Source organism: Megascapheus bottae, chromosome 2 (genome assembly GCF_031878675.1).
Source record: "Megascapheus bottae isolate mThoBot1 chromosome 2, mThoBot2.hap1, whole genome shotgun sequence".
NCBI lineage: Eukaryota > Metazoa > Chordata > Mammalia > Rodentia > Geomyidae > Megascapheus > Megascapheus bottae.
In genome coordinates this window covers 87552764-87696942 of record NC_143510.1, presented here as the reverse complement: position 1 = coordinate 87696942, position 144179 = coordinate 87552764, and positions in this window count along the sequence as shown.

Sequence of the window (144179 nt, the reverse complement as noted above, 5' to 3'; positions counted from 1 at the left end):
TCATGTTAATACAAATATTTTGTCAGTTTGTTATTTGTGTTTTTATTTTGTTTATGTTGATTTGAACATACAGAAACTTTTAATTTGTAGGTAGTTAAATCTATCAATCATTTTCTTTTAGTCTCTTGGGGTCTGTGTGTGTGTGGTAGGAAGGTTCTGATTGTCTCTGTGTTAGTGGGATCTTTTGTTGTTGTTGCTAACTGGTAATTTCTATTTCTAGTCAATGTGACTGTATTGAATTTGTCATGAGAAAAAAGTTATTCTTTTTTATTTTAGCAAGGAAATCATTATAAGATCAAGCAAGACACAAAGTCAATGAACAATACACTTACATGTACAGGGAGAATGAAATTGTGTATGGAGATTTCTTTTTAAAACAGCAAGGAAATGTGTATTACTTCCTTTAAATTTTATTTCTGTGAAATATGTCAAACTAGAGAAAAAGTTAACCCCAGCTATATTGAAAATTAATTTCTATAGCATGGCTTCTTTTATCACCACCTAAATAAATAAGGTATGGCTGTGGAAAAGTATGTGAGAAATATTATCCTAAGAGCCATGTCACTGAAGGATCGCCAAGGAGGGAAAGAAACGGACCTGTAAGTATGACTCAAGTGAAGTATAGAATGGACGGTATGAGTCTTCATACCAAAATGCCCCTGAGTGGATGCTGAAGGAAGATCACTGGCCTTTTAGATTTTAGCACTCTGGAGACAGAAAGAAAATCCTTCATGTCCTTACACGAAGAATTGTCTCATTCAAAGGACTAGGTATCAGAAGAGCATTGGACAACAGAGAAAGATAAAAAGGTGACCTAATAAATCCCTCTGTAGCTGTGAAGGACAATATAGTTCTATATTGAGCCAAAATAGTTAATAAAATATAACCACACAATCAACCATTGGATGTGAAAGGGTCTGAGGATGTTCACCTCTTCTGTAGGCTTTCTCAGGCAGCGCTCAGAAAATAAGGAAGTGAGCCAAGAAAAAGAAGGTAGGAGAGCCAAGAAACAGTAAACCAATACAAGGGAAGAGAGCAGTGGATCTCAGGGTGGTGGTGATAGACTTTGAGACTGAATGAAGTATAAGGATTACAGTCCCAGGAAACATGTATCCCAGAAACTGAGGCAGATACAAACCATCGGAGTTGACTCAGGTGGTAGGAAAATGGAGGATTTGTGATAGAGCATTGGAATTCATATAATGGAATAATGCCGGCTGCCTGTGTCTCCTGTCTTATACCCTAGCTACTTAGGAGGCTGAGATCTGAGGATCACAGTTTAAGGCCAGCCATCTCCAAGAAACTACTCAGAAAAAACCTGGAAGTAGTGCTGTGTCTCAAGCACTAGCTTTGAGCACAATGAAGCTCGGGGATAGTGCCCAGGACTTGAGTTCAAGGCCCAGGACAGGCAAACACAAAACAACCAAACAAACAAGTAAACAAAAACAAAGTTAATGTCAAGGAGGGATTCTGGCATTAGACAAGAGAGGAAACAAAGGAGGCACCCATCTGAGATCCAGGACAGGTACCAAAAAAAAAATGTAAAAAAGCACAAACCAAAAACAAAAAGGAAACAAAATTAGAGTGGACTACATGTATGTTAATAGCTCTATTGTGTGTATCGCTAATGGGTCCTGGTAATTTAGACAGTTTCTCACTTGCAATGATGCTGGTTTGGATTTGATGAATTCTGAATGATGATTCTGAAATGATCTGCAGCTAGGAGGAGACATACTGTTTTTGAGTTGTGAATTTTGGAAGTTGGGCCCTAGCATTGAGTTGCACAATCACAGCTACATGGTCACAAAGGAAAACAACTGGTAGGCTTCAGTGTAATGACAAACCATGGTATCTTCCAGGTTAGCTAAACGCATTTTCAGTTCAATGTATTTTCAGCTTAAAATGGGTTTATCAGGACAGTATCCTAGGGCCAATTGAAAAGCATCTTCATGAACAAGAGTTAAATTCCTATCTGAATGTGGGAAGTCAGTACATGATTACTCAAACTAGAGGTTTAGAAGATGTTACAATAAAGTGTGTGTGTGTGTGTGTGTGTGTGTGTGTGTGTGTGTGTGTGTGTGTGTGTGTACTGGTCCTTGGACTGGAACTCAAGGCCTGAACACTGTCCCTGAGCTTTTTTGGCTAGCATTCTTCCACTTGAGCCATAGCTCCACTTCTGACTTTTTGGTAGCTGGTTAGAAATAAGAATCAGTAAGAGTGCCATGGACTTTTCTTCCCCCAACTGGCTTTGAACCACAATCTTCATATCTCAGCCTCCTGAGTAACTAGGATAACATGATAAGCTACTGGCACACCACTTTAGAATGTATTATTTTAAGAAATGATAGTGATTGCTAACACACACACAACAACAACAACACAAATCATAACTCTGGGGAAAGAGATGGATGAGGTTGTAGACAGGGACAAGGACAAGGGCAGGAATTCTTATTTTTCTTAAGTGTTGAAAAGCACTTTGGCTGCTCTTCTACTATCCATTTTTACCCTTTATTGAAATTTAAATGACACTAAAAAAACAACAGCATCTGGAGGTAGAGGGCAGGGGTCATGCAGATCATACTTGGTATATGATTTACATTGTTTTTCACTGGAAGTAGATGGAGAGGGAAATGGGGAAGGAATTGTCATAGAGTGTATCCATTATGGAAATAAAACAATCGAAATGTCATTCAGAGCTCAGGGGAGGTAGGCCAAGGACAAATATAGCTGACTGTAGAACTATGTATTCAAAACAGCAAGGTCAACAAACACATTGGTTAATTTGATTCTCATGTGGACCCATTATCATTACAGGGAGATGGAGGTAATAACTCATCTCCATTTTACAAAGGAGGCATCATAAGTTCATAGAGATTAAGTGGCAAGGCTACCAGCTAGTGAAAAGCATAGCTTGGACACCTGACATCAAGTTCAGAAGTCCTTCTAATTCTAAAAGTGGAGCCTGAGCTGAAGGTTGAATAATTGGTAGAGATCACGAGAAGCTCCAGAGACACATTTATTTAAACATTTGCTGACTAACCATCCACATTCAGTCACATGACCCCATAAGGCTCAGGCAGGTGGTCAGAACTCATTTCTTACCCAGCTCAGAGAACTTGGCCAAATCAGATGACTTAGGAACTTGTAGTAGGTCACTCAGAACTGTTTTTGTTCTATATTAGTGGTCCCCCAAGCTTAGAAACCTCCAGCCTTAGGCAGAGTGGTGGATCCCCTGGAGAGCTACTCCGTGGTCACCTTCATAAATTTGAGTTAGTTCAACCTACACACTTTGAGAGGATCCAGTGTCTTCCGACTTGTTCTCTGAGAACTTTTCACTGTGCCTTACTTGGCCTTGGCTATAGCTAAATTGAGAAATAGGGATATATTCAAGTGCCATGTGTGACTTTTTTCTCACTTTGGCTTTCCTGGGTGCCTAACTGAACAAAGATCTGGCTACAGGGTCTTAGGCAACTTATTTAAACAGCTTCATGTGACTCACTGGAATTAACCAATGCTTCTGAAGGAGGACATGCTGACTGCATATCAGAAATGGTGTTAAGACATGTATCTATGAGTGTGTATCTATGGAATGTGTGTATATGTAGGATATATATTATTCAGGATATATATATATATATACATCTAGGCATATATTTATTCAGAATAAAAATATGCTTTCAGAATTTATTTTTTAGGATCTATCTATCTATTTGTTATATACTTATTTATTTTGGGGTGAATGGATGGCTTTATTTAATCCTGCATGAAATGGTAAGGTAGCTATTCCTGTCTTGGTTTTATAGACTATGAAACTAATGTTCACAGGCTTTAAGCAGGTTGCTTGTAGCCACAAATAAATCAGAGTTCAAACTCCAGTTTGCCTAATCCTAAAGTATGACTCTTAGCTGCTACCCTAAACAAAGTAAGGCATGTGAGCCACACAGTGCAGTGCCAGGCTCTTGCCAGGTCCTTCCGATGGCTCTTCTCAATCTCACTGCCTACCGCCCATGCTGCAGACAGTGCAGAGTGCCCTGTCCTGTAGATGTAGATCTTGAAACCCGCTTTCTTTTTGCACTATTTTCTTTCCTTCGTTCCTTCGTTCCTTCGTTCCTTCATTGGTTCGTTCGTTCGTTCCTTCCTTCTTTCTTTCCTTTGTTTCCTTCCTTCTCTCATTCCTAGTGCACTGGAACCTGTTCCAGGAGAGAGGCAGAACCAGTGGAGTGGCCTTAATTGCTGCTGATGACTGTGCACCTTCCTTCAGTGCTTGTGTTTTCATATCGAGTTGGAAATAATCAGACCCGACCTCTCATCACCATTTGACAGGAATGTCACTGCCTGTACACACAAAAATAATAAACAGGATAGCCTCAGTAGGGTGGCAGCCAGAACATCTGCGTGTGACAGTCGTGAGTGCCCTGTGCAACCCCACTGGATGCATACCAATGGTTGCTCACTTTATTTTTCAGCCTAGAGCACTCAGCCCTTGCATCTTGGCCTGTCAAGAGCAGAGGGAAGGAGTGGCTGCTTCTCTGGCCTGGCATCTTAACCATGCCCCTTGAGTGGAGGATGTTGACACCAGCAAATCCCTGTCACTTATGTCCTCCTAATTCTTCTGGGATCTCCCATCCACGTGGCCATTTTCCTATTTGTTGTTCTACCCCCCCTCCTCTCCCCTCCCAGAATTCACCTGCATGCAGACATGACTTCTCAAGTTTATATTTCTCCTCTTCCCCAAATAAGATAAAATGAAATGAATACATATATTCATAAGGCTGATTTCACTGGGAGACTTTAGAACAATGGACAGATTTCATAGAGTCATCAGCTAAAAATCTCATGTTAAACCTTGCCCCCACATCACTAAAGGACTCTCTGTCCCATCCTTTTGCACTGCTCAACCTCACATTGCCTGGTGAAATTCTCTTCCTTTCTTTGCCTTTCAACTCCTCTTTCAAAGACCATCCTGAACTCAGTATTCTCCTTTTGCGACAATGAAGCAGATGCATATACCTTAGATACTGGACATTAAATGCCCTGCACGATCGCAACCGGGAGCCTCTGAAGTGGTGAATAGTAGTTCATCAAGTCTACAATTAAAAATAGCCTCTAACAAAACTACATTGCAAAAAAAATGGGAAAGAAACAGAACGGAAAGAGTAAAAAAGTTGAAGAGGCAGAGCCTGAAGAATTTGTTGTGGAAAAAGTACTGGACCGACGTGAGTGAATGGGAAGGTAGAATATTTCCTGAAGTGGAAGGGATTTACAGATGCTGATAAGACTTGGGAACATGGAGAAAATTTAGATCGTGCAGAATTAATTGAAGCATTTCTTAATTCTCAAAAAGCTGGTAAAGAAAAGGATGGTGCAAAAAGAAAATCTTTATCTGACAGTGAATTTGATGACAGCAAATCAAAGAAAAAAAAAAGAGATACTGCTGACAAACCAAGGGGCTTTGCTAGAGGTCTAGATCCTGAACGAATCATTGGTGCCACAGACAGCAGTGGAGAATTGATGTTTCTCATGAAATGGAAAGAGTCAGATGAAGCTGACTTGGTGCTGGAAAAAGAGGCAAATATGAAGTGTCCTCAGATTGTAATTGCTTTTTATGAAGAGAGACTAAATTGGCATTCTTGTCCAGAAGATGAAGCTCAATAATTGTTTGCATTGTTTTTATATATATTTATACATATATATAAAATCTGAGTCTTGGTTTTTGAATTAATGGTGTGAAGCAACTACATTCTAATGAAAATCAAGTTTGATATGTTGGTTTTGAAAGTAGTGCTGGGAGTTGTTGAGTTTTTTTTTTCCCCTCAGTGGCACTGGTTACTTTGAACAAATATAATTAAGGCTTTCTGTAGTTGCTTCCTTTATCAGAAAAGAATATTTGATACCATGGTATATTTCCTCTGTACTCAGGAACAGATTGTTTTTTTTTAATAAGGTATCTTTTTTTGGCCATTACTTAATCAGAACAACTTGTCTTTAACTGCTATGTTGAAGGACCATCCTGAATTTTTTGCGTGTTTGTGTGCGTGTAAACAAAATACTTACATAGGTAGTTTTTTGTTACGGAGATTTTGCTTGTTTAGAGGTGTTGGGCATCAGATCCCAGAGCCTTGCATATGAAGGCAAATGATGTACCACTGTGTTACATCCCTGACCCTTGTTTTATTTTGTTGTTGTTTAAGATAGGGTCACTAGGCAACTTAGGCTGGCCTTGAACTTACTAGGTAGACAGGCTAGCCTCAACTTTAGGTCCTCCTGCCTCTGCCATAGATAGCAAATGCAATACAATTGCAAAATCTCTTTAAAGGAAAAGTATCTATCAACAGCTTCCCTCAGCCAGATGAGACAAGTAAGATAAATTTTGATTTCCTTTCATTAAAAGTTTGTGTAATGAGCATTCCTTTACAGAGTATTAGAATCTGTATGCTAAAAGCTCATAGATTATGAGCTATCTAAGACTCTGCTCATGGAAATGTAAAATCAAATGGTTAGAGATTTTGACTATTTAGGACCTGCTGGCCTAAATGAGTGGACAAAATTTTATAATTGTCGACCTGCATGCTTGTTCTTTACACTAACTCATTCCTAACATGTAGGCTCAATTTTTTTTTTTCAGTATTGGATTACTGGTTCCACAAAAGCCAGAAAAACAACTTTGTAGTAATCAGAATGTTACCCAACTGTATATTGTTTACTTTATTGTAAATAATGGTGAACCAGTGGTCAATAAATAGTTTTATATTCCTTAAAAAAAGAAAATAGTCATGGTTAAACTAGAAGGAAAAGGGTATTCTGCTGTTTTATTATTAATATAAATGACTGTACCATCCTTTGGGACACGCCCTCTGTTTCTCCTTATGCCCTGGCCCAGGTTGAGATTGTTTAACAGCTTTTCCAACATATCACCATGGGAAGTTATGGCACCCTGCAGGGCACACTGCTACTTCCAATTATGTGCTTTCTTGTCAGCCATGGGGCTTGCATTCAGGGTTTGGCTACTGAAAATCTGGGTCAGATCTTAGTTCCTCCACTTACCAATAAAAAGCCCAAGAATGCTATTGGGGAAGAATAACTCACTTCCCTTGGGAGGAAAAATGTCAGGGTAGAATCATTTAATGAACTCCACGGAGTGCAAAGTGTCCAATAGCTCAGCTCCAAGAGCTCATTAATTGTGAACGAATGACTCTTGTAGTGGAATTGTGGCCATAAGAGCCAAGAACATCTCCAGGAAGTCTTCAGATCAGTGTACAGTCAGGTACTCATGGAAATGTTTGAGTACCTGGAATTCAAGTGGGACTTGATGATGCTTAAATGTGGAGAAGTAGGGGGAGGGGTCAAGGCTCCCTCTAGTTCTGATGTGTCTTCTCTCTACCTCTTAATTAGTCTATTGCAATCAGAAGTGACCTTTACCTGCATTGCTTTCATCAAAACACTTATGAGTACTCAACCTCCCTACACGTTGGAGGCGCTCACGGACAACAGTGAGATGGATTTGCTTTTGCAGAGCCCATTGCCAGATGGGAATTCAGATGTGCAAACTCTTTAGGTGTGAAAAGGTGTTTAGCTTGGCCTTCTCAAATTAGGAATTTCTTTAACTTCCTTTGCACATTTGGAAGATAGAGATGATTGTCTGGGCACTGCCCTTTGGAGCTTTGCCTAACATCTAGATGTCTGGTGAGAACAACTATGAATCAAACAGATGTTGAGAAATCTTTAGATCCTTCCCTGTCTTTGGCCATGTCACTGAACCATGTTTCTAAAAGGAAAGGGAAGACTAGTGCTTGACAATCACACTTAGTCAATTCACCAAGGTATGACTCTTTCCTCCTATTGTGTGTCTGAGGAAAATGGGAAAATGAAATCACATGCACTGAAGAGATGCTTGTGGGCAGCCCCTAACAAAATACAACTATACAGTCTTTTACAGAGTCTTTGGTAGTGTACCTTAATTTTTCCCTTTCTAATGGCTTTTGGCTTTTTTCTTGCAAGTATAACCTATTATGTGTTAAAGAAGGCACTGCACTCATTAAATTATCTGTATTCCCATCCTCTCCTGTGGCCCAAATTGGTATATTATATAGTGATAACCATGTAAAAAGCAAAACAATCTACATAGGATGGGTAAGTTTTGCCAATTTTTATTATTAGACTATTTCTACTTTGGTTTGTTTCATGCTTCTTGTAGTGTGATAGCAAATAACTCACATCTGTAAAAGAAAAATAATCAGTTGTTTATGCAAAGTCAGCTTTGGTAGGGAATGGGTGCTAGCCAATGAGATGTGGGCTACATTTTCCTAGAATTTCAGGAATACTTTGTATTTTTCTGGGGGCAAAAAGAAAGTTGTTGCCAACGCCGAAGCTTCTCTTTCCTCATCCTGTCTTAAACATGATGGGATATCTGACATTTTAATAGTGAAATTGTGGTCTGGAGATATCAAAGCCAAATGCTATAGAGTCAGGTAACAAGATAGGAAAACCCAAATGTTGATGATGATGTTGAACCATTGCTCATGGCATGGACTACCCACTTACAGTCTTGCTGTTATGAGTTAAAAATCAGACTCTAGGTTGGTTAGTTCTAGATGGAAGTATCTCACATGTGCCACTTTAAACCTGGTACAGGGCTAAGCTTGCAAATAGAGATGGGGGTGAGAGGGAAGATCTGCACCATACTAGAAAGGCTGATGCTCAGATTATAAAAATAATTGAGGCTTCATATTTTCCTCATCATATGCTTTCTTCTTTCCAGCTTGGGAAACACTCATTTTTCATATTTACCTCTACCACATTCATGTACATGCTGCCATAAATTGTGATTTGATGTTGCTTCCACACCCACAGTGAGTATAAGGGAGACTTTGTCATACCCGATTCAGGTGACAGTCCTGCCTTTCCTTTGTCAGATCCTTTATGGAAACAATCCAGATATATTCAGATATCTGCCTCTTGATAACCCCTGCCCATTACACAGCTAGTGCAACTGGTCCCACTGACTCTTACCCCCCGAATGCATGGCACTTATCTGGTGCATTGGTGACCTCTCAGTATGGTCTTCAGAAACTCACACATAAAACCAAACTGCAATACTAAGCAGTACCTATAAATGTGACACCATACAAACATAGGCAAGAGGGTAGACTTAGATCAGAAATTCTGGAATGTAAATCTGAGCCCGGAAGCATCAGTAACTCCATAGGACAATAAACTATTAGACAGAAAAATATTCAGTAAGGAGTGCAGAAAAAGTGCGAAATATGTGACTCATTGTTTAAAGACATCACCAAAGTGATCATGAAAAATGTAGATATTGATGCAAGTGACACCATGTAGGTGAAGCAATTACTGATATGAAATTCTGGTTGAAGACCTACTAAGAGGCTGGTCGGAAGGGCAAGCTATAGTCCTTGCCCTTGGCAATGTTTCTTGGGGGTAGAACAGATGCCAAAGTACACAGTTAATCTAATCTGATATGTGTAATAAAGGAGTTTGTAGGGAATTACAGACGCCTGGAGGAAGGAGCCCACTAATTACTCTGGGAATTTCAGGGGAGAATTCACAGATGTGGGCGCACCTGAGCATAGATCTACAGAAAGAACAGGAGTTTGCTTGACTGACAGGGAAATAGAAGAACATCACAGTCAGAAGGGAAATACATTCTGGATCCAGTAGGGCTTTTGATTGTCATGAGTGACTAATCCAATAAGCAATGGCCCAATACAATAAGAAGCAAATAGGAGCTGACATTTTATGTTGAAGTAGTTACTTGCTCTACAATGCCATCATTTCCTTCTGTATGAGCATTCTGTCCCAATATATATCACTACAAAGTCCTAATATGCCAGCAGCATTTTCTGATTCCTATGCTTACATTACAGGCAAAAAATTATGGGAAAGGGCCCTAAAGCTGAAAGGACATGCTGAGTCTATGCTCTTTACACTCTCTAAGACCGTTCCCTGAAATAGGTCACATGACCTGTCCAGGGCACTTGACCACAGTTTGTTGCAGAAAAATATGGAGAGGAAAAGATACCTGCCTAGGCCTATTGTTCTTTCTTGGAAAGTCCACAAGTAGAATGTTCGTTGGCTAGGTAACAGGTTATCTATTCAATGTCTGTAGAAGAATTGTAAAGAGGAAACAGAAAACTGATGCCATTAATTATAGCCAGTGCTTTAGCCAAGCCAGATTAAGGTTCTTATGTCTCAATTTTGCCTCCTGTGGAAAACAGGCATAGTCTGTGAACCCCACTGCTATCCCACAATTACTATTAACATCATTATCAGAAGTACATCACACAATGCCGGGGATGAACCGCAGAAAGCTTTGCTGGTATGCAAAGAAGTATTGCGTTGTTCTGTTAATAATCTGAGAAGGAGGCTTGGGATGTCGAACCACTTCCATCCAGAGAATGTTTTCTCTGAGGTATTAAGGGGACACAGTATGTGTTTATCTCAGCAGCAGACATTTTAAACATATGCATCTAATGCCTTAGACTCTATTCCAATTGTAGCAGATAGTTTGTTTCATATAAAAGCAATCACAGATAAAGGCATGTATTGTTGGAGCACACCGAAACCAGATTAATCTCAGGAATAGCTGTGCTGGCCATTGAGCTGGGAAGCTGTCACCCTGAGAGGCCCTGCAAGGCGCAGCAGAGGAAAGTGCGAAGAAGAAGATAACGCTCCTATCTGATGTGAAGGATGTCATGTGTTGGGATCACCTCTTCCAACAATCGCATTTTTTTTTTTCTTCGTTGTTTGAATGAGCCTGCCAGCGGCAGGGTAAATTCTTGCTGCCTGCTTACTGAGCAAAGCCAAGATGATTAATTTTCATTTGCAGAAGGCTGAATTATCTCTGCCCCTCACATGCTAGTGTGTATAGCTCAGTAATTTCTTATTTCCTTCAACTTAATTCCAACATGGGCCCAGATAGGCTTCTGGGCTGGCATGCCAGGATCACTAAATGGCTGTGTCTTTGGGGAATGAGTAGGTTTGCCCTAAGATGACATTCAGCAAATACTTATTATGGCTAGTGATAATAGCTAGCAAATGCTGAACACTTACTTTATTAGACCTCCATGGGCCTGCATTTACACATGATGAAGAGGCTACATGTCTTTTCTAATACCTTGTAACACTGGAGCTGGGATTCAAGTCTCTGATTGCCTTTATCCTTAACCAAAGTTCTACAGGGTGGCCAGACCAAACACCAGCTATATATCAGGTGCTATGGAGGCATGGGAACATAGATCCTGACCGTGAAAAGATGGATTACAAACAGTTGTTAGAACCACCATAGACTGGGGTGGGGGGAAGAAGGTAGCCTTTCTATCTGGGAAGAAAGGAAAGATAAGGAGGAACGTGAAGATTGACCTGCTGGTCACTGAAGAGCTGCTAATTTTGTCTATCATCCTTTCTTTATTCTGAGTAGCTTTGTAACATTAGACAAGGAATTTTTCCAATCTTGATTTCCATTTCCTCATCTCTAAGATGTGATGAATTGTCTTGGCTACCTAGGTAAATGCTGATAAGGTTTCAGAATATTGTGGATAACGTGGCTGGACAGCCTGGAACATCTATTGCCATCGGGTTTCTTTTATTCTACAGTGGGTTGGGGGTATGTGTGTGTGTGTGTGTGTGTGTGTGTGTGTGTGTGTGTGTGTGTGTGTGTGTGTGTTGGTTCTGGGCCTTGAACTCAGGCCCTGAGTGTTTTTGCTTAAAGCTAACATTCTTCCACTTTAGACATAGCTCCAATTTAGGCTTTCTTACTTCTTTTCTTTTCTCTTTTGGTAGTTAATTGGAGATAAGTCTCACAGACTTTTCCTGCCTGGGCTGGCTTCAAACTATGACTTTCAGATCTCAGGCTCCTCAGTGGCTAAGATCACGGGCATGCCTCCACTGGTGCCTGGCTTCTGGCTGTTCTCTTCAGACTTTGCTTGTTAGTGTATTTCATTCTGATGAGCAGCAACCTTTGCAAAGCACTTTCCTGTACCTCTCAACACCACAGCTATCAGAACAGAGAACTATGGACTCTCTCTGTGCTAATGTGAGTCACCCATGTAATAGCTTGGTTTAGATGCTGAACTAGCTGCTAGCCTGCCAGCTACCTGCACTCTATTCCTAACTCAGCTTCATTCTCTAAGCTTTGTAGCACATGTGAGGGCAAATCAGGAATCAAACAACATGTTTGTTGGATCCATTCAACAAACATATATGTACTGAGTTCTTTCTGTGTATTGGAAGCTGTTCCAAGTATTGAAGATAAACCAAAGCCAAGAGCTTGCATTTCTGGATGTACATTCAGGTACCAGAGATAATTAGAATAAATAAATCCTCTGGTCAATGGTTATCTAAAAAAGTCTTGCTTCTAAGACTTTCAAGCCTCCTATACACTTGTGTGGGAATCCACACCATCTTCCCTGTCATATGATGCGCTGAGCTCAGAAATACATTCTCACTGTCTACTGGCTTCCTGAGCCTACATAATTCATGCGTGTATTTAGCTTCTAAGCTTAAAAATGACTTCAAGAGAGAATCTCCTACCCTCTTCCTCCCTACTCTATAATTCTCCTATTATAGCATATTTTTAATGATAGAATAGATTTTTGTGGTTTTCCACTTTAAGGATAAATCCAAGTCATACAGGCATTAAATGATCGTAGAAAGGTTATGGGCTACATTTTATAATGTGGATGAAATGAAATTCCTTTTTGAAAATATGCAAATTAATAACATGACAGAAGAGGAAATAGAAAATACAGAAGTTTTATGTGTATTAAAGAAATTGAATTAGTAGCTGCGAACCATGTCCTCAAAGAAAACTCCAGGCTCAGATGACTCAATGATAAATTTGATAAAGCACTTAAGAAAGATTCTGTCCATTTTTAGAATCTATATAAAGAAAGACAATTTCAATTTTTATATCTCAAGTTAACTAAAATGAATCATAGACCGACATGTAAAAGCTTGAAGCTATAAAAATTTTAGAAAGAAAACACTGTAAAATATTTTTTGACCCTGATGCTTGCAAGGTATGCTGTGCTAGCAGTAAGAGCATTGAAAAATTAAATTCCTATTCATCTAACAGCAGCTATAAAGATGTGCACAGAGCTGGGCAATGGTGGCCCAGACCTGTAATCTTAGCTATGCAGGAGGCTAAGATGTGAGGATCCTGTTTCAATGCCAGCTGAGGCAGGAAAGTCCATGAAACTCTTATTTCCAATTAACCACCAGATAACCGGAAATGGCAGTCTGGCTCAAGTGATAGAGCACTAGCCTTGAGCTGAAGAGCTCAGGGATAGCACCCAGGTCCAGAGTTTAAGCCCCACAGCTGACAAAAAAAAAAGAACATAGAAACAACAGAAAAAGTTCACAATAAATACATGTGTTAAAACACATTGGTTGTATACCTTAAATATTTACAATAAAATTTAAAAAGAAATAAAAATGTAAGGCACAAACTGTACAATGAGATTCATTTTGCATATATCAGGCAGAAGATTGTGTCCAACTTACAATTCCTACAATTAAATAATAAGATGACAAAATCGCACTTTTAAAAGTGGATAAAAATCTTGAACAGATACTTCACAGAAAAAACACACAAATAGGTTATAGGGCATATATAAAAATGCAAATTAAACAACAGTGAGAAATAGCTAAATATTAATAAGAACAGCCAACACTCTAAACAAATAACAGGGAGAAAGGAATTAAAAAACAAAAAAGACAGTAAAAAAGGAAGGGATAGAAGGAAAAACAAGAGAGGAAAAAAGGAAGGAAGGAAAGGGAACAGAGGGAAGATGGAAGAAAAGAAAATGGAAAAGAAAAAGAAAGGAAAGGAAAAGAAAGGGAAGGGAAAGATTGGCAGCTCTGTGGAGTACACAGACCCTTCATCAGTTTTTTCGTGGGTATGTAAAACATACCCAATACCCCAAGAGTATCTGACAGTTTCTCACAAACTAATTATATATACCTACCTTAAGGCCTAGAAATCATCTAGAATATTTACCTAAGCAAAGCAAAAGTAAAATGTTTGTTCATAGAAACCATTGATGTAAAATTATCTATTATAGTTTTATCCATAAAAGGCCAGAAGTAGATGTAGTCTAGGTATCTTTCAGTGAAAGAACATATAAACATATCATGATGCATTGCTAAAACAAAATACTATTCAGCAATTAAAAAAAGACAAAATAATGATAAATACAAGAACATGGTGAGGCTCAAAGGTATTCTGTTACATGAGAAGCTACCACTACAAAAAGCACATATATAATTAATCTATGTATAAAAAGTTTTAGGATGGATAAAACTTACTCATGGTTGAAAAGGTGAGAGCACAAATTTCTTTGGCTATAGAGTAGAAAGTGTTGTCTAGGAAGAAGACTGGGGGAATTCAGGAGTGACAAAATGTTTCATGTTTTAGTTAGCACAGTATTTGCCAAATCTTCAAAGACGTATGCCAAACATTTCTGTATGTTTTCTAGATTAATATAACCTTAAAAGAAAATATGAAAACATATTGATCTTCGACTCAGTAATGAACTCTGAAGAAATTAGGGACGAGCTGACTGTTGTCTGCAATTTGAAATGCATCAAGGATTCCTCTCTCCAAATTGTTCTGAAATATATGGTACATTATTTTCAGTTGTATTCACCCTATAATGCCAGAGGACTAAAAACAAATTAAGAAAAACATGTTGTTGTTGTTGTTGTTTTTAACAAAGGGAGATTGATGGAAAAGCAGAGGAAAGAAAAATGGGTAGACCTGTAACAAATTAAGTAAAACAAAATGACAATCTAGGTGGCGAGAATGCAGGGACAACTGCAAAATGCTTTCAAGTTTCTCATATGTTTGGTACTTTTATGACATGTTTATAGCAGCTCCTCTGGGACAAATATATCAGATACAGAGGAATATTACTCCAATTATATGAAACTCTAGAATAGGCAAAACTAATCTATCAGATTGGTACTTAGCTAGGCTGGGAGTCATGGCAAATTTATTGAGCAAGGGCAAGAGGGGACTTTGGGATGCTGGAATATTCTATGCCTTGCTAAGAATGCTGGATATATGGACATATATGTATATATAAAATGGTTTTCACTTACTTAAAATAGATGCCTTCACATAGAGAATTCAGATTCTACCTTCCTTAAGAAAGTTGATTCTAATGCCTCTGAACTTCCACATAGCCAACTTTCCCAACATTTACATACAGTAGAGGTGTCCTTTCTCAGCCTGTGAAGCCACAAACTGTCCTCATAGTGCCAATGGCGATCTTTCTCAGCTGGTTCATCCCTCCACTAAGCACCAAGAGTCCCATCTAATGGCAGAGCATCACAGTCATAGTCTAGCTTGGGCTCTCCTCCTCACTCTGCTACAAAGAGAAAGGATCAGGCAGTGAACAGAAGCTAGCCTGAGTGAGCCCTGTCTGAGGAGCAGGTCAGGGAGGGGCTGGAGTCCACCATCTTGGATGGGAAGCTGGAAACTGTAGTACCCCAGTTGGATCACCCATCCTGGACATTGCTATTTTCTCAGAAACTGTGTCTTTCAGTCCACCCTTGCCACCTCATTCTAGGAAGACATGCATTCTGGATTGGCTCCAGTTAAGTTCAAGCACTATTTTTGGTTTATTCAAGGCTTAATAGTAGTTCTCCATTCCTCTTGGAACTCTTCTGATTCATGTAGGATTTATTTCAGAAACTGAATTTACAAAAGGTCAGATAACCTCTTGCTCATAACTACTTCTCCTATGAAATGAGACTATCTGTAATGATATCAGAAGGCGTCCTTTCCCCATTCTTTAATTCTCAGTTCTGACTCTCTATTCTTTGTGTGTGTTTTATTGTTGTGCCAGACCTGGAACTTGAACTCAGGGACTAGGTGATGTCCCTGAGCTTTTGTTCTCAAGGATAGTGTTCTACCATGTGAGCTACAACTCCACTTTTGGCTTTTTGGTGTTTACTTAGAAATAAGAATCTGGTAGACTTTCCTGTCCAAATCTCTAATCTGAAATTTCAGCATCCTGTAGCTAGGATTACAGGTATGTGACATTGACACCCATGTCTTAAGTTTCTATTCTTGACCCTAACTCATACACCTCCATGTTCTTTAGGCCATCCTTTGCTGAAATGGAGAACACAGATTTATTCTCTAATAGGATGAGGCTCCATTTCCCAGAACAGCAGCATTTGAAGGTAGAGTTTAGAGCTCTGCTCACCTCTGCTTAGCATAAGCCCTGGCAGTATTGACTAGATGAACATTTATTTTCTGAGCATTGCCCACACATATTAACCATCATTAAGACACAAAATAAAGGAATGTGCTCTCCTGTCATGAAGATAAAACATTCCCACATAAAACAATTAAGAAAAAAAAACACAAGTGAGTACAAACTTGGCTCCTAGCTTTCTTAAAGTCAGTTACCTATTCATGCTATGGGGAGGCAGAAACAAGAGAGCAATCCAAACAGGCTGTAGTTATTAGGATAGTGTCATGAGCAGGGATTGGGGGAGTGTGATTGAACCCAGCACGTGGTAGATTGGTGTACTTCAGGTGGAGACTGGACCCAGACCCTTATGGGCAGGGAACTGGGGTAAATAAGTCTTAGGATGTACATTGCCACAATCTGTGTGTGACCACCACTGCCATCTGTTTCACATTTATATTTTCTAAATGGGAGCACTGATGAGTCTATGATCTCTCTCCCTCTCTCCCTCCCCCCCCCCCCCCCCCTCTCTCTCTCTCTCTCTCTCTCTCTCTCTCTCTCTCTCTCTCTCTCTCTCTGCGTGTGTGTGTGTGTGTGTGTGTGTGTGTGTGTGTGTGTGTGTTTATTGTACTGATACTAGAGCTTGAACTCAGGGCCTAGGCTCTGTCCTTTAGATTGTTTTGTTCAAGACTGACTGACATTCTGCCACTTGAGCCACAGCTCTGCTTCTGGTTCCTTGTGGCCTTTCCTGCCTTGACTAGCTTCATACTGCAATCCTCAGATTTCAGCCTACTGATTAGTTAGGATTACAGGCATGAGTTACTAGCTCCTGGGTTTTTTGTGTGTGCAGGCAATTTTGAAGAGGCATTTGTAGATGACTGTCTCTCCTTTAAGCATGACTCCTAGAGTGGACCTCCTCAATATAGGACATATACATTTGACTATAAAGACACCATGAGGACTTTGATCTTGCAGAAACTACTCAGGGCTTGAATTTAGAGACCCCTCTACTGCCAGCCCTGCTGCTGATTTCTTTCTCTTCTCTCCTCTCCTTTGGATATCTTTCACATGCATACAGTTTGAGTGAATACTTACTTGGTGCAGGAAACTAACTTGGTTCCCTAAACAATCTGAGGGCTCATTTATTCTAATCATGGTTTGATTCTCTCTAATACATGTCCCATTTCATCTGCTTTCCATGTTCTCTATTGCCCAGGACTGTGAATCTACATGTCTTGCTCTTTCAAATTATATGATAGTCAAAGTTCAGTGCAATGGCATCATGATAAGAACTGTAAAACTGTGATTTCCTCTATCCCATTGCAGCCCTCTCTGACCCAAGAGTGGCAGACCAGATGGCCCAACCCTTTCAAATACTTTATGTCCCTGATGAAGTGACCGCAACCCTGATTTTAAATTTTTCCTGGTTTTATATGCGCTCCAATTACTCCTAGAACAAGTCTCCTATCTATCAGTTATTTCACTTTAGGGATTATTTCTTATAATTTCTAGAAGGTTCCCTTTATGCAAGTTCTTCCCTCTGTATGATACCTTCCCATTTCTTCTCCTCCTGTGGTACAAGCCTCATCATTCAAAGCTGAACCTGAATCCTACCTGCTCTGAGGAACCTTTTGTAAACCTTCCAGACAGGATTCCCCTTGCTTTCCAGGTGTCTGTGTACACACCTTGGTTATTACATTTAATATCTTGTAAATGCATCTTTAGTTCCTCATTAGTCTCCCTTGTAAAGGATGTGAGCTTAATGAGAAAGTGGTTCACATAGAGCCATGAGTTAGTGACATCCAGTTATTTGAAGGAGCAAGCTGAACTCAGTACCTTCTCCAGATTTGTAGTTTTCAGGGCAGCAGCTGTCATTTAGAAGATGCCTAGATAAATGACTCCGTTGTCCCTGAGAACAAAGGGACAGAAAGAAGAAAAATGCAGTAGAGTGATACAATCAAATTTCTCAAGGGACAAAAGGCCAGAAGTCTGAGCAGCACTGTAGGAGAAGGGTGGCAGGAGATGATACCCTGTATGTGATGGAAAAATAGCTTATCTCTATCCTAGGTCCAGATATACCCTAATTCCTCTAGGATGGAGTCCCAAGACCATATGTACTCTGTTCTCAGGGTACTGGAGGTAACCTTTGTCTATCATGGTAGTATCTGTCTACCCACTAGATTCTCACAGGCTAGCCTTACCTACAAGCTACTCTCCTATTCCAAATTCCCAACTGATGCCGTACTATCCATACTCTCCACATAAATAAAGTTGGTGATAACACAGTGCTGCTACTGATGTTGGTAGCTGACTCTTACTGAATGTTTACTACTTACTAGGCACAGAGTCTGTGATATCCTGGAGTTTGGGAGGCTGAGTTAGGGAGGATGCTGTATCTAGGCCAGCCTAAATTAGAAAGGAAACCATGTTCACGAGACTCCATCTTAAAAAAGAAGCTAGGCATGTGATGGCACACACTTGCCATCTTAGCTAAGATGAGAAACAAAATAGGTGAGTTGTGTCCAGATACAGGAAAAATATTGAGATTCCATCTCAAAATAACCAGTGAAAAAAAAGGCATTGAGCATGGCTCAGTGATGAGCTTAAAAAGCATGAGGCTCCAAGTTCAAATCCAAGGACTTTCAATAACAAAGAAAAACCTACCCTCTGGAGTAAGAACTACTTGTTTATCTTAATTTCACAAATGAGAAATTGAGGCACAGTATCTATGGTATCCTGGAGCTGATTCATCTTGGCTTGTAATAGCCAATATGAGCTAGCAATTCAGTCTTTAGGAATTTTGTGGGCTGGTAACCAAGCATAGACAGTCTTCCAAATTAAATTCTATAAATTTAAAATCAATTAAATTACATTGAAGATGAAGCTATATGTATTTAAAACCCATCCCTTCTTAAGTCTTCTTTTATTTATTCTTCGGGGGTGATCCATGTTTATCATGTCTGCATGAAGGAAAATCTATGAGAGGTACACCGTTGTACTACAGTCTTTTTTTAAGTGTGGTATATTTTATTCTACTTTAAATGTATTTTTATTATCTTTATGGAGTTTCCATTCAACAAAGCAGTTTATGAATGCAGTGCATCTTGATTAATGTCACCTCTTTCAACATTCCCATGACATTTTTCAGTGGAAGCCATGATAAAATCATTCACACAATGGAAAATGGCAGACACTGCCAACCCATAAGTGGCTTTAAACATTTACCAGCATGCCACTACACAGATTGATCAAGTCACTTACCCACAGCTACCACCCCTGAATATTAAGACAAACTTCAGCCATTAACTCCAGAGTGCATTCTGGGAGTCATAATTTGCCCAGGAATTTGTATCTGATATTAGAAGTTCAGTAAAAGTTTAGTTCATGCCTCACAAAGACTATCTTCCCACTTCCATGCCTCCTCTGATCCCTCATTTGATCCCCCTGAACATACAGAAATGCCATCTTCCTTTGTTAGTGTATACACACACACACACACACACACACACACACACACACACACACACACACACACACACACCCCTTCAGGTCGTTTAACAATTCTAAGCTCTCTCAGGCGCAAACTTTGAGTCTGTCTTTTGTTTTATGATATTCCAGCTATCTATAGCAGTTCTTGGCACTATATTAAGTAACATTTTACAAATGCAATGAAGACAATTAATTTGTTCCATGTCTTATTTTTCCCACTGGAATCTATGTTCCTTGAGGACCTGGACCTGTAATTCATATCTCTGACCAACATTCTAATTCCAGGCACAAAGTCACACATAAATACTCAATAACTATTTGTTTTGGTGGAACAAAAACTATCAGATTCAGTGATTAGTTTTTTTTCTCCTTTTCTCACAGCTATGCCTCTTGAGAGTAAGTTTTAATGAAGCAGAAAGAAGGAAAGAGAAATTCAGGGCCTTGGGTTTTTTGAAATACAGAATGTCACTGGTCATGATGTCAAAGTAACAGCCTTAAGTGTAGACAGAGGACTTTATGAGGCTGTGACTAGATTGAGAAGAAATGGGTCTCTGGGTTCTGTGACCTTCACCCTGCCTAACTTTGTTGAGACTCAGTTCTGTACATAGCAAATACCAATGATGTTTGGAATTTAGATATTTGTATATGTAGTGGATGTTTCTCTTCCTCTCTTCTTCCCTCACCCTTTTCATCCTTCCTTCCTTTTCTCTTTCTAGTCAAAGGACTATAATTTTTTTTGTATCTGAAAACTGAATATTGATGTCAAAGATATGAGCAACATTAAGAATGAAAGATGTTTACCTTTGGGAAATAACGATCTTTATGACATTTGTAATCAGTTAGACATTTTTTCTCATATAACAGAATTAAGCAATGGGCTTTAAAGGCATTTAGCAAGATCTGAATCCCTGTTTGCTTATACAGGGATTGGGTCTTTGTGAGGGTTGTGATATTAGAGTGTAAATGCTACTTTCTTGGTCTGTGCTTTTTGATATTTTCTTGGTGCTATGGTAAATGGGGGGGGGATGTGGAGAGAGAGACAGAGACATAGACAGAGACAGAGAGACAGAGACAGACAACACACGGAGAGAGAGGAGAAAAGGAAGAAGGACAAAGAGAGAGGAAGAAAAATGTAGAGAAATGGGAAGAGGTGGGGGGAGAGAAGACAGAGGAGGAAAAAGATCTGAGGAGGAAGAAGGAAGAGACAATAGAGAGAGACAGAGAGAAACACAGAGATGGAGAGAAATGGAGAAGAATGAAGAGGGAGAGGGGAGAAGGAGAAAGGAGACAGAGAAAAAGAATGAGGAAGAAAGGGAAAGTAGACAAGGGACAGAGTGAAAGAGGAAACTGGAGGAAGGGAGAGGAAGGGAGGGAGGGGGAGCGTGGAGGGAGGGAGAGGAGACTTACAATACTGAACAGATCAGGCCCTGACCCTTACAACCTCATTTGACCTCATTTACTCGTATTTACCTTCCTAGACAGTCAGCTCTAAATATAGCCACGTTCGGGGACAGAGCTCTTCCACGCAAGGATTTTGGAAGGACACAGGCATTCAGTCTATAATACCTCTCAGGATTCTTTAACCCATCTGGAACTCAAGAGCTCCTGATTAAAATTCGCATTCAATAAGTTCCTGTTCATCTAAGGCGATAGGACTCTATTGCTGCTAAGAGTCCTTCCAAGAAGCCGCTCACTTTCTTCTTTGTCCTAAAGTCCTCTGGAGTTGTCGTGAGCAAGGGTCCTCTGCAGAAACTAAAGTCCATGTGTCACAGTGACACATAGGTTCAAGGGAAGACATTTAAACCTGTAACTATGGCATGCAATTCTGTTTCTGTATATCCTCAATCCAGTCTTCGGCACCTCCAGGTAATAATCAAATTAAAACTGAAGGAGTGAATTATTGAGTCCAGTAAGTAAGGGTTCTTGATGTCTGAAAACTGTCCTCAAAAGGCTCCGGGAGACGAGGCAGAGCTGTTGGCATGGTGGGAATTGCAGGGTTGATGGTGAGAGAGTGAGGAGGTGCTCAGTTCCTCTAAAGGCTCACACATAATGATTTCACATCACAGCCCTTCCTCAAAACCTGATGATGAGATGAGAGAGCTGGGTCACCTCCAGCCTCCTTGCAGCTCACAGAGAGGGGTGTAGTCTTTTGTCTGATCAATTGTGGGGCTTGAACTCTGGATCTGGGCGCTGTCCCTGAATTTTTTTGGTCACTCTAGCACTCTATCACTTAGAGACACAGCCCATTTCTGGTTTTCTGGTACTTAATTAGAGATAAGAGTCTCCTGGACTTTCCTGTTTCAGCTGGCTTTGAAACTTGATCCTCAGATCTCAGCCTCCTGAGTAGATAGGATTATAGGCGTGAGCCACCAGTGTCTGGCTGGGGGTGTAATCTTTAACTGTTATGATGAATAACTTGGGCTCAGAGAAGCTAAGTGGTTTTCCCGTAATCACAGAATCGGAAAATAGGGCTTGCATCGGGTTTGGGCCCTTTCTGTACTGCCAAATTTCTCTCTAATATAGACGTTTGTCTTCTCTTCTCCATTGTCTTTATTAATGGGGCACTCAGTTCCTGGGAATTGCACATCTTTCCACCATTGCCCTTATCAACATGCAATGGCTCTCACCAGTCACTTGATAGTCTGGCCTTATTCTTCCCTTGTTCCTCTTTGTTAGAATGCGTTTACCCATTCCATAAATATTTTTAGAAAAATAGATTCCTTTGTTGAAAGGGATGACAACCATTAAGACACATTGAATTCATCAACCGCTTTGTTAAACAGCAGGTCCTTTGTATAACCACTTAAAGACTAGCATATTTATAAAAGAAATTAAATTCATTTAGGTCTATATACCAAATGTATAATCCTTCAAGGAGTAGAGGTTAAATGACACATACATTAAGAGGAAAATATCCTGTATTCATTTTGCCTATAAGAAACAGCCTACACACAAACACACACACACACACACACACACACACACACACACACACACACACACACACTGTGGTCCTCTCTCCTGCTGTAAGGGGATATTGGAATGACTTCTATACCCTGCTGATTGGAAGGGACAAAACTCCCAACAGCTCCTGCTGCTGTCATGGGATGGATCTGTTGGGAAAAAGCCTAGTGCATCCAACTGAATTAGCCTAGTTACACAGAAAAGACCCACCTCTCACCTATACCTATTTCCAGAAGCCTAAAACAGCCTTACAGGTCCTTTACAGCATTTTCCAGATCTTGGAGCCATGTGGTAGTCTCTTTAAAACAAATAAACCATGGCAAAGAACACAGAAAATAAAACTATCATTTCTACCTGTAGAACATGGTTCTCTCTTTTCTTTTGTTTCTACATCATAGCTCAGCATGTCCTTCAGCCACTCCATTCTCTCTCTGTTTCAGAAGTCATGTCTGGGCACTAAGCAGACTCAAGAAGAGATTTGTAATTGCCTACAGTTCCAAATTTGACAAGAAGAAGAAGGAAAAAGAGGAGGAGGAATTGGAGGAGGAGGAAGACAAGCCTGACAGACTAAAGACTGGAGGAGAAGCAAGCATCCTAACTGCCAACTCATACCAGTACTCATTCAACAATCCCTGAATTTTTCTGGCCAAAAGAAAACCAGAACTACCTAAGGCAAGAAATTAGGTGGGTTTTATTCTTTGCTTCTCTCCTATAGGAGAGAAATAACTGAAAGGTTTTTTTTATCATACTTTCCCAAATAATCAATCCTGTTCCAGCAGAAGGGAAAAAGAAATTGCTGCTGTGCCATGCCTTGTATTGAGCATATTTCTAGGATGCTCATAGCATGGGGCTGGGCTGGAATGAGTAGTGGAAAGGTCTGGAGCTTAGAGAAAATGGGTGCTTTTTTTCTACAAATTATTATTGTAAAGGTAATGTACAGAGAGGTTACAGTTATATAAGTCAGGTAATGAATACATATCTTTTAAAGTGGTACCTCTTCCCTCCTTTTCTCCCAGTTTGTCCCTCTCTAACCCCTGCCCCTGTAAGTTGTATAGTGCATTTTCAGCATATTGTCTCATAGGCATCACTACTGTACTTACTTACCCTTCATCCTGACATTTTTGTGCCCCTGCACAAAAAAAGATAGACTTTTCTGTACAGAAAACAAAGCAACAACAAAGGTGAAAAAAAAGAAGCAAAATAACATGAAAAGTCTCGTTTCCATGTCTTGGAGTTCATTTTGAGAAACATCATTTTATATGATCATGTGGACATAGTTCCTCTGCTAATAACCCCCTTTGGTGTAACTGTGTGATATCTAGACTCACATATGATTTATCATGTCCAAGTGTATCTTTTTGTCTTTTACTATCTAGTATATTTACTTGTAGATTTGTAGGTACATTCTGGGTATAACAAATGAGAGAAAACATGCAACCTTAATTTCTTTGGATCTGGCTGCTTAATATATTATTTTCAAATCTTTCCATTTCCATACAAATGGTACAGTACCATTCTGATGGATGAGTAGAATTCCATTGTGTGTATACACCACATTTTCTTGATCCATTTGTCCATTGAGTGACATCTGGGTTGATTCTACGTCTTAGCTATGCTAATGTAATACTGCAATGAACATGGTTGCACTCATAGCTTTAGTATGGTCTTGTTTGTATTCTGTTGGATAATTGGGCAGGAGTGGAATTGCTGGGTCATAGGGAAGCTCTAAGTTTAGTCTTTTGAGGGATTTCCACATTGCTTTACTGAGTGATTGAACAAGTTTACAGTTCCACTAACAGTATAGTAATGTTTCCTTTTGGCGGAATCCCTACCAGCATCTGTTATTGTTGGTTTTCTTGACAATGGCCATTCTAACTGGGGGAGGTGATATTTCTGGTGTTTTGAATTGCATTTCTTTTATAGCCAGAGATGCTAAACATTTCTTCATGAGTCTTGCCATTCTTACTTCTTCTTAGAATTCTCTCTTTGTCTTTAGCTCATTTATTAGTGGTTTGTTTTTTTCTTCGAGTTTTTTTTTCAACTTGTGTCTAGGATCCCTAGTATTTCCCCCACCCCTTCCTGTAATATTTTCATGGTATCTGGGATTATATTGAAGACTTGCATCTATTTTGAACTGATTCTAGTGCAGAGTGATACATAAGGTGCTAGCTTCAGTTTTCTGCCTATGGAAGACTAAGTCTTCCAGCACCATTTGTTGAAGAGTCTGCCTTTCTTCCAACCTATGATTTTGGCTCCCTTATCAAATATTAGGTGGAATTTGTAAATTTCTTTGGTATTGCCATGTTCACCATGTTAATCCTTCCAATCTATGAGCATGGAAGGTTTTTTTTTCATTTCTTTAAATCTACTTTAATTACTTTTTTAACATTTTGAAAGTTCTCATAATGGAGGTCCTTCACATATTTGGTTAAGCTAATTTCTAGTTTGTTTTTTTTTTGAGGGCTAGTACAAATGGTATTGCTTTCCTGATTTCAGTCTCAATCTTCTCATTGTTGGCATACAGAAAAGCTCCTGAGTTTTGTGGGTTAAATTTATACTTTGCGATTTTGCCAAAGTTTCACATCAGCTCAAGTAACTTCAGGGAGGGATCTATAGGGCTCTTTAAATACAGCATCATGTTATCTACAGAGAGGAGTAGTGTTTGGCCGGCTGTGAGCTGGGCTGGAATGTGGCTGGAATGTCTACTTCGTCATTGCTCATTGCTAGAGGACAGGGCTGCCTCCCACTGGGCAGGTCTTTTATTTAGTGGCAGAGATGGGTGGTACAAAGGTGTCAGATGCCTTTACCCTTTTCAAAAATGGCATCACTTCTCCAGCAAGTGTTCCTGGCCAAGTGTTGCGAAAGCTTTTTTGCCCCTTTCAAAAATGGTATGCTCCTTAGGTGGAGAAAGGGGTTCTCGGCCAGATGCTGTTCTCCTGTGAGGAGGTAGATGTCTTTGGTGGGGTACTCATGGTTCCTGGTGGTGGTTTGGACTTTCCAGCAATGTGGTGAATCATCTCTGCATCAAGATGTCCTATTACTTTTTCTAAAACTCAAAAGAAGAGATGTTTCATTGATACATATAATATACAGATATTTAAATTTTTCTCCTAGGCTTTATTTTTAAGGGCAAATTTACTATGACAGCAAAACTGAGTGTGAAATACAGTTTCCCTATATACCATCCTGCTCCACCATGAGTAGTCTTCTGTACTACCCTGACAGAGGGACACTTGGTGATCAACAAGCTGACACTGATACATCATTATCAACCCAAGTCTGTATTTCACATTATGGTCTGCTTTGTGTGCTGTGAGTTCTTTGGATTTTTGAAAAATTTAATAGCAGGAAGCCAACATTATACTGTCACATAGAATAGATTCATTACCCTAAAACTCTGTGCGTGGCCTATTCATCCATTCCCCAATCCCCAGGAACTACTTATTTTTTCTCCTCATTCCTCGTTCTTCCCTTTCCTAGAATGTCATTTTGTCAAAAATCGTAAAGGATGTAGCCTTTTCAAATGACTTTCCTTCATCTAGTTGTAAGCATTTCACTTTCCTCCATGTCTTTTCATGACTTGATAGCTCCTATTATTTGGGTGTTGAATAATAATCTGTTGGAAGAAGATTCCACAATTTATCCAGTCACTGAATGAAGGACAAGTTTAGACATGCACATGCAGTTGCTGTAAGCTTTCAAAAGTGTGAGGTTTTCATCGTTAGTTTTTCAATTCATTTGGGTAAAAACAAAGCCTAATGCTGGGTGATGTGTGAGGGTTTTAGGAGAAACTATTAGACTGCTAGTTAAAGTGGTGGAAGCATTTTTCCATTCTACCACAAGGAATGTGTATCCCTATTGCTCCATACCATCACCAGCATTTGATACTGTCAGTTTTTCCCATTGTAGTCAGTAGGTAGTGTAGCCCAGTGTTTAAATTATTTCTCCATGAGCATCCCTTAATGTACTTCCTTACCATCCATCTGCTCTCTGGTATCTTCTCTGTTCTGACCTGTTGCTCAGTATTCATTGTGATTTTCTTGTTTTTGTTTTAAATTATTTTTGTATAGTCTTCTGAGTAAGCCTTTTGTAAATATTTTCTCCCTGTCTGTGACTCATCTTCATGCTCTCTCTACAGAGCATTTAATGTCAAGTTGTTCTGTATAATTTCCCCCAAAGACTATTATTTCTTTATTTCGTTACTTTTGCCCCAGGTCAAAATTTAGCTGACTATATTTTTGTAGATCTAATTCTACCTTTTTATATTTTGTTCCACTATTGTATTTACTTGTTCGTTGACCCATATAATACTATTTTTTAAAAAAATTGGAACCTAACACCTTTTCATATTTATGGAATGATATGATATTTTGATATGTGTATACATTGATTATGCTCAATTCAGGATGAACTATTTATCTCTCTGTACAATCACCATTGGTTTTTAGTGAAATATTCAAAATAATATTTTTTCTACCTCTTTTGTGAAATACATATATTATGATCTAAAGTGACCCCTCTGTCCAATAGAAAATAATAACTTAGTATTTATGTTTTGTACCATAAAACCACTGACCTAATTTGCCTCATTCCCATCCTTTACCTCTTTATTTTTGATTTCTAAGTAACCAACTATTTAAAAAGTATTATCTTCAAGAGATGCCTAAGCAACGTGGCTCAATTTAACATGTGTATGGTGCATCTTGATCAAAGTCACGCCTTCCTTTATTCTCATTTCCCACCTCCTACCTGTCTTTTCTCTACACATCTTCTAGTTTCTTATTCCATTTAGTGCATACACATCGAGTACTAAGTTTGTCCTCGCCCACCATTCCTCTTTATTTTTACTTACCTGTCTCCTTTTAGTGGTTAATAAATATATCTTTTGTCAAGACATTGTTAAGCTTCCTTTTATGCATTTTGTTGAGCTTTTTGTTAATTGTTCAAGGGTATCACTCTTGGGCAGTTATCCCAAAGAACACAAGTCAGAGTATTATAAAAGCACTTACATGACCTTGCTTATTGTAGCACTATTCATAACAGTCAAGGTATGGAAATAGACCAGATGCCCTAACTGAGAAATTAAGCAAGAAAATTGTGCATAGAGAGATATATCTGTATCTCATTCTACAAATAGAGATTCATATGTATATATATGAACATTTTCATATATATGAATATGCATGGGTTCATCTATGTGGAAGAATAAGTATAAATCATTTGTAAGGAAATGGATGGATCTGAAAAAGTCATTGTATAAAGTAAAGCAGGTTCAAGAAGACAAAGTGTGCATGTTTTCTCTTCTATGTGATTGTTGGACCTAAATATAAACATATATGTAAACACATATAGAGCCATATGCACACGCACATATGATCAACTATTTTAGATTTTCCATATAAGTGTGATCAGAATAGCATTTGCTTTTCTGGGACTGGTTTATTTTCACTTAGCTTCCTGTTTTATATATATCATCACTAGTGATAGAATTTAATTTTTATGACTAAATGAAAATTCCATTAAATGTAAGGACCATATTTTCTTCATCATGCATCAGTTGGTGGACATTTTGGTTGTTCCCATTTCTTGGCTATTGCACATTACCTCTATCACTGTAGGATTTATTAAATTTTTGGGGGGAGGGTGATTAGTAAATCTTAATGTCATCAGCCTTCTCACTTTGTTCCTCTTCCTCAATATTCTTAGAAATTCTGGGTTTTCTGCATCTCCATCTAAGTTTTAGAGTCAGTTTGTCAATACACATAAATAATGTCCTGTACCTTATTGTGTTGAAGCTATAGGTCAGGCTGAGAAGAAGTGACATCTTGATGATATTGAGCCTTTCTTTCCATGAAGCCAGAACATCTGTCTGTTTCTTTAGCTCTCCTTTGATTTCTTTTATCAGAGTTTTATAATTTTCCTCATATAGATGGCTTGCATATTTTATAAGATTTATATATAAATATTTAATTGGGGATACTAATGTAAATGTACAGTGTTTTTTAACTTCAGATTTCAGTTCTTTATTTCTGGCATATAAGAAAGTGATGAAGTTTTGAATCTTAACCTTGAATCCTGTAATCTTGCAATAATCATTTATTAGTTCCAGAAAATTCTTTTTTTCAATTCTTTTTGATTTTTCTATGTAGACAATGAGATCATCTGCAAAGATATTATTTCATCTTTCTCATTCCATATAAGAAGACAGTGCACATTGTTCTCTGAAAAAATAAACACATGAGTTGGGAGCTGGTGGCTCACACCTGTAATCCTAGCTACTCAGGAGGCTGAGATCTAAGGATCAGGGTTTGAAGCTAGCCCATGGAGGAAAGTGTGTGAAACTCTTATCTCCAGTTAACTACCAGAAAACCAAAAGTGGTGCTGTAGCTCAAAGCAGTAGAGCATAAGTCTTGTGAAAAAGCTCTCAGGATTACACTCTGACCTGAGTTCAAGCCCCAGGACTGATTTTTAAAAATCTCATGCTGTAGGAGGCCAGGAAGTAATGTGTTTTTCCTTCATCTTCTTCCCCACACATACCAGTTATTGCTTGAAGTGTGTTTTTCCCTAGTAATTTTTTCCCATCCAAGTACTAACCAGGCTAGACCCTGTGTAGCTTCTGAGATCAGATGAGATTGGGCACATTCTGGGTGGTATGGACATAGATTAGTAATTTTCTGTGTATATAGAGGCATATAAATGACACATTTAAAAAAAAGTTTTTACACAGAATCTGATCTTATTGTTTATGCAGCTTCTTCTGTCCTCCCACATTTATCCATACGATGCCACAGAAGTCTACACGGTTATTCTTCCAGATACATAATTATCTTATGTAGCTATATGGTAATATATGTGACCATTATCCTATTGGTGAATAGTTAAGTATAACTTCTCAATTTTACAAGCAGTATTACAATGAGTATGTCTGCCCATATAATCTGTGTCCTTATGGAAACATATTTGTAATATAAAACTCTGAATTCCCAGGTTAAAGTAAGTCATAGTTCGAATTTGATTGAAGCTTCTGGCGTTAGAGTTTAGAATTTATCTCTTCAGTATAAAGTGGAAAAAATGGAGCATTGATGACTCTTCTCGGACCTACTTAAGAGCAAAACACCTGCCAAAAACATGGACAAATATGTAGATTCAGAGGACACAGCCTTGGGTGGTGTGAAAGTGAGAAATCCCCAGGAAGTAAAAATCTTCACTATTTTATTACCATTAGATCCAATGGTTCAATCAGAGTCTCACTATTTCTGACAGGGAGAAAGGAAGCCAACTATCATGAAAATACAACTAGAAGTTCTTCCACTTTTAGAAAAGCCTGTTTTCCAGGGAAATGACTGTAAAACCTCATGTTATTTGGATGGAGGAAGGAAATTCTTCTTATTGTACCTCTTGCTGATCTTACAGTTTCTTTTTTTGTCGGTCTAGGGACTTGAACTCTGGGTCTGGGTGCTGTCCCTGAGCTTTTCAGCTTAAGGCTACCACCCTACTCCTTGAGCCACAGCATCACTTCCAGTTTTTTAGTAGTTAATTGGAGAGGAGTCTCATGGTCTTTGTCTTTACTGCCCAGACTGGCTTTGTACCTCGATCCTTAGACCTCAGTCTCCTGAGTAGCTAGGATTATAGGTGTGAGCCACCGTGTCCTGCTTCCAGTTATTTTAGAAGGGGAAAAAAAGCACATCATAAAGGCATATTAGACTTCCAGTGACTATATGAAGAACATTATGAATTAGGGCAGAGTATGGGATAATGGAGAAAAAAATACACAAACGCAGAAATACTTGTGAAGGTCTCAGCCATACAATCAAGCCCACTAGAAGACTTAATGAAATGGGAACATTATAGGATACATTCTCCCCCACTCCCACCCCTTGCCATGTCACTACCACTACCATCAGGTAGTTACATAAAATAACAGATAACAGCTAAACAAGACAGAAAGCACAGAGTCTGTCTGCAAGGGAGTCTGTAGAGATGAAATCAAGGGCATCAGATGAATTTGAGGCCTCTGTTGCCTACACCAAGGGAGTTTTAAACCAACTCCACTCCCAATCAGATCATCTTTACCCTTACTATATAGATATCCATTTACCACTAGTCCTACTACCTGGTGTAGCATAGCTACAAAAAAATAATAATGTGAAAAAGAAAACCTGGTCTGAAAAGACAAACCCAACATGAGCACCAGACTCACATAAGGGAGATGGAGGAATTGTTAAAGGGAGAATTTTTTAATGCTACCCCAGAAGCTGAGACAGAATCTTGGTTCATACCCAGCCCAGGCAGGCAAAGCTATAAAATACTTAATTTAAATTCACCAACGAAATGTGGGATGTGTAGATGTGGCTCAAGTGGTAGAGCTCTAGCATGAGTGGATACAGCTGAGCAAGAGTGTGAGGCCTGAGTTCAAGCCAGTACTAGTACATGTACACTCACAGACTCATATATACATGCACACACATAATACATACTGAAACATATACTCATTGTGTCCAGAAATAGACCTACTCAAATAGAGTTGTCTGACTTTTGACAAAGGAACAAACCTCATTTCAAGGGAGTCTGGCAATAAATTGTGAACAATTTATGGAAGAAAACAGGGTAAGTTGGACTGTATTAAAATGAAAAATTCCGATCTATGAAAGACAGTGTAAGGCTGCAGAGAGAAGCCATGGGATAGAAGAAAATATTTGCACAAGAAATATCTGATAAATGATCTGTTCTAAAATCAAATAGAAATAACCCTTCACATTTAATATGAAAACAAAGAATACACTTAAAAAATTGACAGCATATCTGAATACATCATTATAAAAGATATATAGAGGCAAATGGAAGAAGATACATTCCACATCATTTATTATGAGGAACCTGCAAATTGAAACAACAGCGAAATACTACAAATTACCAGCTTTCTGATGAAGATTAAAATCCAGAATCTTTACAGCAGCAATGAGTGGTAAGGATGTGGACAATACAAAGCTGTGAGTTCTAGTCTGAACTGGAAACACTACTTAGTGGCAAAATGAAATGAGCAACCTCAGAAAGATGTAAACAGGTCTTGGGCATATTTTCTTTAGTGAGAGAAGCTATTCTGCAAATAGTGCATCCTGCATAGTATTTATATGACATTCTAAAACTTAAAATCACAAAGCAGATCAACAGAATGGGCTGGCTAGCATAAGTTTGTGGAAATCATTTCTACGATACTCTGGAGCTGTCAATATGGTCTCATGACACTGTAACGTTTGTCAAAGCCATGCAACCACACAGGACAAAATTGCAGAATGAGATCTGAGGCTGGGCTGCAGAAGGTGACAAAAGAATCCAAATGTTCAGAACAAGCACATGGGAAGATGTGGAGGCAGGAAATACTGACATTGGCAACTTTGGAAATGAGTGGGTCCATAAGACTAAATGCAACATGAATTTTGCATAGTCTTGATAACGTTGTTTCTTCAGGAGGTGTGGGTTAACAAACCTCAAATCACTGAACATGCAAATTCAACAGCAGCTGGACAATGAAGGAAACGAATGGCAGCTCATGAGAATGGGAAGTTGTAGATAGACAAAGGGAGACGTGGATGAAAGTTGGCAGGGGCAGGCATTTACATCAGGAATATGAATAGTGATGTGTATATGAAAGGGTAAATAGACATATGTACATTTCTTCTTCCTGTCGGCTGAGAGAATCTAGGAAAAGAAATAACACAATGACAATGAGCACCTCTTCCACTCTGATCTTGGCTTCTAATACCATTTTCTTTTCTTATTCAGTTATCTTTAAGGGTTTGTACAAAGGAGTTGCCTTTCAACAAAGCAGTTTATCAATACAATGCATTGTGATCAAGGTCATCCTTTTAATGACTCTCCACCATTTTCTCATAAAAAAGAAAGAAGAATGCTGAGAGAAATAATTCTTCTGAATTACAACAGTATCTATGCACACAACCCTAAAGTTTCCTATGGTATTCAAAAATAAGCACCCTAGGATTTTCTGCTTTTATTTTTCTTTGTGGCAGTCCTGGATGTTAAACTCAAGACTTCTTGCTCTTGCTTATTCCCCCTGCCCTCCCCGGCTCAAGACTGGTGCTGTAGCACTTGTGCCACACCTCCACTTTTGACTTTTAGCTGGCTATTTGAGATAAGAGTCTCACATACTTCTCTGCCCAGAATGGCTTTGAACCGTGATCCTAAGATCTCAGCGTCCTAAGTAGCTAGCCAACTAGTTTTCATACAGAAAACGGAGTAGAGGAGGAAGAGTTAGGGGAGCGTGGGAAGCTGTGTGGAAACAGCCCCTGTCTAAGTGTGTTCCATTAGCTGTAGGAGGGGGTCTCATGAGACCACTGAGCACAGTTAGCAAGTTATTGCTGCCTGGCTGGTGACCTGAACCTGAGGGGATCTGTCTTATTTCCTGGGGTGCATTCCCATTGGAAAGATGATGTCAGATATCCAGGCCCAAGTGGCCAAGCCTGGAATACTAGCCACTCTAGAAACTGAGATCTGAGAATCCTGGGTTGTAGTCACTTCAGGGCAGGCAAGTCTAGGAGGGTCATATCTCTTCAGTTAACCATCAAAAAGCTGGGAGTAGAGCTGTGACTCAAGTGGTGGAGTGCCAACCTGGAAGAAAGAAAGTGATGCACAGTTCTCAGGCCATGAATTCAGCATACAAGAGTGTGTCCCTCCCCTCACCACACAGAGATGTTATCAGATGAGTTCTGTCCTTGGATTTCAAGGTAAATGCAAAGGAGAGAGAGTGACATGGAGAGAGACAGAAACAGAGTCAAAACAAAGACACAGAAACAACATGCAGACTGATAAATCATGGTTTTATCCTGCTTTTAGATGATTCATGGGCTTATGTTTGTTAGCAGAAGCAGTATAAGTATCTGCTACAAAGGGACTCGGGGGCCAATTGAATAAACGCACAAAGGAAAACCTGGAAAGAGTTTGGCAACAAAATAAATAATGCTAGGTGGTAACCGCATCTAAATAAACTCTATGAGTTTATTTATTTAATTATTTATTATTTAATATGTACTCTGTGAGTACATATTAATGCCAGGAAATAAATGAAGAAGGCAAAAATCTCCTGTGCAGAAGAATACTAAATTATTTTATGTAATAAATACACAACAAGGAGTTAGAGTACTCCCTCCCCTTCTTTGTTCTGGGCTATCCACAATGGCTTTCCTTTCTGAGTCCAATATGCAAAAGACCATGAAGGAGAACCAGATAAGCATTACCTTGACCAGATCAACATCAGTGATGAGAAGTCACATGGATAGGATTCACCCTTGATGTTGATACGTGGAAGATGGCATGTCACCTCTTTGATCCTTTTCCCAACAACACAGAACCTTTTTTAAGGTAGAGAAAAAGCAACAAAAACAATCCCAGTTGCAGAATATTCTATAAAATGTGGAGCTACCTCTCTTCAACACTCTGAAGGTGATTAAAAACTGAAAATTATATAAAGCTGTCATAGGCAAAAACCACCTAAGGGAGACATGGTGATTAAATAGAACATGGTCTTCTGCATGAAAGCTGGAACAGAAATGGTAAAAACTAAGGAAATCTGAGGAAAGTTAATAACTTGTGGTAATATTAATGAATTCCTACTGGGTCCTAATTTTTGACACACAAATGGTAGTGTTACTGGACTCTGTAGTAGAGAACATAAATTCACGGGCAAAAGATTTAATCCAAGGGAAAGGGGATTTAGACCTAAGAGAAGAGATCAGCTCTAATTAAGAGAAACTAGATTGCCCCAGATCAATTTAAAAGTAAGCCTTTTGCCTGGTTGCTGGGGTATAGGAAGGTCTGGCAATTTTTCCAGTCTGGTACTTTTAAAGGAACCCTTCCTTTTGTTTTAAGAGAGGTTTCTCCTATCAGATAAGGGTGAGAGGCCAGTTTGTCTCTGGGGACATTTCAGTGTTCTATCTGCTCTTGGTAGATTGGTTTCTGTCATAAGAGTGGAGGATATGGGCAGAACATGTTCCATACATTGTTGGCAAAGAAGAGTAGGGAAAAAGACACTGTGGGTTTGTGCTTCAATATTGATTGAAGCAGAGGAATTTACTTTCTTCTTGTTCCAGTGATAATTCCTATCTGTCACAGGATCATGCAAGATGCCTCCCAAATAAGAGGAGGCTATCTGCTCAATTTTTATGCAAATCTAAAACCATTCTAAAATTTATTAACATTTTTATTGATATTGATGAATTACTCCTTAAAAGGTCTCAATTGCACTTCTTCCAACAGTGAGTGCGATTTTTGTTTCCCTCTACCCTTGACAAAAGTGAAGATTATCAGTCTTTTTAGTATTTGCAACTCAGAAAGATGATTAATGATATCTCATTGCTTACATTTGCATTTAAAATTTGGAGTGAGATTTAACATCCTTCCCCCCATTGATTGGCCATATATATGTATATGGATACATACATGTGTATATATTATATATATTACTGTAGCTATATGATAGTTTTGGTTGCTCATTTTTCAAACTTTTTATCAGTCTTTTCCCTGAGTAAAACTTTTGGTATGTTAAAAAAAATTAACCCTATCCTTTATAATTGTGTAAATACTTCTTTAGACTGTTGTCTTTGACACTCTTATGTTTTTCCTTTTTTCTATTTTGCAGGAAATTTAAATGCTTTATGCAATCAAATCTCTGTCTTTGATCACAATTTCAGGGTTTAATCAAACTCCTATTTTATTCCCAAATTAAGTTCCTAGTGCCTTGATTATTGTCAGTGGATCTCTTCAAGCCAGTTCTGAATTATTTGGGGCATCGTACAAAGCTGTCTCCTATGGCATCGCAACCCACTGGCTGTTCAAATTCCTTCTGAGTCTTGTTCTTTTGCTCCTGCCATATCCTGTCTTTTTGAAAAGATGAGTGATGACAGATATCATTGTCTACCTGGAAGCCATCCACCTTTCTACTGAGAGTGCTGTCCTCATGTAATCTCATGGTACAGGGATTAAAGGAATCTAAGAGATTCACTCTCAAGGGTGTCAGAATGGGTTTAGTTCAGTGTGATAACATACATGCCTTCCTATTTTCCTCTGTTTGCAGTGCAACTCTGGCCACTCACCAGATGTTTCTTCATATCCTTGGCTAGTTTCTCTATACCTCCTGATGATCCTATGCTAGATCTAGGCTCAAAAAAAATCATTCCTTGGCCACTTCCATTCCTGCCCCCCTCAAGAAACATTCACTTATCAATGACCTTAGTTCATTTTGTGACTGTCATTAATGCTACTTTGACATAGTCCCAGCTATAATTGAAACCTGAGCTTCTTTCCTGTCAAGATTCATATATACATCATTCCCTCTTGCTTATCTCATAGTTTTCATGTCTAAAGTTGAGCTTCATATCTTCAATTCCATCTCCAGTACCCCAGTCACTGGCAATCCATTATGCCAGCTGTGAAGACAAAAAAGTTGAAATCATTCTTTATACTTTGTTCACATGCCCCATATCCAATCTTTTTAGACACCCAGTTAGCCATAACTTCAAAATATGTCCATAATCTAAACATTTTTCAACATCCTTACTGATAGGATCTTGGCCTAAGACACAGTCATATTTCTTCTGGAATACTGTTTAAATTCCTAACTGGCCTTTCCACTTAAGACCTTATCCCCTACAATTTATTTTCCAGATAGCTCCCACAGAGATCCTTTAAAAACATGTCAGAATATTTCACTTCTCTCTTCAAAAGCCTCAGATGGTTTGCCATATCACTCCTTAATGCTCTAAAATCTTATAGTTGGCACTAAGACCCTACATTATTCTCCCCTTGCTGGCTGTTTAGCCTCAATTCCAATACCCTTTTCTTGTTCACCACACCAAGTCCTTGGCCAAAGCTTTAAGGCACTGCACATTATTGGAACTGTGGCGTTGGCTCTGTCCTCTGTGAGCCACAGGGCTTGTTCTCACTTCCTTTAGCTCATGTGGCCCTTCCCTACCGAGCTCTCCTCCAAATGACCTTACTACACAGCAGCTCCTCCAAAACTCTCTGGTTCATTTTTCATCATTTCTCTAGGGACTCATTGGCATACTATATTTGTGCGTTCATTGTCCTGCTATCCCTACAAGAATATAAACAATGGAGAACCTATATTATATTCATGACTACTCACTAGCATAAAGGGCAATGTCTAGAGCTTAGTATATGTTCAAGAAACTTTTGTGGAATAAGTGAATAAATCCTCTTTGGTGCCTGGTAACCAAATCAGTAGGCAAATAAGCTTCTCTGATCCTATCTTGTAACTCCTTTTTCTTTTAAGCTGTACCATGTTTTTTGCAGCCTTGGTGGCTGTAGGTATTTAGTGCTTTTCTTGATGAATACATTTAACTTCCAAAGATCTTGGCAAACAAAAAAGAGAAAAAGACTTAGGATTAAAGTCTAGAGTATCACACGATGAACATAAACATAAACATAAAGAAGAGAGTGGAAAAGATGGGGCTGCATGCCAGATTTAGTACCAAGGTATGCTGTGGTCTTCAAAAAATCTGTAGGTTGAGATTGTGTTAGAAAGGACTTTAGGAAGGTGAACCAGAGGGAGGGGCCTTCAATGGTGCCATTGTACGTGATGTTCCAGAAAACTATATTGCCCCGACACCATGTTCAGACACAGTAAGAAATTGTCATCGGTGAACTAGAAAGGAGATTCTTACCCACCAATCTGCACTTTGAATTTTGGACTTCTTTTCGACTTCTAAAACTGAGAGAAATAAACTTTCCATTGTTCATGAGCTACTTAGTGTATGATATTTTGTTACAACAGCTCTCCTAGACCAGGACAAGGCAGATGCAGAGACAAAATGATTCAAACGTTTTTCTTTGCCATTTTATGTTCTTTTTAAAAACTCACTTGTCCTTCTACTCACTTCCATTTCCCAGGTACTTCATAATATATCCAGACTTTACATCTCTCTCCACTTCCTTCCCTCTTCAAAAAGGCAATATAGCTGGCACACTGCTAGTTTTCAAAAAACTAATCTGTTCAAATAGTCCTATATTCCTCATTTCCACTCCCCAGCCAAGGAGGTCCATGCATTCTACTCTTATAAATAAGGTAACAGAGTAGAAAAGTAAGATATTATTCTTTAATCTTTGACTTTCTGTAATCCACTTCCCATACAACTGTGTTTTTTAAAAGTCATAGTGGGAGGAAAAAGTCAGAGAGAGCCTTCTAATGGCCTCTCACCCTTAAACAGTGGAGCCAATGGTGTTACCTCTTCTTTGTAGGGCTCCCCATTTGCTTTTCTCTTTGTTTCCCTGGTTGCACCTTTCTGTGGAATAAACAGCCAAGAATAAGGTGTCATTCCTTCCATCTTTCTACTGCCTGGTCAATGGAAGAACCTTCCAGAGTAATCACTTTTATAGTTTCATGTTTGTGTTAAAAACATTTACTGGCATACTTTTGCTGATTGGGGCTCAGTGTAGGAAGTGATTGAATTCATGAGCATTGTCATTTAGACAGAAGCCAGGCCTTGATTCTGAGAATCTGTATAGAGCTTAGTCACACCCAAACTCTTTTTGCTTTACTTTATTTATAAAATGTAGAGAACCAGCAGTCCCAGGTTAAAATCTCCAGTACAGCGTCTACCACCTGATAAGTAACAAATAAAAGCAGCTCTTGCTGATACATGGCAGAAGCCAGACTCCTTATTGTAGCATGCAAGATCCATTCACATATCCTTGAAGTTCCTTGTAGATTCCTCTTGCATCTCTGTCCTAGTTCCCAGTGTTCTCTATTTAAGCTTTCATTGACTCTTAGGAAAGCATTTTTAATGAACATGGACTTGCCTAAGTCTTCATTTCCACCTGGCAACTTCAATGCCTAGGTCAAAACTTAGGTCAAGATGGTGGGCTGAATTCACTTGCTTTTTATTCCTTTTGCAAAATCGAAACAAAGAAAAAAGTAATCCCTTTGGATGGCAGGAAAGATATTTTAATTAAGAAAACAATGAATGCTTAATAACTCTGGGAAAGCTAATAATAGGTTATTAGTGGACCCCAAGTTTGAGTTCTGTTTGAAATACAGGAAGCAGTTAGAATATCTCTTTCTCTGGCTCTCTGGAGACTATTTGAAAAAAAATCTTCTGAATTAAAAAATATCAGTTGGAAATGATGGATAGATGTAGCACTCTTTCAAGTGTATAACTGAGCTTCTGAGCTGGTAAGATATATCCCCAGGGGCTTAGAACAGAAGGATATCTGTAAATTAAAGCCATGGGGACACTATTGAACACCCATACAGAATATTCTGGAAGCATCTTCTAGACTCACCCACCCAGAAAAAAAGAAGTCGTTCTTTGGTCTTTTAAAGGTGGAATTTGGAACTAAGACCCTGAATAAACCTGAAACCCTCAAGGAGCTTCACTACAAATAAAATAATGAGAGAGAGAGAGAGAGAGAGAGAGAGAGAGGAAGTTCCTGCTAACAAGAGACACAAAGTATGTCTGTTTCTGCATGAGCTTCAAGAGGAAGGTATCTATTTGCAACCACAGCTTCTCCTTATTAGAAATTAGGGTTCTGAGACATCCCTCCCTCCCCCAATGTGTGCGACTGCCCTGCTCAACAGGGAATGGAAATCTCTCTGCAAAGAAAGATGTTTGGTGAATAGTCCATAGGGGTTTCAGAGCTGTAGATACATTGAAAAGGATATCTAAATTCAAAAAGAAAAGCATTCAAAGGAGAAGCCAAAGAACAAGATTAATACAAGTGATAAACACAAGGATGAAATCATCAAACTTTTAATGAATAGAATTATTGGAAGAAAAAAATTGAGTGGAATTTAAAATGCAAGAACTAAACAGTATATAATACAAATACATAGAAGGAGCTCAAATATCAGAAAAAAGTTTTTGATCATGTATACATTAAATAATGATTAATGTGGAGTTGTTACCAGTGCCATCAACTTAAACTCGCCATTTTCTTCAGGGTGACTACATTGCAAATACTTTTTTCCAAGTACTTTGTGATTTACTTATGTGTTTCATAGATGTAAACAAATATTATGTCGATGAAAATCATCTCCAGTTCACTACTCAAAAAAAGCTAGAAGTGACACTGTGGCTCAGGTGGTGCTTTCCTTAAGCAAAAGAATCCAAGGGACAGTTCCCAAAGTTAAGGTCCCAGGACTGGCCAAAACCAACAGTATAAACCCTTACTAAACCAGCAATTGAAATGTATTTATCAGCAAAAAAGTAACTTGTGACCTGGGGAAGAATTTTGATATTAAAGATAACAGATAAGTGTATAACAAAATAATAATAAAAATCAACAATTAACTTTAAAGAATGTTGAAAATAAGTCAGAAATAAAAATATATTATGTAGTAACAGAAATAATGAGAGAATGTGATAGTGAATGTCTTCTACATTTATTGTCCATTTAGGCCAGGCACTGGTAGCTCATGCATGTAGTCTGAGATCTAAGGATCATGTTTTAAGCTAGCATGGGCAGAAAAGTCCACATGAGATTCTTATCTCCAATTAACCACTCATAAAAAGAAAAAGAGCTTTGGAGCTATGGTTCAAAGTGGTAGGTACTAGCCTTGAGCAAAAGAGTTCAGGGACAGCATTTAGGCCCTGAGCTCAAGCCCTACGAGTGAAAAACAAAATGTTCACTAAATATCCAAGATTTCTATGAAAGGAATAGAAATTATTTAGGAATAATTAGGAAATGAATAGAAATTTGCATAAAAATAAAAGTAAAAACTATGCTATCAATTAAAACTGTCAGGAAGTTAGTAAGTATAAAAACTGTCAGGAGATAGTTACTATACAGTAAGTAAAATAGACAAATGGAACAACATAGAAGAAAAAAGGAGAAATAAAACCAAAGCTCTATATCCATGTAATTTTTGACAAAGGAAACATGCATATACACTGGAGGAAAGATTGAATCTTCTGTTTTAGAAAAATTGATTATCTACATGGAAGGAGAGGGAACTCTATCATTATCTTTCACTCTGTTATTCCTCTGAATCTAAGATCTTAATGAAAGATCTAAAACTTTAACATTAGTACAGGAAAGCTCTGAAAGATAAATTAGTTTTGGAGTAGGACTTGAGTTGCACACAGAAAACAAGAGCAAGAGTTGACAAGTGAGATGGCATCAAATTAACAAATTTCAACAGAACAAAATAAATCATTACCAGACCCAAGAGACAATCTACAGAGAGAAAATCTTTGTCATCTATTGGATGGATAAAGGATTAATATCGAGGATATACAAAGAACTAAGAAATGAGTGGGTGGATAACACTGTTTAGAAAGAAATGTACTCATTCCTTTACTTCTGTAACTGTAAGCCCTCTGTACATCACCATTAAAATAAAACAAATAAAATAAAAAAGAATTATACAGTTAAAGAACAAATAGTTCAGTCAATAAATGGGGAAACAACTTGGCTAGTAGTTACATGAAGAAAGGTTCAAAATTCTTAGCTGTAAATGAAACGCAAGTCAAAACCACACTAAGTTTCCATCTCATTGCCCTTTCATTCCATCACCTGCAGAATGGCAATCATCAAGAAAACAAACAACAAATGCTGACAAGGATGGGGGATGTGGAAGAGGAGCATGCATTAGCATAAACTAGTGCATCTGGTATAAAAATCAGCATTGAGGTTCCTCAAAAACAAAAGTGGGGGGAGTTTTAGAATACCACTCAATAATTTGGGGTCATATATCTGAAGGAGTATAAATCAATATGCAAGAAAGATACATGTATTTTTTTTTTACAGTTCTCTTCAAAATAGCCGAATTGTGGAATCAGCTGAAGTTTTCAACAACCACTGAGTAGAGAAAGCCTGTATAGTACTTCTATGTCATGGAAAAAAATGGAACTGGAGATCATCATGTCTACCCAGGTAAGCCAATGTTGAGTGTTTCCTTTCATTTGTGGGATCTAGTCCAAATATAAATATACATTTACATGGACATAAACATACATACATGCATGTATGTGCATATATATATGTGTAAAGCATGATTGTAACTATGAGACTATTGTAAATATGAATGGGAAGGAACAAGGGAAGGGAGAAGAGAGAAACAGAGTGATGAGTAATATTGAAATACTGTATCTATATATTTGAATAGCATAAGGAGTCTCATTAAAAGCTGTTAAACAGTAGAAGGTAGGTGGGATTCAGAAAAAGAGCATAGAAGATGTTAATCCAACTAAATTATAACATATGTGTGTGAATTATAATGGTGAAAACTCTTAGCATGATTAATTTAGATTAAAAAATTTATACCGGATATATCGGGTATATTTGTATTTGGTTATTTGAAATTGGATAGGGAATGGGGGGGGGAAAACAAGAGGAGGGGTGGGTGTGGGGGGGACGGAAATGGGGACCAAGACATGTGAAAGGGTATCAATGTATGGGAATTAATGCACCATCTATCTGGCAAATATCATGTAACCCTTCTATTAATTACAATAAAAAATATATGAAAAAAATTTAAAAATGGAAATGACAGGAAATTAAAACAAATCCTGTTGGGTGAAGGGACTAGGGAAAGAAGGCCAAAGGACCAGGTAAATGAGGGGGAATACTGTTAAAATCTGTCATATATACACCCAAAAATGACATGAGGAAATCTACAAAAATTGTTTTAAGAAGGGGAAAGAGGAGATAGGGGGAATCATGCAGAGAATGAGTTCTGACTGGAGTGCATTGTATGCATGTATGAAAATATAACAATGAAATAATTTTGTACAATTAATATATGCTACTAAATATGTCAAGTAGTCATAAACTCAAATATATATTCATATACATATCCACACATCCTCGGTACCACATACATAGAAAAAAGCCAGAAGTGGTGCTGAGGCTCAAGTGGTAGAGCTCTTGAATGTGCTAAAATCTAAAAATTGATTATACTAATATTCATTTAGAACCTGGAGTAAAATGAAATAAAGTAGAATCAAGGATAATCAATATAGAGACTAAGAAAGATAGCATAAAATGAATAGAAATCAAACTTAAAATAGATGGACAAAACAAAGTGTTTTGAATAACATAAATGGGCATGATTTATCAAGAGAAAAGACATAACGTCTAAGTAAAGAAGATGAGGGTTGAATGGAGAAAAAGATACATTTATAAAATGAATTACAATTCAAAAGATAAATGAATAGAATGAATGATTGTTTTTAGAAGAAGTAAATAGATTGGCAAATTTCTACTAGACCATTAAGTTTTAAGTATGTACACACACACACACACGCACACACACATACACACGCACACACACAGAGCTTTCTAAAAGTAGCACAAAAAAGAAGCTGGAATACACTACTGTCTTTGAGAATGTTGAGAGTAAGTTAAACATATACCACTACAGTTGGAGTTACAGATGAGTTCTGCCAAAAAAGAAAATCATGAAACAGGGAATCTTAGTATTTAAGGCATTCCTATAGAAAAGCCAAACAGGATTAAGGTAATATTATTAGTTCCATTTTAGAAGAAGAGTATAATATACCAATACTAGACAATGATTTTGTGAAAAAAAATATGCAACTGTCAAACTCATGAACAGATAGGCTAAAAATAATGCAAATCATTTAAAAAATGAACATTGTTCCTGGTTGGTCTCTCAGTCTCTCTCCACCTACACATTATTATGATGAAGTTAGGATGATTTCACATATGTAAGGGGATTTAATTTTAGATAATTCATATTGTAACTCCAAATACTGGAAGATTATAGGAAAAAATATGTTATTGCCTCATTAGAGTCAAAAACGTATTTGATAATCCTAATACTCAACTTGAATAAAGAATGGGATGTGCTTACTTCCGTGTGGAAAACCCTGTAAAAGCTGTCATAGTGGTACATGCCTGTAACCCTAGCTACATAAAACGTATAGGCACAAGGATCAATTCTGAGGTCTACCCTTGGCAAAAAGTATGAGACCCTTTGTGAGAAAAAATGTGAAAAAATGAAGACTTTGTGGGCATGGTTCAAGCAGCAGAGCTCACTTATATTAGTCTGGCAAGGAAAAGACCCTGAGTTCAGTCAAGTAATACCAGGCAAACAAAGTAGCCTGTATAGTGGGTGAGAATATGACAGAAGACAGAATATTAGAATCCCTTTCTTAGGAAAACAATAGGATCAGGCAGCCTCTTTGCACTTCATCTACTAGATTGTCTGAAGGCATGCAACTGGAGACACTGGAAACTAAGGAAAATGCATACTCTTCTGAAGGAAAAATATGAGAATACTTGATTATGTATTAAAGAAATAGGTTGACAAATCTCTCCCTCTACCTCATTCTTTCTCTTACAAAAACACTACATACTCCATATTTTGTGTGAATTCAAGATGGAACATAAAACCCTTTTTGCTTATATAAAAGGTTTTATATTAACCCTTTATATAACCCTTTAAAAAGTGACTGGTAGGGGCTAGGAGTTTGGCCTAGTGGTAGAGTGCTTGCCTAGCATGCACAAAGACCCGGGTTCGATTCCTTGGTACCACATACATAGAAAAAAGCCGGAAGTGGTGCTGTGGCTCAAGTGCTCAGGCCCTGAGCTCAAGCCCAGGACTAGCAGAAAAATAAAATAATTTTTAAAAAATGTGACTGGTAGGGTAGTGGCAGTGTTGCTCAAGTGGTAGAGCACCAGCCTTGAGTTGAAGAGCTCAGAGACAGTGCCTAGGCCCAGCGTTCAAGCCCCATGACGGCCAGAAAAACAAGAGACTGGTAGAAAAGTTTTATTTTAATAACACATAGACATACAGAAGTACATAAATTATAGTACACTAAAGCCAGTATCTTTTTTTCCTGCTTTTTCTTATTTTCATTTAGGTTTAACTTTTAGGTCTAGCATTCACATAGAAAAGAAAATATTCAACCTTTGTAAATGTTTGAAAAAATATTTAAATAGGGATACTTTTGCTGGAGTTGAAGCTTATTCTTTTTACTTCTTTTTTATTTAAGAATTTATTAACATTGATATTTGCATCTTATTTCAAATGGCATGTTCGACAAATGAGTGTTCAAGACGGGAATCTCTGTATACAATCACTGGCACTTAGTTTTTAGAACATAATCAAAATTAGGCTAAGGGTTTGTATATCATAGATACATATTAATTTATGTAATAAACATTATGTCTATAGAGTCATAGGAGTTTGGCCTAGTGGTGGAGTGCTTGCCTAGCATGCACGAAGAACCGGGTTCGTTTCATAGGTACCACATACACAGAAAAAGCTGGAAGTGGTGCTGTGGCTCAAGTGGTAGAACTCGAGTCTTGAGAAAGCCCAAGGACAGTGCTCAGACCCTGAGTTCAAGCCCCAGGGCTGGCAAAAATTAAAAAAAAAGAGTGTTATGAGTTGAAGCTTACTGATAGAACACATTCTTAGCATGCATAAGGCTCTGGGCCTTCCCTCCCTTCTCTCTCTTCCCTTCCTACCCCTTCTCTCCCCTCCCCGCCCAAGCCAATTATCTTTTACAATTTAAAAGCTACTGTAAAGGAAGTATAGAGATAGATCACAAATTGGGATATCTACAATTCAATTTGAGCAATAAGACTGACTAGAAAATATAAATACATATATATACAAAAAACTGCTTCTCAGTAAAATAAAATAAAGTTAACTCATAGATGAGATATCAAAATACTCAGTAAAACAATCATCAAAGATACCATTTCACAGCAGTAACCAGAAAAATAAAGAATAAAGCTAAAATGAGATTTGTTTTTATGCCCATAAGTTATGGATGGTGGAGATGCTAAACATTTTGATGACATGGAAGAATATTGACTCTTCTGTAGTATATACAAAGAAGGGAAATGGTTCCATTCTCCACAGAACAATTTGACAATACCTCTTAGAGTTCAAGATAAACACATTGATGAGCCAGCAATTTTACTTATGGTTACAAATCATAGGCAAAGAAAATGAAACGAACAAAACAAAAGGAAAGAAAAGAAAAAAATATTTAACACAAAAGAGAAATAAGAAACTTACTTTGGGGGAAAGGAATTGCTGAAGTTAATGCTACTTTCTCCATAATGGCCCTAGAGAAATGCCAAAGTAGGAGGCAGCAAGGAGCTGGCCCACACCTATAATCCTAGCTACTCAGGAGGCCGAGATCTGAGGATCACAGTTCAAAGCCAGCCCGGGCACTAAAGTCCGGGAGAATCTTATCTCCAATTATCCACTAGAAAATCAGAAGTGGTGCTGTGGCTCAAGGAGTAGGGCAGTAGCCTTGAGCTGAAGAGCTCAGGGACAGGGCCCAAGCCCAGAGTTCAAGCCCCATGACTTCCTCTTTCTCTCTCTCTCTCTCTCTCTCTCTCTCTCTCTCTCTCTCTCTCTCTCTCTCTCTCTCTCTCTCTCTCTCTCTCTCACACACACACACACACACACACACACACACACACACACACACACACACACACACAGGCAACACGGAGAATACCTGGGGAGAAAAGTAGAGGGGAATAAAAGCAGATAAACCAAGTAAAGGAAAAAAAATGGGGAACAGCTACAAATTGAGCCAATCTTCCTCTTCCTGTTATACAAGCATTGGCAATGCCTTCCGCTCGTTAGTCACAACTCTCCGAGAACCAATACATAAATGAAGAAAGCAACTTTCTTGAAAGGTTTCTTTAAAAAAAAATACAGAGCAGCTACCATTTTATAAGTCAGGCAATGAGTACATTTCTCTTTTTGGACAATGTGATCCCTTCTTCGAAGGATTTGTATCACGAGTTCTGACACTACAAAAACAAATACAGTGAGAGAACTGGTAAGAATATATGTATTTAAGCCAAGCACTGGAAGCTCATGCTTTTAATCTTAGCTACAGAGGAGGCTGAGATCTGATGATCCTGGTTCAAAGTCAACCTGTGCAGAAAAGTCTGAGACATTCTTATTTTCAATTAAGTATGAAAAAGCCAGAAGTGGAGGTGTGGCTCAAGTGGTAGAACAGCAGACTTGAGCAAAAAAAACAAGGGAGAGCACCAAAGCCCCGAGTTCAAGCCCCGGTTCAACATAATGAGCACACACACACACACACACACACACACACACGCACGCACGCACGCACGCACACACACGCCCAAAAGATATGTACTAGAAAACAGTTTATTTTTAAAGAGTTGGTATAATTAATGACTCCAAAAAAGTAGTTAGAAGTCTCAGGTCAACATGGGAGAATAAGGTTCATATCCAGAGACACAAAATATTAAAAATGATGTACAATACTGGCTCTGCATCCCTCCTCTCATTTGTACTTACAACACTAACACTTTTATCTCCCATTAACCATTCAAAACCCAGAAGTGGCACTGGGGCTCAAGTGGTAGAGTGCTATCCTAGAGTACAAAGAGGCTCAGAAACAGCATCCAGGTCTTGAGTTCAAGCCCCACAACCAACAACAAAAACAAAAATCAATGTATTCCATTTTCTAATACTGTTCATTCAAGCTTTTAAGTACAATAGATGCAACCAAGAATGATCAAGTATTTAAAAATACGATACCCTTAGACAAGCAGCAGACTGAATAAAAACCAGCTTTTTCCAAAGCAAATTTAACTGATGATATATTTAAAAGAGTTCAGAATAGGTATCCCCAAGGGTTGAAAAGCTGGCTTCGATGAAACAGAACCATATTTCTGGAACTTAGAAGTAGGATAATTAGTAATATATATATATATATACATATAGATAGATAAATCTCAGAATAAAAATAGCCAGTCAGTTAATGAGCTGAAAGACTCAGCAAAGTAATTAGCCTGAAAATGGTATGTAATGAAATAGATGAAGAGTATGAGAGAAGAGCTAAGAAGTATGAAGAATAAATGTACAAATTTCAATTCCATCTATTAACATTTCCAGAACAATCATATGCAACGAGCTTAGGAATAATAATGGACCCCACAAAAGTCTGTGCCCTAATTTCCCAAATCTGTAATATGCAATGTCCCACATGTGATAGGCTAAATAGCGGCTTCCAAACAATGTCACATTGTAATCCTTTGAATATTACCTTATATAATAAAAGAGATTTTTTGCAGATGTGATTAAGTTAAGGGTCCTGAGATGGAAGATTATCTGATGGGATAGATGAATTTACCAGTGGTCTTTGTACTAGACATGCACAGGAGAAGTCTCACTAGAAGCTGATTTGACTCGGGAAGCAGAGATAAGAGTGTTGTGGTCAGGATTCACTGAAAGCTGACAACCTCAGAAGCTGGAACGGAAGGAGCCAGACTTCTCTCTGGACTCTCCAGAAAGAGTTAGGTTTGCTGACACCTTGATTTTAGCCTTGCAAGAGTCATCCAGCACTTCTGAACTCCAGAACCGGAAGTGACTAAACTGTGATTGCTATTAGACACTCAATGTGTAACCATTTCTTGTAGAAGCAATAGGAAACTCAAACACATGGCACTGAGGAATGAAGTCTACAGATGGAACTAAAGCTGCGCCTTGGTTTATCCTGAACATCTGAAAATTAATGAGATTGTTATAGTTTGGATATAAAGTCTCCTCTGAAAGAAATCACAGGTTAAAGTCTTAGTCCCTAGGTGGTGGCAGTCTGGTGTGGGTAATTGGCTCAGGAGGACAGCGACTCCATTAGTGGATCAATCCATTGATGGGCTCATACTGAATGGGCAGGGATGAACAGGTCTTGGTTGGAGGAAGTGAGATATAGGAGGCAAGTCTTTGAAAGGCACATCTATTGTCTGAACTCCTCCTCTCTTATTTTCTGTCTGCTTCCTGGCCACCACGAGGTGAACAGCTTTCTTCTGCTTTGATGATATACTGAGTCCTTAAATGCTCCCTAGCCACCAGGCCAGCTGACCATGAGTGAACCAAAATACATCTTTATTCCCTTATTGTTGTTCCTGGTATTCTGTCACAATGACAATAAGTGATTGATACTGTCATTCACCATGCTGACAGACTAACCTTGCAAAAATATGTGATAATTTAAAAAGAAGAAAAGCATTGCAAAATCTCACCCATTTCCAATAAAATATCTCACCCAGAATACTAGGGATAAGTATTAAGTGATGCTGTGGACTTGTTCTGGTAAATTGCTTTGTATCAGATTAAATTAGTTGGTTCTCTTTTTTTACACAATTATCATTTAATTCTGAATGACTAAATGACTTTGCTCAAGGATAAAAAAATGCAGTTGTCTACTCTCAACACTTCTACTCAACATTGTGTTGGAAGTTCTAATCAATGCAATAAAGTGAGAAAATAACATGGAAAGAAACCTGGTATCAGAGGAAAAAAGTAAAACGTCTTAATTCCTAAATAATATCATTTACTTATATTGATAAATAGCCAAGGAAATATACACCCTCCCCATCAGAACAAATGTGCATTAGCAGTGTTACAGGATATAATGTCCACATATAATATGAATCAAATCTAAAATGTAATAAACCATTAAAAAGTGAAATTAGAGAAGTTATTCAACTTTCAAAGGAATCACAATATAAAGTACTTATAGATAAATCTCATCTAAAATGCTCAAGACATGTACATGGAAATCTATAATACTTTGCAAAGAAAAAACAAAGAGGATTTAAATACATATTTTATAGTTATAGATTAGAAAACTCAATAATTCGAATTATGCCTATTTTCTCCTCAACTGACCTGGAACTGCAATATATCTAGATAAAAATTTCAGTATTTTTGTAGGAATTAACCAGTTGATTTTTGCCTTCAAAAAAACCCCCCAAAAAACAAGTTTTTAAAACTATTCTGAGAAAGAACTGTGAGTTATTTAAACAGCTTGACTTGAAAACATTGCAAATCTATATCAATAAAGACTGTGTGATATTAGTGTAAAGAAAGACAAATAGATCAATGGGTCAGCGCCACACTTACCTTATCAGTTGATGTGAAATAAAGGTGCAAAAGCTGTTGTTCAGTGTATGAAGTGTTATTATTCAAATACTATGGTATCAATTTCTATCTATCATATTGGGCACTAAATACAAAATCGTCTCTAAGACAAAGCATTGCATTTCTGGAAGAAAATAGAGAAAAAATATTTGTGAGTTTGGGGTAGGCAAGGATTTCTTAGATATGAGCTCAAGTAATCAAATAAAATCGCTTTTCCCTTGTAAGCAGCTAGAATTCTAGGCGTGAACCACCATACTCAGCCTGATCCAGTGCATTTCTGCATCATTCTTTGCATTTCCTATCAGAGTGGTAACTACACTTCTTTACAATAGTCTGCCTAACTTCACTTTATCCCTTATTAAACTGGGAGCTTCGCGTTGGCAGAAATCATGTTGCTTATCATTGCAATCATGGGTTCTGAGATAGTAGTTGTTAAATTAATGTTTATTGAATGAATAAAAGTGGGGAGGGAAGAAGGGAAAGTACTAGCTCTATAATTTTACCAAACATAAACCTCAGACACACTTGGAGAAGGCATTCCTCCTCTCCCATAAGATGAAACAACATCTGGCAGGCATCTGCAAAGCCCCTCTGTGGTGAGCTTGTGGGAAATCAGAAATGCATGTCATAAAAGGTTTGGGCTTTTTCTTTCCATTGGGTGTTCATTGCACTCTATGGAGAGGCGGTGGGAGGGGCTCAGGAGAGCAGCCAGGCGGAACCTGATTATAGATCAGCTGTCAGATTGCAGAAGAAATCTTTCTCATGCTGGACAGATTGCTTGCTGAGGATCATTAACCATTTAGGACACATTTGGGTTTTTTTTTCCCTTTTCCTCCCTTGAAATTGCTTTCTAATATAGTCATATGAAAATGAAACCCCATTACGACAAAATCATCTTTCATAGGTTATCAGAATCCCATCCTTCAAGTGTGACGAGGTCGAATTTGAGGTTGTCTCCTACTCCTTAGGCCAGCCTGAAAAAAAAAAAGTAGTGATGCAAGTTGAAAGGACTGAGGGTAAGGCTTAGAAGAGACAAAAATCTATCAAATAATGCATATAGGTCCCTTACTAGGTGCAGAAAAATGGTATATATCTTACTAGATTTTCTTTACTCTTTTTTCTTCTCTCTGTGTGTGATTGTGTGTGTGTGTGTGTGTGTGTGTGTGTGTGTGTGTGTGTGTGTGTGTGTGGTGCATGGGGCTTAAACTCTGGGCCTGGGCACTGTCCCTAATCTCTTCAGCTCAAGGCTACTGCTCTGCCACTTGAGCCATAGCACCACTTCTGATTTTCTGTCGATTAATTGGAGATAAGAGTCCCCGGTTGGCTTTGAGCAATGATCCTCAGATCTCAGCCTACTGAGTAGCTAAGATTACAGACTTGAGCCACCATCTCCTGGCTACTAGATTTTCTACATGTTGAAGTAGTTACCATCGTGGTGAGGAAAGTAAGTCAATAGGCACATGTAACACTGCACATACGCAGTATTTCAGCCAGAACTTGATGTTAATTAATGAACTTATTCATGCAATGAATAAATAATCATTGAATTTCTAAGGTACTTTTGTGTCCTGGGAATATAGAACTGAGAAAACAACCACAAGACATAGCAGGAAACAACTTCCAACCCAGTAAAATCAGATGAACCTATGGGGTATGTATTATGCTGAACTTGGGTATGGGTTACTATAGAGACAGAGACTCAAGGAAGTTAGTTTGTGGATTAAAAGCTGGCTTCTTGGAAGAAGTGATATTTGAGCTAATCTGCAGGACTACTGGAGGTTAGTTGGGTGACACTGGGAGAAATGCTTTTCTAGACAGGATAAAGAGCAAGTGGCTGTGCTGGGATTGAGGAAGAATGAGTCTGGAAACCTTGTGGATAAGTAGGGAAAAGAGGGTTTGAGAGTCCTCAAAGGGCTGGAGGATTAGAGAGAGTTAGAGGGCAGGTGTGCAAGGCCTAGGAGTGAGCTGGATGTCATACGCCATAGCAGGAAGCTCTTAGGGAGTTCAGGATAGCTCACACAGGACAGCTGGATGATAGCAGGCCAGGCACCCAACATTTCCTGGGCATAGACAGACTCGAACACTTCAGATTCCTGGTCATGTGATTTATGTTCTACTCAGGAGCACCCCTGAGATGCATTATTAAGAAGTCCCTGTGATAAAGCCTGGGAGAACCATTCTCGCTGTCTTGGTTTTATAGAGGAAAATGCAGAGGTAGCCCAAGGTATCCAACTTACCCACAGGCGCAATTAGCCTTTCTGGTCAGTGACATCATGTTTGCCTTTTTTTCAGGATTTTTTTGGGGGGGTTCATACTAGGGTTTGAACTCAGGGCCTTTTCTTGCAAAGTAAATAGATAAATACTATACCTCTTCAGCCATACCTCTAGCCTTTGAGGCTTAAGTTATCTTTAAGAAAAAAAATATGTGTACTTTTTGCCTGGGGCAACCTCAGACAACCATCTCCAACACCACCTGTGTAGTTGTGATTGTAGGCATGAGTCGCTATGCCTGGATTGTTCTTTGAGACACAGCCTCCCTTAACTTCTGGGATGGCTTCATATTCTGCTTTCCATCTCCAAAGTAACTGAGAATGAGCCACCATGCTTGAAAAGATCTTTTAGTTGAGACAACAAATGCTGCTTTTCTACTCCATGCCAGATCCTTGAAATATAGCAGTAGACACCAGTGATAAAGTGTCTGCCCTTGGTAGCTTCAGTATAGCAGAGCACAGCTCTTGGAACTGCAGAACATAGAGTGCACGTGTTTGGCAGAGGGAGTAAGTTAACAGCAGTAATTGCTAAACAGGTAATGAGATAAATCAGTTCTCATCCCTATTGGATATTTGGCAAAAGATAGAAACATGTTTGGTTGTCATGAGTGAAAGAGGTGGTGCTTGTAGAGAGCAAGGATGATATCACATGGAGTGTAGGGCAGACACTCCCTACCCCATACCAAAAAGAATTCTCTAGCCCCAGTGACACACATGCACACACCTATGCCTACATGCTTGCATATACACGCATAAATGCATACACTCATATACACATCTTATATCCATATATATACTCATTCACATGCTCATTCAGTTATATGAATGTATATACATGTATGCATACTATGTACAATAAATATACAGTACATCTACACAATAACTATATATCTAGTCAGTTCATAACCAGCATCATAAAGTATTAACCCGCAACCAGTGATTCTTTTATAGACTCCTCTCTCCCCTTCTATCTCAACTACTAGTTTATTTTATAATTAATTCTAAACAGGATATTGTGACCACTGAAATTTTAAAAATATACACTCCTAATACATGCTCCATTTCAAACATAACCATACCATCATAATACTTAAAAGTAATGGTGATCCTTCAATAGCATCAAACACTCAGCCTTTAATCCATTAACATTTCTCACAATTCTGTCATATTTTATTTTTATGTCTTAATGCAGTCTTGTTGAAGATAAAGATAATTCTTCATCACTGGAGGCCAGGGTTTAGTGTCCAAGTGTTTGGGGAACCTGAAGCTGGAGGTACCACTAGGATCCAAGGATAGGGAGGTCTGAGAATTCTAGGGCCCCCTGTGAACTGTGACTGGATGCACGAAGTGTAAGTGGATGTGTCCACAGAGACTGCTTGATGTCAGGAGAAACTTACTGGCAGTATGAAGACACAGGTTTCTGAGCATTTGGCATCCCACGGGGATCCTGTCAAAAGACAGGATGCAGTGCATGCCTGTGTGTTATCTTACTGCCTCCTGGTGTCCAGGCACCTGTCTCTTGAGAGGTGTCTTTGATCTGTAACAGAAACCCACCCCCAGGCAAACCTGTATTTTCTGACCCCTTAAAAAAAACATCGTGTTACTGGGCACAATGCTGAAAATGAACTCTACACTGTGTAGTGGGGGATGGGAGACAATCACTGGGAGAAAGCAAGGGAAGGGTGACACTGTCCAAAAAGAAATATACTCACTTACTTGACTTAAGTAACTGTGTCACCTCTGCATTATCACCTTTACAATAACAATCAGAAACAAAAATAAAGATGAAAACAAGTTTTGTCTTAAAAGCAGAGGATGGAAAAGATTCAGTGTAATCATATCTGTCAATTAAATTCATTCCTCACCTTTCATGGTGATATTAAATAAAAATAAAGATGTATCACTGTATGGTTGGCCAGTGGGCCATCACGGTGTCTGCTGAATGGAAGTGGCAGGGATGTGAATGGAGTTGATTGAACTGTTGAAACAGAAGGACAGGCAAGACTGATAATGTGGTGGGAGGTGGAAAACACGATGATTTGTGTTTTGATGGCCTGATGAGGCACGCACATAATTATTTCTAGTTGGAATGGAGAAGAAAACTTAGACATGATCCCTGAGAAGGAAAACATTTGGAGAAGGAGGAAGAAAAGAAGCTGCCGAAGAAGACTATAAAGGGAGTTCCAGAGATGTAGGAGGGGGAAAACCAAATGGAAGAAAAAATGTAATGAAAGGAAAAAGCATAGGTTTACCGCCCCCCCTCCCTCCTTCCTCTCCTCCCCTCTCTCTGCCAGTCCTGGGGCTTGAACATAGGACCTGGGCACTGTCCTTAGATACTTTTTGCTCAAGGCTAGTGCCCTGCCACTTGAGCCACAGTGCCACGTCCAGATTTCTTTTTTCTTCTGTGTATATGGTACTGAGGAATCGAACCCAGGGCTTTGTGCATGCGTGATAAGCATGTTACCACTAAGCCAAACTCCCAGCCCTAGGTTTACATTTCATATAATGTACTTACATTCTACAATCAGCAGGCAGTCCTGGACAGTTACCTCTGCTAGATGCTAAACCAATGGTGAGCTCCACTGTCATGATAGCTTACTGACCAGACAGAGTTTTCAGGCCATGGCACAGGAATTTAAAAAGAAATAGAAATAGAGCTCAGTGAGCTCCAAGAAACAGAGATGAGCAGCCAAGGATGCTAAGGTGACTAAAATGAACAAGGTGGAGCACTGTGCAAGTCCATGAAGAGTCTCTCTGGTCTCTTCAGCAAGAAAATTACTCAATAGCCACTGGAAGAACCACTGGTAGGAACAGAGTCATCCCTGACATGGCACACAAGAGTTCTGACTTCTCCTTGCTGAAGCAGAAAAAGCTTGTCAGCCATAAAGCACTAGAAGGACATTGCCTGGACTGGAGGGAAGGAGGGGGAAATTAACTATCAAGACCGCTGTTTGTCCTAATTCAAAAAAAAGGGGGGGGGGGAGTCTTGAAAAGTCTGAATGATTTGCAAATGACTTAATTACATCCCCAAAATATAGCCTCAGAAGTATGAGAAGTAAGATAAAAATAGCCAGGAACAAATAAGGTAAAATTCACAATGTATCCAATGAAGACTTTCCAAGCAAGCCAAAAAAAAAAAAAAACCTAAACAAAAGCTAACAGCAGCAATAATGACAAGAAAGACCTATTTGAGTTTTTGCATTAGGACACTGCCATCACAATCACCAACAACTCCCTGGCCTGCTTTATTTTTTTTGCCCACTTATATAAATATTTCAACATTGACATAGGTTAACACTACATCAAGAAAGCCACATTTTCATCCAGATTATGCATGGTTTTATGTTATGATTGATAAACTAGACATTTGTGAGTTAATGGGAGTTTAAGAGAATAACCCATATTAAAATTTCTTGAAGTAATTTCCCATGCGGTTAATAATTACAGAGTTAAACATTATAATTACCTCAAGAAGTGAGCAACAAATTTGGGGGGTTGGGATTGGAGGCGTGGCCTAGTTGGTAGAGTGTTTCTCAGTAAGCGAAAGCTTCAGGTACCAAGTTCAAGTTCCAATCTTGGACCAAACAGTAAAACAAAAATCTGTGGTGACTTAGGACATTCTGAGACGTTTTGGTTTGGGATTTAGAAGATATCTTTTCCTACTGGAATTGAAAACATACCAAGATTCTCGTGCCTAGAGGAATAGAGAGCAAAATGATTTTGCTCACTTTATGACAAGATTAGAATGAAGTACCAATAGTGTTCATTCTTACATGAATGAACTAGGAACACTTGAAGAATAGTTCAGAATAAGGCAAGACATTACACAGAAGTATACACCAAGAGATCGAGTGCTGGTTCTGTCATTTTATCCTGTGACTTTATGCAAGTTTTTAACCATGTCTTTGTCCACATCTGTTTCTTCAATACAAGTGTAGTATTTAACATTGTACTCATAAGTTGCTATGTTAAATTGAAACTTGTTTGTACAACTAATTAAGGAAAATGAACAAGCATAGTGTTTAGAATAGGGGATTATTTCATACCAGGTGTTATATAAACAACATGTATTATTTTTATAGATATTATTATTATTATTATTATTGCTGGTACTTGGGCTAGAATTCAGAGCCTACATGCTGTCAATGAACTTTTTTTTGCTCAAGGCTAGCACTCTACCACTTGAGCCACAGTTCTCCTTGTAGCTTTTTTAGTCTCAAGGATTTTCCTGCTAGTGCTAGCTTTGAACCATGGTCCTCAGAGGTTAGTCTCCTGAGTAGCTAAGATTACAGACGTGAGCCACCAGCACCAAGTTTATCATGATTCTTTTGTAGATAAGTAAATGATTAAGTGGAAACGATCTTTAACAGGAGAGCAGAAGGCAAAGCAAGGGACCAAGGCTGTTGTGCCTTGACACACTGCTAAATTTCTCTCATCAGTTGGACCAGGTACCTTCATGAATTACCCCATCCCTTCAACTTTCTGAATCCACTCCAGAAGCCTGTTTTAATCTGTACCATCATTATTTCCAGTTTGCCTCTTAGTAAAACTCTGTCTTTTCTGTTGCCACTCACAGCCAATTTCTACCCAGAAGCCTTTCTACTCCTTGGGCATGCTGCAAAGATGACAAGTCAATGGGACAGGCCCTGACCAGACACTGAACTGCTGGCACCTTCATTTCAAACTTCTAAGCTTCTAGAATGGTGAGCAATACATTTCTATTACTAACAATGATCCAGTCCAAGGTATGTTTGCTGCTGCTTCATGCACAGACTAAAAGTATGTACTCATTCACTATGTCATTCACAATCCTCACCAATATGACCTGTGCATTGGCCATGCTTGGCGCCTGTGTTAGGTATTAGAAAAGCAATGAAATGTGACCTCTACCCCTTTCCACCTACCATTCCATTCACAGTCCATCCTATTCTCCTGAACGGTACAATGTTCTTTCAAACTCTGCATACCTGGCCCTGTGATTTTCTCTTCCCAGTGAATAGTAACAAGTAATAACTATCTTTAGTGAGTGCCCTGTGCTAAGAGCATTGTATGCATTTATGCCACTTAACTTTTTATAACAACAGAATAATTTGAGTGTCATTAGTGTCCTTATGCTTACAATGGAAGAAACAAAGTCTCAGAATGGAGAAGTAAATTGTCTAAAGTCATGAAAGTAGCAAGCAAGGCATTTCTGATTAGAATAGAGGCCATTTGACTCTGATAGTTGTCCTTTGTAACTGCTGAACAATGGAGAAGCACCCATTTATACTCTTGATACATCCTTCATCTTGCATGTATCTAAATTAGAGTTCATGAACTCCACTGTATTCAAGAACCAGGTAGGTAATAAGAACATGTGAAATTGGTAGGCAAAACAAAAGGTATTCAGCCAACAGCAATTTGGAAATGTATCCTCTTTCCTATGCTATATGAGTCAAGCAAAAGGTGTTTTTGTTGAGGATAATCCATGGGTGGCAAATTGACAGCATTGCTTTGGATATAACTCATATTTCCAAACAGCATTAGCCCCTCTGTCTTTGGTGAACCAATGCCTTTGGGTCTGCAACATGTCATCCATGATAGCATAGCACTGGATAGGTTAGCACACAATGGACACAACTCCTGGTGGGTGCCTGACACATGCAATATGGTGGTGCCTAAGGGTCAGGACAATGGACTCTTGAAGCTCTAGTTATACAGACAGACTCTAACTTATGCTCCTCAAGTGTTTCAGTGACCGAGCTTCCTCAGTGTCACACAGGGAAACAAAGGAGGAAGGGATGAAAAATCTAGTAAAGGCCTCAAGAAGAGCAGGAGAGGACATTACATGAGGCAGTAGAGGAGACAGAGGCACAAGGGTATTCCAGGCATCATATACTATGTCCTGGAAGATGCAAATAGCCTAGTTTTATCCGTTAGGTTCAGGATCACCAATGTTATGAGAACTAAAGAGCTTTAAGGACTAGACCAAAGGATCAGCAGAGAAAGAAGCAAGGCAGCAGCTTTCTTCTGGTTATGTAATTTACACTGTTGGCTAATGAAACACCAGTACATGTTTTAAAATGTATTTGTATTTTCTGAAGGTAGTTGTGCCACGGTGTTGCCATTTGACCGAATGGTTTAAGAATACTGTATCTCTTGATCATGTCACCCCTTTCAACATTCTCACCCACCCCTCCCATCCCACTCTTTCCCTGACTTTTCTGATTTTTTAGGTTAGGTATTGGATATTTTCGGCCATTTCACACAGCAATTCATGTACACAGTTTATCTTGATCTATGTTATCCCACTAACATCTTAACCCACCTTCTACCCAACCCCTTCCCTTGTTTCTCTGTGGCATATATAATACTTTCTTTCCTGCATTCTATTAATTTCTCCCATTCATTCTTCTACCTCTTTCCTCTTGACCCTTCCCCCTTGCAAGTACCTGTTTTCTAGTACTCATTTTGTTAGGCTTTGGTTTAGTCTTTATAAATAATTTGAGTCTGTTATAGTGTGGTGTCTATTATACTTAAGTTAATTTATTTATGTCCTCCTGCATTCCACCCAGTATGTTTACTTATAGATTTATAGGTACATTCTAGCTCCCACAAATGAGGAAAACCATGTAATCTGTGTTTCTTTGGGTCTGGCTTACTTCACTTCGTGTAATTTTTTCCACATCATTCAATTTCCTTACAAGTGGTATGATTCATTCATCTACTGAGGGGCATCTGGGTTGGTTCCATACCTTAGCTGTGGTAAATAAGGTTGCAATGAGCATCGTTGTGCTAGTAGCTGGGACACTCAAAGTGCAGCTCTTAGTGGGTGAGAATGGTTAAGGTACAAGCAAAATGGATTGGAAAGGATAAGTGAGATAGGACCCTGAGGGAAATAAGATCTGAGGAAAGACAAGAAAAAGATTAGTAAGCTTGCTAAAGCATCTGAAGAAAATGAGCTCAGTGATACAGGGAGAATCATATCAGTAGGAACTAATATCAGCATTACTGAGTTTACTGAAGTACCCATTACACTTGTCAATAGAGTGTTCAACAGTGACTGCCACTCCCCACCAGCAATGCCAGTCAGTAGCTGGGGAAATGAAAGCAGCAAGAGTTGTTTCTTTTGAGAGATGGAAGTTATTGAAAGGGAAATGAAGAACTGGGGTTTTTTTCATGATGAAAGAGATTTGAACAAGTTCCTTGTCTGAGAAAAAGCAGCCAAGATAGAGGAAGAGTGTGGAAGTGAAGATGAACCATGTCTGGACTAGGCTGGGAAAGGATGAGATCTGCAGCACAGGTGAAGAATGTTCACAAGCAGAATACAGAACACTGGGGCTTCTGGACCAGGAAGAAGGGAAGTATAGAGAAAGAGATTTTAGGGAGACACATTCCCAGGAAGTGCATGGTGGTCCCTAGGAGGCCATCTGTTTTCTTCCAAGGAAGGGTTTCAATTCAGAATACCATCGTCCCAACATGGGGCTTTTGTCTCTGTGAGTCCTTGTCTTTTCCTAGGCATTTGTGGAGAATTTTGGTTGCCATAACAACAGGATGCAACATTTGTTTTTGTTTTGCAAAGTGCAAGCCTGTGTGTGTGTGTGTGTGTGTGTGTGTGTGTGTGTGTGTGTGTGTGTGTTTGAATGTTTTACCAATTGTGGTGTAAATAATGGGCTGGAAATTCTATGAATATCCATAATAGGTCTTTATGTGGTCTACATGTGGACAAGTGAGTTGGTAACAGTTGTTTCTATGTGCCAGTGTGAAGAAGAGACAGAATTGAATGCGAATGATTCCTTGAGGTGTGAGTGTGTTTGTGTACATTAGCATAATGTGTATATAAATAAAATTTTAGTATTTAGTATATAGGTGTGAATGGGTTCCTGTGGGGAACAGTATACAGATGCATATGTTTTAGTGTGTTTGAGCAAATGGATGATGGTAAATGTGTACACATTTGTAAATATGGGGGATTGTGAGTGTTTCCATAGTTCTGAGTATTCACACATAGGTATATACCAGGCATGTATAACTTTTAGAATTAGTATTTCAAACTTGCCATGTTTTCATTTTAATTATCCTCTGGATTTCAACTTTTATGCTGACCATCTTCTTTTATGTCAGCAGTTGCTAAGAAACAGTCTCAGTTGCCCCTGGTACGAGGAGGCATAGGGACTCTATGAAACCCTGTTGAGGTATAAATCAGAGTAAGAACGAGAAAGTGTAGAGGATATGAGAGACTGGGGTAGAGAACGTGTTTGAGTCTGCATTTAACTTGTATGTGAAAACTGACATTATTTTGAGAGGGAAAAAAAGAGTGCAGAAAGCATAGCATTCTTTTAGTAAGCATTTATGGAGCAAAACCTATTCACTGACCATTGGTCTATTTTCCAGAACATAGGCTTGAACAGGACAAAGATCCTGCTCTCCTGCAGCTAATGAGGAATGACAGCAGGTAAAGTGACTAATGAATTAACCATGTCGGTGTTGACAAGTACTCAGAAAAACTATTAAGTGGACAAGAGGCATGGAGAATGATGAAAAACTCTTCTTTTGTATGATGTGATTCAAGAAGGTCTCTCTGAGGAGACCATGTCTGACTAGAAGCTACGTTGGAATCAAAGAAGCATAAGCAAGGAAAAGAGGAGACTTTGTGTGCTTGAGTAAAAATAAGGAAGCTGGTACAGTAGGCCTGAATAGGAAACAGAAGGTATAGATAGAATTGGAATCAGGAAACGTAGTACATGTGGCCCAAATAGGCTATAGAAAGACCTGAGATACTATTCTGAGTCCATGGGGTATCAGAAGACAGTCTTATTTGGGAAGTGTTATACAATGACAAGTCTTTTAGAAGGATTTTTCTGTTTACTGGGTGGAGTTTTGATTCTTAAAGAGCAAGAATGGAAGTCAAAAGACCAATCAGTCAATAGCCTAAGTTGATGGCGGTGGAGACGATGAGAAGCTCACAGACACATTCAGGTCAGATAGGACTTAATGCTACCCTGGCATGAGTGTGAGCAAAGAAAGGAGCCAGTATAATTCCACAGCTTCTAATTTAAGCTACTGGGAAGATTAAGCCCCAACAACCCCCAGAAAAAAGATAAAGAAAATAGAAAGTGCCCAATGGAGATGGGGTCAAGAGTAAGTTTCTGTAGGTGCTGAATTTGACATGCATGCTGGTTCTTTGAATGGGGTCAACAAGTAAGCATTGCATGTTTGAGTCTGGAAAAAGTGCTCTGAGCTACATGTAGAAATTTAAGAGCTGACAGGCCGACAGCTGATGTTTAAAGCGTTTAGCCAAGTAGAAGCACGGAGAGAGCACATAAAACTGAGTGTAGGAGTCTAAGGGGAAATGTACCTGACATGTAGAGTTCAAACATAAGAAAGAGTCCCACAAAACAACAGAAATTTGAACCTTCTGTCCTGAAAAGGCAAAGGCTCCTTTGTGGAGCTCTGTGTTTCAAGTTGGCTCCAGCATGTGGCAAGGAAACACAAGCCTTCTATATGCAGTATACAACTAGCAGGACTCAGGAGACCAAGTTTCTCTTCTCTGTCAGGAAACAACCCAGCCACAGAAAAATCAGTATGACTTCTCAGACTCATCATCAACCACCTGGAGCAGAGCCCTGGGGACTGTGGCTCCCACTGGATGACTCCTTCTGCTCCTAGGAGATTTCTGGGACGAGTGGTTCCCAAGCCAATCCTCGAAATATCCTCCTGATGACAATGAAAATTGTATTTGGGGGATTTGGTTCTTTTGGACAGGTCTTTGAATCCTACTAAGCATCTAATACTAGGAAACCTTTCAAGTACTTAAGATTCTATCATCTAGATTCTCTGAAATGCCAAGGAAGGGTTTAAGGCCAGTCTTTGACCAAAGAAATAGGGAGATTCTGACCATCATGAGTGAGTAACAGAGACAGAATGGGATTTGGGAAAGCACTGTGTGTTTGAAGCTTAAGTCTGCTTGGGTGGGAATGCAAGCCAAACATTAGGCCAGTGACCTTTGGCTTCCAAACCAGACTTCACTATTTGTACACTAAATTATTTTTTTTGTAGCTCTGTGAATCTAATACAAGACCTCATGCAACCAGGCAAATACTGTACCAATGAGATACATCCCAGACACACTGTAGGATCTTGGATAAGATGTGTGCCCTCTTCACATCTTCAAGAAAAATATGGCAATCCCCTATAAAAGGGTTGTCCTCCCTCCCCATCCCTTCCCCTTTCCCTCCACTTCCCCTCTTCCTCTCCCTCTCTCTCCTCCTCCTCCTTCTCCTCTTCCTCCTCCTCCTCCATCTCCTCCTTCTCCTCCTCCTCCTCCTTCTCTTCTTCTCCTCTTCCTCCTACTTCTCCTTCTCCTTTTTCTTCTTCTCTCTTCTTCCTTCTTCTCCTTCTTTGCTTCACATTGAAAGAAAAAGAGGAAAAGCATTATTTGAAGTTTCTAAGCCATTTGAAGTTGACCAATTAGAAGCAAAACTTTATTATTTAAAGTTTCTTTAAATTGACAGTAGATCTGAAGGATGTTTAGTTACTTTCAACTACCCTGTGACTGACCTGGCAACATTTAATAGGTGAATTAAAGCAATCATACCTAATTGCCCCTCTTTCTCTTCACAAAGCAGATATTTGATTTTTTTTGGTTTGTTTTTGCTAATTCTCCATTGTAAGTGATAAATACAGTTTTTAACACATGCTCTAATTAATTCTTCGGAGAATTGCTCTTTAAAAGTCTGGTTACCTCTAGTTACTCTGAAAAGTGTGACAAATTCGTATACCTTGGGGAAGTACAGGAACGAGGGCATTAAAGAGCGCCATGGCATGTTTTGCTAAGAGGGAACTGAATGGCACAATTAATAAAAATACTTGGAAGAACCTATAATTGAAAAGAAGCTGTGCAGCTTGGGGCAACAATGACAGCACCTAAGTGCACAGGCACTATTCTAGCATGTCCTACCACTTAATTTATTTCACTTTTATAATGACCCCTGAGACAGGACTTCTTTTTTCTATCACCAGTGAGGCCTCTGAGGCACATAGGTTAACATCAGAACTGAACAGTAAAGAAACCAAAATGTAAGTACACAAAGCTGGTTCTCTCCTCTTTGCCTCTGAACTATCTCTCACTTCTAACATGGGATAAATTTGCCCTCAAAGGAGGCTGCTCATGTATCACTTTTATAAATCAGATTGTGTCATTAAAGCAAAGGATGTCATTTAGTAATAGAGAACTTGCCTAACATGTACAAGTCCCTAGATTGTTTCCCAAGTGTTATAAAAATAAAATGAAAACAATACAAAAACTTGGTGCAAGAATACACAAATAACGCCTATCATCTTCAGGTAGATTCCAAAGTCCTTAAGTTGACATTTAAAAGAAAAAAGGCCAGTGTGATTTGTCCTCTGCTCACCTATAGTGCCTCATCTCTTTACTTGCCTGTTCCCCTGCCCCAACTCCCAAAGGAATAGAAATCAATCAAGATCCAACGTTCTTTCTCATTGCAGCTTATCAACTTTAGCAAGAAAGAGTGGTCCAGCCTTCCCTAAGGGTGTTTGACTACGAGTCAAACACTGTTGAGTACTGTGAAGAATGTTAGTGTTCATGATAGCTCCTTATTTTAGCATCTCTAAGTGTACTTTTCCTCTTAAATAACTAACCGGCTTGAGGCTGGATAATTTGATTCTTAAGTAGATAGGCCATTGCTTTGTGCTTGGCTATCTTGAATGGGAAATTGTAGGTTGAGCAGCTCCTTTTTCTGCAATCCATTGGCCTGTCATCGTGATAGCCCCTCTGCTTTGAAGATTTCACTGACAGTGAAACTTTATTCAGGGAACTTTATACCAGCTACAGGGAATGCTGCCATTGCTGTTGCTGAAGCCATAGGCTTCTGCTTCACTAGGTCTTGTTCCAGTCACAACTTCTCTAGGCTTTGAAAGACTCCACTTGAAGGACATAAAATAACTCTGCTTATTCTGCCACTAGTGTCTCTTAGGGTGACACCTCACCAGTGAGTAGCCAAAAGCTGGTGTTATAGACTTGAGGACTATGATTGGTTCCCAAATGAGGCTTGTGATAGGTTCATATGTGAGGCACGTGAGCTGGTTTGTGCACCTGCAGAGTTGTGCCCAGCATGCCAGGTCTTTCCTCTGGGTATACAGCAGGCTTTATCCACTGTTTTCAAGTCCATCTGGAATATGTCTCCAGTGAACTTCCACCCAAAGTCAGGTAAAAGAAAGCCTTTCCCCAAATTATCTTCAGCCTAAGAAGGGCAGGCTAAGGTCGTATCATAGATAGCAGACAAGACCTCAGGCTTCCAGGTAGTGATGAGCAGCAGGAAGAATGTGGATGAAGGGTTCTAGACAGTGACTAAGGGTAGAAGCTAGGTAGCTATGGAACTTCTGCAAAAAGCTCAGGCCCTAAAGGATTATGGAAGTGCTTAGAAAGTGAAAGGGTCTGAAGAGCCAAAGGAGGCAGCACCAGTTGGCAGAAGAGTCTGAGAGGGAATCATCAAGGTTCTCAAAGATCTTAATATCTGAGGCTCAAGAGCTATAATGCTAGTAATAAGTCTCTAGTCCTGAAAGATCCGTAAACCTCTTGTTTGCAGCTAGGCTGTAAGCCCTTTGGAGTGAACCTCTGGAACTTGGGACCATCATAAGAGGGCTGCTTTGTGTCTATCCATAATTCCTCTCTGGATAGAGCAGAAAAACCTCAGCCAGTTCTCTGTAAAAAATCGACTGTCCCTTCAGCCTCAGCACCTGGCTTCCTTCCTGGATTCATAATAAACTACTGAATGAAAACTATATTATTATAACTAAAATCAAAGCCAAGGTTACCTCCAGGACAGGGATACAATTTTCCTTTTCTCCAAGAGTCCACAATGTGCTGCCTGGTTTTGTTATCTAGATTTCCAGCTTGCTCAAGCACCTATTTAATTGGCAGATTTCTTCTTCATCCTCTGCTCCTCAAAGCTGCCTCTTCCTGCTTCTCTCATTTCAGTGAAGCCCCAGATCAGTTAAGATGTCAAAGAGCAGCAAGGCAAAGGAGACATTTCCCAACAGGTAAGTGCTATTTCATTCATGATTTCTTCCTTTTCCCTGCCTTTTCTGGCTTCAGTTCAGAGGCTGTGGGGTGACAGTCACAGATCACATCTCAGGATAGCCAGGATACATCAGCCTCATGGACAGAAAATGCCTTTACCTTACTGGGTGCTCTTGAAAGTGCCCGGTGGAAAATGAAGTTTGAAGACTTGAACTCATTTCCTCTCTAGCTCTCTGTTGTGTCAAGCTAGACCATAAAGGGTCATCATCACTTTATAACTAGATTGCTACTTGGTCTTCAGTGTCACAGAGATCACATTCAACACCACAGGTATTTGCATGTGTGTCATTTGGGGATTAACTCTTTTCATTCATTCATCATCTTTAAAATGGGGATAAAATAATGTCTTCTTCATAGTTAGACTTAAATGGACTAACATATATAAAGTGCTTAGAAAAGTACATGGTATATAATAAGTGATATTCTGATTATTAATAGTGGTGGTGGTAGTAGTAGTAATACTAAAAAAAATTCAGGTTTAGTTTTCTTTTACCTAGCATGTTGGATAAATACTTTTAAATGCATCCAGTTAGAGTATACACCATAATTTGCAAGATAGCAACAGGCATCTTGTGAGAACTAGGGATGTTTGCTTGCATTTAACCATTTAACAAAAGCTCAAATAAGGGTCACTGAAGCAAAATTAATTTGATTTCTTCTCACGTAAATATAGGAGATAGAATAGCTTTGCCTTGAAAGCAGCAGGATGGCAAACTCTTGTTTCTTTTTATTCTGTTTCCCCTGGGATGTTGTTTACCTGTGTGCAGTCCAGTAAGTTCACTGTCCCTTCAAATCTCAGCCTGAAAACAGGGGGAAAGAGGAAAGGTAAGCTATAAATTGGACATTGTGTTCATTCACTCTACTATCCTTCATTGGCTTGAATTTACTCTGTGGTGCTAATTCTCTACCACCACATGCCTGAGCTCAAAGTTTATTATTCTGGAAGAAGAGATGAATGGACCAAGTATCTTCTGCCAAATCCATAGAGTTAACAATAGAATATTCATTTCCAGATTTCATATATATGGACTACAATACAGAGGTGACAGACTCTAGAGCCTTACTGCCTAAATTTTAATTCCTAATCTCCACTTGCAAGATGTGTGACCGTGGTCATGTCACATGAGCTCTCCAGGCCTTAGTTCTCTCATTTTCTTTAATGCACAAAATGACCCAGCCCTGGTGGCTCATGCCTATAATCCCAAATACTCAGGAGGCTGAGATCTGAGGATTGTGGTTCAAACCAGTCTAAGAAGGAAAGTCTGTGAGACTCTTCATCTCCAGTGAATCATCAGAAAACTAGAAGTGGAGCTGTGGCTCAAAGTGGTAGCATTAGCTTTGAGCAAATGAACTCAGAGACAGCATCTAGGCCCTGAATTCAAGCCCCATGAGCAACAAAAAATTGTACAAAATGATAACACATAATTCATATCAACTAATTATATACACATTGGTATGCTGCTTTATATGTAGCTTAGGATATGTACCATTTATAGTATCTTTATCAAATATTGTTAGGTTAATTATTAGAATATACTATTACAAGCTCAATATCTTTACTAAATAAAAGTACCCATCTGGCTTCCTCCAAGGCAATGGTTTTGTTGGTGACACATGAAGTATGGTATGCTAGTTAGCAATAACTTTTTACCAAAGATATGCTAATATATAATCAAATAAATTGCTAAGTCCTAAAATTGTGTGAAGGTTTATACTTACCAATGTCTTATTAATATCATCTTTAATGCCATCATCATAAGAAACAATATCTGACCTACAACCAGAAGACCAATTCCAATTATTTCTCTTCCATTCTTCTCTCTTTCTCTCTTTTCTCTCTCTCTTTCTCTCTTTTCTCTCTCTCTTTCTTTCTTTCTTTCTTTCTTTTTTTCTTTCTTTCTTTCTTTCTCTCTCTCTCTGTCTTTCTTTCTCTTTCTTTCTTTCTTTCTTTCTTTCTTCCTTTCTTTCTTCCTTTTCTTTCTTTCTTTCTTTGGTTCAAGACCGGGTCTTGAATTCCATATCTGAAACTTTCCCCTATTGGCTAGCATTGCACCAATTAGATCCCTATCATTTACTTTGAAACCCTGGGTGTCATTTCTCCATTCTGAGTCTTAATTTCCTCCTTCACTGGTATAGAAAAAGACTGTATAGTCTCAGGGAATGGTTGAAAATACTGAATAAAAGATCATGAGGGAAGAAAGACATCAAGCCTTCTTCCTGGCAATGAAAGAGGGTGTGGCAAAGTCCAGCTAAATCCTCCCCAAAGTCAAACTATGTCCCTGTAGGTCTAAGAGAAAAGTCAACTACTGGCAGCTTCTTTATGAGAATAATTTTGGAGAGGATTTAGTCATTTCAGAAGGCAATGGCCCCTACAATTATCTTTGCTGATTTTTTTTAAACAAAGAGGATTTTCCCTGAAGGGTTAAGTACTGAACCTTCCCCTCAGTTGTCTCCTTCTTATGGAAAATGAAGATCAAGCCTACAGTGACATCCAGAGATGAGGATGACTTTGATATGACAGCTCCCTTCTGCCCATCTTCCCACCTCTAGCCTCTTATCCTCAGAATGGAGGAAGATGCTTTATTAGAAAGAAGTGGCTTCTTGTCTCAGTTCTGTCTCTGTCACCTCCACTGCATTCTTATTGCTCCCTAGTTCTCCATCTCATCCCATGTATCTTCATTTCTTTCTTCCTTTTTTTCTCCTTCTGCTCTTGTCTCTTGGGTTTGCTTTGCAGGCTTAAAAGAAAGTAAGTTTACTGCCATGGACCAAATGTGACATTTGAGTCTCTTCTGTGTTTAGTTCATTTCCTCCAATCTTACACTCTAATCAGGAACTTCCAATGGCAGGGAGGGCAAGTTCCGAATACTAACCACTGCACTGGTTATTTGTCTTGGAAAAGCCACACTGCCACACCTCTCAGAGTCCCTGTGTTTTCTTTTGTAAAAACAGAGGACTTGGATTCCCTATTCTGTGACAAGAACATCAGGAAACAGACTTAAGAGACTTAGCACAATTTCAAAGTAAGCCAAGTTTTTGTCTTAACATTTCTTTCTTTTAGTTTTCTTCTGCCTACTTCTGATTCTTCATGACCACAAAAGATATAAAGGTTATCCAGAAATAGCTGAAGTCTCAGTAACTTGTAATTGAGCAATCAAAAAAAAAGATGAATTCTTGTTAATATTAAGGAATCTGGTCCAACATTATTGAGAACCTGCTATGTTCCATTTTTATATCATGTCATACATGTGACCCCACTTAAAATCTTCCCAGTAAACCTGAGTAATGTATTTCCCTGTCACTGGCTGGCAGGAGGGAGGTTCTTTATTCAAGAGAAGCTGCTAATTTGTTGGAAGCAAAAGTCAGAACTTAACCTGACCCAAGGCATTTTTCATGGCTCAGGTGAATTGCTGGCATACTGCAGGTATTCAAATTTAGCATAGTGAATTGGTTCCATCAGTGATAGGACTGAAGAGTACAGAGGGTTATAATAGCCAGAAGCTGCAGGAAAGTGAGAAATTCCAACTGGCATGGTTGTCACTGCTCTTAGGATTTGGGGCTATAGTGAAATGATGATGTTACTAGTGGCCCTGAGGGGTAAATGAGAACCACACCAGGAATATCCCTGTAGAGGTGAATCCCAGAAGAGATGGGACTGCATGATATCTAAGAGAGGCGAGAGGAGAGCAAGAGAGAGCCAGAGTTTGAGCAGAGGTAGGGGAGAGAGAAAGAACCTAGAGAGAGAGGGAAATGGGTGTGTGTGCGTGTGTGTGTGTGTGTGTGTGAGAGAGAGAGAGAGAGAGAGAGAGAGAGAGAGAGAGAGAGAGAGAGAGAGAGGGAGTGGGGAGAGAGAGAGAGAGAGAGAGAGAGAGAGAGAGAGAGAGAGAGAGAGAGAGAGAGGCAGAGACAGAGACAGAGACAGAGACAGAGACAGAGAGACTCTAGTTCTTCCCTACCTTTGGCTCAATGTCTCCCATTGGCTGAAACAAACTGGTCTCGAAAGGACAAAGGTCCACGTAGGCATCACTGACAAGCAGAACAAGAGAGATGACTTTGGTGTGGATTTTTAGGGGGTGAGGAAATCAACCAAAAGTTAGCCAGGGTGCTCATGATAGAATAGGGAATGAGATTAAAAAGGTCTCAATGATCTTCAGGAAGATGTAAGTAGAGATACAAAGGGCAAGTGTTGGACAGAAGAGGGATGCCCACTTGTATTTGAAATGATGCTTAGCTGGCCTGTAAGATTTGACCGGAATCCTAAAGACCAAGGAGCAAGGGGACCACACCTCAGAGGAAGCGACTGAGATGTATTAAAGAAAACACCCACACCTACCCATAAATGGGGTATGAATTCTTGGAGAAAGGCTTGTTGTAGGTACCAGTGACCCACTGAAAGATTTGGAGGAAGGAAGAGTTGGTCAGAGCTGGACAGAAGGCCACTTTCGGGACTGCAGTAGGTAGTGGTAAAAAGAATACATCATGCATCATGATGTGCAACTTCTTCATTTTGCTATGGAGGGAGCTCAAACCCAGACAGGAGAAGCCAGTATCACAGCTAAGTTGTGGTCACATGGGAAAAAAAAATAACTTATCCCAGAGTGTTTTCCGCATTACACTCCTTTTTTTTTTCTTTGAATTAAGTAAAGCAATGTTTTCTGTATTCAATTACCTCTTACAAACAAAAAAAATGTTTTCTTACCATAGCAGAGGTGCCTTACAGAATAACATAGAGATTCAATAGGCTGTTATTAAGCAAAACATGCTCTGACGATAATAGTAATTTATATTATGTCACATCTCCTTGTTTACACTGAAATTTGGTGTGTTTATATAATATAAAATTCAATTATATAACTCAGTGTCTGTCCAGTCCTTTTTCCTTGTCTGTGTAATGTGAAAAGGCATCTAGCATCATAAATTGTGGTCATTTACTAGAATCACGAAGTAGGATCCTCATCTTATTCTGTACCTTCTGCAAACAGTGACCCTGTTCTTGAGGGGAAACCTTGACACTTCTCTCCTATCCTTGTGAATATTAGCTTCTCTCTATAGGTATCTGCAGCTCCCACTCTGTCAGAGGAACCTAGGTCTTGGCCTTGAACTGAGGGATGGGATGGGCCTAATTACAGCCAGCCGATTGGATTCCTTGATCTAGGAATTTGGAAGAGAGGGAGATTATAGAAGAGAGAGAGACAAAGAGGCCAAGGGCACAAAATAGCTCTGAGGTTATTTTCTATAATGTGGGAAATTGGCTTCACAAGGCCAAAAAGGTACTTCATTGTCTGTTAACAACAGTTCCTGCAGGGAGTTGACTGCCTTCCTGCCCCAGGATCATGTTGCATATTTTGTCTCTCAAGAGTTCAACTTTTACTTTGTTGAAAGCTTTGGGTGGTCTTTGTTTTTTTTTTTAAGTGCTCTTCTTTTTCATGTACACTCCAGTCAGCTACAAGGAGATACACCTTCCTTGAGAGACAAACTCAGAAGCTCTGGGCTCAGAAGCATCTCAGCCTTTGTCCCGCGGGTCAGGAGAATGTTGATCAGGTTGACCTGAATAAAGAGGATCATGAAAGTTATAAAGGGAGATTTTTCTGTAAAAAAATTTGTAATGTGTCACACTTATTACTTCTAGAAATACATTAATATGCATATGCAAAATAGAATATGCATATATGTTACATTTTAGCATAAGAATCAGACCAGAGAGCTAAGAGGGGAATCAATTTATCAAAAACCTACTATGAGGCCAGTCACTTCTCACACCTTGAACCATTCAATTCCCAGAAAGCTCAGGAAGCTAATGTCTTTAACTCTCTTTACATCTTGTGGATGAGGAAATAAGGGTCTGAGTTCCGGAATTATGAGCCAAGATAAAGCAAGCAAGTAGGAGAGTTTGACTCTGAATTCAGGTATTCAATGAATGAGACACTGATTCATCACGAGACTGCCAGCTTTCAGGAACTACTTGATCATCCTTTTCATTTCCAGCCCTGTCTGCTCCTTCCAGCTGATGTCATCCACACATCCACACCTGCCAGAACTCCTCCCCAGAATTCTTGCTCTAGTGGTTCTAGTCTATTGATTCTCCAGCTTCGGCACTGTTAGAATTGCCTGGAGTGGTCACTTAAACACCAATTGTTGGGTACCACTTACCAGAGCTACATTTAGAGATCTAGCATGGTTTTCTATTTATTGGATCTTCTTCAGTTTTTCTCATGAATAGTTTACTACTTTCCGGTGTTTAAGGTCTCTCCTCCCCATTCTATAATGCATTCTTAAGTGCTTTCTTTTTGCAGCTTTTGTAAATAGGATTGTTTTCTTAGAGCTTGTTGTTAGTGTACACGAACACTGTATATGGACTTGGTGGCTGCTGAGCATGTTGAATTTATCTGTTAGTTCTAACTAACTTTTTTATCCAGTTCTGGGGCTTGAACTCAAGGCCTGGACACTGTCCTTGGGCTTTCTCAAGGCTAGTACTCTACCACATGACCCACAGCACCACTTCCAGCTTTTTTCTGTATATGTGGTACTGAGGAATCGAACCCAGGGATTCTTGCAGGCTAGGCAAACACTCCTGACCCCGCGGGACAAAGGCTGAGATGCTTCTGAGCCCAGAAGCAGATCATCATTCACTGAGCAAATTGAGTATTTGTTCAGTATTGGGCATTGGCTTTGTGTACACAGTAGGAGATGAAATATATACATATATATTTATATTATATGATTCATAAAAACAATGCCTACAGTTTAATGGATCACCTTAACCTTCATCATCATCACCACCAGCACCTTCATCAGCATCATTCTAACACAGAGCATCTATTGTATTTCAAGCACTTTACCAGCTACTCTTCATCCACTCATATACATCTTGGTGCTTTTGTGGGTGTGAAATCCTACTGGAAGAAAAGCATTGAGCAAGGCACTTGAGGAGAGCAGCAGAGGTGCACATGAAAGTAAAGAAGGTAAGACTGTTTTGAGTATTTTGGCCATGTGGAGAATCTATGTAGCTATTTATGTGAGCATTGTCTCCTAAGTACTTAGCATGGTGGAAATTTAAAAAATATTTTCTCTCATTCTACCCTACAGCAGGTATGTAGAGGGTATAAGCCTTCCAACTTTATAGCTGAGATTTGGTAACTTGCTTAGCTTATTTAGAAAGGATTGACATGCATGCTAAAGCACTATACCCCATCCCCTCTTTTTTTTTTTCTGCCAGTTCTGGGCTTGAGCTCAGGGCCTGAGCACTGTCTTTAGATTTTTCTCAAGGCTAGAACTCTACCATTTGAGCCTCAGCACCACTTCCAGCTTTTTTTTATCTATGTATGTGGTACCAAGGAATCAAACCTGGGTCTTCGTGCATGCTAGGCAAACTTCTGGCCCCATCTCCCCTTATTTAAATGCCTCACTTTCTACTGTATTTATTGTAAAATAAATACATTTTGTTCTACTGAAAAGTGAGAGAGCAAAAAGTGACAAAAGAGAGAAAAGTGTTTTTCATTATAATAACAGAAATACCAGTGTCATAGTCCAGTCAGAATGTCAAATCAAGAAAACAAATAAGTAATGTTGGAAAAGATGGGGGGGAACCCTTATCACTATTGGGGGTAGAAAAAAATTAGTGCAACCTCTATGGAAACCAGTACAGTGTTCCTTAAAGACATTAAAAATAGAATATTGTACAATCCTCTTACATTGTTTCTGGGAATATATCCAAAGGAATATTAGTGTGTAGACACAAGAAAGTGCACTATTCACATTAGCTATATATAGAGAATCAGCATAAGTTTCTATCAACTGATAAATGAGTAAAACCATGTCTGTTTTGCACACACACACACACACACACACACATTGTTGTTTGAAGAAAAAAATGGAACAAGGAGTCATCATGTTAAGTGAAATAAGCCACACTAAAAAATTACATATTTGACTGTTTATATGAAGCATATAGATATAAAAGCATAAACACCTAATACAAGTGTGAAACAGGAGAGGGGATGTTTTGAGATGAGAACCAGAGGGAAAGGGCAAAGTGAAAAATGGAGAGTGAAAGGACTGGTAAATATGATCAAAGGGTGGATAAGCATATTGGGATGGAGTTGACCAAAGTAAACTCTAAGTATGTGTAATGTATGACAATGAAGGTTTGTGATTATATACTGTATGTATCATATATAATAATATATAGCATATATGATGTATGTACATATATCATCTATATCTCAGAGAGACCGATCTAGAGAGAGGCTAATGTCAGATTGAGTGCTAAGATCATTTAGGATCCATCAACTGATAAATCTATGAGTAAAATGCAGCAAATCTCCCTGGGTGTGAAAGGCACTGATGCATTCTCAGGCATGAAGGAACCTTTAAACATCAAAGTAAGTGGGAAAAGCCAAGCACCAAAAGCCATGGTTGTGTCTTTTTATTTGAAGTTCTCAAAACAGGTGAAACTACAGAGATAGAAAATAAGTAGGGCTTGCCTGCGGGAGGGTAACGCCATAGTTGGATGCTTATCTCAAAGGGCAGTAAAGATATTCCGAGATCAACCATGATGAGGTTGGCATAGCTCTTTGGCCATTCTTAAAGACATTGAAATGTGTACTTTAAATGGATGGATTGTACCATATGTGGACGATATCTCAATAAAGCCATTTAGGAGAGAGGGAGTGAGGAGGGCAGTTAGTGTCTTATATGATGAGAAATTTGATCTTGTGACCTCATCTAGCTCTCATTCCTTTCCCAGAAAGCTCACCTCCAACATTCTATCACATTGTAGGTTAATGCTTCCATGCCTGGATTTCAGAGGACCTAGACATCCAGTCCTTTGGGGCAGGTGTTCTATGCAGCTGCATCAGGTGCTGTGCTCAGGGAGGGCCCGCCCAGGGCTGGACGTCCATGTTGAAAATCTTCATGGTTTAGGAACATAGCAAGAACTCCACATGATTTACTTACTGACAAATCACTGCTGTATGTAGTCAAGGAACACAGGCTGGTGTCATGATTATTGAGTGGAGTGTGGAAGGATCAAACCAAGCCAACTAGCCTCTCCATCACCTCAAATATTTGATAAGTTTCACAAGGAGAGTTTTGAGATATAGCCTCCTACCTTGAGATATGTAGTACCCAGTCATCAGCTATCTTCACTGTGCTGTACAATAGATCTCAAAAGAAAGAGAGGAAAGAAAGAATGAACAAATTAAACGTATTCTCCCTAATTCAGGTTTCATGTTTCTTGTTATTTCATTCTCGTTTTCCTCCCCTGCAACTTCTGCCATTTTCAGCGAGAGATGGAACTGAAGAACACTGGGCTCAGTGAAATTAGCCAGTCACATAAAGACAAGTATTGTATGTTCTCACTTACATGTGGAATTGAAAATAACATACCTTACAGAAGCAGGGAGTTATAATAGCAGCTACTCATATTTGTTTGGCACACTGTCCTGAAAAATTATGTAGTCCAATCCTGGGGTTAAAAGAAACAAAGATTTTCAATTATGTAAGATTAAATGTTCCAAAAGGTCTTCAAATGTCATCCAGCTTAATCATTCAATAGATCCCTTAATCCTGCTTGTAATGTTCATTTTCTGTCAAAATAGCTTTCGTAGTAAGCAATTTCTCTAGCAGGACTAACACTGCCCCTGAGTGGGAGCATGAAGAGGTTTCCTGGATGGTTGCTTGTGGAGCTGTATCTTCAATTGTGGATGTGCAAGTGGGTTTGACTTCCAAAGTCACCTCCACATTGATAGGGTACTTCACGAAGTATACATGTGCTCTGACATTTCCTCTAAGATGATGGATGCAGCAGGTCTAGTTGCTGGAATATGATGGATTAGTTGTCATTATGGAATGGCTTATGTGGAAATAAAGGCATAAAATGCTTGCAAGAAGTAGAATTGATCGTAATGGTGTCTTTTGAACTTGAGGTGCTAGGTATATGGAAATTTTCAGAATTTTGTCCTGGTCAAGAATAAAGACTTTGGAGACAGATAAGCCATCTATTGTGCACTTCGCAGGGAGATAGCCTTTGGACTCTTTGCTACTTACTCACCATGAGTGATCTGGCCAATGGATTAATCGTCTCCATTTATATGTGAGAAAGTAGTAATTAAACTACCCCCTTCAGTGAGCTTAAAACAGTGCCAGACAGAGGGGTTCCACTAGAGCCCCTGGAAGAGAGGTGAAGCCCAGGGAATATGACTTCATTCCTCATCTTCTCTGTCAAGAACAGAATAAAAATAGTTTTAGATTGCTACAAGAATAATAGATGAGGGTAAGAATAGAGTGTGAGACCTTAGGGATCATCTAGTTCAACCTGAGCATTTTGCAGCCAGAGAGACGGAAGCATGAATAATGAAAGTGAGGTATAATGGAGAACTTTTCAAGTAGGAGCTTGTACAATCTCCTCTACAGTTTTCCCCCCTCTGTCTTCCTGGAATAGAATGTGGTAGCTAAGCCTGAAGGCTGAAATTTGGATCAAAAGAATCTTCCATGTCATTGGATAATGTATTTTTTAAAAAAACACCTGTAAACTAAAAGATAGAAGGTAAACTTATATTTTTTTAGTTTCCTTTATATGTCAGATGTTATATTTATATCCTTTACTTGTTTTAGCCGGATATAATCTCTGGGTGAAAAAAATTGCCTCTCTAGTTTGCAAATATGGGAGGAAACTAAGGAGTTATAGTAGCTGGCTTGGAAGACACAAAAGCAGGAAGTAGCAAGGGCAGTATTTAAGCCAGGTCTGGGTGGTTTCATAACTCTGACTTTTGTGTGTTTAGGCTTGCTACTCATTGTCATGCGTATGCATTGATGCCGCAGAGAGACTAACAAGCACTTCTCCATCTGGCACCTAAACAAGGATGTTATTTGCAGGTACTTTAAGCAAACATTGGGATCACTGGCCTCTTTAGAGCCTTGAAAATCAACTACTGCCTTACTAATGATAATGAGATATGTAAGAGCCCTGACTTTCATCCCTACCAGCACCTGTATCTTAGCTGTTGTACACCACTGGCCGTGTACACATTGCCTTGTGCATCTCAGATGAAGCCCATCAACAATAGCTTGGCCAATCTGAGCACTGAGCATAAAAGTCAATTACACTTGGGGGTATCTCCTTCTTTTAGGTTATCAGTCCCTGACTTAACCACATAACCCCAGAGAATTGTAGTCAAGTTGAAGAGATGTTTTACAAAAAGAGAATAGATTTAGCACCTAAGGGATAGAAAAATAGCCATGGGATGAGCGTTTAAAGGAGGTAAGACTTACCTTGATGCAAAGGAAGCTTTCTATTTCTCAAAAGTATGCCAAGATGCTAATATCCAGTATATATAAGGAGCCCAAGAAACAAACCCCTCCCAAACCTAATGAACTAATCACTAAGCGGGCAAGGGAGCTAAGGAGAGACTTCTCAGAAGAAGAGATAAGAATGGCCACGGAACACATGAGAAAACGCTCATCATCCTTGGCCATAAAGGAAATGTGAATCAAAACAACTCTGAGATTCCATCATACTCCATTTAGATTGGCCAACATTTTGAATTTAAACAATAATGAATGCTGGCAGGGATATGGGGGGGAAAGGAACACTACTGCACGGTTGGTGACGATGTAAACTAGTACAAACATTCTGAAAAGCAATCTGAAGTGTCCTCAATAAACTAAACAAAGGAAATGAAATAAGAAATATATCAGTATTAAACAATATTAATTTAGTATTGCTGAAATGAGTATAGACTATTGCTTTAGTTCTAGTCATTACTGGCATATGATATGAATAGACCTTCCCTACGAGTCAGCCATCCCACTCCTAGGCGTCTACTGTAAGTATCATGAACTGGGATTCAACAAGGATACCTGCACATCTATTTTCGTCATTACACTATTCACAATACACAAGATGTAGAAACAGTCTAGATGTCCCATGATAGATTAATGGATCCAGAAAAATGTGGTACATATGTGCAATGGAATTTTACATAGCCATTAGAAAGAACAAAATAATACCATTTGTAGGGAAATGGGTGGAACTAGAACAAGTCATGTGAAGTGAGGAAAACCAAGATCAGAGAGACAAACAGCGCATGTTCTCTCTGATATACATAAGTTAGAGCTAAAACACACTGGGATCTGACAAATTATACAGGAATCTGGATACTCACATGCCGTGAGACTAAAAGAGGATACTCTTAGGAGAGAATCACAAAGGCACAATGCCTAAGTACCTCTTCATACATGTGTGTGTGTGTGTGTGTGTGTGTGTTTATACACACACATACATATGTATATATACATATATATAGTGAAAAGAAGTCCAAGATATGGAAGTAACATTTTTTCTTGTTCAGTGTTTGGTGATCTGTCTTCTTTGCTGTATTTATACACGTACATCGTCATGAGAGTGGAAGGGAGGGCACAGAACTCAAGGGAAAAGGGTGAACAAGCACAGCGATGGAGCTCACTGGACTCTGGTGAAAGTGAATTACACAACTCATGGGCAGAGGACGGGAGGGAGAGATTGGGAGAGAATGGGGGAGAAGGTGACACTGTAAGAAAGGAAATGTCCTCATTACACAGGAATGTAGTCCCTCTGTATACCATCTTTATAATAACAATAAATCTTTTAAAAGGTGTGCCAAGATGGAAAGAGAGGTTTTGTAAAAAACCATGAGGCCTCTGTCTTTGCATGAATGTCTTTAAAGGGAAGTTGAATGATATTCAAGCATCAGATGGCTGAATGTACAAAATAAGATTAGAAAGTCAGGCACACTGGCTCATGCATGTAATCCTAGCTACTCAGGAGGCTGAGATCTGAGGATTGAGGTTCAAAGACAGTCCCTGAGACTCTTATCTCCAATTAACCTCTAGAAAACCAGAAGTGGCACTGTGGCTCAAGTGTTAGAGTGCTAGCCTTTGCCGGGGCGTACCGGCAGCAAATTGGGGTTCCTGAAATAGGGGGCAGGGACTGGAAAAATTAGAAGAGAGACAAACACATCAGGTCCGGGAGGTCTGCAGCCCAGGCAAAAACTGCAGCGCCCATTTATTCTCAACTCAAAGTTTTTATCCCTCCTCGAGACCAGGGCACTGCCAGGTGTTACATCCAGATGGTTAATCAGGGAACTGTTGGGGGTTACATTCATATGGTAAATCTCAGATCAATTGAACAGGAGAAGGCCAAAAAACAATAAGACAATCAAGCAATTATCTGATGCAAATCAAAGTACAGTTTGATTCCACTCTTGCTCCCGACAAGCCTTGAGCTGAAGAGCTCAGGGACAGTGTACAGGTCCGGAAGTACAAGCTCTATGACTGACCAAGAAAAAAAAAATAGAGGGGCCGGGAGTTTGGCCTAGTGGTAGAGTGCTTGCCTAGCATGCATGAAGACCCGGGTTCAATTCCTCGGTACCACATACATAGAAAAAAGCCAGAAGTGGTGCTGAGGCTCAAGTGGTAGAGCTCTAGCCTTGAGAAAGTCCAAGGACAGTGCTCAGGCCCTGAGCTTAAGCCCAGGACTGGCAAAAAAAAAAAAATAGAAATTCCTTCTCTTCAAACTAGGACAAGAAAGCCAAGGATGCCCCAATTCTAGCCTCATCCTAGAGACTCCTCTATGAAGTTCTCAAGGAATCCTCTGACAAGGGGAAAATGAAATAAGAAATATATCAGTATTAAACAATATTAATTTACCATTGCTAAAACAATTATAGACTATTAATTTAGGTCTACTCATTATTGGCATATGGTATCAACATTTTGTGACTAATGTGGCTATTGTGATTTTACCCCAGTGCAGAGTCTCTGCTATCCTTTGGTTCAAGCAAGCCATGCGTCCTTCAGGATTTCTACTTTCTAGTCCTGATAGGTCTTAAGATCGCGAACTCTTTAGCTTGCTACCACAGTCACGAAATGATGGTGTGCTTATGAGACATGCATGGAAGGAAGAAAAAGGAGATCCCAGTGCTAGCTATTAAGTGGCTGGAGCTTGACAGCCGCGTGGAAAAAGCATGGGTGACAGGGTCTTATGCATTGCATTGATGCGACATTTGATGCATGGTAAATATGCACCAGGAATTGCACTTCAATTTATGGTTTGGACCATCCTCTATTAAACTGGAAACTCCGTGGTCATGTAGAGGAGCTGGTAAGGATGGAGGAAAAGCAGATTCCTTTCTCCCATGAGCTGGGGGCCATGAGCTGGATTTTTTTTAGGTGCTTTGTTTTTATTGATACATAAGAATTGTCATGTTATTGGGGACAGCATGATGTTCCTGGACATGATGTGCAATGATCAACTTAAGGTTATTTGTGTAGCCAATCACCTCAACCACTTACTGTTTTCTTGCAAGAGAATATTCAAAATCCTCCTTCCTAGCTTTTTGTGAATCTACATGAGAAAGAGTTCTGATGGGGTTTCTTCAAAACAAAACAGGTTGCCCATGGAAGCACTATTTGTATGAAAACAAGGACAAACTATTATCTTTATGCCCCCTAGACTGGCAGAGCATAACACCCATGACAGAGTAAATGTTGGGGAATTGTTTAGAAGCTACAAAAGTGCTCAGAATGTGGAACAGTGTTCAGAACTGGTATTCGTGTTGCACTGCACAGCCTCTGAGTCTGAGGATTATTTGTATCTTTCAACGTAGGCTGGAAATGTTTCCATCCCTTGTAGTAGTTCGATCTTCTCTGAGGGAATGTTTGGAGTTTTTAGAAACAGAATCTCTGGAATGGTAGAAAGAGTTTCCTTGAGAGTCAGGGAGACCTTGGTTGCATTCCGAATTGCATGAACTAGTGGGAGTAGACAGATTGCAATGGGGAGATACACCAAAGAATTTAGAGTGGATCCCAGCCTTTCCACTGCTGAAAAAGCAAAGTCCATATGGTTAGCCAGGGTTCAGGGGCCTTCCCCGGGGTTGTGTGAAGGCCAGAAACAAGTATATAGATTCAAAATTGTATTGATTTTCATTTCTCCCCAAAAATATTCAGGTTGTAATTTTATTCCTGAGATAAATCTCTGGTCACATTTGAGAATGTCTAGCTGATGTTGTGCTCCAGTCTCAGGGCTGAATGACCACAGACGTAGCTTCTAAAAATCAGATCTAGTTCCATGTCATGTCCCTAATTCCTTTTTGGCATACCTTTCCATGCTCTCCACTCTTTCTACATGAATCATGACTCCCAAATCTGTCTTACCAACACGAACCTCTTTGAACATCACAAACGTATTCACTTACACCCTTGTTCATTTTGGTGCCTTAAGAAGCTTCTTCAAGCTTAGAAAACCACAATTTTTGTCTTTTGGTTTGTCAGGTCAAATGCTTGAGACCATTCTTCATGCAGTTACTTTTATCACCAGTGCAGACTGACTATACCAAACCTTCATCTCCTCCTTTGAAGTGGAATCTGAATTTGACCAGATGGACAATTATGAAACTGTTCTCCACCTATGGACCTCTTACCTGACGCTCTTCCCTCTGGGCAGATTTACTTTACTTACTCTCTACATCTAGGATAACTCCTGTGGCTTGCTAGACCCAATATCTCTTTTACAAATGGCAAAGTCCCTGACAGAAGCCACTTTGCAAGCCTGAGCCTTCTAGAAAAAAAAACGGATCTGGATCAGTGATTCTGAAATAGGTATAGATAGATAGATGATAGATAGATAGATAGATAGATAGATAGATAGATAGATAGATAGATAGATAGATAAAAGATCTTTCTCTTGGAGACAGGGGACACCTTTTGATATTATGGAATTAAAATTGATTCTGATGGCTATAAATCTCATCTCACCATTTGGCTGTGGTTAGACAGTAGTTGAAGTCACCATTATCTTCTGTGGGGACCACAATAGACCCTTGGAATCCATTGGTATATGGTTCCAAAGATGCCACAATTCTAGCATACCTGGCACAGGTTTAGCATGTATGGAGTTGAGCTCACTGCAAAGGCTTGGTTCATTTTGTCCCCTCATATGACAAACTTCTGCTGAAGACATGCTACCTTTCAACTAAGTAAAATTCTAATACTAAGTAAAAAGACTAGTAAAATTTTATCACCTCAATTAAGCGTATTCTGTGTCCTTTTTTAAGTTAGGAGGTTTACTGTAACGTTTCTCTTGCTTTATTGGACACCATTTGTTTTTTATGGAAGGTAGAATTTTGCAAACGTAAGGGCAATGGAAACACTGAACAGATCACAAAAAAAAAATGTGCACAGAACTGATTCTAGCACAGACCAACTAAGGACTTCTCCACACCAATGGAAATGCATAATGAATGTGTGGGAAAGAAAGTTTTGTTTTTGATATGCTTGCTTATAATTGCATTTTTAAGTAAGTTTATTCTTGAATATTTTTGTGTGCATGAGTCAGTCCTGGGGCTTGAACTCAGAGCGTGGGCACTCTCCCTGAGCATTTTTGCTCTAGGGTAAATCTCTACCATTTGAGCTACAGCTCAATATCTGGCATTAGAGTAGCTAATTGGAGATAAGAGTCTCATGGACTTTCCTACCTGTGCTGTCTTTGAACCATGACCTTCAAATCTAAGCCTTCTAAATGAACCCCCAGTGGCTAGCTACAAATACCCTTTTTTTGGTCTATAAAATTTATTCTATAAAAATATTTACTCCTGCCAGGCGCAGTGGCTCATGCCTGCAATCCTAGATACTCAGGAGGCTAAGATCTGAGGATTACGGTTCAGTAAGTCTGAGCTTGAAAGTCCTTGAGTCTCTTATGTCCAATGAACCACTAGAAAACCCGAAGTGGTGCTGTAGCTCATGTGCTAGAGTGATAGCCTTTAGCTGAAGAGCTCAGGGACAGTACTCAGGCCCAGAGTTTAAGCCTCATGAATGAAATATACATACATATATGTATATATATAGTCCTCTAAAAACATAAACTTGATCATATTATTCCTTTACCCAAAACCTTCCAATGTCTTTCTTCTCTTCTTGTTCAGAATTAAAATGTCCCACACAATTGTTCACAATTGTGACTGTGCAGGGCCCCTGACAAGGCTATGTTCAGTCCTGTTGTCTTTCAGATCCTAGCATTTACTCCTGGACTCAGTCACCTGACCTCCTTGTTCCTGGATATGCCAAGGACCATGATGGCTCTGAACCTTCACACTTGGTGTTTTCCTGTCTAGTTTCCCTTTCCTTGGATATCCTCAAGGTTTCTTTGTCAGTCCTGCCTGTGGAGTCCTGCATCTCACTCTTTTCTTTCTTGCTTTCTCTACTGCTACTAATCTTGGTAATATTAATGGGATTTTCATCACACATACTAAGTATTTACCATCTATCTTCTTGTTCTAAATGTAAGCTTCCTCAGGGCAGGCATTACTTTACCTAATGTTTCAACTTAAAAATAGCAGCTGGATTAATAAATACTGCTGTGTAAGTTAACATTTTTGTAACAAGAAAAAAAAAGTAGGATGGGGTGAGGAGTAGGGAGAAGAATGCATTTGTTTCGAACTGAAACTTAGGCTAAGGGAGACAAAGTCACAGATAAACTCATCTCAGATTTCAAGACCACATGAGTGATTGCACACTTGGCTTCCTGGTGATATTCATCTTCTCATTGCAAGCTCAAGGGACACCCTGTACAGTTAGCATGCAATTACTTGTTTCTCACTGAAACAAAATTCCTTAAAAAAACAAAAACCAAAAACTCTTCCTCTTCTGCTAATAGCAGTAATTTAAAAAAAAAGTAAATCAGAGTCAAAAATGACCCTATTTTATATTTCTGCAGCACTTTATAATTTTTCAAAGATCTTTCACACTTCCACGTTCTTTGGCTTTCAGCCATGACATTGGAGAGTCTTGTGTATTCCATTATACAAACGGGAAAACAGGGGCCCAGAAAGATGAAATGACACTTGCTCAAAGCCATGACCAAAAGGGAAAAGGCAATGCTACAATTTTAAAGGAAGGTGCCGGAGGCCAAAGCAGTGATCTTATCTCCTCTTCAACTTCACTCACCTCTACAAGGTAGCAGACAATAAAACAGTGTCAGCAAAAATTCCTTGCCATGCTAGAGCACCTGACAAATGCTTTTTTACTTGTCTTTCTTTTTATTTCCACTGCTACTCACATTCCACAGAGCTTATTTTGAAAATCATGACCTTACGGGGGAGTGGAGAGTTGGGACAAAAAACATTTCCTCTGGTCTTTTTCAGGCTGAATAGTCAATGATTTATTTTCCTTTAAGATGCTTTGGCATTATTAAAGAGTGTGGGCAAATCTTTACAGAAAGGATCAAAGGAAGAGCTGTCAGGGAAGAGAGACAAACATGAGAAAGTTCAGCACCTCAAAAAACAAAAAGTAATTATTTCAGAGCTAGAGAAGCAGCCAACAAAAACACCATGCTTGAGGATTTCAAATGAAAGCCTCCTTTCAACCATAACTTTAATGGAAAGCACTAATGAACCCCCTGGCACCTGGTAAGGAATAAATAACAACTTGAAAGGGGTTCAGGCTGATCTCAAAGAGTCAAACAGGACATGGAAGGTTGGTTTTGCAGTACAGGAAGGAAGTAGCTTGAGAATATTGGTGACGTATGTTTTCGCCCAACAAATGCTTATTGGGGACCTACTTTGCACCAGGCTTCGATCTTACAGACAATTCACTTTCTATTTATGCTAAGAAAGGAGAACGCTGACAGGGAACAAATTACAGAAGATTTTGTGACATGTCAGTCTGTTAAATATTTATCTCCTTTAAATATTAAAGACTTGAAAGAAACTATGAGGGGGAAGCTGGGTGTCTTAGCCAACTGGAAAAAAAAAGATGCATGTGTTGGTAGAGGCACAGCTCATGAAAGTATATTAGGGTGATATTACAAAGTACTACCAACCAAATGTCCTGATGGAAAATTTATTATCTTGTAGTTCTGGAAAGCCTCAAATTAAGATATCCAAAGTGGGGTTGAGTTTTCCTGGAGGATAAGATGCAAAATCTGTTTCAGGCCTCACTCCTTGACTTGAAGATGATTGCATATCTTTGTATTGTCTTTCCTTCATGCATTTTTCTGTATCCAAATTTCCCTTTCCATAAGCACACCATTCACACTGGATCAGGGACCATCCTAATCACATAATTTTACTTTTAAACAACGTTATTTCTAGAAATGTGTTTCTCATTGTAGAAACTCATTTCATTGTTTATCTCAAGTCACATGCTGAGGTACTAGGTACAGAGGTAGATTTTTAACTGAAGAGTTTGGGGAATTCACTCATCCATCCGAAAGAATTGTATTGTACCATTCATAAGGAGCTGGAAGGACAGGGAAACAAACTAAGTGCAGACCCAGAAAAACAAAGATTGCATGGTTTTCTCTCATTTGGGGTAGCTAGGTTGTGCCTACAAATCTAGAGGTATATGCAGTGGGTAGTATGCAAATGAATTAATGGAAGTGTAATAGTCTCTCTGGAGAACATAAGCTGTGTTATTCTTTAAAAAGGTAAATCGGGCCAGGAATTTGGCCTAGTGGTAAAAGTGCTTGCCTAGCCTGCATGAAAATCAGGGTTCGATTCCTCGATACCCATACATAGAAAAAAGCCAGAAGTGATGCTGTGGCTCACGTGGTACAGCTCTTGCCTTGAGAAAGCCCAAGGACAGTGCTCAGGCCCTGGATTTAAGCCCGAGACTGGCATAAATAAATAAATAAATAAATAAATAAATAAATAAATAAATAAATAAATAGACTGAGTCAAAGTCCAACAAAATCAGGAAATGGGAACTTGCAGGATGGAGGGGTGGGGCTGAGGGAAGAGGAGTAGAAGAATGAAGAGGGCAAGGGGAGAGAATGCAGGCAAGAATTCACTGTATATACCACAAAGTTAAGGAAAAGAGGAAAGGAGTGAGTCACAGGCGATGAAGATGTTGAAGGGATGACACAGATCCAAATGCACTGTGTACATGAACTGCTTTGCTCAATGGCAAGAAATAATTCAACCCATATCCTAAAAACTTAAGAAAAATGAGAGAAGAGGCGGGTTGGAGGGGTGACCAGGAATCTTGAAAGGGGTGACTGATCAAGAGGCACTGTATTTAGAAACGGATATATTGAATGGCAACACCTGTGTACAATTACTTAGAGCTAAGCACACATATTGAGAAAATAATTTGAAAAATCCATTGAAAGCATAATTGAATTAAAAAGCATTTTGGATGATACAATTCATCACACATTCATGCCATTCATAAGGGTGGATACTAGACTAGTCTGGTTCAGCGCCAACAAAATTGAGCAAAAACCTTGAACTACATCTGATATTAGATATGTTTGTAGAAAACTAGGACATGCTCCATATCTGAGCAGAAATTACATTCATGTTGTAATCTTGATAAGATTGCTATAGGCCAGGCCTCTGGTAGACATGAGGCATAGATGTATGATAAAAGATGACCTTAGTTGTCAAAAAAATTACCCTATGTGAAATATGTGTCTCATCCAAGGTTGAGACTCCAAGGATGATGCTGTCTTTGGAAGTGACATCTGAACTTGATTCTGAAGAATGAGTGGGAGTAATAGGCATCGTACTTCACATTCATTGCCAGCTGGTAGAGATCTATGAAGAACCGTTAGTCTAGCTGACTCCAAAGACAAACTGCAGGCAGAAGTCACTCTTCTTTACAGAAGTCAGACATTTTCTCTTTAATATATATATATATATGTATATAATACATTATATATGTATTATGTATATTATATGTATATATATATTTGTTATTATAAAGGGGTACAGAGGGGTTACATAAGTCAGGTAGGGGTACATTTCCTTATGAGCCCCTTTCCCCACTTTCTCCCAGTTTTCCCTTCCATTCTCACCTACAAGTTGCATAGTTCCGTTTTCTGCATTGTGTCTAGTAAGTACCACTGCTGCATTTGTTCACCCTTTGACCCACCTTTTTGGTGGCCCCCCACTTTACCTCCATAAAGCAGATTAACTTACAAACAAGACAAAAGGTAAAGAAAACAGGTCTGGGATGTAGCTCAGTAGCAAAGCACTCTTGTGTTTGATCCTCAGTTCCCCCCTTAAAAAGAAAAACAACAACAACATTCCAGCAACAAAGAAAAAACGAACCTCTTGATTCCATTTTGATAAATATTATTTTCTATGATTATATGCACAGATATATGATCACCCAGTGTTGTATATATGATATACTCAGTGGCTCTCATGAAGTCTGAATTATGAATAGTAATCTGCTTCATTCAGTCTACTACTTTGAATGTTATTACTTGAAATAGTTGAACATAAATTTTTTTTTTGCCAGTCCTGAAGAGCCAGAGTAACTCCATTTTGTGCTGGTGACCCCATCTTGTCTAGAGCTTGACTTAGCTATAACTTCTACCGTCCTGTACCAGGAACTAAGCCCCAGGCTTTGGTTAAACAACTCAGAGAGGAACTTCAAACCGTCCCCCCACCTGCCCCGCCCCTGGGTTGCTCCCCAGACATGGCCCAAGACCCAGTGTTAAAAATAAAACTAGCTGATGGTAGATGTCTAACTCGGCCTATTACAAAATTTACCCAATTCTGTGTGTATCAGCTTGGGAAGTCCCCAGACTTGTTCGTTCTCTGCTATAAAACTGCTGTAAACCTTGTGCTTGGGGCCTCTTTGTGTCACTGGCTGCTGGTGCACAGAGGACCAAGCTCCAGCTTGTAATAAATGACTCTTTGCTGCTTACACTGGCCTTGGACTCTGGTGATCTTTCGGGGATCCCCAAAACTCGAGCATTACTGTCCTAGGGCTTGAACTCAGGGCCTAGGTGCTGTCCTAGAGCTTCTTGGTGCTCAAGGCTAATGCTCTACCACTTGAACCACAGTGCCACTTCCAGCTTTCTGGTGGTTAATTGGAGATAAGTCTCATCGGGACTTTTCTGCCCCTGCTGGCTTAGAGGTAGGATCCTCAGATCTCAGCTGCCTTAGTAGCTAGGACAACAGGCATGAACCACTGTTGTCCAGCTAATTTAAAATACTTCCACATTTATTCTAGCTACTAAAGTGTGAAGAAGGTGTGAGGCTCTTATCTTTAATTAAACAGAAAAAGAGTTAGAAATAGATCCGTGGCTCAATTGGTAGAACACCAGACTAAGCAAAATAGTCAAAGGACAAAGTCCAGGCCTTGCGTTCAAGCCCCAGTACTAGCACATGAACAAACAAAAATACTTTCACAGCAGTATAAAGAATAGTGTTTGTATTAATATCTGTCTGTGTCATACTGTCCCAAGCATGTCACTTTTGATCAGTGATCCTGACGTAGCATAACCATTTGCTATGATCCTCTATAGCAACCTCACATGGTGGTTTGTCATTGGGGTGTAAAGACCCCAGACACATGCAACTTCAACATGCATATATGTTAACATTACTTGGAAAGACAGGATTGGCAGACAAAGTCTCAAAACCCCTGGTTCCTCACTCCTAGAGATTCTCTCATGCTTCATGTGAAAGATTTGAGAGCAAAGGGTGATATGACTGTACATGGGAGATGGCTTTGCGACACATCCCTCAGACCACAGTGCAGGGTTGTTTTTTCCAACCTAAGTCATCAGATATTTTTGTGTTATTCATCATAGAAATATGGGCCCCTACTGACCAAGAATTTTCTTTACTTTTTACCAAGTTGAGATCATTCCTAAGAGAACATAATGCCATGTTTAGTTTTGTTAATAGCAGCCAACATTATCTAGATTAAACTGAAACATTGTGTGTGTGTGTGTGTGTTCTCCTTGTTAGCATAAGGACTCTGAAAGCAGACTTTCAACAGTCTTTTGTTGGCTGTCAATTTCAATGTCTAGAAAGGTATTGGCGCATGGTCATTCAGGAAGTCATTATGGAAGGAAAGAATTAGGGAAGGGAAGGGAAAGAGGGAAGAAAATGATGAAAGGAAAACTGGAGAGAAGAGAGAAAGAAGGGAAAAGCAGACAGGGAGTGGCTCATGCCTGTAATCCCAGTTACTCAAGAGACAGAGATCAGAGGATTGTGGTTTGAAGCCAGCCCGGACAGGAAAGTCCTTGAGACTCTTATCTCACTAAGCACTAAACACCAAGTGAGAAGTGGAGCTGGGGCTCAAGTGGTAGAGCAGTGACCTTCAACAAAATGCTCAGGTCTTTAGCTCAAGTCCCCAGGATTGGCAAACTCCCTCCCTCCCTCCCTCCCTCTCTCTCTCTCTCTCTCTCTCTCTCTCTCTCTCTCTCTCTCTCTCTCTCTCTCTCTCTCTCTCTCTCTCATGAGAGTATGGGGAGTGAAGAAGGACTGAACTCAAACTTGGTGCCCTTTTCCCTAATATTTTGTTCCTATCATAATTCTACCAAAACATGTGGACTTGATTAATGGTAATCAATTGCTTGTTTACTTTGCGCCTAGCTCTGTCCTAAGTGCTTCAAGTGCTTTATAGTAAATCCTCATAGTAATCCTGTGAGGCCACCGTACTCTGATTATTATCTGCCTGCTTTCCGAATCACAAAACAAACAACTAAGGTACAGAGAGATAGGAAGTTTGCAAAGGTTACAGAATTAATGTGTGGAAATGGTTGTGTTTGGTCAGTCATCTGAATGAGAAGTCTGTTTTATAACCATTAATACACACACACACACACACACACACACACACATACACGTGCGCAAGCACACACATGTAGGTACATGCACACAAGCACACACACACACAATTCCTATACAGAATCCTTTATTCCTTCCCCCCCACACAAACATACACACCTTTGGTTGTTGCCCAGCTTCCTGTGACAGTTCTTTACCCTGTGTTACCTAACTGAAAAGATTGACAGATAGAAGGACTTGCTAAACCCAAAATATGGAGTGATTTCTCAGTCAGTGATTGAGTCACTGCTCTTCCTTGCTCGGCAATCTGTATTTGCTAGTCTCTCACTGTTGGAACTGGGAGTCCGCTCATATAATTATGTTATAAATTGTACTGACATTGTAGAAGGACCTTAAGATTCACATTGTGTGAGTGTGTGTGTGTGTGTGTGTGTGTGTGTGTGTGTGTGTGTATTATAGTTAGCCATACACTTTGGTCTACTGTCACAAAAATATTTACCCTCGAAGAGTACTTTTATTCATAGTCTGCACATTGTATCTGACAAGCTACAAATGTATTTATAGAAACATTTTTTTTTTTGCCAGTCCTGGGCTTGAGCTCAGGGCCTGAGCACTGTCCTTGGACTTTCTCAAGGCTAGAGCTCTACCACTTGAGCATCAGCACCACTTCTGGCCTTTTTTCTATGTATGTGGTACTGAGGAATCGAACCTGGTTCTTCGTGCATGCTAGGCAAGCACTCTACTACTAGGCTAAACTCCCGGCCCTATAGAAACATTTTTTAAAAAATCATTTTAAAAATTGGGGCTGGGAGAGTAGCCAAGTGGTAAGAGTGCTCACCTAGCATGCACAAATCCCTGGGTTCTATTCCTTGGTACCACATACTCAGAAAAAGCCAGAAATGGGGCTATGGCTCAAGTGGCAGAGCATTAGCCTTGAGCAAAAAGTGATCAAGGACAGTGCCCAGGCTATGATTTCAAACCCCTGGACTGGCAATAAAATTTTTTAATTGTTTGCATCTCTTTCATAGTACTAACACCAGGATTGAGTACATGGAATATACGGCAATTAAAAATAAAAACAACAATAACAACAAATAAGGTCAGGCTCTGGTGGCTTATGCCTGTAATCTCAGCTGCTTAGGAGGCTGACATCTGAGGATCATGGTTCAAAGCCAGCCTGGGCAGGAAAGTTTGTGATACTCTTTTTCTTTCTTTTTTTTTTTTTTAATGGGTCATGGGGCTTGAACTGGCCTGAGAGATCTCCCTGAGCTCTTCAGTTCAAGGCTACCACTCTACCCCTGGGCCTGGGCACTGTCCCTGAGCTCTTCTGCTCAAGGTTACCACCCTACCCTTGAGCCAAGCCCCACTTCCCATTTTCTAAAGGCTAGTTGGAGATAAGAGTCTCAGGTTCTTTTGTGCCCAAGCTGACTTTGAACCTTGATCCTCAGATCTCAGCTTCCTGAGTAGCTAGGATTACAGGCATGAACCAGAGCATTGGATGTGAGATTCTTATTGCTGATTAATCACCAGAAAATGGGAAGTGGCAAGGTAGATCAAGTGGTAGAGTGCTGCCTTGAGCGTAAAAGCTCAGAAACAGTGCCCAGGCTCTGAGTTCAAGCCCTACTACCAGCAAAAAGCAAAGCAAAGGAAAGAAAAGCAAAACAAAACCTAATAAATCACTATACAGCTAGGTCCCCAACTGATGCTGGCATTATTTTGAGAGATCTGTAAACATTAGGAAGTGGGGGCCTAACTGGAGGAGCTAGGTCTCTAGAGGGTGTGTCCTTAGGAATATTCTGTGATACATTCCTGTTCCCCACTCTGTGCTTTAGCACCCCATAAGGTGACTTGTTTTTATCAACTCAGTTCATTAAGCTTTAAGGTTGTAACTAATAAACATGAGAATTCAGAAGAGAAAAAAAGAAAAGAAAAGAAAATTGAAAGTAAAACAATGTTATTTAGGACTAAAGGTGGTGTTGGTGAAGAGAGAAAAGTACTGGTTAAAAAAAAAAGAAAGGTGAATGGATACTATCAACAGATACTACATACATATATGGAAATTCCACAAGGAATCCCACTAATATAAACAATGTGATAAGAAAAACAGATAGTCTTTTAAATCCTGTTCAAAATTCTTTATTGCTATAAAGTATTTATTGGAAACACTAGAGATAAGTGATTTCCCTCTGTTTGACTATAAATAAGTTTTTTAGTTCCTAGTAATTGTTGGCACAGCATGTAATGTACCGTACTGTGATCTTAGAAAGAAGCCATAAATTCCTTTGTCCTCCATGCCCAGGCTGCTACCTCGCATGAGCTATATATCCACAAAGTCATTTTTTTTGCTGGGTCATTGGGCTTGAACTAGGCCTGCACACTGTCCCTGAGCTCTTTAGGTCAGAGCTACCCTTGAGCCAAGCCCCACTTCCCATTTTTTCTAGTTTTTCTAGAGGTTAATTGGAGATAAGAGTCTCAGGTCCTTTTGTGCCTGGGCTGGCTTTGAACCTTGATCCTCAGATCTCAGCCTCTTGAGTAGCCAGGATTACAGGTGTGAGCCACAACCTGGCCACAAAGTCATTCTTGAATGATTATAGTGCTGTGATACTCTTAGAGTAGCCAGGCTGATAAGGAATGGTGCATAGAATATCTTGGTACTTCAGTAGTAAGAGCCATTTGGCTACTTTGAATGTAGTCAGGTAATGTTAACTATGTAGCTTTGGTTATCTGGTAACCAAGCATAGAAAATATTGGATACATGAAACAGGTTTTAGGTTAAAAAAAAAAAAACTAGGCACGGAATGCACCTTAAACTCCCAAATTCTACTAAGTTAGATTGTAAGACCTAACATGTTAGCCCAGTACTATGGCTCATGACTGTAATCCTAGCTATTCAAAAACCATGATGATCTGAGGATCATGGTTCAAAGCCAGCCAGAAGAGGAAAATCCATGAGGCTCTTATCTCCAATTTATTATCAAAAAAGTCAAAGTGAAGCTGTGGCTCAAGTGGTGAAGTACTAGTCTTGAGCACTAAAATTTCAGGGACAGTGTCCAGGTTCTGAGTTCAAACCCCAGTACTGGCACCAAAAAAACAAAAAACAAAACAAAAAAAACCCAACTAAAATATTTTCCATTGTCAACCTAAATATACAACAGTCCTTTTAAAATAATATCTTTGTAAGGGTTATTTTTCTTGATAATAGAAGAGGTTTGTGCTATTTACATGAAATTAAAATTGCTACAGTATATATAGGAGATGATAAAAAACAAACTATGCTTTCTTTAAAACAATCATTATGATGCAATTTATTTTTTTCTTTCTAATAGTATATTGGGTGAAGAATTAGTTACAAAACTATTTCTATTCTATTTACTATTTCTATTCTTTTGAGCTAGTCATATATCTGGGACTATTTTCCAGGCCATTAACTATTACTTGAAAACATGACTTTTTTACGACAAAAAAAAATACTATCTTCTCATGTTGGTTTGACTATCATCCTTGGGTTGTATATTTAAATTATCTCCTTGTTCTTTTGCTTCTATTCACAACGCTGTGATGTATGGTCATGAATACAAAGATTTCTCCTTCCATCACTGGCCTGCAGAAAGAAGTGGGATTATCTCTTCCAAGGCTATAATTCTCTTGCCAAGAGATGATGTAAATATAAATTTATGAACTGCATTTATTCTCCAGACTCACTTTGGAGGAGTCTGATCATTGTCCATTTCCTGATGTGTGTGACCCCATGAAAGTCCTCTGGAGATGGGACAGCTTACATGTGGGTGTTCCTTAAGCCTGAGATGGAGGCCTCTGGTGGCAGGAGAATATCACACCTTTCCCTTCACGAGAACAATGTCACGTGACCACACAAGAGCTTTATCCTCCTTCGGGATAGGTTAATTTCCAGCTGCAGGTCTCCTAGACTCTTTTAGAAGAAAAGAATAATTTGGGGGCCAAACAAAAATTCAAATAAAAAGGGAGAAAAAAATCCTGTAAAACAGCAGTACAATAATAGCTGAGGGTTCTACATCCACAAGGCAGTACTAAGTAAAGCTCAAGCAAAGGTGGGGTTCATTTACCAAAGTCCAATTCAATGAAAATAAACTTGAATAATCTTATTGTAATCACTGGCATTGCTTTCTCCTCCATAACTGGGTTCTAGGTCTGGCTTTGCCATTTGCTAGCTGTTTGATCATTGGCCTTGGGTAGTTTGATGGTAATATCCTAACCTCCTCATTTTAATACAGCTAATAATGCCTACTGTGGATCTTGAGAAGGGTTAGAAGTGGCTTATAAAACCCTCACAACAGTATTGTGGCATACAATGCATCATCTTAAAAAAAATAGTTTCAAGAAGCAGAACTGAAGCAAGAAAAATGGAGAAAGAATTATAATAGGTTCACTGGGAAACAAACTCTGGGGTGGGGTTTCTTAGGCAGGAGGTTGGTGGGGAATGAGCTTAGGAACAGCAATTTAAGAGAGTGAGGAAACCGGGTGGAAAAGATCAACTGCCAGTGCAACAGAGACCTTGAGTAGTCAGTCCCCAAGGAGACTCCAGAGCTGGAAATGGACCTTTCAATTGTCTGGAATCTACACAAGAGCCTCAGGCTTGGCTTCAATCATGATAGGTCACTGTGCACAAGGTAAACCCAGGGAGATGTGACTTTGAAAGAGGTATCTCCCCTCAGCCAATTCTCTCAGAATGGGCTTGGGGGGATGGGGAGTGAGTGTGTTAGTCCCACAAAAGGGCTTTTGTAGACAAACTAGGGCATCCATAATACACTGTAAGTCCACAGTTGACCAAATGCTAGACTTTGTCCTCTTGCTGTAGCCTTTTCTCAAATTTTACATCCCCTATGCTTAGATGGGCCTCACTTGATAATCCAGGATCTTCTATTTAAAAATCTGCCAGCTTAATGGCAAAGCCTCTCTTCAGTCATGAATATAACCTGGTCGTAGGTTCCAGGCTTAGCTGGGCGCTGCCTTGGAGTGGGGGGTGGGACATGATGAGTACCCCAACCCCTTATGATGACCTCTCACCGGAAGCATCAATCTTTAAATCAGAGAAAATCATTTATCCACCGAACTAGGATTCAGTCATGATCAGCTCGCTTTCACAGGTCAACTATATTTATTATTACAAATATTATTTTGGCTCTTTTTCCCCTTAATAATATGCCTAGGTTTTGTTGGTCTTGCTTTTTGAATATCCGGCTTTCCTAAATCTACCCTTGTCTCTTGAACTTATTGAAGACTGAAACAATCTTGGTTTTCACTTTAGGATGTGGGCCGTGACAGGCTCTCTCTGTGGTTGGCTAGTAAAAGAGACCTCTCCATGCCCACGAGTGCTCTCTCCCTGTAGTTCTGGAGTGCCCTCTCCCTCAGTTCTGGGGGACCGACATTAACCAGGCCGCCACCCTTCTCTCTAGCTTCACCCACTTATACTCTTCAGCAGCCTGCACAGATTGTGTATCATTCACAACTGTAGGCTCAGCTTCCAAGATGGTGCCCGGCTTAGGGTGAGCCACCAATAGCAGCTTGTTTGAGGTTGAAAGGGATGAAAATGATGGATGGATGGATGGATGGATGGATGGGCACATAGATAGGGTAGTGGATGGATTATATGACTAAAAGAATCCAGTCAGTTATTATCTTTGCCCTTTTGTAAATGTGATGATTCATGAGTTAGGCCAGCATGGTGAAGCCCAAATGTAGTGTACTTTTTAGTTTATTTATTAAAAAAATATTTAGTGAATGCTTACTCTAAGTTAGATTTCATAATAGCTTCTGTTGGTGATGAATGAGACATGTTCTCTAATCCAAGGGAAGGTTTACTTTCCATCAGAAAGGGGAGCTATGTACACAGTCATTTCTTTTCTTCACAGACACTGTCTTTGTTTCTGCCATTCTGTCATTCCTTTCTAAATCACTCCCAGCATCCCTCCCCCCAACACATGACAGTAATTTTGTAAAGAAAGACATGTCTAATACTGGCTTATATTTCAGAAACTGAGCATTAGGAAGTTTGTGAGCTGATCATGTCTTAATTGAAAAAAAAGACTTTAAAAATGTTTGTTATTTTAACTGATGTTTATTCTTTGTTTGCATTTAACTCTGTTCTTTTGGATATAGATAACCCAATTTAGGTGCTGATTTCATCATCAGAATCAATTGAAAGAAGTCATCACAAAACAAGAAGAGTACTTGGGGCTAGAGTGGCTGGGATTTCCTAATTCTTATTCTTTTTTATTGGAGCCACATTCACATAACATGAAATTGACCTATTTTAAACTAAGCAATTCAGTGACATGTATGTAGTACATATTCACAATATTGTGAAACCACCACATCTATTCCTAAGATATTCTCATTAACTGTAGATGAGAGAGGTCACTCATGTCACCAATAATAATCATCAGTTTATCTTCTTGGATTTTTCTATATTAGATATTTATATAAATGGATTTGCATACTGGATAGCCTTTTGTTTATGCCGCCTTTCACATTATGTCTTAGAGTTTTATGAAGGTACATTTTAGCTTGTATGATTACTTCATTTCTTGGTCCAGTAATATATATACCACAATTTGTTTATCCATTCACACACTGATGAATCGTTTCTACTTTTCAGTTACTGTCGATTATTCTGCCATGACCATGCATCTAGGTATATTTGTGTCTCTGTTTTCAATTATCTGGGGTACAATGACTAGGCATAAAATGGTTGGGTCATACAGTCATCCTGTTTCACATTTTGAAGAATTACCAAACTCTTTTCCAAAGCAGCATTGATATTCACACTAGCCATGTGCAGGAATTCCAAAGCTTGCACCTCTTTGCCAACACTATTTTCTCTTTTTTAAAAAAGTTGTATAGCTGACTTAAAGAGTGTGAAGTAACATCTCTCCCCTTGCCTATCCCCTTTCCTACATTCCTTTCTCACTTTCCCTCCAGCTGGAAAGGTTTCCTTCTTTCAGCTTTTACCTCTTTCAGGCCAACATGGGTCTTGCCCTCTCTATGAAAGCCTTGTTTTCCATGCTTCCTGCTCTTTAGGTAGTTACACAAAGGAGTTGCCATTCAGTAGAGCAGTTTATGAATACCGTGGGTCTTGATCAATGTTCTCACTCACCCCTCCCAATCCACCTCTTCTCTTGCTTTTCTTAATTTTTAGGTTATATATATGTATATTCACTTTTTACCATTTAACAAAGCATTTGTGTATACATTTCTCCTTGATCTGTGTCATCCATTCAACATCTTCACCGCCATTTGAGTCACCCCTTCCCTTATTTTTCTCAATGTTGTGGTATATACCATGTATTCCCTACCCTCTTCCTTTATTCTTTCATCCCTCCCCGCCTTGGCCCTACACATTGCTTGCAGGTACCCATTTCCTGGTACTTATTTCATTGCTTTTTCCCATATATTTTTATTGTAATTTAATAGAAGGGTTACATATATTCGCCAGATAGAAGGTGCATTACTTCATATACATTGATACTCTTTCTCATGTCATGGTCCCTATTCCTCCCCCCCACAGCTCATGTTGTTTTTCCCCCTCCCCTATCCTATTTCAAATAACCAAATATGCATATATACAATATATCAGATAACAAGGTGAAATACTGTAACAATATGAGACAGCCGAGGGACAGCAAAAGAGATGAGAGATAACATAGTACATTAAGGACAACAGTCACTCACGATATGGCTTTTGTTTCTATATCCTGGAGGTCCTTTTGTTTAACATCATACTATATGGCTTTATATATCTAGGTTTTGTTCTATTGTAAATCTCTGCTACGAGAGCTCAAGGTTTCTACTGATTATGACAAATGAGGGAAACCATGGAGCCTATGTTCCTTTGAGTCTGGCTTACTTCACTTAAAATGATTTTTTCTAAGACTGGAAATGCTTTCTTAAATTTCTGTTTTCATTAGCCAGAAGGTGGGGTATTGTTAACTGTGTTTTTCCTAACGTACACAATAAAAGAGTAATGGTGAATTAGTAAGTAACTACTATATTATTGACTCACTCTTAAAAACATGGGGAAGGCATTGTATTTTTCCTTCAAGCAAAGTTAGGTTCAAGCTGGGAAGTTCATAAACTTTGCAGAAAACTCTTGCCTTATTCACAGTGTACATCTTGGATCCACATGCACATTTCACAAGAGGTCCAAGATAATAACCAGCATAGAGTAAACCATTAACGTAAGTGCATTGAATTTTGAAAGTGAAGAGAATGAGTGAAGAGATAGATGACTGGATATAGTAATGACCTGAATGAGTGAAAGAACTAAGTTTCTGCTAGGGGTATCTTGCTGGCAAAATTCCGGTCACATTGTGAAGAGGAAAGGCAAAGGTATTAATAAGAATGTTAATTCATGAAGAATCCAGGGCCTGGCTTCATGTACAGACTAAGACACAGCTCTTTTCATCAGGAGCTACTGTGGGCCATTATCCATGTAAGAAAATCATTTCTCCAACTACAGACCATGTATGATTCTTATCCACAGCTCTTGACCCCTGAGCCTTCTATTATAATTTCCCATCGTCTATTTCATTTTCAGTGTTTGAATAGAACTAGGTTCTTATTTTCAGTATTTCATCTGCCATTTCTATACATTACACAAAGGTTTGGAACGTTCCTATGACCCAAATTGTCCCAGAGAAATCTTTCTTTCTCTTTGTACCATTGCGTTAATCAGGCCTGTCTAATTTATACCAGGTTCCCTCTATTTCTAAATCTTTAAAATAATAGATAAAGAATGTAACTTATGTAAATCTTACTATGTTTGGTGTTTATCAAAGCCTTAGGTAGTAGATTTCTTAACTGACAAAAAAGATATTAGGCTCACCATGCCTTTGTGAAATTGGGTCCTTATGGTACTCTGACTCAAAGCACAAGTATGTGAGGTATCTATACACTTTGTGGTTGGGGGAAGAGTCTCTTTCTTTTCTCTCTCTCTCTGTCTCTCTGTCTCTCTCTCTCTGTCTCTCTCTGTCTCTGTCTCTGTCTCTGTCTCTCTCTCTCTCTCTCTCTCTCTCACCTCTCCAATTTTTCTTCCACCTCTCCTCCTCCTCCTCCTCCTCCTCCTCCTCCTCCTCCTCCTCCTCCTCCTCCTCCTCCTCCTCCTCCTTCTCCTCCTCCTCCTCCTCTTCCTCCCTCTTCTCCTCCTCTTCCTCCTCTAGCTTTTCCTCCTCTTTCTTTCTTCTCCTCTTCTCATCCTCTCACTCTCTCACAAATGCACAACAAAAAATTTAAGTACTGAAAATAATTTGCTTAGGATCTTCAACAGCCATCATTTATGTTTTAGCTACTTAAATAGCAAGCGAATCTTTCCCTGTCTTTCATAGTTGGATTGATGGGCTAAATGGAAGTCTCTTTTCAGTGGGCATAGCCTATTAGCAGGCTACACAAGGAAGTGTCTTTGCCCCCTCCTACCACTTCTTCCAGAAGTCAAGGAATGTGGCAAGATGGGAGCACCAGATCTGACAGTAATGGGCTGTAATTGAGTCCTTAGTTTGTTTAAACTGCCTGGGTGAGATTGTCTGTGAAAATGGTTTGATTTTATGCTCTTTGTGAAGCTGCGTCAAGCCCCATTTGAAATAACAAGGGCGTTCCTTTCTCTTGCTTCTGCCTTAAAGTGGAGCAGAATGGGGTTGGGGAGGAGGAAGTTTCTAAAGGGTGCAGAAGTAAGTGGGCAGATGGGGAAGCATTGTCTAGCTGCCCCCTGGCTCCCTGCAGTCTTGCCAGGAGACAGGTAGAACACATAACCTGGAATCTTCAAACTTTTTCTAAACAGCAACTCTTCTGTGAAGCCTGCCTAGGCAGGCCACAAGTGGATCTTCCCAGAAAACTAGGAATAAGGGGGAAAATAGAAGTCATAATTTAGATATATAGCCATGATACTATTGTAGAACCTGCCTCAGAGGCTATTTCATACCATTAGAGCTGTGGTATCCAGTTCATTAGACTATAGGCACATGAGCACGGAACACTTGAAATGTAGTTGACTTGAGATGTGTGAAATAGGCATCATTTCAAGGGCTTCATAGAGAACTTAAATTATCTAATTAAAAACATCTTGTGACTGGGAGTTGTGGCTCACCTCTGTAGTCCTAGCTACTCAAGAGGCTGAGATCTGAGGATCACAGTTCAAAGCCAATCCAGGCAAGAAAGTCCCTGAGACTCATTTTCCACTTAACTGCCAAAATATGGATGTGGGACTGTGGCACAATGTAGTTGAACACTAGCCTTGAGCAAAAGAACTCATGGATAGTGCTAAGGCCCTGAGTTCAAGCCCCACAACTGGCAAAACAAACAAATTCACAACATTTTGTGATGATCCTGTGTTGAAATGATGATATTATGTATGTACAGATTACATAACATATATTTAGAAAATTAATTTTACTTCCCTGACATACCTATGAGAAAATTTAGGGCTTCATGGGTTCTTCTTACTATATTTTTACTTCACTTCACAAATCCAGCCTCCTCTTTTAGGATGAAGCTAATATATTGATTAGAACTTCTCATCTCCTACCCTCTTGGAAAAGCATATTGGAATGTAATGAGATGAAAGATACATGATTGAAGGAATGATACAAAACAAATTGAAAGTTTAAGTTACTTTATTATGTTTGTGTATACAGATGTCAGTGGGGTCATTGATATGAAATTAATTTGCTTCAGTATCTTTTCATCTCACGGCCTGTGGGAGTCCCCCAGTTCCTATCAGTATTAGAGGTGTTTCCAATAAGATTGGTCTGACCTCTTTGTGCCTTCTAGACTCTGGTGTCTTGATCTGTCCTTCCAACAGGCAGCCCATGGAATAGTGGCTTTCTGGGATTTCACCACAGGACTGGAATACCAGGCACTAATGACTCTAGAAGACTTTAGTGAAGGTGAGAGCCCTGTGGATTCCTAGAGAAAGGTCACACCAATCTATGCAGAGACTCTCCTGTTTGACTGGTGTGTAAGTCAATATTTACAAGGCCAATAAACCTGGGTGTGGGAGGTGTGATTCCTGAGCTGGTAAAATTTCCTCTAAAAGTAAGACTGTAACACAAGATTATTGAGTTGGGCTGTATTCTAGGCTATAACAGGAGATCTCTTGTTCCCAGAGTATTCTTAATAATATACTAGAAATTGTAGTGAAATACTAGTTGTCAGGGCCTGCTCCCTGCTTGAAGAACCTGACAATATACAAGAAGACAAGGCATCATCTTGATGGCATGGCCATTAGGTATAATCGAGCGAATGTACAAGACAGTTCTTAGCTTACCTCTTGGAACAATATCTTCTTGTCATTATTTTTGACCGATTGATTAATCATTCCCGTATTCAGAATTATGTCTGCTGTACCCAGCAATCTATGATCTTTGTAAGCAGAAAAGAGGGAATCAAGAGATGCTGAGAATGCTTGTTGCTTGCTGTCTATCACTATTAGCAGTACTAAGCCCTGACTTATGGGCCATACTGAAAGGTAGCTATCCCACTGATGACCATCCCAGAGCCTGATCACCAGGACCAGGCTCTCCCTGGCCATACCCAGACGATAACCCAATTAGTATTTATATTATGGTGATGGTGGATGGTACTCATCAGTCCTGCCTGGGGTTTGAAGAGAAATAGATACTGTGGTAATTACATAGACTTAGGTTCATCTACTAGTTTAAATTCTGTTAGGTGAATGAAAGGCTGTCCAACCCTCAACTTCTCCACCTCTATGAGAAGATAACAAGGTCTATATAACAAGTATGGTGCATATGGAGTTTATCGTAGTGTCTGGTACATCATGGCTAGTAATAGTAGGTATTATTGCCTTTGCTATTAAGTAAATGTGAAATTGAATCCTAGCTGTGGCTCTTACTAATCATTTGACTTTAAGTATTTCCTTGAGCCTCTGTTTTACTATTCTTAGAATAGGGATAACAACACAAACTTGATAATGATGAGACTGAAGGATATCATTTGCAAAATGCATTCCACCGTACCTGACACAAAACTTCAGGCATTCATTATATGTTTGTTAACTTAATGAGTTAATAAATGGACATGACTGGGGTTAGAGTTAGAAATGCACACAACAGATGCAATCACATAATTTTGGCTTATGCAAAGGCTGTACTACTGTTTTTTTTAAGAACTTGAAGAAAATTTAAAGCATAACAATTCTAAGAGCTATTTCACAAACACTTTCTGAATGCAAATATTTAGAGTGGTGATCAAACATACTGCGAGGCAATTAGCTTTGTCTGAGTTAAGATTCAGTAACTTACTATTAGAAGATGCTGTGATTTGTCAGATTTGAGAATCCAGGCTTTGTTGAACATCAGATGCTATTAGTCCAAGTGGGCAAAAGATATCTCAAACTAGCATAAACTAAAAGGAATTTTTTTTTGGTCATGGGGCTTAAACTCTGGCCTGTGCACTGTCCCTGAGCTCTTCAGCTCAAGGCTACTGCCCTACCCTTGAGCCACAGCCCCACTTCTCATTTTCTAGTAATTAATTGGAAAGAAGAGTCTCTTGGCTTCCATTTTATTTGTGTTATTTGAAACAGGAAAGGAAGGGGGGAAACAAGATGATTAGGAGGAGGTGAGGGGAGGGAAATGGGGATAAAAACGTGGGAAGGGGTATCAACGTGTGAGAAGTAATGCACCTACTATTTTGTGAATATAACTATAACCCTTCTATATATTACAATGAAAAAAATTTAAATAATTAAAAAAGAGTCTCTCGGCTTTGTATTGCCAGGACTGGCTTTGGCTTTGAACCTTGATCCTCAGATCTCAGCCTCCTGAGTAGCTAGTCTTACCGATGTGAGCTACCTCACCCAGCCCAAAGGAATTTTTGGTTCATAGACCATAGAACATTGGATGTCTGTGGGAACTGAACTGGGTTCTATAGAAACCATAGCTCTACCCATCCAATTGCTATCTGTTACAGCTGGCACATAAAGCAAGTGCCAAATCAACTATCACTTGTCTCCATTCTCTTTCCCCTTCCTTACAAAGTATTAATTGCTCTGTGGTCAAACACCTGAACACACTATTGATACAAAAGTAATAACTATAACCTAAGTAATAGCTATAACCCTTATTTACTAGTTGAGTGCTCAGAATTGAGGCGAGTATATGTTTGTCTGTTGACAGGAATGTAAATTGAGTGATTGACAGCAAAATGAATGCTAGGACACTGATCTATGTCTTGTCCGAGGGTGATGTGACATTAGCAGAGCTAGGAAAATGAATGGAACAAGCAATAGTGGAAGAATACAGTCTTAGTATTCATTGTGCATACATGGTAATGGAATCCGGAGATTGGAGTGGGAAAATGGAGTTTGGATATATAGCAGGGGAATACTGATGGAAGGGGTGATGCTGACCAAAATGCATTGTTCATGTAAACTGACCTGCTGACTTGAAACCCCACTGGGCAACCATTTAGAGATACTAAAATAAGGAAAGTATGTGAGAGTGGTATTTCATAAAGAATGAGTAAATGGTATCTAGATAATACTTTCCTTATTGTTTGGAATAATTATGTCAAATTAATTTAAGTCCAATGTTTTCAAGTCTAATAGTCAAAATAATTTCAGACACAATATGTGCTTGCTAAGTACTCTTTGGAATTTAATACATTTGTAGGTACTCATGTACCTATTCTTTACAAAACAAACAGAAACAAAATTAATTGCCTTAAAAGACCATAATATCTACCTTTGTATTTATATATGAATTGATTCAATGTCCTGTACGTATTAGGTATCAAAAATATATTTTTTGAGACAGTGTCTTACTCGTTTGACCAGACGGGTCTCAAACTTTCTGAAATGGGAAGGTAACCTTCCCATTTCACCCTAAGAAGTAGCTGAGTGGCCTCTGTAGTAGGCACATGCTGCAATGCTTGGCTAAAAAGATACTTTTCAAAGATATTGAAAGATAAAGGAATGAGCCAGTACATAGATAGATACATTGGTAGGTGTAGAGTTAAAGTAGAAAGGGATTAATGCGTAGTTTGTATTGATAGATGAATAGATGGAAACATACATAAATGAAAAATATGTTGATAGGTGGAGCTAAGGTTTGATGAGGGATTTAAGGATGTACAGATGGATGGGTAGAGGGGAGGATAAATTTGTAGGTGATAAGTCTACATAAATGAATGAATAGATGGGCAAAAAGATGAGTGAATGTACATTTGAAGGAGACTTTCTTCTTTCACATATGTATAAAATTCTAGTTCCCTCTGTTATGAACAAATAGGTAGCCTGAACATTTTTCTCTTAATTTAAACTTTTACATGGTAATACATGTAGTAGACATTGAGAAGGAGGGTTCTCTCTTCTTTCCAAAAAGTGAAGACACGCAAGTGAAAGTTTACCTGTTATGGTTTTTATATTACACGTCGGAATGCTTTTGAGTATCTCACTGAAGAGGAAAGGGAAAATGAGATTTCATATAAATGTGTGACAGTCCATTAATCTTGACTTGCCTCTTTCTCGGATTCTGAGAGTAATTCCGCCCACATTGACTTGGGAGGGAAGATAGAGGTTGGAGGTGAATGGAGCAGGAAGATGGGCTGGTTAATCACTTTCACTTACAGGGCAAATCAACACTCCAAGCTGCGAATTTCACTGTCTCCCGCTAGCCCACTCTCTGCTGCACACCTGCGGTGAGGCTCAGCTGTTCTCTTTGCTTTGGAATGAGCAGAGGCAAGGTGAAAACCAGGGACTAAGTCATGCAGAAAAGTCATCTATGTTCTTGGTATGAAATGTAGCACCCGCTATTTTGTGTGACTAAATTAGAAGATGGTCCAGGGATGTGATGGAATTAGAATGATGGAGCGATCCTTGGAGGCAGGCAAATGGAGGTTTCTTTTCTCAGCTAAATGGGGGATGTTTGTTTTGGGCAAATAAGGGAAACTGGTACCTTCTTCTGACCTCCCTCCCTTCCCAACTCCCTTGCTGAAAACATGGAGCCAGTGCTGTATGAACCAACAACAGTCATTACTTGACTTTTTTCGAATGTTTCCTCGATCTGGCAAGATCACACAAGACAGTTATGAGGATGACCTGGAGTTGTGACAGCAACCTGAAAGCTTCTTTATACCTGCGGGCATTTTTCTCATCTTTGTCAACCTTAACTGTAAGTTTTTTGTCATTTTCCAGGCTCAGAGACAGGTACCTTTAGAGTCTGACTAAGATGAGAAGCTGTCTAACACAGGATGTACCAATAAAACCAGGCCCCACAAGGCACACAACTTCACTGAATGAGAGAAATGTGAATGTCCTAGTCCCTGGAGGATTTGCCTACTTCAAAAATTCTAAGGACTTTAGACATTTACACATTGAGGCAAAAGGAGGATCTGTACAAGAGTGGTAGACAGAAGTCTCAATAGCTATATGCAGATGATCATATAAAATAATATTCTAGGAGGGGCAGGGAGTTTGGTCTAGTGGTATGAGTGCTTGCCTAGCATGCAGGAAGACCCAGGTTCGATTCTGTGGTACCACATATATATAAAAGGCCACAAGTGGTTCTGTAGCTCAAGTGGTAGAGCTCTAGCCTTGAGAAAGCCCAAGGACAATGCTTAAGCCTTGAGTTCAAGCCCTAGGATTGGCAAAAAAATTAAGAAAAAATAATACTCTATGAAATGAACTCCAAGGAAAGGAAACAAGACATTTTTTAAAATATTTTTTTTGTCAGTCCTGGGCTCAGGGCTTGAGCACTGTCCTTGGACTATCTTAAGGCTAGAGCTCTACCACTTGAGTCTCAGCACCACTTCTGGTTTTTTTTTTCTATGTATGTGGTACTGAGGAATTCAACCGGGTCTTCGTGCATGCTAGGCAAACACTCTACCACTAGGCCAAACTCCCGGCCCGAAATGAGACATTTTTAGTTGCCATTGTTGTTGCTTTTGTTTTCCTTTTGTCTTGTTTGTTTTTGTTGATTTGTATTTGGGAACATAATAGAGGGCACATAAAAAGTGGAACAAGGGTGAACAAATACAGCAATGCTGCTCACTAGACACCATGTGGAAAACGAACTGGATATCTTGTGGGTGGAGACAGGAAGGAAAAAATGAGAAAGAGCAACAGAAGGGGAGTCATGGTTCAAAAGAATTATACTCATTATTCATTACCTGATTCATGTAATATAACCCTCTGTATATCAACTCTACAATAACAATTTTTAAAAACAGATATTAATGGGAAATAAAAGTTACTCGCAAGAAGTTATAAGCATAAACCATTGAGCATATTTGTTGATTTCAACCAGCAGATTCTAGGGTGACGGATAAAGAATATGCACATGCAGTGACTTATAATCTTTTATTTCACCCACAAGGGGAGGAATGAGTTAAACTGAAAAGAAATGGTCAGATCACACCTGTCTCTTCCCCATCCACTTCATAAATTCAGATCGGGAGTTACAGGAAAGTAAGTAAAGGGGTTCATTCTAAGAGGTAGATAACAAGGAGGCAGCTTCAGTAACAGTTCCATGATCCCAGGAACCACTGTGATAATTACCTACAGGGTCTCCTCCTGTCTTTTGACAGGATTGCTGCAGAAGGTCTGACACTCACCCACACAACCACAGTTTGCCACTGGTATCATTCAAAAACACCAATCAAATCTGCAGCCAGTCCAGTCTCTCACTGTCAAAATTGACAGTCTGCTGAATGTGTAGGTAAAAAATGTTGGTATTAAGTGATTTCTTGTCTTGAAGACTCTGATCTAGGCATTAGACAATAAGTTAGGTAAATCTTTTCAGGAGTCTAAACTCATCTCAAATCATTTCCAGATATAGTTTTATGCATCTCATTAAAGTAAGATACCAATTTTTTTAGTCTCGTATATGTTAGGCTTGGGTCCCCCCCCTTCTCTCTCTCTCTCTCTCTCTCTCTCTCTCTCTCTCTCTCTCTCTCTCTCTCTCTCTCTCTCTCTTTCTTTCTCTTTCTCTCTTTCTTTCCTTTTCTCTCTCCTTCCCCCCTCTGTAGTTACCATCTTTCAAAATAGAAGGCTCTCCTTGGAGTCCCAAGCAATATACCTTAATTGTCAGTCTACATAAATGGGTTATCAACTCCTCTGAAAGCACTCTCTTGGGATTCCATCTTGCTCTACTGTCTCCATTGTAAAGAGAGTGTGCCTTTGTCTAGTTAACCATGGCACTAGTTCCAAAAGATCTGAGCAGATATAGTAGCAGCTAAATCGATGTTTGTGGACCAAATAAATATATAAATACACGACAGTTTATTTCCTGGAAAACTATCTTCATGAAAAGTAACCATGATGAGTTTTTAATGTGATTACCCAAAAATTCTGTGATAAGTACTACTTATTTTATATCCCATTTTATAGACACAGAAATAGGTGTGTGCTATATTTCCAGTTATACTATTATCTTGGCACAATGCTCTTTTTTTAAACGGCATTTTTTGTTGACTATAACATCAAGAGGAATTTGTGTGTGTCATCTTAAATATGTCACATAAAAACTGGCATAGCAGAACATGGGTGTGGAGAGACTGTGGGAGTTGGAATCAGGTCACCTGAAACCTAGCTCTGGCTCTATAAGGTCTAGGATGTTAGCAAAACCTTACTTTTCTCATTTATAAAAGTGGGAGTCATTCCCTGTCTCATCAACTTCCTCTTGAGCATTAATGCAAGTTAGTAAATGTAAAAGCTCTAATTTGCTATACAAATCTGGCTTGACTTTTATAGCTACGCCCTTGGGGAAACTAAGTCTAAAATGCATAGCATTTCTGGGCTTCTAAGTTTATTCTGCATAGTCCATTTGCTTGTCTTTGGAGGGCAGGGTCATTAATATTAATATTTAAACTTCATGAATTATGCACGGAACCAAGACATTTTTGTGCTACTTTACCCATCTTATAGTTCATCTCAAAGCATCAGTGAGATTGGGCCCCCAAGTAAGTAAAGATGCAGCATTGGGATGACAGAATCGATGGACATTCTCACGCCAAGAATGCTCACTGTACCATCATGCCAGCACACATTTCAGTCTCCAGGTACTGACCTCAATTTCACAAAATCCAATGCATCAGCCACTATGCATTGACCTCTGAGGTTAGGAATCCTTGAAGTGGAATCCTGATTTACATGCTTGTTCTCTACGCAAGGGTCTGAGCAGTATGTAGAAGAACTTCCTTTGGTAAATGATATTGTAGCATTTCATCAGGTACTGAGAGAGGTTAGAAGGAAGATGCCTGAGGTAGGAAGAATAATTTCTCTCTCACACAATATCAGTGATGCCTATACCTAAACTCTGAAGCTGTTAAAAGATTGCATTATGGTAGCCAGGTGCTGGTGGTTCATGCCTGTAATTCTAGCTACTTGGGAGACTGAGATTGAGGATCATAGTTCAAAGCCAGCTCGAGCAGGATAGTCTGTGAGACTCTTATCTCCAATAATCTATCCCTTACTCTTCTCTGAAGCCATAAGTAGAACTCTGACTCAAGTAGTAGAATACTAGACTTCAGCAAAAGAAGCTCAGGGACAGTGCCCAGGCCCAGAGTTCAAGCCCCTGAACCAGCATATACATGTACAATAGAAAAGCTTCCTTTCATGGAAAGTTGGGTATTAGATCACAAATACAATTAACATTGCTTGCTAGCTGAGTTTGCAATAGTTCAATTATCCTGGAAATCCATGGGTCTTTGTGGACCCATTAAAGACCCTACAGGGTTAGGAGAGTTGGGAAAGAGAGTATCAGAGTGTTATGATATTGTAAAGGTCCCACTCTCCATTGCTAGAAAATGATTAAGAACCCAAAAAAGCAGCACACTTAAGAAGCTGGAAACTGATTCTTCCCCAGAGCTCCTGGAAAGGAACTCAGCTGCCACATCTTTCACTAGCTATGTGACTCCTTAGTCTTTCCAGCCTCCATGACTGTGAGATACTATTTGTGTCATTATCAGTCATGAAGCTAGTAGTGTTTAATTATAGGATCAATCAATATGAAACAAATGCAGTGTAACAACTCTGCATATCATAAAGTTTCTTATCAGAGTTTCTGGCTCACTGATCTAAAAGCTACAACATCTGAGTCTTTTTTAAATTTAATTGTATTGTCAAGGTGATGTACAGAGGGATCACAGTTACATACATAGCGCAGTGAGTATTTTATCGAACACTGTTATCCTGTCCCTGGTTTTACCCCCACTTTTCCTCCCCCACCCCTAAGTTGTACAGTTCATGTCTCACATGTTGTCTGGTGATTATGGCTGTTGCACTGGTTAACCCTTTGTCCTTAGTCTCACATTTTGTTGTTCCCTTTCCCTTCCCTAATTCAGATAAATGTATATACAAGACACAGGGGACCAAATCCAATACAGTGATGACAGGGGATAAACCAAAGGGGGAAATTGAAAGAAAAAGAATAACTTCATGCAGTACATTAAAAACAACAACCACAAAGAAAGAATTCTTGTTTCCATATCTTGGAGTTCATGTCACTTTAGCATCATCATATATGGTTGTATGTACATAACTATTGAGCTACTGTGATCCTCTTCTAGGACAATCCTAAACATATACATATTATTGGAAATGAGGGAAACCATAGAGCCTATGTTCCTTTGAGTCTGGCTTACTTCACTTCATATGATTTTTCCCAAGTCTTTGTATTTCCTTATGAATTGGGTAATGCCAATCTTTTTGATGGAAGCACAAAATTCCATTGTGTATATATACACCACATTTTTTTGATCCATTCATCTATTGAGGGTCATCTGGGTTTGGTTCCATATCTTAGCTATGGTAAATAATGCTGCAGTGAAGATGGTTGATCCCACCTCACTCCAGTTAGAATGATCATTATCAAGAAACATAATAACAACAGATACTGGGCAAAAGGGATCACTACTACACAGTTGGTTGGAGTGTAAACTCATTCATCCACTCTGGAAAGCAGTATGGAGGTTCCTCCAAAGACTAAACATAGAGCTTCCCTATGACCTAGCAATCCCACTTCTGGGCATTTACCCAAATGACCATAAACAAGGCCACACTAAAGTTCCATCTGAGGTTTTAAATTAACCAAGAAGTTAGAAGACCTGAGACATCCTTTTCCTACAGCCAGTGGGTTAAAGGATTAAGGGCCCCTCTTCCAACTTCTACTTACTTCTCTCTGGGGTGGCTGGACATCTGTCTTTAGAGTTGTTATAGGTCTGAAACCGAAGGTGCTGGATTCCACCATGCTTAGCCTTTATGGCTGGTAACTAATGTTACCCGTTGGATCCACACATGCATCTATGGAAGGCTTGAGAACAAATATCGTCTGCTTTTAGAAGCAATGCATACATACATGGGATGCTTAAGAATATTGTCATATTTCATCTTCATGCTTCATAATAAACTGTCCCTCCTCCCCCCACAAAGTAACAGCCTACAGCATGTGGGTTTTTTGGGGGGGGGTTTTGGTAACTCTTCTGGAAAAGGACTCTGGATATGGCTTAACTGGGTACCTCTTGCTCAGCATCTTTTTTCAATACTGCCAATACGGTGTTGGCCAGGCCATCAGTCATATCAAGACCTGTGCCCACTTGTCATGTGGATATGGGTGGGTTGCTGCTCCCTATTGGCTAGTGGCTGGAGGTAAGTTGTGTTTCACATGGTTGCACGATAGTGCAGCTTCCAACTGGGCAGCTGGCTCCTCAGCGCAAGCAAACCACAATCTTGATGGGCTCTAATATCTGAAGTGACACATAATCTGTCTCCTTATTGTGTATTCATTAGAAGAGGAATCCTAAATCCATTTGCACTCAGTGGGAGGGTAATACAAAAGCATCTATGCAGGTGTGTGAGGCGGGTTATAGCTCATTGTGGATAACGTAGAGACCACATGCCCCAGCTGTACTGCATCATATCTAGAGTCGTGAATTGGTCAATATCCCCAACTATTATGAATGATAACAAGTTTGATTCTTAGATGAGGGACAATGCCATCTTTTACTCTAGCTGCTTCGGCCAAGGGTCAGTAGTCTGATCTCATGCAGTCACATCTTTGAATCCCTTGTGGATCTTCCACCTGCATCTTGGTCTGGGCACTGCTGAAGATAAAGGGTGCCAGTGTTTCTGCTACATGCTCAGTACAAGCTGCCATCATTTCACACCCAGATGATTATGGTAGCTCCTTAATAGCCTGTTGCTTTTTAATCTTGTTCCTTTTCAACTCATTTTCTATCAAGTAGCAAGAATATCTCCAAAGGAAATTATGCTATGCTTCTGAAGCAGCATCAGTGTTTCACATGCATTTAGGGCAGAGTCTGAAACTCTTATTAGCCTAGAAGGCCAGCATGATGTGGTAGCTGTCTATCTTCAAAGTTTCATGTCATGCGTCTGAACCTCCTTCGTTGCTGACCTCCAAACCCTTCTTTAAATCCATTCAACCTGGCTAATTACATCTTGCCCCAGGACCTTCATGCATGCTGTTGTTTCTGTCTGATACATGCTTCTTTGACTCTACCTGGCTAATTTCCACTTTGCTCAAGCAGCCTATCTTCAAGTGCTGCAATTTATAATTATACATGTGGTTTCCTTGTTTAAAGTCTATCTCCTTCATCTGACCTTAAGTTTCCAAATAGCAAAATCATTTCTCACATGCCATCATGCCCCAGTGACACGTAGGAACTTGATGTATCATTACTGAGGAAATGAAGGACACCCAAGGCTAGCCAAGGCTTCCATTCTCTACCGCCGACAACTGTCATCCCCAGAGAATGGGCTCACCCTTGTAGCTGTGGGCAATGCAAGTTCTAAGACGGCTTGGAAGACATTGCACAAATCTATAAGATATTTATGAACAGTGAGGCATTTGGTATTTACTCTGCCTAATGACTTATGGATGAACCAGCCACTCTGCTTCATACAGGTTAGAAGAATGAGGCTGAGAACTTACATCATAACCCGAGCCTTTCCAGAGACAGGTGTCCACCATGCCAAGGGACAGCCTGATGTGAAATGTCAGAACCTGGAGCATGCGTGGAAGTTGTCTATGTCAAGGGAAACATGCCCCAAGAAGAGTCAGGAAGATAATTTACAAAGCATAGCAGGTCCCAGGGCCTAAGTATTTAGTCATGAGGTCTATGTACAAGGAGCTGGTGTGGGGGAGGCAGGGTGGTCTATCGAAGAAGTCAGATCCAGAGCAGGGCAAAAGGTTGGTCTATTTGAAGGGCACCCAGTAGATGGCACCAATGCAAGGACAAGAGGGCATCACAGGCTGAAGGGAACAAAGTAGTGTAGAGCAGGGGCATCAGAACATGAAGAGATGAGGTGTGGCTTGGCAATGGGTGCCAAACCCCAGTCAGATTGCCCAAGAGGATACCACTCATAGGAACAGCCAAGAATGGAGGGTTCCAGGGCCCGGAATACTGAAGGAGAGGTCTATACAGCATGATGTTCCTGCACAGGGTGTTTAAATCCGAACAGTTCAGACGTGGTTTGGTGGAAGCAGGAGTTTAGTTACATAGAGAGGTGCTGGGTTAAAGTTGCAAATGAAGTGAAGAAGTGGGAGCTTGTGAGAGAAAGGAGGTAGAAATGTGGAAATGCAGGACACCAGAATAAAAGTGGTATGATGATTTTCATAATGATTCTGGTGTTCTACTCCACTAGTTGGAGTCAACTTGTTATTTTTCATATAGTGTGAATGTGTAAATATAGATGCAAGTGGATGCCTCGACTCTGTTTGTGGAGAAGATTCAGTGATACCCTAGTAACAAAGAACAGTGGTACTCCAGTGGCAATGAGTTCACCCAGAGTTCTTATCTTGGTCTCTTCAGACCTTTCTCCACAAGTAGAAATCTGAGCTCCTTGGAAAATGTGTGAATTCAAGGGTAGGAAAGTATAGATAAATTTAGGGCATATTACCAGAGACAGAAAGAAAGGGGTCATGCTACAGTGCTATCCAACTCTCGTGGAAGTCTTCTGGCCAAATGTGAGACAACTTAAGTATTGAAATAGACTATTACACACTGAATAAACTAGGAAACCACAAATCCATATTAATAGGAATAGCTTAAAAGTTGGAGGACAATCACATATTTACAAGTGTCAAAAGTATCTTGCCATAAAATATGTGTCAGTTGCAGCAGAATGACGAGTGGCTCTGTATTGAGCAGTCTGGCAAACAACTCTTGCATCAAGAGATCAAAGTAAACAAATGGAACCAACCACTCCCTGATGGATGGTAGCGACATGTACACAGCATCACATCTAACCATATTTCTGCCAAGAACGCATAACCTGAATCTAATCATAAAGAGAAAGCCAAATTGTGAGACATTCTACAAAAATAAATGACCTGTATTCTTCCAAAAGCACCAAACATGATGACAGTCAATGAAAGAATGACAAATACGACAAATAGTCTGGATGGATGGAGGCAAGCATAATATAAAACAAAATGCAAAGGTTGATGTATAACTGAGCCCATTAGCTACAGAGGATGATGAGGGCAGTGGAGGAACTGGAAGGGAACTGTGTGGAGTAGGTGGTGATGTTGGTAAGGTTTTCTGTTAACGGGATGAGGGATTACAAAGGAATACCCCAGGAAGTAGGTAATACACACTAAAGCAGTCTTCATTGATAGGACATCAGGTTGGCTATCTACTTTCAAATAATGAGGAAAGACATAAGATCTGTACATATGGGGCTGGCTTCAAAGGGTGATTGGAGGGATACTGCTTCATTGGTTAGCAAAATTACCAAACATCTTCAAATTTTTGAACAGCATTATTCTGTTAATGCCAACCAGGCCCTTCCCTGCCAATCACAAATCCTAATGAATGGACATGTATGTCCTCGCTCCATCTTGATAAAATGGGTGAAGAGGAAGGGAATTGAGTATTCCTTGCTTGGTTGGTTAGACCACATTTCCCAATCTATGACGATTCTAGGGAAAAGAACACAAAAAGACTTTGGTAATCATCGCAGCTAACGGTTGATAAAAGACTTCTGGGCTTATATAATGAGTGATTGTTGTCCTTAAGGTACTATGTTATCTCTCATCTCTTTTGCTTTCCTTGGTTATCTCATATTGTTACAGTATCTCACTTTGTTATCTGATATATTGGATATATTTGTATTTGGTTATTTGAAATTGGATAGGGAAGGGGGGAAAACAAGATGAGGGATGGGGGTGGGAGGAGGGACATGGGGACCAAGACATGAGAAAGAGTATCAATGTAATGCACCTCCTATCTGGCAAATATAATGTAACCATTCTATTAATTACAATAAAAATATATGAAAAAAAGACTTCTGGGCTCTAAATGTGTATTCTGTGATTTCTATGTTCAGTAACTTATACTCGTACTTCCTGCCACCTTATGAAGAAATTTCATTTTATGGTGAAAGGATTCAAGCAGGGCAAGGATTCAAGCACAAGCAGTTTGCCTCCTGTGTTCATAATTACTATATAGGCAATAATAGCTATTAGATCAATAATAGTTAAAGTTATTAATATTTACTTTGACTAAGGTATATCCTTAATGACATGCCTTATTTAATGACCTTATAGACCCTAGGAATAAGACATTCCAGATGAGGAAAATTTGATGAGTGACAGATACCCAGTGAGGAAGGAAGCAGAATTTCAGTGTTTGAAAGATACTAGACTACTGGTGGAAAAATCAGGAGCTTTTTGCTGTGATTTCTATCATGCTTTTCCTCCCTGAGTATGGCCGTCAGATGCTACCCCATATCATTTGAAAGAAAAATCGGCACAAGAGTTGATCTTCGTCAAGCTCTGTCAACAGCTGCCATGTTTAAGCCGTCCCATCTATCTGTCAGTGGTCGGTCAGTTTGTCAGTCTATGAGCAATGTTTCCTGGCAGAAAACTTACTTTGAAGGTCTCTTTTCACAGTAATGATCAGCCCTACTCTTTGCAATCCATCTTCTTCCAAGGCCACAGAGATTAAAGCCTTCTAACAAGCAGCAGAGTTGTGTCTCGGATGCTCAACGAATGGCAGAGAAGCAGGTGTACTTGCTGATTGGTTCTGTCAGTTTTGAGATAGAATTCCTGGGAAGACAAACCTTGGTCAACAAACTGCAAATAAGTGACACGGATTGTCAAATGTAACTCTTTCTGTCACCAAGAATTTCAACAGAGGCCCAAATATGGTCCCCCATCCTCTCTATTTAGGGACATGAAGGGGAATCCAATAAAATTGGGTCTGCTAGTAAAACCACTTACTGCCAGCCTGTAAAAACAATAAAAATCTCCAGTTGGATGTGTTTGGGGAGAAGAGCTCTAAGGTCTCTACTCTTTTTCTCAAGGTGGCAGGAAGAAGACACATCTCTTAATGTTAAATTAATTGAGAGAGGGTTAATGGGACCACAGAGAATTCAATCCTCTTAGGCTTCAGAGAATATCCAGACTGGTGGGAGAAGGTGTGATTCCATCAAGAACAGATTTCAGCAGAGTGGAAGCCATGCATTCATGATTAGTTGCGCAGAGAGGTATGCATTTTCTTGGACATCAGTCAGTCTGAGAGTGTTTTTCTGGCACATCTTAGCAGGATTCTGGGTAGGAGGGTTCTAAGAAGCATGCAATCAGAGGATGGACCATTAGAGGCCAGGGGGACAGAGAGAGAAGCCCAAGGTTGACCTTTAGAGAATGCATGGATTTGGGCAGGAAATTCTCTCTTTTGGAAGCTTTCAATGGAAATACAAAAGTGAACTAAAAAAGAACTCTTTTTTTTCCTTTTTATGTTACTGGGGTTTGATTTCAAGACCTTGGGCTTGTCAGATCAATATTCTATCATGTGAGCCTCACCCCGACCCCTTTTTGCTTTTTGTTATATCTGTTTCATACATTTTGCCCACGGCTAGTCTCAGAACACAATCCCCCTACCTCTCCTGTAGCTGGAATGACATGCTTATGTACTACCACACCCAGTTTATTTTTGAGGTAGTCTTGATAGCTCTTTTATCTAGGCTACTTTTGGAAGGGTGATACTCCAATCTCCTCTTCCCTCAGAGCTGGGGTTACAGGCAGGGGCCACAGTACCTGATGAAATTTCAGTTTATAACTATTTACCAGATTTATACCATTATGCTAAGAATGATATGGTGCTTTTCTCCCCTGATTTCCTTCTCATTTGGATTGGACACAAAAGGTGAAAAAAACAACAGGTTACCCGTGCAGTTGATGGTGATGGAGAGAGAAGGCTGCTAAGCATGTCCTCTGCCCCGCTGAGACATAACTTCCAAGCTGAGAGACAGAGTAAGCTTAAGTTTGAATTACGTTTGACCTTCCATTGCACTAATAGTTCAAATCCTGTGAAGTCTTTTATACAGATAAGGATTCTCAAATAGTGTGCCCACTTCTGCTTTATTCTAAAATGTTAGATTGTATTGGATAGTGTAGTTGCCTAAATGAAATTATTTTTAATAAAGGGAAGAACTCAAACAGCTGTGATACCTGCATAACATTTCCTTGTGAGCCTGGGCAAGAGCCAACCCATAGAGAAGGCTTGGAGACCAGTGGGGAAAAAGAATTAATCTATGACACAGTGGTCTTCTATCATCCCAAATGGTGAAAATACATCTGATATTATTTTCCTGTTGGGAAGGAAGAAACCTTGTTATATTTATGAGCTAATGTGCTTAACAGATCCTAATTCATTCATAAATGGAGACATCTGATAAATACCAATTGAGGTATCAGCACTATGTTAGATTGTGAGGATATATTCACAAGTGAAATAGATGAAATCCATGCCATCACAAAGGAGAGGTGGCTAGATGTTGTTAGTGGAAGTGCTGAAGTGCTGTTAGGGACACGAACAGTGTGCTCTAAGATTATCTGGGTCTTGGGGCTCAAGGAAGATCTGTCTAGGCAGTGACCTGCAAACTGAGATATGAAGGAAAGAAGAGTCCTCCATTGCAAGAACAAAGTAAAAATAATCCTAGGTAAAGAGATCAATAAACACAAAGTTATGGGCAGATATGAGGGTATCAATGGCTCATCTTTTTCCTTCTTACCAAGTAGACACCTGGATCATGTTCTCTCCAGATCAGCCCCCGAACTTCAAGACTATCCAAACAAAAATGTTTGCCACCAAAATGTCAGGACAAACCCAAAAGCCATGTAGTTGAAAAGGACGGCAGATCTGAGGTTCTCCTCTGTGATTTCCATCCTCCTTCCTTCTCTCCCCACCCCTACCACTCAACTTGCCTCAAATGATAGGAAACTTTCCTCGCTCCAAGCTCCTGCCAGACAAACCCTCCCAAACACATGCACACCCCAGGCTCCATGACTACCCAAGCTGTCCCCAGCATCTGGAAACGGCGTTCTCTGCTTTCCTTGGGCTGGCATTTTCGGTTTTGCTTACTTTTGTTGTCTATACATTGTGTCTTCTCCACGTGACTGAATTTCTTATGTTCAGTAGCCTGTGTGTAAATCATCTTTATTTCTACATTCTACATTGCCAAACACAGAGTAAGGACTTGGAGAAGGGGGGAAGAGAGGGAGAGCTGAATGAATGAATGAATAAGTGGTTATTAGCATTTCTGTGAATCATTCCTGAGCCTTTGGCCTGTCCACTCATCCTCCATCTGTGCACCCAGCTTCATGAGGCCATGGTACAAGGCATTTCTGATTTCCAGTCCATGTCTTCTTTGCAACAATAGGAGCGAGGCCCTTCTCTGCTCCCTTTATGTTAGGATTGGCCTTGTGTCCTCATTCTTGTGGACACATTCATGGCCAGACCTTTGCTTCCCTGGCAGAGAGGATCACAGAAGCCTGTGCCACTGTAGAGATACCCTAGATCAAGCCAGCCTGTTAGAAGAAGCGGCCACCCGAAGCACAGCTGCTCTGGAGAGGCATCTACACTGAGGACAGACATGGCATAAAGTGGAAAAAAAACACTTTTGTTATGCTAAAGCATCCAGCAAAATTTGGAATCTGTTTATGGCTGCTGAACTTGACTAACAGAAACACGGTCCCAGAACGTGAGAACTAGCAAGCTGGCAGTGGTTTGCATATCATTCCCTATGTGAAACTTGAGCTGGAGCTTGCTTAACTACACGGTCCCCAAGTCCTGCCTGCAGAGACTTGAGATTCTCTAGGCGTGGACTGAAGTTCAGGAATACGTATTTTTATCAAGTCTCTGGTGGCTAACCAGAAGTACAAGTTAATCTGGAAAACATCACAGTGTGGAATATGAAACGTAAATTTCTTCTTCACCTAAAAGATAATTGTTTGGCAAAAGGGACTTGCCTAAGGGTCCTCCAATTGGCAGAGTCCAGCATAGCACAGCACTTTTAGCTCTGCCCATTCTGCCACACGGCTTCAAGGCCAGACTCTACCATTTACCAGGTACATGACCTTGGACAACTCACTTTGCCACCCTGCATCTACTTCCTGGAATGTAAAACAGACAGTGCAGCCTTCTCTGCTGGGTTGAGATGAGCCTGGTATGTTTAAGGCAATTGGCCCCTGGTCCTACCGCCATCAAGAGACTGCAGCTCAAGAGACAGCAAGCTTTTGGTAGGGGATGGGGGAAGAGATGGAAGGATTGTTTCTTCCTCCCCAGCTTCCCATCTGTGAAAGTGAGCCAGAAGCAGACTCTGGGGTAGGAAAGGGACCTCAGAAGAGGTAGGGAGAGCAGCAGGTCAGCTGCACTCAGCAGGGCATTGAGACAAGGCTGGCTGACTGCTTGGCACATCGCTTCTCAGGTAGCTAGTACTAAGTGAGAGCCCGCAGCCAGGCAGCAGGAGTGCAATCTCTATGCAATTAAAAAACTAATGGCTTTTAAATGGAGCTGCTCCTTAAGCTGGCAAAAGCCAAGTCACCTCCGGGTTGTAATAGAAGATAGAGAAGGAGGAAAGTGGAGGTTTGAAGCCCAATCCAAGAGCATTAATTTTAAACCACCTGAGCTCTTCTTTCTTTCCAGCCCATGGGCAATGTCTTTTTTGAAGGATGAGGGAGCAGGTGCGTGTGTGTGTGTGTGTGTGTGTGTGTGTGTGTGTGTGTGTGTGTGTGTGTGTGTGTGTACACGGGCACACATGCACTCAGGCCATTAGGATTTGGACAAAATTTAGCTGTTCCTTTTTTTTTTGGTGCACCCAGCCAGTTCTCTTGGGGCCTTCTGGCTGGATTCAGTGGTCCATCAGTTATTTGTCAAACACAGATGGAGCTGTGTGTTAGGATTGGGCTAGAATCTGTAGGAAGACCAAGATAGATGTGATCTTGCCAAGGAAACTCTGGGCTGGTGATTAGCCGTTTAAATTCTGATTGTAGTGCTAACCTCTCGAGCTGTGTGACCTTAGAGTGGTCACATCTCTCTCTGCCTCTTCTCTTGATGAATAAATTACCCAGCTCTGGAGAGGTTGAATTGGATCATAATAGCAAACAGCATTTACTTAATGCTGACTATGTCTCAGGCATTGTTCTAATGGCTTTATTTACCTGTATGGACTTATTACCTATGCAGATAAACCTGTTTCACCATCCCAGTTATAGACATTTAAATGAATTTCTGAAAGGCACACATTTATTAAGCACAAGACCCTCAGATGACTTCATAGTCTTGCTTTTAATAATAGCTTAAAAATTGCATTTATCCATGTATCTGGATGGCCTATGTTTATTAGATTGGGGTCCAAAGGTGAAGATTTAGAACTCCCATCCTTGGAGTTTTCTTTCTTAGTAGATGAAAACAACCTTTAAAAAAAAAGATAATATTGAATGTACTGCTTGAAGTGGAATTCAGGAATTTTTAAAGGAAGAGGGAATGGTCTGAAAAGGCTGCTGACAAATCAGAGGTTAGATCTGGTTCTTTTTTTTTTTTACTAGTCGTGGGACTTGAAATCAGGGCCTGAGCACTGTTTTTGGGCTTTTCTCAAAGCTAACACTCTGCCACTTGAGCCACAGCTCCACTTACAGCTTTTTCTATGTATATGGTACCGAGGACTTCGTGCATGCTAGGCAAGCACTCTACCACTAGGCCAGACTCCCGGCCCTAGATCTGGTTCTTGAAGAGGCAAAAGGAGTTGGATAAGGAAAGAGGAGACAAGACAGTTTCTAATAAGAGGAAAGTTGTCAGTGAGTGTGCGAGGCTGGAGCACAGGCAACGTCCAAGTTAGAGAGCATGGCCAGATGGGGTACCCTCTTTGTCTGACAATCATCTATTCTTTTAGAAAATGGCACTGCTCTACTACCACCCCTTTTCAGACTTTTCAGGACCATCCATCCCCAGCACAGACTCAGCTGCTATTATTTCTGTGACATCTCTCTCTCACCAGACTTCCAAGTCCGTGAGGTAGAAAGAACAGGCTGTGTTTTCTTCCCATATCTATGTCCCTGTGTCAAAGAGCCTGGACAGTATGGTAAGGAGTGGATGATAAACTCAAACCAGGGATTTGTATTTATACCTGGTTAAGACTGGGGTGTGATGAGCTCAGGTGGACTATATGAAGAGCTCTAAGACAGAGAGATGGAATGATTTGGACAGAGAAGTAATCCCATAGAATCTGTGATCAATGAAACCTACATTGAAGGGCTAGATACATCAAGGGATTCATGATGTTTTTAAATGTATTTTTTATCATTGTCTTTACATCGTTGTACAATGGGGTTGCCATTTAGCAAAGCAGTTTATGAATACAATACATGGGGAGTTAATGTGAGGAGAAAGAGTGTCCAATCATTCCTGCCTCATAACCTTTACTTTGTATTGGTGATAAAGATGGGGCATGCGGATCTTGATAATGGTTCAGTGATGCCTTTTGGATGGCATTTTCTTCCAGATGCCTTTCCCCTAACTCAAGAATTATTTTTGATTTTTGCTCCTTTACGTTTCTGCCTGCCACTTCTAATTTTATACTCGGCTTCTGCACAATGCTTTTCATCATAGTAGACTTAAACCTGGATAGGGACACTGTCTTGTCACAGTGTCTGAACTTAGTACATTTAAGGTAAAATGATCAAATATGAGATTGCCAGGAAAAGATATATTTTGTGAATTATCCCAGCTGCCTATTTCAGCATTAGATCACTTTGAACTTTAGTCATTATTTTAAGTAATTAACTACCCACCAGCTACCTCAGGCACAGAAGAAAGAACAAGATAGATGAGACCTAAACCCACAAAAAAAATCCCAGAAGTGATCATAGTATTTTCTCTAAATATGAAAAAATAGGTCAAATTTGGGATAAATTCATATGAAGGGCTTGATGGCCATGAAACAAGATGGGAGGTCCCAGAAACTTTTAATTTTAGAGCTTGTCACAAAGATTAGAAGGAATTCTGATCTCTTATCACCAAAAGTAAGAGAAACAAAGTGGCCACTATTTCAAAATAATTAGAATAAGATAAACACCCCTCCCCCTATTGGAGAAATAAGCAGCATCAGTGACATTTATGCTTTCACTGAATAAATCTTAAAAAATGGGCCAAAGATCTGAGGATTAAGGCCAGGTACCAAAAGAACATGCTCGGCCCAGAATCCACAGCAGGTGTCTGGTGCAAACAAAGCTAGCCTCCCAGACTTCAGGCTCTCGTGTTATACAGCCTCATCTTCCAGGTACCCGTGAAGACCTGCTTTTCATTTGAAGACCCTGTAAGAAGACAATTCTATTCTCCCTTAACCTTACCTGTTCTTTATTGGCATTTTGGGCTCTTGAAACTCAGCTGTAGAAATACAATTTCTCATTATGAAAAAAAAAACCCCACAATATAGTTTCAAGTCTCAAGAACCTGTAAGGATCAATGTTTGACAATGTATACCCCAGTGAGTTCAGGGAGGAATGGCTGAAAGCAAAAGCCATTCATTCAAATCTAGATTCACTCCTTTCTTCTCCCTCTACAATTTGTCACCATATTCAACCATATATTTGTACTTGGGCCATAAATTCACCCTCGTATGGCACACAAGAACATAGGGGCTTGTCTCATCCCTTTGTTAAGCCTGTCATCTCATTTGCATTGCCAAAGCATTACCGGCAGCTAACTCTAACTCATAGGCATAGATACCCCTGTATCACATCACCTCACATTCATTCATTTATTCATCTGCCATGAACTGTTCTCAAAGGTGGAGCAGGAGGTTTGTATAGCATAAATATGGGTTCTATGCTCCTGAAGCCAGCCTTCCAGTGGAAAGATAGTATACAGGAAATAATTACATAAACAAGCTGGGTGATGGTGGCTCACACCTGTAGTCCTACCTACTTAGGCTGAGATCTGTGATTGCAGTACAGAGCCAGCCAGTCCAGGAAATGCCATGAGACTCTTATCTCGAATAAAAAAAACTCAGAAAATGCCCGAAGCAGAGGTGTGGCCCAAGTGGTAGAGTGATAGCCTTGAGCACAAAGAAGCCTATGCCCTGGCTTCAGGCCCCAGGATCACCAAAGACGAAACTAAACAAACAACAACAAAACCCCACATAAACAAGGTAGATTTAGAGACTCTTAAGTGCAAAGAAGAAATTTAAACAATAGCATCAGGGTGTGTGTGTGTGTGTGTATGAGAGAGAGAGAGAGAGAGAGAGAGAGAGAGAGAGAGAGAGAGAGAGAGAGAGAGAGAGAGAGAGAGAGAGAGGCAAACAGATAGACAGACAGACAGACAGACAGACAGACAGACAGAAACAGAGAGAGACAAAGGAGAAAGACACCAGTGAGCAGGAACCATCACCATCACATTCACTGTTACCATCATATATACATGGGCACACGTGCATACTTGTATGTCACAGGTACCCACCCACACCCCATTCATACCTACAGACACACAGCAGTGAACTTATCCTCCTTCACTGCTGTGCTGTGTCATCATTCTCCACACACTCCCCTGTTCATATACCAGCACTCCCCACACACATACACTGTCACACACATTCTTCCTAGCATATCTATCCAACACTACCATTTGCCTCATATACTTAGAATAGATATAGCTACATATTATTTGTCACAGCTACACTCCATTTCTCTAACATCTATCAATCAATCTATCTATAATCTTTTTTCATATATTTTTACTGTAATTAATAGAAGGGTTACATTACACTCACCAGACAGAATGTGCATTACTTCACAAACATTGATACCCTTTCTCATGTCTTGGTCCCCATTTCCCTCCCCCCACCCCTGCCCCTCATCTTGTTTTCCTCCCTTCCCTATCCTATTTCAAATAACCAAATAAGCATATATACACAAATATATCAGATAACAAGGTGAAATCCTGTAACAATATGAGATAACCAAGGGACAATAAAAGAGATGAGAGATAACAGTACATTAAGGACAATAATAACTCATTATATGGCTTTTGTTTCTATATCCTAGAGGTCCTTTCATTTGGTGTCATACTATATGGCCTTATGTATCTAGGTTTTGCTTTATTGTAAATCTCTGCTAGGAGAGCCCAAGGTTTCTAATGATTATGACAAATGAGGGAAACCATTGAGCCTATGTTCTTTTAATCTCTTTATCTATCTTTTTTTCTATCTGTAACCTCTTTAGCTACGTATCCTTCTCCCTATCTGTCTGTCTATCTATCTCTCTAGCTAAATCTACATTAAATACTCTTGTACCTATAGGTCAAGCATACCCTGTCTGCACAAAGACACATATTTCATTTACACACAGACACACACAGACACACACACACACACACACACACACACACACACACACACGAGCCTACATGTAGCTCATGTTATTTCTCAACTCCTTCCAGGTTAGTACTTACTTTAACACATACCGCCATACCTAATACTACTCCCTCCACCTCCAAGGATCATTTAGTCTGGAGTTCTGTTAAGAAAAGATACAACCAACTACCTGATTCTCAGAGAAAAAATAAAAAATTCCAAGATGATTTGTCTGAGAACCTGGCCAGGAACTTGCTTGCTGTCTTCATTGACGTCAATACCACAGAGAGACTGTTTTTCCCCTTGTCCTACCATTGATTTCTGAGTCTCTTATGTGCCACTGGACAATTATTGTTGAAGGTAAATTCTGCACCAAATAGATATTGACCAGAGCCCACAGGATGGGAATGCATCTCACCGTAGCATGAATTCAGTTCTTGGTGTTTCCACTGCCCAGCAGGAGAGTGGGATGGGATGGTTCAAGGGGACATACCAGAGGCCATGCCCAGAATGTATAACTTTTTTAGCTGGAGGCATGACTCAAGTGGTAGAGTGATTACCTGATAAAGTGTAAGGCCCTTATTTCAAATCCCACTGCCTCAAGAAAAAAATGTTTCCTAATGGTTATCCCAACATTCATTTATCCCTTTGCACATTAATAGTCCAGGAATCCTGGTACGGTATGACTGCATTCTATGCTGAGAGTTGAAGGCAATAAATCAGCTAGGCTGAGTTCTTCTATGGATCCGGGTGGAAACACTTCTTCCCACCACACTAGCAGCAGTTGGAGGTGTCAGGTCCCGTTTCCTTCTTGTCTGACAGCCACAGGCCACTGCTCCTGCTTACAAGCCCCACCCAATCCATGCACTGTAGATTTCTCTATCTTCTCATTAAGCTCTGTTCACACTGCAGACTTCTGACCCCCAGCCCCGGATTTAAAGGCCTTCAATGAGTATAGTTCAAGCCTAGCAAGAGAGCTCTGTTTTACTACCAATTGATTTGTGAATTTCGCTATCTCTGCAAAATCTCTTCCCAGGTCTTAAACCTGGATTGCACAGAGCAGCAGAGAGAAAGTGTGTAGATCACAGACTGAGCTTCATGGGACCATCCTCCAAGCCCGCCTGCCATGCCTGACAGTTTGTATCTGGCCTGCACAAGTAGCTCAATCCTCCAGAGTGTCTCTTAGCCCTTTCTTAGCCAAATATCTACATTTCTGCTTTGATTTTTAGCTCTTGGCTTGATTCCATTCTTAGCTAATCACTGTACTGAAGCCTAAGAGTGCTCTTTCCTTTCTATGTCCAACCTTCAAATATTTGGCAAGGATTAACACACCCTCTCACTCATCATTTTTGCTTCATCTCACAAAGCCAGCTCCTTTGATTTTTTTTCCCCCTCCTAGGATTTTTTTTTCCTGACAGACTTGATTCTCACAAGCCTGACCCACACACTTTTAAGAAAAGGGAAAGGGAAAACATCAATTCTAAAACAGCACTTGAAAATCATCAAGTCTAAGCCTCTCATTTTGCTCTTAGGGAGATTGCTCAGGTTACCAGAGAGATTGCCCAAGGTCATTCAATGAAGAAGACACAGAATCTTCAGCTACCGATATCCCTAGTTAGAACTCTGATTCACACAATTTACTGGAAGAAGCTAATTCTCTCATCAAACAGATCAGAGCAGCCATGACAGGAAAGGAGATGGAAACTCATTGCATGGAGAGTCCATATCACGTGTCAGGTACTGAACTGAATATTTATGATTATCCAGAAATGTAGAAGAAAGCTCAAGCTCAGCAAGAGGTTCTGTCTCTGCCTAGTCTTAGTGGCTTACACCTGAAATCCTAGAGACAGAGATCTGAGGATCCTGCTTTGAATTGAGCCCAAGGAGGAAACTTTGTGAGACTCTTAACTCCCAGAAAGAGTGGACATAGAGCTGTGGCTTGAGTGGTAGAACACCAGTGCTAAGCATACAAAGCTAATGGACAGTGCTCAGGCCCTGAGTTCAAGCCTGAGTACTGGCTTGCATACACACACACACACACACACACACACACACACACACACACACCAGATTTTACCAGATTTCACACATTATTGGTTACAACAATAGAGTCTATCTTTGTGTACAGGCTGTTTCTCAATTTTGTTCTAAACTAGAGTTAGTTACTCCCAATATCATCTGATGTGTTCTCAGAAATAGTTTCTTGGCATCCCAGGAGAGTCACCATAGCCCTCTGGCCAGCCTGCTGGTTATCAGTCAATGTTGATGGATATTGATTTATTAAGAAGGTAGCTTGATCTTGCCTCTGAGGCCCACCAGCCAGCTCCCTTCTCCTGGGCTTCTCCTGGGCACATAGCAGAATGTTCTGTGTGGGTGGTACCTTGCTGTCTAAAAGTTCACAAAAATAAAACACCGTGAGGTATCTGTACAAATGGCATTCCCTCTATGGCCTAGCATCTTACTTGGTCATCACAGACATAAAATAGTAGATTTCAGTGACTACAGTGGAAACTTCCTTCAGTTTCTGGTTGCACTGTGCCTCATGCTAAGTTCTAGATACCAGGTTTGCCTCTGGATGAGAAGAATGATCTCTGGGGTGGGCACTGGACTCCTCTACTCTTCTTCCCTGTTCTTGTGTACCAACTACTATGTTATTCTTCAACTAACTGCTTTGAGCAGGTTGATTGTGGCCGCAGCATCCTGGGTGTCACTCTTGGTACAACTCCTCACAGCTTCACATTCTAGAAATACTGCAAGCTAAATTTCCTAATTCTGCTACCTATACCAAAGAGGAAATTGAAGTTCAGAAATGCTGACAAACATGCCAGTGAATGGCACTGTATGTAAATACCCAAGCCAAGATCCTGTCCTGAGGGCATTCCACTCCTTTCTAAAGAGGTAAAGTCAAATGTCTTCCCCCTATCATAGTCTACGAAGATGATAGGACAGCACATTCACATTCTACCAGTCTACTCATCTACCATGAGCTGTGCCCTTAGGTTACATCAGATGGAATAAACAGCTAAAAAGATTCCAAACTCTCCTCCTTCTATGACTTTCATTTCGCTTACTTCACAGTATTTCATTTACACTCTCCACGTGTTTGTGTGAGGCCAGGCTTCACCACTTGACTTCCTGAAGTTCCTCTGTTCCAGTGCCCACCTGCAGAGTTAGTTTAGGATCATCCCCTTTCCTCAAGAGAGCTATCCTACCTCTCCACCTCAGACCATGCTAACTGCTGCCCGCCATTTCCCCAGTGAGCAATGGTTAAACCAAGCCTAGTTACTCCCTACTGAAGGTCCCAAATGCCTCTTCTCTCATTCCAGGCCACCAATTCCATATCCGTTACAAAGGAAAGGCAGAGAGGAAGGACACCAAGTGTCGTGGTAGCAAACTTTTCCTGTGAAAAACCCACCCTGATTGATCATAGGGTCAGACTCTGCACAGCTCCTGCCAAACCCTCCTAAGAAGGGAAATGGATTCCACTAGTCAGAAATGGGACCCTAGAATTGGTGTTTTAAATGGTTTATTGTTTCTGGATGACTCATGTTTATCCACGTTTGGGAACAACAAACAATCCTGCCAAGATAGCCAAGATTCAAGAGTTTCCTTGTTGTGTTTTTCAACCAAGCCCTCCCACTTAAGAAAGCAGGGGTCTGGGAGAGTAGGGTCACTGACACAGCTAAAATTTTGCCCTTTACAGTCTTCATTCACTCAAATATGATCATTTAGCACAAGCCAAATACTGCTTTCATGAAACCAAGTGCATTGAGAGATAGTAATCCTCAGGGAAAAGGTAACTGCAAGGAGCTCCCGGCACCTTCCCCACTTTGCACTAGCCTTTCTCACTGTACCCAACATGACATAAGTTTGAATACTCAGTGTAGATTTACTTGCACAAGTATTAAAATTCCCAAAACACCCAGAATGTTTGGATTTTTAGGCACAATGTGTGTTGGTGGGGAGCAGAGCAGGAGGAGATCGGAATGTCACATGAGTAGATGAAAGTGAAGCTGGCATTGCAGAGCAGGTCTGTGAACAGTCATGTTCATATAAAAATGAAAACATGGGAATCTGAATGAGCCAGTGGTGATGAAGTGACACGAACCAAGAATTATGGCTAATCTAATTCTGGTTAGCCTCATTGATTAGGGAAAATCATCATTTTTTTACTCCTAGTAATCACAGCAAGGTCTACAAGAGAATCATTTGGAATTTTATTTTAGTAAAAGAATCAGATGCACTTTGATCTAAATCTTTGAATATTATGTATCACAAGGGCATGGGGTGATATTTCTAAAGACATTCTCTTGTGAGTTTTTAAATGTTATCAGTACCGTGTATCTGTAGTAGAAAATAAGTCAGACTATATGTCAAACAAATTGATTGGACAAAATATAGAAACTGGTAGAAAGAATAAAGAATAGTTAAATGATGGATAATTCTGTTATTTGCCATGACCATTGCTAACATTTCAGTGTATGTTCTTTTGATCAAAGTTTCTCTCTCTCGCTCTTTCTCTCCCCCCTCTCTGTTTCTCTCTCCCCCTCTCTCTCTCAACTTCTCTCTCGCTTCCTCCTCAAATTCATGTCAAGAATATACAAATTAATGTTACTAAAAACTGCCAGATAACTTAAACAGAAATGTTTCTTCAGAAAAGAAATGTAAATGGCCAATAGGTATATAAAAATGCTCAACAACATTTATTATCAAGGCCATCTGAAAAGCATATTATACATATATGGGTTTATTTCTTGACCTTCTATTCTGTTTCATTGGTCTACATGTCTATTTTTATGTTAGAATTGCATCACTGCATGCTGTAATACCCTTCAAAATAACCAAGTATATTCTCTACTTATCAAATTCCATGTGAATTTTAGGATTTTTTCTATTTCTGTAAAAATTATCATCGACAGGGATTTAACTGATTCTATAGAGCATAACATGAAAGAACCAAAGAACAGAACAGCAAGCTCAGAAATAAACTGGTATATGTGTAACACAGCCAACTGAGCTTTGATGAGTGTATAACAGGCATAACAAGTAAAGGGTGTTCTCTTCATCACATGGCCTTGGGGAAATGGGAAGAAACATTTAAAACCAAATGAAATTCCAAATGGGTTTAAAGTTTAAATACCTGCAAACTCAGGAGAAAACACAGGGAAACAGCATTATGACATTATTCTTGGTAAAGAATTCTTGGCTCTATTACCAAAAGCACATGCAACAAAAACACAAAAAGACAGGTGGGGCTACATCAAACTCAAAAGCTTCTACACGGCAAAGAAAACAGAGTACAAAGGAAACCTCACCAGAATTCACATAACATCTCCTCCCATAAAACATATGAGACTAGAACAGGAGGTGCTAAGGAAAAGAGAGAAAGAATAAATTGAAATTCAAGAAGAGAAGACAACTGTGACGCATGTCTCCTCTCTCTCCTCTGGTGAAGTGTTTCTCTTTTTCATTTCTTATGTCCCCCTTTCTGTGTCATTTAAGCAAAGAGCTAGGAGATTTATTGAACTGTAGGAGTTGAGTGAAGAATTCTAGCACTAACCCTTATACTCTCATAAATTACAGAGTTCCAACCATTTGCACAGCTAGGAAGCTTCTACCTGGGGTCTACTCAGGATATATTTGTGCTCATACATCAGCCACTTTCTAAGATTTATTTAGAGCCCTGATTCCTTGAAGACTTCATTTTGTGATCCTATCAGCACAGGTTCGGTGTAAAGGAAATGGAATCAGGTCTTGTGACTATAGCATTTCCCATTGAGAAATTAGTTGACTCAGATGACTAAAGAGACCTTGAGGTCATTTAATCCCAGTCTCCATTTTCAGATGTGGAAGATGAGGCTGAGCAAGAAGTGATTGTCTCATAGCTTTGAACGATAAGATTTGTTCAGGGTCAGCTAGCAACACATTATGAGGACTGAGGCCAACTTCCCTAGTAAATGAATCTCTAACAGAAAGTACTTATGTATGACGTTCTACCACAAAGTATCTATCTATTGTAAAATTCTAAATTATAGTTAAATTTTGCTGGTACTGGCATTTGAACTCAGAGCTCCCTGCTTTCTAGGAAGGCATGCTACCATTTAAGCCACCTTTCCAGCCCTTTTTACCTTAGTTATTTTTTTTCAATAAGGTCTTCCATTTATGCTTAGGTTTTCTGGGACTGAATTCCTTTCCATCTCTGTTTCCTGAGGGGCTAGAATTACAGGTATAGGTCACTATATCCAACTTCACATTTTAAATTATATAATTTTCTTACTGTTAGGATGAGTTTCTGGAAGCAGAGAATTCCTTTAAATTCTTATAGCTTTAAGACTTGCTATGTCATGGAAACCTAATGAGCAATCAGTGGGTGAATGGATAGATGAGTGGATAGACAAATGGATGAGTGAATGAATGGGTGAGTGGATGGATGGATGGATGAGTGGATGAATAGGTTGATTATACAGAGACTTCCTCTATCCTGTATCATTTTCAAAATATGATTTGCTTCAAAGGTGCTTAGTGGTGTCTACAGTGAAACTAGAGCAAACTGCAAATGGGAATGAATTTATCTATGACCTGTTGTTTTTACTTCATCAACATGTCTCTGTCACAGAGCTCATGTGCTTTTCCCTCTACAGACATTAGGAAACCAAAATCCCCACTATGCTATATTACCTATTCTCTTCATCTATTGATTATATACTGTAGCTTAAGAGCATCTGTTTTTTTGTTTCATCAAAAATGATCTATTTCTCATTCTTTCATTTCTTGAGTCAATTGTGCTTTCATTGCCAGACTCAGAGTAAAAATCCCTGGCTTGGCTTGCTTTCTCAGATGGTTCACTATCACTTACACCAAACATCCAGTTTGGCTTCTTATTGGTTATTTTAGAGGTGGAATCTAGCAACCTTCTTGGCCCAAGATGTCTTCAAACCATGATCCTCTGGCTCTCAATCTCCTGAGTAGCTGGGACTCTACAGGTGTGAGCCACTAGCTCCCAACATGTTCTTTCTTAACCACATTTCCTCTTCCTCCCTCTTTTGCATAGTTTTTTTTAGTGGGGTTCATTGTGCTGTTTTCACACTTGCATGTTCTTCTCTAGACTCAGTTTCAGATTTGAAAAATAGGGTCAGTGGTGGGTTGAATATTTCTCAGTTGCTGATACCGGGTATGGTACATGTAACAACAGCACACACCATAATTTATCAGGTACCTAGTAACACTCTTGCACACTGCATCATGACCTTTACAGTATCCCACTGGCAAGCACCCACAGCAGTCCCAGAAAACGGCTATCTCTCACCATTGTTTTACTAATGAGGTTCTTGAGACATGAAGCAGCTAAATACGTTGCCTACATTGAAGAATTCAATTTCTCAATTTCCATCCAGGCATTCTCTCTTGAGAGTCACTGCTTTCAAGCACTGAAATACCCCTTATATTTTATGTAAAACATCTACCAAATACTAGGTACTTACCTTTAATGCTTTCACTCATCTCCCCTCCAAAATGGTGGTCATACTGAAGAAGACATTTAACACGTCTTTGAAGTAGAGGCGATTAAAGTTAGAACTCCCAATCTCATCCAAGTTGGAGAAACTTGCAGCAGGTCGACCTTCTTGCCAAGAGCAACCAGAAAAACCTAATCAACAACAATAGCAACCACCAAGGCAGCCATTTGAGTGTCTTGGAGAGCATAAAGCCTGCCAGGTTACAAGATGCCGAAGCCTGGGGGAGAGGGGTGATGTGTAGAAGTACAGAAGGATCCCAGTAATCTTGGCTGCTTTGCTCTGAAAGAACTTGTAGGCCTGTTTGCTGCATGGGAGCCACAGAACACGTATGCCTTGGGTATTCTTAAGTGACTGATAGCTACAAAGTCAGCCAGGATTTGAAGGGCCAAGATGCTCGTACCATGTCTATCCAAAGTTTCATCTATCGGTGACCTTGAAAAATGTGGACACTTCAACATTGCTGCTTAGTTCTTCTGGTTCTGGGTGGATAGGTTGTGGACAAGAGCAAGTTGGAGACAATGGTTGCCACTCCTCCAGTGCCCAATTCCTGTTTCGTCTTTTAGTCCTCAATTCCTGCCTAACCCTCCTCTCCTCTCCATCTCCACCCCCCAAGTTCATTTTCTTGAATGCCTCAGGGACATCCTTACTCAGCTTCCAGACAACTAACCCATCTCCCTGCCCAAATACTCTCTGGTATAGGCCAGTCTGCTCTTCGTACAGATGCTAAGCTTATCTGCACAAAGCATCTGTAGAAGCAACAGATTCTGTGACTGAATCTCTTTGACCGCTTCCTACTGCTCTGAGGAAAGGAAAAGAAAAATTCAATTTTAGCATGATTCCCAAGTCCACTTAGGCTCTGGCCTGGCCTTCGCAAACCACTCTAGTTTTTTTCTTCTTTAGCCCTACAGATGGTTCTCTAAATCCTCTCTCCCTCTCCAGAGGAGAGTCGGACTTCTCAACTTCTGCCCTTACTCAGCTCATCTACTTGTTTCTTATCAGCCACTCTAGGAAACTTTCCCTAAATGGCCCTTTCTGGTGTTATCATAGCAACTTTATCAAGGTGTCTAACAAACCAGAGAAAGGACTGACTTTCCACCCTACATCATGTGACTTTCCAAGGATGGAACCCACTTGGTTTGTCTGAACAAATCAAATGCATAGTTCATCCTTGAGCAGCCAGAGCCAATATGTCTAAACAAATAAAAAGAAAAGATGTGTGAAAGGAAAAATGTATATGAGGGTAAGGGCTGCCAGCTGGCACCTTCATTTAAATTAGGCAACACTAAGCCTGAGGCAACTCAATAGGAAAGATCACATCCCCCCATCCACACTTTTTCTCATTTTTATTATCATATGGTAATTGAACAAAATAATGGGTTTTATGGTAGCATTTTCAACATGCATAAAGTGTGATTTTTGGCATACTCATGCCCCCCCACCCGCCTCACACTCACCTATTTACTTTCTGCTGCCCTCTATCTCCACATCACAATTCTCTCCTTCCTGCTTCTCCCCACATAGTCTGCTGTACTAAAAATCTAGATTCTGTACAGGAGAGGAAACACATGATATATGTCTTTTTTCTAAGTCTATCTTATTTTGCTTACCATGAAGAGCTTCTAGGTTCACCCATTTGACTGTGAAATGATGTGATTTTGTTATTTTTTACAGCTGAGTAGTATTCCGTTTTGTGTGTATGTATATATATATATATATATATACGTACGTGCATATATCTATATGTATATATTGCATACTAGCCATTCATAGGCCAGTTTCCTCCTATGGCCACTGTGAATAGTGCTATAGTAAACACAGGTATGCCATGCCATCTCTCTACAGGGAGCTGATGGTGGTTCCTTGGGTGTATACCCAGAATTGGTATATGTGGATCAAATGGAGATTTTCTTTTCTTTTTTTTTTTCCTTTTTCTTTTCTTTTCTTTTCCTCTCAGAATCTCCTCTGGTTTCCAACTCAGGGAAGATCGTTTATTTACCATGGGGCAAAGTGTTGCTCAGAATTCTGTCGTTAAGTCACACAGGGCCAACTCAACTATCTTTGGAAGACAGAAGGTCAGGTTGGCTTACCTAGTCGGCTCATTGGAAAGTCAGGTTTAACTGATGCCAGGGATGTAAAAGCACAGCGACAATCACCCTCTGGCTGCTCTCTCACTCTCTGTTCTCTAGTTTGGGTCTGTTAGATCAGGATCTCCACCTATAGGGGTGGGGTAGGAGTGGCGGCTTCACACTGACGCTGTCACATTTGCCCTGCTGGTTCTAGAAGAAGCTTGTCTTACTCGGCTTTAGTTCTGTCCTCAGAGGGTCCCTTGAAGGACTCGGATTGCCTGCTGTGGTTCTTGTGACCTTGTGGTTTGGGAGAAACACATTGGTTTTCTCCAGATGGGACCATAGGCTCGTCGTTGGCTTGGGATGGGAAGGGAGTTGATGAGAAGGTGGCAGCTCTCTTTGGGCCTTGTGCCTAGAGAAGTAGGAAGAGAAGCTGTCCCCCTGGCTGCTACAGCCAGGGCTACCAAGGGTAGCAGAGGAAGAAAAATGTCAAGTGCATGTGTGCTGGTGACAAATGGATCTAGGGGATGATTAGGAAAAGTATAAAAGAGAGCTCTGTCAATTTGTGAACAGCATTCAGCCTTAGTCCCTTAAGATAACACTGTTTGCCTAGTTCGCAGTGCTGCTGGTTGACAATCAGGCTTGACTCTGTTGCATGGTTTACCTAGTTTTGGCCTGTGTTGTCAACTATCAATGTGCTCGCAGTTCTGTTTGCAACATCTCTTGATTCAACAGGAGTGGCGCCAGGGACGCTGGTGCCACAACTCATGGCCAGACAGTTGGGCATTCTGGGTCATAACTGAAAGCAAGATACCAAGAAAATGAGCAGAAGCATACAAGGCTCCTTACCCTGCGTTCAGAGCTGGCCCAAAGTCAACTCTTTCCATGGCTTATAATTATAAGAAAATTTTAAGAAATCGAATCTACTTTTCAACAGAAAAGGTCTGGAAAGTATGGGAAAGAATGTGAGGAATTGTATGCGAGTATTTTTTTTTTTTTTTGCAAACAGCAACTAGAGGCAGAGCAAGTAGCTGAGGCAGACAGGAAACACGGAAATGTGGGGTTGACAGCAAATAGAGGATGGAAAAGGCAGGAGGATTGCAGTCGTGGCAAGGACTTCCTGGAGCTAGCAAGCTCGTGTGGCTTGGTGACATTTAACAGCCTCCAAGTCAGGTGGCTCGTTTTGACCCTGGGAACCTTGAAGGGTCCAGACCAGAACAAACACAGCATAGTTGTAGCCTGTTTCAACACTGTGCCTTTGACACTTCATCACATTATCATTTTAAGTATCTCTCTTGCAAGGGTGGATGAGCAGAATGGTGGACTGCGTAAGGCCATGGAATCATTTGCTATATGCCAGAACAGACATGTATGCCTCTCATCATCTGCCCCATATTCATAATTTTGCATGGCCTGCAAATGATGTTAAAAATATCTAAATGGCTCATGGAAGACAAATATAAATAAATGTTTCCCAATCCCTGAATGAGATGGCCCCAGATTGCCTTAGCCAGGAACTGACAGGGCAAGAAGAAGCCAGAAAGGACTGGAAGGTATTTCAAAACAAAGCTGAGTTTGCTTCTCTCCCTTTGTTTATGCATTATTTTTTTGCTTTATAAAAATTAAAAAGATAAAAAGGAAGCCAGCCTCTGTGTACTACTCAAGCTGGTGGTTAGGAGACTCTGGAGGCGAATTAGCAGTTGTGTGTTAAGCTGATAGCATCTAGTTAAGCCAGCAAAATGGCTCCTCCGACTCCACAGTGAAGCTGGTGGATGGGAGCTTGCTTGGGATCTGAGGAAGCCATCGCGTACAAAGCTGCAGCAGGAAGGAGCCCCTTACTTGGGAGTTTCTGCTTGAGGGGACCATGGGAGAAGCTGCCAATGAAGGGGTTGATAGGGAAAGATGGAAAGGAAGCCCCTGGAAAGAAAACTGCTGGCTTGACATCAGAAAGCCTGTATTGGTGAGAAGTTTTTCCTGCCAGTTTCAAGCTGCGAATTAATCTCTGAACCTCGGCTCTCACATTTGTATAATAAAGATTATAATATACGTGCTAGTATCTGCTTCACTGGCAATGTTAATGATTCTGTGATATAAGTACTCTCTGAAGTTTAAACAAAATATGTATCTCCAGGCCGGGTACCAGTGGCTCATGCCTATAATCCTAGCTACTCAGGGAGGCTGAAATCCAAAGATCATGGTTCAAAGGCAAGCAGGATAGGATAGCCCCTGAGACATTTATCTCCAATTAACCACCAAAAAGCCAGAAGTAGAGCTGTGGCTGAAGTGGAAGAGCACTAATCTTGAACAAGAACGATCACAATTTCCAGGTCCTGAGTTCAAGCCATAGCTTGTTGCTGTTTGGGGTAAGTTGAGTTCCATATATCAGAAGCAAGATGCAAAATACATGACAAAATGTATTTTCCTATGCTATAAAACTTCTCACTCCCATTCCAGTTTCAATTCAATGAGACCTCTCTAAATGGAAATTTAAGAATGAGCTCACCTCAAAGTGTCACCCTGCATCGGTAATTCTAACTAGAGTCATTTTTTGTCATATATTTATTCAATATATGTGGCAACGTGGTAGAACTTTGGATGAATTAAAGCCACTGGAGCTTCTGCCTCAGGCTGCAAGTCTCCAGAGCTTTCCTTCCAACATTGAAGCCCTAGAAAAATGTGCTTTGGCTGGAAGGTTTATATACCAGGTATGAGCAAACTCATTTGCATCCAAACTAATTTGAGGAAAGTCAAAAGTAAATATTGTCTATGTTTTAAAACCAAATTATATCATATATATATATATGTGGATTGTTGGCTATTCATCCTCAGATTTAGTGTGTGTGTGTGTGTGTGTGTGTGTGTGTGTGTGTGTGTGTACATGTTGGTGAGTATGAATGCCAGTGATTATATTATACTTTTAGCATCACCATGATGAAATGCCTAACAGACACAAGCTAAAATGAGAAAGGATTTGTTTTGGTTCAAGGATGTAGAGAGTTTGGACCATAATCCCTTTGCTCTCGATTCTGCTTGAGCAGAACATGGGGATGGCAAAAGTGTGTGGTGGAGGAGCTTTGAAAGAAGCACTATGGCAACAGGAAGCAAGGAAAGATGGACACAGGAAGTGGCCAAGGCAATAACTCCTCCCAAGGAGGAGTGCTCAGTGACCTACTTCCTCTAAGTAAGCCCCGCCTCCTACCTATCTCTTCCTCTCAGTCATACCATCTTGTTGAGAACCCACCAAATGGTTAATACCTTCATGAGGTCAGAGCCCTCCTGATCCGATTACTCTGGGCGTGCCATCAATGACACACTCAAGGTTTTGCTTTACTAGTTTTTAATTTTTCAATCCAATCAAGTGATGATGGAATTGTATTATATTATGCAATATGACATCATCATGTATTTTTCACCTCCACTACCTGAAAGTTGATAGCAGGCTAGATGACATTTGAACGACACAAGCAAATGCAGCTCTGGAGGATCTCCTGTCGCTTTTCCTTCAAGGTGACCAAATACGCATTATGAACTGGAATGAAGTGCAGTTTGCATGGGTGGAGATGAACTTTTAAAGCTGTGTTGTTTGGGATCTAGGAGGAATCCACATTTGAGAAGAAGAGGTGATAAGGGTTAGCAGAGTTTCCTGACTGAGGAAAGATCATGGGCCAAGTTTCTTGGTCAGAAATAGCTTTTATGAGTTGCAAGGATTTCATACCAGAGAGACGAATGGAAGATGTGAGGAGGAAACCAACAGGAAGTGAGAAATACACAGGAACCAGGGTGCACAGGACCTGAGTAAGGAAAATAAGTTCTATTTCCTGTGACTGAATGTGTACCATGGCCTCGGAAACGGCTTAGTCAAATACTGGATAAGGGAGAAGTAGGAATGACCATGAACTTCCCTAACGACTTAATGATCAAATTGTGCCATGAGTCAGGGTAGCAACAGCAGGCCATGTTTGCAGAGACGCAGGGCAGACTGGCACTGGATTAATCAAGCCATGCCATTCATTATAAAGGAGGTGCACATCCCAGCCCCCTCTGTGCTATTCAGAGCCCAGCTGCATCTGTGTGTTCAGACCTGAGTACCATGCTTTTCAAGTGGCAGCAATGAACTGACGCCCATCTAGATGGAGAAAAGAAATCAGAAGCCTTTGGTGTAAATACAAATAACAGGAACAGAAGAACCAATGTAGGAAATGTGGCTGCTTAGAGGGAAGAAAGTCCTATTTTGGGGTTTATGATCACAACTTTCAAGTGTCTGAAGTGTTGTCCTTTTAAGAGGACCATCAGTTGAGATCCTCAGGTGGCCCACACAAGCAGCTGTACCCCAGAGCCTTAATCTCATCCAATCACGCCAACAACCCTTATAAGTCAGGAATCATGAACCCCACTTTTATTCTTCACATAAAGGAACTGGGACTCAGGAAAAGTCCTCTCCTAAAATTGTATAACTAAATTTGTGGTAAGTTAAGATCAGCACTGTCTCTTATACAACCAAAAATATTCAGTGCATCTATGTACTTTCAAATCCATGCACACACAAATTCATGCAAGTGCATTCACATAGCATAGGCCATAAGCACTATCGACTTCAAAGGTATTTATTCATAATTTAAAAAAGGGTCTCTCTCTCCCTTCCTCCCTCCCTCCTTCCTTTCCTTCCCTCCCTCGTTCTTTGTCTTCTTTTTTACATGAGAGCAGATGGAAAACTACTTATGCATATCAGAGGAATCATGTGCTCTCTGCCTTTGCACAACCCATCTATAAATAAATGTAACATCACATTCTCTGGTCCCCTAGGGTTGGGGATTAGTTTAAATCATTGGTTGGTAATCTCTAGATAAATAATTATTCACATCCCCCAAACTGGAAACCAGGTGGTCTTGGCCAGCTGGGAAAGTATGGAAAGGCTTTTCTCCTTGCCTTGAACAAAGTGAACCCTTTCTTTAAATCCTCTTTTTGCAGGAAAACAGGATATAAAAAACAAATTGAAGATGACTAATCTCTCTTTACTTTCATAAGAAAATATTATTTTTACTTTACCTTTTCCTTGCCAGAGAAAATATCAATGGAATTGTAAACTACCCCAAAAGCTCATGGGAAGGGAGAGAAATAAAGTAATAGCTATAAGAATTCCAGTCTTGAGACATGGAAACCAGCAAAAGGAAGGAAATAACAAAAACAAACTCAAGAGTTAAATGAAATATAAAATAGGAAAATATCCATGCATCAATGATATAGTCTTAAAAAGTCCATGAAATTGATAAATGTTTAACAAGACTGACCAAGAGAAAGAAGATGCCTCAACATTACGTGCATGGGATGGGTTTCACTGCAAGTCCCGCAGTTATAAAAAGGTTGATAAGGGTATAATACTACTATATTATTTCTTTTAACCTGGAAGCTTAGAAGACAAGAATAAGAGTTTCTCAGAGATTAGGGACCTAAGCAACAGCATGGGAGGCAAGTGGGTGTGTTTCTAAAAGAGTGACGTGAGGGTTCATGTGGTCTGGGAACTGTTTATGTTCTTAGCAGTGGTGGTGGTATACATATAATTAAAATTGTATACACACAATACATGGACAGAAGTCAGACTGAGAAAGTATGAACAAGATGCATTGATTCTATCAATACATTTTCCAATTAAGACATTTCTCTAGAGTTTTACAACATCTTGTTACTGAGGGAAATGGAAACTGTTCAAATGGACTTTCTCTGTTTTCTTTTCTCTTTTTTTACAACTATAAATCTATAATTGTCTCCATCATTTTCAGGATTTCCAAAAAAAAAGAACATAAGAAAGATGGCAGATCATATTCAGCTGGTGAGCCGTGATTCATAGCCCCATATCTTTATCATTGCTTCTCATCCATTGCAGCTCAGTGAAATCACTGGGGAATTTTCAAAAATAGACGTAGCTAGGCTCTTCCCCTGAGAATTTGATTTAGTTATTTCAGGCTGTGGCCGAGGCGTGTTCACTTTCTCATTCTCCACTGGATTTGAGTACATAGTGGAGTTGAAGAACCATGATCCTTTGAACATAAAATGTCAGAACGTCAGTCGCTTATACCGTCTTTTTTTTGTCTTATTACTTATCAAGCACTAAGATCCTAGAAAATATACTCACAGAAAATTTTCAAGCCATTCCCCTCCTATCTACGAAAAGCATGATATATGAGTACCTTAATTAGTTCAAGGCCCATCACCCATTACCAAAACTGATGTGGCTGACTCCAGCTTGTGTTCCATACTTCTCTTTGAATGCTCTCTAATGGTGTTCCCAACTGCAAATCTGACTTTGGCACTTTTTGCATAAATTGTAAATACAACTTTTTCTAAAGGCCACATCTCAGCTCTTTCATTTGACTTATGTAAGGCATCACTACCCATCTAATGTACTCTGTACCTGTACTCCCTCCATGCTCCCTCCATCATCCCCACATACATACATATGCACATATGCCCCTACTCATTTACTCTCTAATGATCTGTTCTTTAGTGCATAAATTATATATATAGTCAGTCAGTCAGTCAGTCAGTAGTTAGTTAGTTAGCTATTCTGGTACTAAGGTGTGACATCAAGACCTTGTGCTTGCTTTGGCAGGCACTCTATCATGAGCCATCCTTCAAGCACAGCCTTTTCTAGTTATTTTGGAGTTGTAGTCTCATAGACATTTTATGCTAGGGCTGGATTTTAATTATTTCTACTTTACATCAGCCTCCTGAGTAGCTAGGATTAAAAACATGACACAATGATGTCTATTATATTTTTTCTTTTTTATTAAAGAATTTATTAACATTGATTTTTACATCATATTTCAAATGACATGTTTAACAAGTGTTCAAGAAGGGAATCTCTATATACAATCACTAGCACTTAGTTTTTAGAACATAATGAAAATTAGGCTAAGGGTTTGTATATTATAGATACATATTAATCTATGTAATAAAACATTATGTCTATAGAGTCATAGGTTTTTATGTCTATGTAGTTATGTTTATATTTCCGATACCATGTCCATACCATTGGGTATGCAAATATTGAGTCCTCGCTCTTATATTTTTAAAAATACTTCTTATAGCATCTTTATTCTGAGTAGCATGTTGGCATGTATTCATTCTATGAAGTGTTCCATTTCACTGTGAAATGTTCATATATGCATACAAAGTACTTTGCTCATATGCTCCCATTATTTCCCTTAAAACCTTCCCCAAGAGTACTCTTCCCACTCCTTGGTAGAGTCTCTGCCTTCATATTGTCCTTTTTCTGCATTTCTGAGAAAACTTGTGTCTGTGTCTGCCTTATTTGGGCTGATACAAACTCCAGTTTTATCCTTTTTATTGAGAAATGGCATGCTTTCATTCTTTTATGGTGGACTAATATTCCATTGAATATATATATCATATTTTCTTTAACCTAGCCATTATGAATATTTCCTAAAAACATGAATGTGCAGGTTATTACTAGAATGTGGAGTGGTGCTGTGGAATCACACAGTAGCTCTATTTCTAGCTTTAGGAGGGAACTCCATATACATTTTCATAGTGGTTGTACTAATTTACATTCTACACTCTACAAACACACACACACACGGTCTTTGTTCTTTTCTTCTTATGCAATAACTACAGCTTTACCACTACCATATCATTTGTACACAGAAGTCACTACCAACCAACTTATTGAGCCATCTGTTCTCTCTTGAGGAAATGGCTTCATCATCCAAGTGTGGAAGGGAAGACGCTCTATGACCAATTGGCTTTATCTGGCCTTAAATATGACATCACTTTGCCCACTGAGTCCACAATAGTCCCGGCTTTGGAAAGGCTCTAGGACCTGTTTGTACTGAGAACATCGACCTTTGTATAGAGAATAGGAGGCTTTTTACTAAACATGAAGGGTTTCAAGGGGGCGTCCGGCTTTGAGAGATGGAACGTGATCACCTGAACTATACAAATTGAGTTTGGGTTGAAAGACAAGTTCTGTAAGCCTGGTTCAGCAACTCAGGGTACAAACATCAGCACCACACTGGAGTCACACAGAAGGCAGAGGGCCTTTGGATACACAAAGAGGCAGCCGTATTTCTCCTTTCTTCCTTTCTCCAGTATTTGAGAGACTTGCCAATGGAATAATAACTTCTCTTGCTCAGGAAGAAGAGAATAAATGAGTACAAAACAGCAATTCTGATTTAAAAAAAAATTACACGGGGTGGAGGAGGAAACAAGGCTGCATTTTTCTAGCAGCTTCCAGGAGGAACAGGACAAAAATAGTCCTTTATTGTCACAGCAGCAAAACTGCAGGGACTCCTCCAGGTCTGCTCATCTGAGGAAGGAAAATGGAGCCACAGGCCACAGGAAAGCTGTTGTGTATGAATAGCAAGGTAGAGAAAAGGCGGGAATGTGAATTTGGGACTTCCCTCCTGGACTCCCTAAAGTTCTACAGGTGGGCAGGGAAGGAGAAGGGATCAGTAGCTTCCTGAAGGGACAGAGAATTTGTCCGTCTAACAGCATGTATACAGGATGGATGTCTAGGGGAAAGTATGATACATATGTAGCTTTTAAAGCGTTTAAATTGGTTAGCATTTACATTAAAAACATTTCATGGCCTACCATGGTGATACATGTCATCTGAGGCAGAGCGACCTGTCAGCCTAGCTATTCAGAAATGCAGAGAATGGGAGGATTGTAGATCAAGAGAGCCCAGAGAAAAGCGAGACTTCACGTCAACCAGCGAGCTAGGTGTGATGGGCCATGGCTCAAGTGGTAGCCTAGCAAGCATGGAGGCCCTGAGTTCAAACTCCAGTACCACAGAACTAATAAATAATCCTAAAACCACTTTAATGTGTATTGTAATATATCCATCATTGTACCTTCCTTACCTTCATGGAGCAATTGTCAGCTCCTTGAGAACAAATCCTTTTCCTCTTCAAGACCGCAACAGAAGGTGCTGTTCTAGAGTACCCAGAGAAGAGTGAATACTCAGTTGGTACTTTTTGAATGAAATCTACTCTTAGCAAGGTATTGTGCCCTTGATATTTTTAATGGTACTGACCGGTTATTTGTGGTGTGCTCTGTTTATCTGATACTTTCTGATATTTCCTCATTTTGAATGAAATAAGAAATACATGGACAATGTATGTATATTTATTTATGAATTATATTCATGTACTCAAGAAACATAATGTATATTCATGCAACAAAATGTTATGTAAATTTAACATCTACTGGGAAAGGGAAAGCTTTAAAGAAAGAGATGCAAAGAAATATGAATAGCAGTTCTCATGATTTTCCCCCATATGACCTAAAATATTACTATCACTCCACTCTACACTGGGTATAAAATTATTTTTAAAGTTCTGGGTGAATATGAATCACCAAGGGAAACTTTTTTTTAACAAATTGCATATTTTTATAAGTCTCTCATCTCTCTTCCTCCAAACTTTGCCTTCAGATTTTGATTTAGTAGGTGTGGTATGGTGATGTAAGTTTTAGAAATTGTATTTTTAACAAGCTCTGGGAAATTGTGATGTAGAGAAACTTGGGAAGTATTTTTGGCAAACCCTGTCAGAGAAAAGGCATTGGCTTTCTGAGGTCTAAAGCCATCACTGGTCCATTCTAACTCTGCCTTCCATGCCTTCCACAATGATGAAATTTTGGGAGCCTATTTTTTTTGTTTTGTTCTGTTGTCAGTCCTGGGCTCGAGTTCAGGGCGTGAGCACTGTCCTTGGACGTTCTCAAGGTTAGAGCTCTACCGCTTGAGTCTCAGCACCACTTCCAGCTGTCTTCTATGTATGTGGTACCGAGGAATCAAACCAGGGTATTCATGCATGCTAGGCAAGCACTCTACCACTAGGCCAAACTCCTGACCCCATGGGAGCCTGGTTTTTGAAACACAAACACAACACACACACACACACTGTTGTGGGGATTCTAGGATGACCTGTTTCAGTTCCTTCGTCACATTGGTAATGGTAACATTTTCAGCACCATGGAGAGCTCCCACGGGTTTACCAGCCAAGGAACTCACAGGTGAGCATCTTTCTCAGTTGTCTGCTGCCCCCTGTCTGGGAAATGCAGCACCGTACAGACATCTGTAAGATGCTACAGCTAGGCCCTTGCTCCTGAAGTAATTAATGCTTGTGGTGTGGCTGAAGGACATGAAAATGGACTTCCATTGTACATGTCCAGCCATACTTTCTTAGAGCTTCCTTCTCAAAGCACTGGGAAAAATTCCTCACTAGTCCATAATTCATGTTGAACAAGAAGCCATAGAATGAAGAACCAGAAAATGTGGGAATGAGAAAGGTACAACCCAAGTGAGAGAAACTGATCAGGGACAAAATAATTCAGTATGGGTATGTTAAATTTCTACCATATCTCAGTTACTATCAAGAAAGCAACCAAAATAAATATCTTAGTTGTATATTTCTAAATAAAAGTTTAATTAATTTTAAACTGATAACAAAAAATGAAACTTGTATATATTTAGACATGTAACAATGTAAAACATTATATATAATGCATAATATAATTATATAATGTGCTACATACTGTAATGAAATATTTTATGTAGATCGCAAGTTATATTCTATACAGTATATATTACATACAATGTAATATTACATAGTATACAGTATAATACAATATTTACTATCATATACTATACTATATAATTACATTTTACATTGCATTATATATAATGATATAGTGTACATCTGGTTAAGAATATTCATATGCTCAAACAGACTTATAGAAAAGTTAGAGAACATGGAAGTTCTGGCCTTCTCAATGTTATCAACTTACATCACCACAATTTGGTTACCAAAATTGGGTAAATTAACTTCAAAACTATCAAGTTTGGACTCTTTACCCCATAATGTCCTTTTCCAGAATCTGACACCGAATCATATTGCATTTATTTGCTTTATTTCCTTAGTCTCCTTGAGTTTGGATACATTTCTCATTATCCCTTGTCCTTCATGTCTTTGATTTTTTTAAAAATATTTTATTAGTAATCCTAAAGCTGAATGTATACAATGGACTGACATCACACAATACTTCTTCTCTGTATTTCCAGATGATAGATATGACAATGAATGACAAGGAGCATTCCCAATAGAATTATTGTGCTGTTTTGTCTTCTTAATATATATATATATTTATATATATATATATATATCATTGTCACACAATAGTTGAATGTAGTCTTGGAAGTACATTGGGACGTTTTGTAATGAGTAGAAGCTATATAATAGCTACATCAAGCCAATAAAATATCTATTACCTAAAAACCCATTTTGTAAGAGTACTTAAAGTCTACTCTCTTAGCAAGGTATTCATGCCTTTGACTATTTTTGCCAGTCCTGGGCTTGAGCTCAGGGCCTGAGCACTGTCCTTGGACTTTCTCAAGGCTAAAGCTCTACCACTTGAGCCTCAGCACCACTTCTGGCTTTTTTCTGTGTATGTGGTACCAAGGAATCGAACCCGGGTCTTCATGCATGCTAGGCGAGCACTCTACCACTAGGCCAAACTCCCAGCCCACTTTTGACATTTTTATGTACCACTGACCATCAAAATGTTCCTCAACTTGAGTTTGTCTGGTATTTTCTCATGATTAGTTTTAGAGTATCTGTCTTAGATAAGAATATCACAGATCAAGATGAGTTGTACATACAAACTGCTTTGGTAAATGGCAAAACATTCAATACATAACCCAAATTAAGATAAGTAAGGAAAGGGGTGGGTTAGGAAGGGTGGGTGAGAATGTGGGAGGGGGTGGTATTGATCATGAACTGTCTTGGAGAATAGCAACTTCGTTGTACAACTACCTACAGATAATAAGAAACATTCTACAAGAAAGAAATGCCACAAACATGATGAACACTTCTTGCTGTATTATACCAGGGGTAACATTAGCTTTGATCACCTGATTAAAGTGTCTACTGTTTTTTTTTCCCACAATAAAGTTAACGTTTTTCTTCTGAAATGAACATCTTGTGAGAGGTTATTTGAGACTATCACAATGTATTGTTTCTTCCCAAAATTTTACTCATTGATTTCTCCTCCCCGCCATTATATACATATTCAATTATTTTTACACCACTGTGGATACTTGGACATTTATTTTACTTTGTAGATAATAGGCCCATCATTTACTTCATCACTTAGCTCCTTATAGCTTTGGCCACTGGGAAGATCTTGCTATTGGCTCCAAAGTTCTTTCCATGCATCTTCCTTCTTGTGAGCATGTTGTTATATTCTGGCATCACAATGCAGACATTCCAGACCCATCTCAACTTTCTTCTTTCTTTTCCCTGAGGTTCTATTATTGATAGTTTATATTAGTTATATTTTATTATCTTTAAGTGGTTATACAAAGGAGATGCCATGTAACAAAGCAGTTTATGAATGCAATGGATCTTGGTCTGTGTCACCCCTTTGTCATTCT